The sequence below is a fragment of the Gymnodraco acuticeps genome, unplaced genomic scaffold, assembly GCF_902827175.1.
Source record: "Gymnodraco acuticeps unplaced genomic scaffold, fGymAcu1.1, whole genome shotgun sequence".
NCBI lineage: Eukaryota > Metazoa > Chordata > Actinopteri > Perciformes > Bathydraconidae > Gymnodraco > Gymnodraco acuticeps.
In genome coordinates, this window is record NW_022991601.1 from 22,643 (window position 1) to 166,821 (window position 144,179).

Here is a 144,179-nt window from a genome sequence, read left to right on the forward strand (position 1 = left end):
CAATTCCATATTCGTGTGTCCATCGGGTGTCAATTTCGGGACAGTGTGACAGGGCCTTAACGGAGTGAAATGACCCGGAAGTCCCTCAGTGGCAGCCATGATAAGTGCCGTTCCAATTATCCAAATGAAAGGAAAGGAGGTTTTAAACTTCCTTTATAACCTCCTTTAGCTTAGGCACCACTGGACCTCCCTAACCGAAAGGAGAGGAGAAAATGCTGCCCCACAATGCATTGCAGCCGCAGCATTTGCCATCACAACAGTCGGCCGTTCACGGAAACAACCGATTATGACCGAGAAATTATATCATGAAAGTTACGGTGCTTATTAAGCATTTTAAAACGTATGTGGTAAATTGCCAAAGTGCTTTGTTTTGAACGTTCATCAGTATTATAATCAAAGAGAGAAATATGAACGTTAGTTTTTACTGAAATGATCAAATAAAGTCAACATTTCACTGAGCTGTGTGGGGTTGTTCAACTTTTAAAAGATGTTTGAATGGTGATGTACACAGTGATAGATGTTAAGGACTAACGTTTATAATAAATACATTTGTATTTATTTTAAGATCTTTTAATAGTTCATACAATCATACGTATTGGGATCATTTGTATTAATGTGGACCGGAGGGAGAGGGTGACGAGCATAAGTTTCACTTTCCTTTTTTATTTCAATTCCAACTTTGGTCATGAAGAATATGTTTCTCTGTTGTCCACGTTCATAAAGCATAAAGCAACAGCGTCAGAGCACGGTGCAGAGTCTCTAGATGAGTCCCTCGTTCTTATTGAACATCCATGTTGTAGTCCGCTGTATAGAAAACTGTAGTTTCCATAGTTACCCCACAGCAGCAGACGCACATTCATGACGTCCGCTGGCGCATCATAAACACGTCGGATAGTGAAAGTGCATTCGGATTCTCTAAAGTACCGCGGTCTCTTCTCCTAAGTCCTTTTGAATTCTCCTATCCACTATTCCTTAACCCTGTGACGTTTCACTCAGAGGTCAAGGAATAGGAGATAGGGTTAGAATTTAGGAGCTGATTTTTGGATGATCGGAACGCAACCAAGGGATCCTGGTGTGTGAGGTGTGTTCACACGTCACAGAACCCAGGACGCAAACAATTGAAAATGAGAAATGTCCAACGAGGCGTTCTGGGGCAGCATAGACAGGTATTTTCTGTGTTAGAGTTTTACTCCCTACATGGTGTACTTTGAGGGTTTGTGACTCTGCAGACCGTTGACATGCAGAAAAAGCTACATAACACACAAGGGGACGGTAATAACCAGACAAGCATGACATGGGCCCTTTAAACTAACAAAACAGAAGTGTTTTCCTGATTTTTTTTATAACAAAAAACCTCTTTCAGTAATCTATCAGGGCCCTCATGGATCCTTTTTATAATACACATGTACACTTTGCAGTACATCTATGTTATCTAAGCAGGATGACATCAGCTGGACTGGATCCCATTTTAAATAAAAGGGAAATATTGGATTACTATGCTATACTCAGTGTGACCCACCCTGGTAACAACACCATATGATTATGCTGCCATCATGTGGCATGTTTAAGGTATTAGCACATGCTAAACCAGCACAGGATTTAAGGTTTTCTGAAGTGACAGAAAGGGAAGAAATCATAGAAATATACACTTTGAATTGTAAACCACTAATGCCCTTTCCTTCTGGCATATTTCTTGGTGAAAATAGGAAAGTGAAAAGGTTGCTGGGGACCCCATTGCTCACAAAAATAAACCTTAATGGTAAAACAGGAAATACAGAACGATTGTTTTCTAGCACAGACAATCTATAAAAACTAACAACTAATAAAGGTAGAGACGAATGATCATAATCTAAGTGTCAACTTGTAAATACGTGTATTTCTGGTCCCCTTTATTAGCGCAAAGGAGCATACAAAAACGTGACAAATTAGACAAATAAAGCTGTAACAAAAAAAGCAGACATTTGAATTTCTGTGACGTTGGCAAACATTCTAAGATGCAAAAAAGGAGGAAGAGAAGAGTCAATAACTCAACCAATACATTTATTTTGAAGGGTCTTACCGGAAGGTCGACCCTTGTGAAGTGAGGCGTGTGGCGCAGTGGGTTATGCGTTGGTGTTCGGTTCAGGGGGTCACCGGTTCAAACCCCACTGCAGTCAGCATGTCGTTGTGTCCCTGAGACACTTCACCTCAAATGGCTCCTGTGGGGATTGCCCACAGTATTGAGTATGTAAGTCGCTTTGGATAAAAAGCATCTAACAAGTGACAAGAGTTGAATATCCACCTGTTAACCTGTTGGGAGGTTCAAAAATAAAAGTTTGTGCCCTCATTTCACTTTAAGGGATTAACACTAGGTTGAATTCAAACTATATGTTCATGGAGTTTTTTTATCACACTAAAATAGGTTGTAACACACATTTTAAAAGGTTTTTCGCCTGCCGTCTTGTCTGCAGACTTGTTAAAGCATTCATTCAAGGTTTTTACTAACCAGGTTGGGACTCAAAGCCAGAAACCAGTGAAGCTGTAAATGTGTTAGTTTTTGTTTCACTAAATTGCTCTCCATTAACTGTAGTATATAATATTTCAACATTGATTGATGCATGAGGAAGGAAGCATCAGTGTAACTTCTAGATGTAAACCCACATGTCAGTTGTGGGCCAATCAGGTATTTCGGTGTGACTGCAGCTTTAATTCTCATCAGTTAATGAGTAATTGCTTCCAGCTGTCCTCTCCATGTGATTAGTCTGCACTGGGAAGTATTTGACATTGAGAGTTTGAACCTTCTGCATCTTATTTATATTCAGTATGGTTTAGATTTCCTAAATTATCACTTGTTCTACTGGTAGTATTGGGTACATACAGGGGTCCCTCAGGGCTCTGTTCTTGGTCCCCTCCTCTTCTCCTTGCACACAAACTCGCTCGGATCAGTCATTAGCCCGCATGGTTTTTCATACCACTGCTACGCTGACGACACCCAATTAATTATGTATTTTCCCCGCTCAGAGACCCAGGTCGTCGCACGCATCTCTGCTTGTCTAGCTGACATCTCTCAGTGGATGTCTGCTCATCACCTCAAGCTCAACCTTGACAAGACTGAGCTGCTTTTCCTTCCGGGAAAAGATTGTTCCACTCTTGACCTAACATCAACATCGGCACCTCTGTTGTTTCCCCGACTCAGACTGCAAGGAATCTGGTTGTGACCCTAGATAACAACCTGTCCTTCACTGCAAACATCGCTGCTACAACCCGCTGCTGCAGATACACGCTTTACAACATCAGGAGGATACGTCCCCAGCTGACCCAGAAAGCGACGCAGGTTCTGGTCCAGGCTCTCGTCATCTCACGCCTAGACTACTGCAACTTCCTCCTGGCTGGTCTACCTGCATGTGCCATCCGACCTCTGCAGCTCATCCAGAATGCAGCGGCTCGTCTGGTCTTCAACCTTCCTAAATTTTCCCACACCACTCCGCTCCTCCGCTCCCTTCACTGGCTTCCGATAACTGCTAGAATCCACTTCAAGACACTGGTACTTGCTTACCATGCTGCGAATGGATCTGGCCCTTCCTACATCCAGGACATGGTTAAACCGTACACTCCAGCACGTGCACTCTGCTCTGCATCAGCCAAACGACTCGCTGCACCTGCACTGCGAGGGGGACCCAAGTTCCCATCAGCAAAAACACGTGGGTTTGCTGTCCTGGCTCCAAAATGGTGGAATGAACTCCCCATTGACATCAGGACAGCAGATAGCTTGCACATCTTCCGGGGCAGACTGAAAACTCATCTCTTTCGACTCCACTTCGAGCGATAGAACTGCTAACAAAGCACTTATATACTAATAAAGGACTGGCTTATCTAAAGCCAGTTGAGTAGCACTTGAAATGTTTTGGCTCTATGAAACCTGATGTACTTTATGATTCTGTTTTCTTCAAGTTTGTATCTTGTTGGTCAAATGCACTTATTGTAAGTCGCTTTGGATAAAAGCGTCAGCTAAATGCGATGTAATGTAATGTAGTATTGTGTTTGCTTACTTTGCTTTCCTGTTCTGTTCTGATAAAAGAGCACAATGGTGACGGCAGCTCGGCCAGCCTCTTTGGCACTGCTGTCACTTTTTTGGTTTTGCAGACGCCATTCGAACTTTGAGAGATGGACCAATGATCGATGCTGAAGGAAGGGAATATAAAACTGCTGCATTAGGGTTTGACACAGAAAGTCAAATCAGTGAACCACAATTCAATGAGGGATCCACTATCAGTGTACAATGCACAGAAGTGTCCATAATCATTGCGGTAAAGGCTAACTTCTTTAAAAATGGACGCCTTTTGTCTCCATGGGATTTTGTTTTGGGAGAAGTCAAGCATTCACAGAGCAGTCAGTGTCGACCTGTTGCTGCTGGTGACTCTGAATATTTATTTGAAGCTGGACTACAAGACTGTGGCTCCAAAGTGACTGTAAGTTGTTGATGATTAATAGAAGACGCAGGATATATAACTGTGGTTGCTTAAGTGGTAGTTTTGATTTGTTGTGTTTTCAGAACTGTCCCTGATTTTAGTTATTTTTGTATTCTCTAGACATCTAAGGACTCTGTGATCAACTCAAACAAGCTGATAATCGTACTAGTCGCCGGGCAACATGGCATTAAAAGAACGACCCATGCTGTTGTTCCTGTTTCCTGTCATTACATTACATTACATTACATTACATTACATTGCATTTAGCTGACGCTTTTATCCAAAGCGACTTACAATAAGTGCGTTCGACCAACAAAATACAAACTTGAAGAAAATAGAATCATATAAGTACATCAGGCTTCATAGAGCAAAAACATTTCAAGTGCTACTCAACTGGCTTTAGGATAAGCCAGCCCTTTATTAGTATATAAGTGCTTTGTTAATAGTTCTATCGCTCAAAGTGGAGTCGAAAGAGATGAGTTTTCAGTCTGCGCCGGAAGGTCTGTCACTATAAGAGGTGAGATGTTTTTATTGTGTTGTGCAGAGAATCTTTTTTGTGACTACTTCTTCTCGGCTGACTTTGTTACCTTTCCGCGACAGGACAAAGTTTGAGGGCAGTCAGCAGCCGCCCCTCTCTCTTCCTGCTGTGTATTCAACAGGTGCTTTCTCTCTAAAGCTGATGACCGGTATGTGAGACCTATTCAGTGTTTCATTGAAGGTTTTTTTTAAGTGTGCATGTAGTATGTGGTGGATGAAGTAGTCACACACTTTACCTCAAGGACCAGTGTGTAGGATATAGTGGCATCTAGCAGTGATATTGCAGATTTGAACGGAAAACCCCTCACCTCTCAATTTCCAGGCATGTTGGAGAACTGGAGTTTTTTTTAAATATATAATTTATGTATCTTTTTAAAGGAATATCACCCACTAAAGACAATGTGTACATTAATTCCTTGCGTTGAATTCTCAAATCATACATAAACAGTGTGGTATTTGGCAGGGCAATTTTTTTAAATTTTTTTTTTTAGTACACTACTGGATAATGATTTTCCTGCACAAGTTTTTTAAGACATTGTCAATGGATGTTTTGCTTTTCTTAAATGCGACCACCATTTTAATTAGAAAAAAACCACCCGTCATTGTTTAATACAAAATGAACATTTATATGTGAAGTATAGTATTTCCTTATTTATAAGTTAGAGCATTTTTTCAACCAATAAAGAAACACTCAATTACAGTTTCAAAACTCATTACAGACTAACTGAGTATAAGCAGAAACACAGTAATGTGTTGACTTCAATCACAGTAAGTGATGCTTGTGTTTAATTGTAGAGGACTGGACAGGAGAGACGCTCACCAGTGTCTTCTACACCGGAGACCTCCTGCATATATTTTTAATGAGGTCGAACGTTTACTGTAAATATAAGGATAAATACTTTCTAAAATGAATTGTCCATGCTGTCTCTGTACAGCCAGATCAATGTAACAGTGATGCTTACCTCAGCATTTGGACTGAAACAGTACACGTGTGAGAGGAATGTGCTAAATGTAAGCTTTAAGAATATTTTAGAATGTTGACTCGGCCCATGGAGTATATGTACACAAATACATGGCTATTATTTCAACATTGGATTTGGGTGTAAATTCCCTCAACTCAAAGCGAAAGGAAAACAATTATTAATTCTGTATACTAATCATCAGATGGATAAATGTCGATGGCAGTGATGATGTGTGTCGATGTTGCGACGATACATGCTCCAGCAACTTTCTCACCGGTCATACAAACCTCGGAAGTCTGATCCCTGAAGGTAAACTGTAAATCCTGCAGTTTTGTAACTTTCATAGTCTGTGATCTGTTTGTGAAAACTGAACCAACTAAATATTATTTGACTCTCACTTTCATTTTTATTCATGTTTCAGATTTAGTGGCACGTGAAACTGTAACTCTGGGCCCTTTGATGGCTTTGCCCTACAAGTAGGCGAAGCATAACAATCCAGACAATAAAGGATTCAATATTTGTCTATCTCTCACCCTCCCTGACTAGCATAATACTTATAGCTTAATACCATAGCTTAATACTAGCAAAATGATTATTTTAATGATTGTTTAGTAAGGAATGTTTATACAACATAAACATTAAAGAAACAAGGATGTTTAGTCTTTACTGTTAATACATAACATGGCTCTAAACAAAGCCACACAACTGGTCTGATGAAACATCCCTGTAATAAAAACAGATTACACTGTATGAACATCACATGTTGATGTCAGCTGTCAGGATATCAGTGTTTGAAAGAGGAAAATCAAATGTGAATTTCTCTGCCAAGCTCGTCTTCATGGCCTTTTCAGTTATGAACTAATAAATACTAAAGCTGACTCACATTGTACTCCTCCTATTTCCTTCAGTCTGTGTGAGGTTTTGTGGACAGCCTCACTTTATTTATTGCTCTTCACCTCTTGACATAGCCGCAGGAAGTCATTTTGCTCAGGGGGTGCTGCCAAAAGTGGGGATGGAGCCGTTTACACATTTTTTTAAAAGGCGGTGCCGGGCCGGCCCGGCTCTCAGCGATACGAGCCGCATAAATTGTTTGTTAAAGGCGAGACACGGCAGGCAAAAACATCGTTTTTCATGCACTGGTCAATTTTGAGATGTTGTGCTATTTTGATTCAATAACATGTTTTCTTTCAGGCTTTTGGAAGGAAAACGTACAAAATACACTATACTATAGTTGGTCTATTTGCATCTGTATATTTCTCCTAAATTCATCAAAAGTTAACATTTCTAACGTAACATAAAGTACCGCGATCGCTGTTTGCACAATGTCATCGTTGGAAAAGCTCCGTCTCTCCTGCACAATGATCTCATCGGATCCAAATATGGTCATTTCCTTTGTATCAGCAACCAATCGTGAAAGCACAAAAGGGTCTTAAACCAAGAAACGAAATCTCATTGGCTGGTGTCAATTTCTGACAACGTGATTCGTTCAGATGCATCACGTGGTGTGGTAAAACACTTCCTGGTTAGCTTTCAGATATAAATGTAAATCTCAAAATGGCAAAAGAACGGCGAAAAAAACGTTCACAGAGAAGACGACAACAATTGTCACTTGCACGAAGCAAGGTTATACAAAACACAAATGACCCCGAACATGAAATACCTTCACGGAGTGCGTCGATGCGCAAGCTGTCATCCAAAGAACAGGAGGGTTTAGCTAGCGCCTCACTGCAATCTTTAAAGTTCGTTTTCTCAAAATGAGTTTTTTCTCCTACTCTGAGTCCAAAATGTCCACTTCAGTTGCACTTACATACACCAAACATTCCAGTTATATTCCTATCAATATTATGAAGGCTTTTAAAGAAGGGTTTGTTCATATATCATTCATAGCCTGAATTATATAAGATTGTATACCTAGAAACATGGCAACAATTGATATTTTAGGGCTGTTGACAATATTTTCTGATTTATGGAGTGATAAAGAGAGATATCCAAAATCCCTTCGGTGAAAGCCTTAGATACTAATATGACTACAAAATGAAACGAACATTTTGAACCTGGCTTTATCCAAAGTTCAGATTTCGGTTCCTGAAATGTGTTAAAATATGCGCAAATGTAATGAGATAATGGATAATTTCTATATATTACTCTAGTTGTAGAGGTGGTGGGCTGAGGAGTAGCTGGTGGTCCACTATTTTTATTGGGTTGTTTGTTGGAGAAAAAAAATCCAAAATCCTTTTTTGCGCCATTCTAGAAAGTTGTCACTCTGCAGTGTGTGTGTCGCGTCAATTACGTCACTCTCCCAAGACCTACGACCTAGATGACTCTGATTTTACTTATTTGGAAAATAAATTCAAGCCACCTGATATATACAAATATATACTATGACTATTATATGCTACTGTATACAGCTAATTTTATTTTAAGTAAAATCATAACTATTTTATGTAGTTTAATCATTTTTATTTAGGTGGTCACTCAGTTTTTCAAATATACACCACTCGCCAACAGGGGGTGCTGAAGCACCCCCAGCACCCCTACTTCCCGCGGCTATGCCTCTTGAGCACAAAGAGGAAATCAAAGTAAGAACGGCCGTTGAAACGTTGCAGTTGGTTTTGCACACTCTGATGTTTAACTGAATTTCTGAACTGAATCAGACTCATCCACTGGATTAACACCACTAATGTATACAATTACTCAAACAAACCCTTCTCAATATAAACATTGCTCCCCACAAAGTACTTTATATATAACGCTTTTTTATAGTATCATAGTAAGTCTTCTTATAGCGATCCTGTTGTGATATTATCAAGTGAGAAAAGAAGATATGATAATATCACTTTCATGATGTATCACCGGATATGTCTGGTGTCTGCAAGATGAGTGTGAAAGTGCAGGTCAGGAGGAGTCATCAGAAGCAAAGGGGTGGATATATATTATAAGTTAGTGTCCTGTAAACATGTACGCCGGCACAGTCCGATTCAGAAGCTCTCATAAATAATAGTAATAATATATTTTTAAAGCTTGGGTCGTGTTTTGAGCGCACCAAAAAAAGTGCTATTCACATACAAGACAATACAATGTGTCCAAATATAAAGGACATAATAGGAAAGAGTGAAAGAGGTTAGGTCAATAACCCTTGATAAGAATGGGTTCGCCTGATATGTCAGTGGTTAGAGCTGGCAGCCCATATTCAACCAGTTTGAATCCTGAACCAGCCGAACAGTTCTGGCATGTCCTCCCCTCTGTCTCCCCTTTCAACTCTAACATCTCCAATAACGGCCCTCTGGACCGAAACAAACTACAAAGTATGAACAGAAAAAACAAAATGGATGAATCTAAAATAACATAAAATATGTAGGCAACAGTACAGAGTGAACATCTGAAAGGGATCATTAAGAATATAGTTTTGAACTTGAAGTCATTTGATTTTAAGTATTTGGAGGCATTTTCAATACTTTCTTTGTTTGAACTGCATGGATTGATTTGTATATGATATGTCTTGTGTTTCAAACATATAGATCAAATTGTATTTATGTAGCTCAGAATCACAAGTTTTATCTGATTTAGTCTGTACAGATCAACAAAACATGAATGATAGTTTAAAAACATAATAAAATGACACCATAGACCATAATAATAATAATGTGATAGTGTACAAATGAAGGATCCAGGGGGATGTCAAAATGCTTCCTGCATGGTTTTCAGGAACTGCAACACTAACATTTTATTTAAAATCCAAAGTAACAAGCAATGAAGCAAATATATGCACATTTTAAACATGTGAAAACGCCCTTCACCTCTCTCTCAATCGGCCTCATGTTTTGAGTTCAGTGTGCAGCCAATTAAGCTGATGGGTGTCTGATTGGACGCAGGTGTGCTGCTCTGATGAGGATAATTATCGGCTAGAGTTTAAAAAGCTCCACCGCTCACACTGAACCATAGGCCTACTGTGAGTTTGTCAGGAAGACAGAGAGCAGCTGACCAGGTTCCTGTTATCAGTTTCACTTATGGAGGCCTTTCATTTTCAGGTTATCCTCCTTGTAGGACTCTGTGTTAGCTCCTCTTTTGCTTTCCCGCCCACACAAGATGCTTCGTTTCAGAGCCTTGCGAACACAGGCAGGTCAGAACTCGGGCAGCAGCAGCAGAAGTCTCCGGCTGAGGAACCGCAGCAGGTGAATACCGTCAGAGTGACCTGCCATCCAGACTCTTTGGAGATTGTTATCAAAGCCGATATGTTTGCGGTTGGAGCTCCTGTTGATGGTGACGAGCTACGCCTTGGAGTAGAGACCAACAACCAGTACTGCAGAGCTACAGCGTCTTCAGCAAATGAGTACAGTATCAGTGTTGGACTTGTGGAGTGCGGCACCAGACACTGGGTAACTTTAAATATATTTCATTTCTAATCTGATTCATTATAGCTTCTAGTTTTAAACACGTCTACTCTCCACAGGTAACTGAGGACTCTCTGATCTACACAAACCTCCTCATATACTCTCCTGAGGCTTCTCCATTTGGTGTTGTTCGAATGGAAGAGGCTGTAATTCCAATCGAGTGTCATTACGAAAGGTCTGTGTCTCTTTTTGTTTTTAAAGCTCACATTGTAAAAATCTTTGAATGATGTTTTTTTTTTTTAATGCATGTTTTCTGTTTCTTAGGAAGTACAGTTTGTCCAGTTCTTCACTCATGCCTACCTGGATCCCCTTCATGTCGACCCAGGCTGCAGTGGAAATGTTGCAGTTTAACTTGAGAATCATGACAAGTGGGTTTTGATAATTTCTCATGTTATGCGTTGTCATGTCTCTATTTACACTTAGTACTTTCTTCTGTCCGTGTGCAGGTGACTGGCAGCACAAAAGAGGCTCTAATGTGTTTCATATCGGTGAGCCCATCAGCATCGAGGCCTCGGTCAGAATTGGGCATCACATTGGGCTCCGAGTGTTTGTGAGCAGCTGCGTGGCTACACTGAGCCCAGACATGCACTCCAGCCCCAGGCATGCCTTCATTGAAAATGGGTAAGGCTGCAAATTGCTAAATGGCAAAAAGTACAGTCTTTTTCTGACCCTAGAGGGAGCTGTTTAATGTGTAAGGCTCTTCAAGTGGTTTAATTCAGACGCGAGCAATGCTGACTCGAGTGACAGGTTAATAAAAGATCAGTCCTTTAGTGTCGTCTTCAAGTTAGCCATTAGCTAAGGCTAGCTGCGGTTTGCTTTTAATCTTTTGTATTCTAGTTCCTTTCTGTGCCACTATTGGCAAATGCACAGGTCAGATTTGTGCAGTTCTGACTCTAAAGAACTACTTCCAGAACTTGCCTATATGACTAGAAATGTTAGTGGTGGAGTTGCATTGTGGGTAATGTAGACTCTGGTTATAGTAGTCAATGAGTGCTAATTTAGTGTTGCTCTTTTTGTTTGTCCTCATCATAGGTGCTTTGTTGACTCTCAGCTTCCAGGCTCAAGGTCTCAATTCTTAGCCAGGACACAGGATGACAAGCTCCACATGTCCATTGATGCCTTCAGATTTTATAATGAGGACAGAGGGGAGGTGAGGCTCTATTAAATTGCCTTAAACATGATTGTGTGTGCATGTTTCCCAACACCTGCTTTTCTCATAGCTCTACATCACATGTCACCTGAATGCCGTGCCAATAACTGGCACAGATGCAACAACCAAGGCGTGCACTTTTGTGAATGGAAGGCAAGTGAGATCCAGTCTAATATGTCAAATTACACACAAAAAAGAAAGTATTGGTGCTGAATGTTTTTGAATTTATCAGATGGAGGTCCGCTGATGGTAATGACTACTTATGTGGGCAATGCAAAAGACCAATTGAAGTTGAGCAAACTCCCAGCAGCCCGAGCAAGTTTAGGCCTCGAGGGTTTGTGAAGCCAGAAGAGCGTGAACCCCTCTGGAGGAGCGGACTGAAGACCAGTACAGGCATGTAGAAACTTGTATGATTTAATATTGGCTGCAGATGTTGTCATAATGATCAATGTTGACACATGTTTTGGCATAGGTTTTAGACATGATGATGGCTGGGTAACTGAATTAACATGCATTGTGCTGGTTTGTGTTAGTGTGGGAACATCAGGCCAGAGTGGGTCCCATGATGGTCTTGCCAGCCAAGCAGAAAAGCCGGCCCATACCTACAGAGGAGCTTTCTTCCATTCTTGATCAAACCAGCAGATCTACAATGTATGGCAGCCAGTGGAGGAGTGGAATAAACAGAGTTGGTAAGTCAATACCAGTATTCAATTATTCTTTGTTCATTTGAAGCCTTTAACCATCTCTAAATTGAGATTAAAATGGCCCATAATTAAATCTTAATGTTGAATTGTTTTTCTGTCAAAGATCAGAGGAAAGGACTGCTTCCTGATTCATCATCGACCCAAAACCAGCTGGACGTTCTGACTTTAGCTTCTGCGCAGAATAAAGACGAAGACAAAATGGAACCGACAAAAGGTTAAATGTGAAAAGTCTTAACTCTTTTTTTTAAATGGCACTCTGGAATGCACATTTTACATTAACACATTTCTTCTGCGATTACAGATGCTGAGGAAGTTCCTGAACTTCTAGAAAAAACCTCTCCTGAGGCCCACCTGCAGTCGAAGGCAGCGGTGCTGAACAGTACCCACACAGCGGCGCTGAACAGTACCCACACAGCGGCGCTCGATGAAGTCCTCCAAACTGCTGTGGTTAATGTGACTGTGCCCCCACTGTTCAACACCACTGCAACAGAATCTGACCTTTCTGAAACAATGGACCCAAAGAGATAATAAATTATTCAAATTGTTATTGGTTTGCTTTTTTAATGTTGCAATACAAAAGGAAAACTGATGACCTGCTCACAGCTAAACACAATTAAATGCAAACTAAATTGTTTCCTAATTAGCCAAAGTATTCCATATAACGGTGTTACGGCCCCCTACTCCATGGTAGTGGCTTGTTGGAAGACCCGCAACATAAAAAAAAACGCACAACGTCCAGTAGGCTACTTAACAGCGATCATTTATTTAAATGTACAGCCGTTACTGACACAGGCCAACCGGCAAACGAACAAGGTCTGGAGGACTGGCCAAAAGAAACAAAGGAGGGAGCCCGAGCCAGCCACACCACGGGCCGTAGGACCCAGAGCTTCCCTCGGCGTTCTGAATCAGCTGCAGCTTTCTAATAGATTTTTTAGTGAGACCTGTGAAGACACCATTGCAGTAGTCGAGTCTACTGAAGATAAAAGCATGGACAAGTTTTTCCAAATCCTGCTGTGACATTAGTCTTTTAATCCTAGATATATTCTTTAGGTGATAGTAGGCTGATTTAGTAACTGTTTTAATGTGACTGTTGAACCTCAGGTCAGAGTCCATGACTACACCTAGATTTCTGGCTTTATCTGTTGTTTTGAACATTGCAGACTGAAGCTCAGCGCTAACTTTTATACGTTCTGACTTGGCTCCAAAAACCATTACCTCAGTTTTATCTTTGTTTAATTGGAGAAAGTTCTGACACATCCAGTCATTAATTTGTTCAATGCACTTACTCAGTGTTTGAATTGGAGCATAGTCTCCTGGTGAAATTGTTACGTAAATTTGTGTGTCATCTGCATAGCTATGGTAACTTATTTTGTTCTTCATTATCTGAGCCAGTGGTAGCATGGAGATGTTAAAGAGAAGAGGCCCCAAGATGGAGCCTTGAGGAACCCCACATGTCATATTTGTCAACTCAGATGTGTATTTACCTATAGAAACAAAGTTGTTTCTGTCCTTTTAAGTAGGATTCAAACCAATTTAGAACTGTTTCCGAAAGTCCCACCCAGTTTTCCAGTCGGTCTAGTGATATGTTGTGGTCAACAGTATCAAACGCAGCACTGAGATCTAATAATACTAACACTGAAGTTCTGCCACTGTCTGTGTTTAAGTGGATGTCATTAAAGACCTTTACAAGAGCAGTCTCAGTGCTGTGGTTTGGACGAAAGCCTGACTGGAACACATCGAAACAGTTATTTAAATGCAAGAAATTACTCAACTGTTGAAAAACAACTTTTTCAATGAGTTTACCTAGAAATGGGAGGTTTGATATGGGCCTGTAATTGTTCATTACTGAAGCATCTAGATTATTCTTTTTTAAGAGCGGTTTAATGACTGCAGTTTTCAGGGCCTGTGGAAAAATACCTGAGTGAAGAGATTTGTTTACTATATGAAGTAGATCTGAGGCCATGCAACGAAAAACATCTTTGAAAAATCCTGTTGGAATAATATCAAGGCAGCAAGAGGAGGATTTCAGAAGTTGTATAATGTCCTCTAGGTTTTTATCATTAATCTGATGGAATTGTGTCATGGTGTTTGAATTGTTGTTAGGTGGACATAGGGACAACACATTTGCTGTTCCTGATGCAGAGGCACTGACTGCTTGTCTGATTTTCTGAATTTTGTCAGTGAAAAAGGCAAAATCATTGCACGCCCTGGTGGATAGAAATTCAGAGGCTACTGACACTGGGGGGTTAGTCAGTCTGTCGACGGTAGCAAACAAGGCACGTGCGTTGTTTTTGTTTTTGGTAATGATGTCAGAGAAGAACGATTGTCGTGCGTTTTTCAATTCCAAATTATAAAGGCCAAGTCTCTCTTTAGAAATGTCAAAGTGAACCTGGGTTCGCTACCTGCGTTCAGCTTTTCGACATTCTCTTTTTTCTGTTTTCACGCTCATGGCCTTTCTCCATGGAGATATTTTCTTGCCAGACACTTCCTTTACCTTAGTTGGAGCAATGGCATCTATAACATTTTTAATTTTTGAATTAAAATGATCTACTAGCTCATTTACTGAGATGTTAGCAGGGGCAAGTGTGGAAGAAAAATTCTGAGTAAACATTTCCCTAGTGTTTTCAGTTAAATATCGCTTTGTGGTTACCTCTTTTTGAACATTTTTGTGAACAGAAATAGAGCTGTCAAAGAAAACACAGGAATGGTCAGAGAGTGCAACATCAATCACCACAACCTTAGAGATATTCAGACCCTTTGAGATAATTAAGTCCAGAGTGTGCCCCTTATTGTGCGTGGGCTCCGTCACATGCTGAGTCAGTCCATAGCTATCAAGAACACAAAACACTTTTGCCCCTCTGTCCTGGGGGTTGTCAACATGGATGTTAAAATCACCAACAATGACTAGACGGTCAAAGTCAATACACACTATAGACAGCAGTTCAGTAAAGTCATCAAAAAAGCTTGCACAGTATTTGGGTGGTCTATAGATATTTAGGAACAGAGCTCGAGAGGAGCATTTCAGCTGAAGGGCCACATATTCAAAAGAATCAAAGTTTCCATACGATGTCTTCCTGCATTGAAGGGAATCATTGAACAGAATAGCAACTCCACCCCCTTTCTTATGCATTCTTTCCTGACTCATGAAACTAAAGTTGGGAGGGGTTGATTCGATAAGAACAGCTGCACTGTTATTCTGTTCAATCCAAGTTTCTGTTAAAAACATAAAATCGAGATTGTGCTCAGTGATAAAATCATTGATTAAAAATGTTTTTCCCGCCAAAGACCTGACATTTAATAAAGCTAGTTTAAGTTTGTTAAACACACTATCAGTCATGTTTTTTGTAACAAGCTGTGGCTGACATGGAATCACTGCTAAATTAGATAAACTCACACAAACGTTTGAGCGCTTCCTGTTTCTAAGATGATTCACCGCTCTTAATCTATTACCTATCAACACAGATATCGGCAAAGCTACAGGCAGGCAGGGCCCCGGCATGTCCTGGAAAGAGTTGAGAGTGCCATACGCCCTTGAGCCTGGACCCCACACATATCAGTAAGAGCTTGTTGTGTTTTGTACACACACATTCTTATCAGGCTTCGGAGACTGCAGATGCTTTCTTGAAGGGAGGGGAGGTGGTTGACGTAGGCACGGTGATGGAGATGGTGCGGGGGTAGAGGACATGCTGCCAGGGGGGGGAGGTGGTTGACGTAGGCGCGGTGATGAAGACGGGGGAGGCGGTGCGCGTCTCTGCAGTGATTTTGGTGGGCGTCGTTGAGGAGCGGGGGTAAAGGACATGGTGCCAGCCCTGCGTATCGCCTTAGTTTGGTCTTTGAACTCCAGGAAGGAATCGGTGCCAACCCTCTGTATCTCCTTTGTGTGTTCAGCGATCTCCAGGAGGGTGGGCGAGGGTGAAAGGGTGAATGGAGCATCCTCAAAGGCGTTGACAGGGGGGGGGGGTGACGGGCGGTGGGAGACTCCTCCATGTGTCTCATATGTCTCCCATAATCAGAACATTCCTCAGGCGGGTGCAGTGATAATTCTTCAGGGTTTTCTGCGCGATGTGTTGTGTCTTTCTCCTGTTTTGATTCCTCTTGCTGCTTGTCCTTGGCAGAGGGAACAGATTGATGACGCAGGCAGTTGAATATGTTAGAGATAAACAATTTCACTCCTGACTTGTTCAGGCAAACTCCATTTGCCTTGAAAAGATGTCTGCGGTCCCAGAAAAAGTTAAAATTGTCAATAAAATGAACAGAATGGTCAGTTCAGACAGTTGAAAGCCAGGTGTTCAGTGCAAACAATCTGCTGAATCTCTCCACTCCTCTTCTGACTGGCGGTAGAGGGCCACTGATGAACACATCTGCATTTAGAGAGCTGACAGTTTCCAACAGACATTTAAAGTCTTTTTTCAGCACTTCTGACTGTTGTTTCACAACATCATTTGTTCCAATGTGTAGTACCACATTCTTCACAGTCAGGATGTTCAGCCCCAATATGCAGGATCTTCTCAGCCAAGTCAGAGACCACATCCTTGGGAAAACAGAGTACTTTGGTGTTGTTCTTATTACACAGACCTTTTACATCTCTTACAGCAGAGTCACCCACAATCAGAGTTTCAGGCCCAGTCGTTAGCTTTCCCTCTAGCCTTTTACTTTTGGAGTAGCTATTGGTCCTTACCCTGCTGTGTGAAGAGGACAGGTTATCCAGGTCATCAGATCTCCGGTTCTCGGTCAGCGGAGCGTATCTGTTCTGGATTGGCACACTTGGTGGTTTAGGAGGATTGTTTGTAATTCTCTCTTTAGCAGCTGTCCACTGCTGTTTCCTAGTATGAATAGGGGTTGAAGAGGCGCTCCTCCTGGGTGATGACAATGCAGGCCAGCCGGTCGCATCACAGATTTCTGAGCACTGGGCTCTGCCTGTTATCCGTCCTCCCAAATCCCATGGAAATGATTTACTCTTAGGTTTTGCACCCAGAGAGTTCCAGGGAGGACTACCACTTGTAGATTTATTACCCGGTACACAGCCCTCCTGTTCCTTGGAATCCTTGTAGCTGCTAACTAGCTGTGAGTTAGCATACCCTTCTCCATTACTTTGCAACACTGGTAAAGTTGTGTCATTCCCACGACATAGTCCATTCACTTCCACGTTAACTTCCAACCGTTGCATTTTCATTTCCAACACAGCCATATTCTGTATAAGTTTGTGGAAGTCATCTGTAGAGAACGGAGGCATTTTGCTACCAACTAGCTAAATAGCAGTAGCCTACCAGGCTTTAGCTGTTGCTAGGCCACGCTACTGTAAGACTGACGTCGTCGTAAAAATGTTGAAATATGGCTGAAACCCTCCGTCTATTTACGAAGATTAACTGTCCCAGTGATAAGTTAATGTCCAGGAGCCGCTGCTCGAAGTTTTCAGAGAATAAGAATAGGAAAATCAGCATAAAAAGTAAGCAGAGGCAGGAGCAAGCAGAAAAAGCGTCTGCACTGTAAGAAAGATAAGCAGTCATTGTCCACAGCATTGGACTGAGAAACTGTTTTGACAGTCGATGTGCACATCAGGCTACAATATAGAAATAAAAGTGTCTCATAATAGTGGCACTGTAACTAGAAAAGTGGATCACATCACTCCGGTTCTGAGATCATTACACTGGCTTCCAGTCTGCCAAAGAATTGATTTTAAAATACTACTGCTAGTTTTTAAATCACTAAATGGCTTAGGACCGAGGTATATAGACGACCTCCTCCATCACTATGAAGCATCCAGGTCTTCTGGGCATACTTGCCAACCCTCCCGATTTTCGCGGGAGACTCCCGATTGCATTGCCCTCTCCCGGTTTCCTCCCGGGGTTTGATTGATTGATTGATTGAAAAGTTTATTAACAGCTTGTATATTGGGTACAGTACAGTACAGCTCAAAACATACAATTGTTAAGGGGATGCAGACCAGAGAAAGACTTTCGTCTTGTTTACATCAGGGTCCCCCATTTCCAATTCATCATATCATTTAAGACATATTTGACATACAGATGGCTTATTTACAATTTACATACAGGTGGTTTTTTACATACAGATTGCTTATTTACAATTTTCATTTTAGATTTCGTTCTAATACATCCTAACCGGACATTTAAGACATACCAAGTCTACAGATATACAGTTAGTAACAGAGTCTAAAATGCGAGTATATACATAGATGGGGGGGGGGGGGAGCTGTCTATTGTACGACAGGTTGAGATTTGTACCATTACCGGGGCCAGTTTTGCAATGCTCTCCCCCGAAGGTGCTCTTTAAGAGAGGTTTTGAAGGTAAGTATAGTTTTACTTTCCTTTACAGTTGTGGGAAGAGCGTTCCACCTTGATGTGGCATAATTGCGAAACGTGTATTCCCCCTTTTTTGTGCCAAATCTGGGTTTCACATGATTTGTGGAGCTCCCTCTGGTGTTATGATCATGGTATTCCTTGACCTTTGGGAAGAATTTTGACATGTACATGGGTACCATAGAGGTGTTGTGGATCTTGTAGACCAGGCCCATTGCAAGTAGCTGTACTCTGTCGTCTACTCTAAGCCATCCTAGGTTGTCAAAGTGGGCAGAGGTGAGGTGGGTTCTAGATGAAAGGTCAAGCAGTAGTCTGACCAGTTTATTTTGCGATGTTTGAAGTTTTATTTTTAGCGCCTTGGAGGTGCTATGGTACCATGACGTGCAAGCATAGTCATAGTACCCTTGAATGAGTGCTCCTGCCAGAGTTTTCAGGGTGTTTTTGTTTACCAGAGAGGAGATCCGGTATAGGAATCTAGTTCTTTGATTGACTTTTTTTATTACATTGGATGCCATTTTGTCACAGGAGAGGTTTGCCTCAAGAATAGATCCTAGGTATGTAATTTCCTTCTTACTTGTGACAATAATGTCGCCCACTGCAACTGAGAAGTCGTCGGATTTGCTGAGATTATGTTTCGAACCGAAGAGAATGGACTCTGTTTTACCCAGGTGTAATGATAATTTATTATCGGCGAGCCAGGTGCAGATTCTGCCGAGCTCGGAGCTGAGGGTTTTTTCAACCTGCAATCTGCTCCTGTCAGAGACCAGCAGGGCTGAGTCGTCCGCGAACAGGAACAAGTTGCAGTCACATGCTGATGACATGTCATTTGCTTAAATTAGGAACAGTAACGGACCTAATATGCTTCCTTGTGGAACACCACAGCTCACTGGGAGGGGGGGGGGACAGAGTACCGTTTACCTCCACCATCTGTTCTCTCCCCTCCAGGTAGGACCGCATCCAGCTCACCGATAGTTTATCAAAACCAATTGCTTTTAGCTTGTCAATCAGAATGGGGTAATGTGTCGAAAGTGTCGAAAGCCTTTTGTAGGTCCAGCATCACCATGCCGCAGTACTTGCCCTCGTCCACCTCTTGTTTGATGTGGTCGCTCAAATAAAGAAGGCATATGTCAGTGGAGTGGGATGTTCTAAAGCCAGATTGAAATTCATAGATTAGTTTATTTTCCGCGAGGTACTTTTCGACCTGTTCATATACTATTTTTTCCATGACTTTCGAGATGGAGGTAAGTATAGAAACAGGGCGGTAGTTGCCTGGGTCCAATTTGCTGCCGTTTTTGTGCAGTTGGGATTACTCTTGCAATTTTTAAGTCTTTGGGTACTTTTCCCTGTCTCCGTTGTAGCTTTAGCCGTTGATATGCTAGCAGGGTGGCTAACAATATGGCGGATATTTGTTCCCTCGGATCTCGGTTCTCTTCCTCTCGTCACTGCCTCATGCGTGTCTGTCTGCCAAGGCGTCCCCGGGGGAATTTCAGGCTCGAAAATGACATTCCCAGAACAAATGACTATAACTTCCCTTCTAAAAGGTTTATATGAATAATTGTTGTTATCAAAGCAAGGTTACATCTGTGAGTTGGATGTAGAAGTGTCAGAATCAATACAGATTTTTCTGTGTCAGAGTAAATTCAGATGGAACATAGCAAAAAAATGTAAATTCCTGTCTCCGCCTAAAGAAAACCCATTACTTATAGTGAAGACCAACCTTGAATGATGGCTTAGTAGCCTAAAAGCTTTAGGAATCCAAAGTATAACATATAATAAGTACCCTGTATCAAGATTGAGGCAAAAAAAGTGACATTTGACCTTTTTAGAGAGGTTTATGAAAATAAAGTCCAGGCGGAATAAGCTTTGGGCACATTTGGGCACATTTGGTTCCATCAGTGCCATTTGACCTTTTTCAGGTACCAGACTATAAAATTCATTTCTATTACATTGAATCATCACTATAGGTATTCATTCCACCCAAAACAAAACACATTTAAAAAAAAATATAATATTTTTGTGTGTGTGAGTGTGTGTACTAGGTGTGTGTAAGTGTAGGTGTGTGTGTGTGTGTGTGTGTGTAAGTGTAGCTGTGTGGGTATGTGTAGGTGTGTGTAGGTGTGTGGGTATGTGTAGGTGTGTATGTGTAGCTGTGTGGGTAGGTGTGTATGTGTAAGTGTAGCTGTGTGTGTATGTAACTGTACCAACGCACTATACAATAAAACCACACTGTAGGTCATTGTGTGTAGGTGTACTTGCACAATAAAAAAAAACGGAAACATAGGTAACATTTGACTCCAACTGGGGCAGATTTATTTCAAACATTTTACCAACACACTATAGGCATGTAAAAACAAACATTTTACCAATGTACTATACAATAAAACCACACTGTAGGTTTGTAAAAACAACAAATATTTTACCAACACACTATACAATAAAATCACACTAGGTATATAAAAACAACAAGTATTTTTTTAAAAATAAACACTCGCAAAACGTTATACCTACCTGAACTTTATACCTACCTGAATGTTTCAGTATTTAGGTCGTGCCACTCCCTGAAACAGTTCTTTTTGACAGTGAAGCACAGAGGTACCTGGCACTTCCTGCAGTACACCTTTTGAGTCCAGCATCTAGGCACCTCCTGCAGTTCTTCCTGACCTTGGTGGCATCTTCCCCATAATACTCGGACATGCATGTGAGTGGTGGAGGAGGATGTGAGTGGTGGAGGAGGGGGTGGGGGTGGTGGAGGTGCAGGGCCTTCAGCAAACTCCAACAATTCTGCAGCAAGCTGCTCCCTGAAAGTCTTCTGGGTGTGTGGCTTTGTCCTGCTGGGGTCACTCCTCATCTAACAAATGTGGAAAAACAAAGAGATTAGATTAATTCACTGGCTTATACTTATAGGATAATATTAGACTATAAATGAATAATATTACACCAAATAAATAAGTAAACACATGTATATATTCATTCACTGGCCATTCATTTAGAAAATGTAACTCCAAAAAGACAAGTAACACTATTTAGCATTTTGCCTAATCATTCCTGTAGCTTCTTGGCTAAGCTAGCACTGTGACGCAGTTCCACCAAACACATAAGTAATATATAACAACAGAGAGATTACATACCTTTCCCGTGGTGGAAGTTCAACATCCGAGTCACTACTGTCCGGATCCAGGTCTGGCTGGAGGAGATCTTCATCATCCGACGAAGAGTCATCTGGTATGAGCTATCGTAAGCTAGCATCTCTAGCACCTGCTCGCCTCGGTGGTGAAGCTCTCCCTTCTGGCTGCGTAATGCGTAATGGAGCCGGAGCGGGCGTAGTTTATACTACGCAGGATCATATCTTTGGAACCCATTGGTCGATTTGGGTGATTGACACCTTTTCTGAACCGTTAGAGCCAATAGAATCGAGTGACAGTTAGTAAGTCCCGCTAAACACTTACGTCAAGTAGAGAGAGGTTTGCGTAAACAGCACGTGAGACAGCATTAGCTCGGGACTGCGAAACTTTATACCTACTCTGCTGCCATGAATGTAATGATAGATTATCAGGAACAATTCTAAAGTGACTAATAGACATTGGATTAACCTTAAGCAGCGTTTTTATTCCCTTGAACACGAGCTTTGATCACAAAACAGCAACGGTAAGACATAATTATTGTTATGGTTTTGAAAACTGTTGTTTTTTTTCTTCTCTGTTCTGGCGGATATCTCAGTGAGTTTGTGTCCTACAGTGATGATACTTATAATAAAATAATCTGTGGAGTATCAGCTTTCAGATGATATGTAGTTTGTGCAGAAAATATTAAGTTTTAAAGATCGATTTTGCTAGTTAGCACCGGAAGTAGCATCTGCCCGTTTTAGCTATGGGCTAATGCTAACGCTTCTTGTGAGACTTGTGTTTTGTTTCGGTAAAAATGGTTCGTATAGTCAGTTAGCTGAGATTCTTCTCGTTAATCTGGTATAACACATTAATAGGTTTTTAAATATTAAGATGCCCTGAGACACAGTGTCGTGAAAAAAAAACCCAGGGTCCCCGCCGGCGGGGACCTTCGGGCTTAACAGGTTAAGGGATGCCCGATGGCCCGGGGCCATCTAGTATTTAGCTCGGGCAATGAAGCCTCACCTGCTGGTTGCCCGATCGGGCAATCTATTATGCCAGTATCATGCAGCTCGCGGATCCAGTAATGAGTGACCCGACAGTAAAACTAAACATATCTATAACTAGTTTAGGTAGTTTGAGAGGTAATTAAAATAGCTACGTGTGATATTCTAACCTGAAGTGTGTATTTTGTCCGCTCACCGCTGCATGTGATCATGCAGAGCTGCGTGTCGACTCGTCAGCAGCAGCTGATCTCTCTCTCCCGTCAGATTAGACTAGCGTTTATGTCCATATCGATCAGATCCAGCTAGTTCTAGCTAATGATATGACTACCTGCTTATTAAAAGACACCTAAACAATAAGTGTCGCTATGCAACCGGGTGAGGCCACAAAGTATAGCGCAGCATTATGCATTTGTTTACATGCCCACCGGAACCCCGAGGCATTACCAACAGATCAACGCACAATCAACCCATACAGGACATCTCTTTCTCCACATTAAGTGTTAGACATTATAATTGACTATTCTTGTCTGTCACATACTCTTCTTGTCTGTCACATAAGTGGCGCAACTGAAGCGGTATTGCGCTAAAGGGAAATTATTTTGACTGGACATTTTGACCAAAGATATTTAGATTTGCCGGCTAACGGGAACTCTGACGTCGCCATTTTGTGTGCTTCGCGGATGCGCTCGGCTCCTCTCGACTGCTGCTCGGGTCTGCTCGGTCAGCTTCCGGAAGAGGAGGCAACTTACAGTAGATAACATTACAAACATTTTTAACAGGGGCCATAATAGTGTAAATAATGTTTGTTTTGGCAGTTACAACTGAATGTAATGTTTTCTACTTTTTTTACATCTGGGAAGGCATTTGCCTTCATCAGATGGAAAGTGTCTTGACCAACAACTCGAGTATTTCTTATAGCTATGCAGGGCATGCAAGCGAGCAAACACAAACAAGAACAAACAAACAAGTGAAATGAAGAATAAAATTGAAATTGAACAATATAATATTGTGGTGGTTCATCTTATAATTCAGTCTAGAGAATACACCAGACAGCATCTAAGACCTGCAAACATCTAAATGTTCTAGGGTGAGCCCCCCCAAACCCTTCGTATGTCATTTCGTCCGCGCGCATTTTTCAGGGCAATCTCTAATGGGCTCAGGGCCATCTGTAAATTAGCTTAGATGGCCCACAGGGCCATCTCCCAAAATCCTTAATGTCATGCACTGCTCCGTTTATTCCTCGGTCTCCGCTGTCTCCACGGTCTCTGTTGTCGTCGCGTAGTTGTTGCTGCAGCGGAAGAGATGCTAGTTGTGATGCTAGTTGTGATGCTAGCTCCTCGAGCCTGCAGGACTGGCTTCTTGTCTGCACCGGGCCCGGATTCAGATGGATGTCTCCCGCTAACAATAAGACCAAGACGATCATACTTCTTCGGTCTAGTTTGCCTGACGGGGGTAAGTACTTTCACATCGGATTTGCAGTTAATAATGCATGAATGCTTGCACTTCCAAAAGCGAGGTGTTTCCTTTCCCAGCCGTTGAGAAGGTAAAAGTCATTGTGGTTCATTTTATCCCCGCTTTCATTACTCTCCTTCTCTAAGTGATGTTGCCTCATTGATGAGTTGAGGTAGGAGTCCATAATCCATATTGTCAGGAGGATGAAATATGTAAAAAATCGTGAGGAATAACCTCCAAAGCGGGAGCTCTCGAAAATGCGACCACTCATAGCGAAACCGGATGCAACCTTCTGCTCACAAAAATAAACCTTAATGGTAAAACAGGAAATACAGAACGATTGTTTTCTAGCACAGAAAATCTATAAAAACTCACAACTAATAAAGGTAGAGACGAATGATCATAATCTAAGTGTCTACTTGTAAATACGTGTATTTCTGGTCCCCTTTATTAGCGCAAAGGAGCATACAAAAACGTGACAAATTAGACAAATAAAGCTGTAACAAAAAAAGGAGACGTTTTAACTTCTGTGACGTTGGCAAACATTCTAAGATGCAAAAAAGGAGGAAGAGAAGAGTCAATAACTCAACCAATATAATTATTTTTGAAGGGTCTTACCGGAAGGTCGACCCTTGTGAAGTGAGGCGTGTGGCGCAGTGGGTTGTGCGTTGGTGTTCGGATCAGGGGGTCACAGGTTCAAACCCCACTGCAGTCAGCATGTCGTTGTGTCACTCAGACACTTCACCCCAAATGGCTCCTGTGGGGTTTGCCCACAGTATTGAGTATGTAAGTCGCTTTGTCCTGTGTCTTGGATCCTCTATCCGAGTTCTGGATTAAGTCGTGGACGTTTTCGGGTCGTGGCTGAACCTGTCTCTGCGGTCCTGCCTTGGGTCTCGCCATGCTGCTTCCCTGACGGCTTCCACAGGATTGTAGCTGACATCCTCGTGGATTCATCTTCTTATTACAGACACATGCATTTCCTAACATTCGGTCTATATGTTGTAAATGTATTATCTCTTCGATTTACACACGGCATCTATTGCACGTCTGTCCGTCCTGGGAGAGGGATCCCTCCTCTGTTGCTCTCCCTGAGGTTTCTCCCATTTTTTCCCCTTTAAACTGTGGGTTTTTCTCTGGTAGTTTTTCCTTGTACGATGTGAGGGTCTAAGGATAGAGGGTGTCGTTTTTCTCATACTGATATTCTGAACAATCTGTGCTGTTGTATTTGCTGTAAAGTGTCTCTACTGTAGGCTATTTTTATTATATGTACAGCACTTTGGCTCGACCATAAATCGTTTATAAATGTGCTATATAAATAAAACTTGATTCCGATGCCCTCGGGTTTTAAGCCTGGTCTTAGGCACTATCAACAGCAGCTGATCAGCCGACCTTAAGGCTCTGCCTGGGGTGTAGCGATGGAGGAGTTCGGCTATATAAGCAGGAGCCAGCCCATTTAGGGCTTTGAAAACAAATAAAAGGAATTTAAAATCTATTCTGAACCGAACTGGAAGCCAGTGCAGTGAGGCCAGAATTGGGGTGATATGGTCACGCTTTCTTTGGCCAGTAAGAAGATGTGCAGCTGCGTTCTGAACTAGCTGGAGGCGTCTAATTAAGGCCTGATCCATACCCACATACAGAGCATTGCAGTAATCCAGTCTCGAGGTAACAAAGGCGTTAATAACCCTTTCTAGGTCTTTAAAAGATAAAAACGACTTGGTCTTAGCCAATAGTCGTATTTTTAAAAAGCAGGTCTTGACTACAGTGCTAACCTGCTTATCAAATTGAAAGGCGCTGTTGAAGGTCACTCCAAGGTTCATGACAGAGGGGAGGATATTTTTATTGAGGGAGCCCAGAATATCAACCGGGGAGACTGTTGGTTGGGGTCCAAAAAAGATGACCTCGGTCTTGCTCTCATTGAGGGTAAGGAAGTTTTGGCTCTGCCAGGATTTTATCTCCATTAAGCAGTCCTTCAACTGCTGTAGTGAGTTGGCATTTTGATTGAGAGGCAGGTACATCTGTACATCATCAGCGTAACAATGGAAGGGGATATTATGTTTTGTGAGAATTGAACCTAGGGGCAGTATATACAATAGGAAAAGGGATGGGGCCCAGAATCGAGCCTTGGGGAACCCCACAGGTAAGAGGGGTTTTGGCAGAGGAGAAGGCACCTAACTCCACTGAGAAGCTACGGTCCGTCAGGTAAGACCTACACCATGCAAGAGCAGAGCCTGTAATGCCTGCAGACTGTTCAAGCCGTGACAACAGGATACTATGATCCACAGTGTCAAAGGCAGCAGTTAAGTCTAACAGCACCAAGACAGCTGGGCTGCCTGAATCGGCGGCTAAGAGCAGATCATTAAAAACTCTTAAAAGGGCTGTTTCAGTGCTATGCATAGGGTTTAAAGCCAGACTGACATTTTTCATGGATGCCATGCGTGGTTAAAAACGACTGCAGCTGGGCGTAGACTACTCGCTCCAAGGCTTTAGATAAAAAGGGTAGCTGGGAGATGGGCCTGAAATTTGCGAGAATGGAGGGATCGAGATTTTTCTTTTTAAGTAGTGGCTTAACCACGGCATGTTTGAAGGCAGCTGGGACACATCCTGAGCTAAGAGAGGTGTTTACAAGCAATAAAACACTTGCTCCAACTGATTCAAAAACATCTCTAAGGAGGCGAGAGGGAATGCTATCTAAGATACAGTTTGTCGGCCGCAGGTGCTTGACTACTTCCGAGAGAGAAGAGAGGGATACAGGCTCAAAATGGCCGAGGACAGCAGGGCACAGAAAGGGAGCAGGATCTGGGGTAACACTAGTATAGGCTGAAAAATGAACATTTATATGTGAAGTATAGTATTCCTTATTTATAAGTTAGAGCATTTTTTCAACCAATAAAGAAACACTCAATTACAGTTTCAAAACTCATTACAGACTAACTGAGTATAAGCAGAAACACAGTAATGTGTTGACTTCAATCACAGTAAGTGATGCTTGTGTTTAATTGTAGAGGACTGGACAGGAGAGACGCTCACCAGTGTCTTCTACACCGGAGACCTCCTGCACCTCGAGGCCTCTTACAGCGGTCTTGATGCGGGACGCCTGTTTATCGACGGCTGTGTCTCCTGACCCGAGATCAGCCCCCAGATACTACTTTATCGAAAACCATGGGTAAGAGAAGCTCAGAATACAGTATGATACTGACAATTGGCTCTTAAATTGCATTCAAATGTAATTTGTTTCGTCAGGTGCTTCAATGATGCCAAAGAGGAAGGATCAAATGCACTTTTCAATCCCAGAACAAGATCTTCTTCTCTTCAGCTGCAGCTCGATGCCTTCCTGTTTCCCCAGGACACAAGGAACTCAGTTAGCCACTTCTATAACCTGAATGATTTTGTCATGTTTGGAAATGCTTCGAGGTTATATAATGACATTTCTTTGGTCTCTCTTATATTAGATTTGTATCACTTGCCAGCTGGAAGCGACCTCTGAAATACAGAAGAGCAGCCCCGTCAACAATTATATAAATTCAAGGTGCTTTTATTACTTATTTTGTGAATGGTTGCTCCTTACTTTACTGTAATATTGCAAAAGGTTTGTCATCATTTACAAAGGCTCATGTTCAAAAGTCTCTATAAGCTAAAACTGGTTCAAATGTTTGCTATTAATATTTCTTGCTGCTTAAGTAATCAAGTTACTTAATTAAGGAAACATATATTTTTAATGAGGTCTAACGTTTACTGTAAATATAAGGATAAATACTTTCTAAAATGAATTGTCCATGCTGTCTCTGTACAGCCAGATCAATGTAACAGTGATGCTTACCTCAGCATTTGGACTGAAACAGTACACGTGTGAGAGGAATGTGCTAAATGTAAGCTTTAAGAATATTTTAGAATGTTGACTCGGCCCATGGAGTATATGTATACAAATACATGGCTATTATTTCAACATTGGATTTGGGTGTAAATTCCCTCAACTCAAAGCGAAAGGAAAACAATTATTAATTCTGTATACTAATCATCAGATGGATAAATGTCGATGGCAGTGATGATGTGTGTCGATGTTGCGACGATACATGCTCCAGCAACTTTCTCACCGGTCATACAAACCTCGGAAGTCTGATCCCTGAAGGTAAACTGTAAATCCTGCAGTTTTGTAACTTTCATAGTCTGTGATCTGTTTGTGAAAACTGAACCAACTAAATATTATTTGACTCTCACGTTAATTTTTATTCATGTTTGTTGAGAGTTTTCATAGTATGTTTAATACTTAAAACGAAAGTTAGTTATAATCAAATATAATCAATTATATTCTTGTATAACCCACAATGAAAATGCTTCATATTTTAGGTTTTTCTATAGTTACAGTATAAACAAAACCAAGTGGTTTGTTAAGTTGAGTGTAAGGCCTATAATGAGTTATGGGTGTCACTGATAAGGAAGAAGGCAGTTTTTTCCCTCTCCTCTCACAGGGGTGCACAGGGAGGGGGGCTCCTGACTTAAGGAGAAACACATTGAGGGACTCACTGGATCGGTTCGCAACCGAGTGTGAAGCGGCTGGGATGAGGATCAGCACCTCCAAATCTGAGGCCATGGTTCTCAGCAGGAAACCGATGGACTGTCCACTTCAAGTAGGGAATGAGTCCTTACCCCAAGTGAAGGAGTTCAAGTATCTCGGGGTCTTGTTCTCGAGTGAGGGAACAATGGAGCGTGAGATGGGCTGGAGAATCGGAGCAGCGGGAGCGGTACTGCAGTCGCTTTACCGCACCGTTGTGACGAAAAGGGAGCTGAGCCAGAAGGCAAAGCTCTCTGTCTTCCGGGCCATTTTCGTTCCTACCCTCACCTATGGTCATGAAGGATGGGTCATGACCGAAAGAACGAGATCGCGGATACAAGCGGCCGAGATGGGTTTTCTCCGCAGGGTGGCTGGTGTCTCCCTTAGGGATAAGGTGAGAAGTTCGGTCATCAGGGAGGGACTCGGAGTTGAGCCGCTCCTCCTTCGCGTCGAAAGGAGCCAGTTGAGGTGGTTCGGGCACCTAGTTAGGATGCCACCTGGGCGCCTCCCTAGGGAGGTGTTCCAGGCACGTCCAGCTGGGAAGAGACCAAGGGGTAGACCTAGGACCAGGTGGAGGGATTATATCTCTTCGCTGGCCTGGGAGCGCCTTGGGATCCCCCAGTCAGAGCTGGTTGATGTCGCCAGGGAAAAGAAAGTTTGGGGCTCTCTGCTGGAACTGCTACCCCCGCGACCCGACCACGGATAAGCGGGAGAAGATGGATGGATGGATGGACATTGAGGGCCTCAAAAAGGTGGTATGTCATAGCCATAGAAAATGTCTAGTCATGTTTTAGCTTTTTTCTACACAAACATGGGAAGGTGTGTCTTATGCCATAGCCAATAGAAGATGTTGGTTGGGAATAGAGGAGGTGTTTTTTTGGGATTTCGATCCGGTTTTTTGAGCATAAAGAGACTGGTTTTTTGAGAGAGTGCGAGAGAGAGGGGGGTTTCCCCTGGTATACTCTCTCCCGGTAGGCTCTGTCCTTCAGAGCTGGGTAAATAGCTCTCGGTAAAAGTTCTCTCAAACTTGGTAAATATCTCTTGAATTTGTTGGTTGAAATGCTGAGTGGATTTCTTTGAATGCTGAGTGAATTTCTTGGTTGGAATGCTGAGTGGAATGATTTGATGGGAGATGTGTCTGTGAATATTAGTACCGCCACCTGTGAGGACCTTCCTCCGAATTTATGCGGATAGGAATGGGTTTTTGAATGTTATTCCCGCCGTCTGTGTCGGAAAACGTGTATGAATATTAGTACCGCCATCTGTGAGGACCTTCCTCCGAATTCATGCGGATAGGAATAGGTTTTTGAATGTTATTCCCGCCGTCTGTGTCGGAAAAAAGGTATGAAACTTCTGTGAATAGATTTGGTGAATGAAAAGTTGAATGCGCTTTTTATTAACACCGGTCTTTTTATGAGAAAATGCTTCTAAATTCTATCGGGAGATTTTAAAAGGTCACAACTGAATTGGGCAGTTGAAGTTAAACATTTTGGTAATAAATGTAAGACTGTGAATTAAAGTTTCTTATTTGAACATGATCACAGCATCATTTTTTAAAGTATGATTATAATGTTGTAAAGAGAGAGGGGGAAACCCCTGGTATACTCTCTCCCGGTAGGCTCTGGCCCTCAGGGCTGGGTAAATGGCTCTCGGTAAGGTTATCCTGGAAGGCGTTATTAGGACGTACGGGAATCTTAGACCTAATAGCTTTATTTAGATCTACCTGGAAGGCGTTATTAGGACGTACGGGAATCTTAGACCTAATATCTTTATTTAGATCTATCCTGGAAGGCGTTATTAGGACGTACGGGAATCTTAGACCTACAGTAATAGCTTTATTTAGATCTACCTGGAAGGCGTTATTAGGACGTACGGGAATCTTAGACCTAATAGCTTTATTTAGATCTACCTGGAAGGCGTTATTAGGACGTACGGGAATCTTAGACCTACAGTAATGACACCATAGACCACAATAATAATGTGATAGTGTACAAATGAAGGATCCAGGGGGATGTCAAAATGCTTCCTGCATGGTTTTCAGGAACTGCAACACTAACATTTTATTTAAAATCCAAAGTAACAAGCAATGAAGCAAATATATGCACATTTTAAACATGTGAAAACGCCCTTCACCTCTCTCTCAATCGGCCTCATGTTTTGAGTTCAGTGTGCAGCCAATTAAGCTGATGGGTGTCTGATTGGACGCAGGTGTGCTGCTCTGATGAGGATAATTATCGGCTAGAGTTTAAAAAGCTCCACCGCTCACACCGAACCATAGGCCTACTGTGAGTTTGTCAGGAAGACAGAGAGCAGCTGACCAGGTTCCTGTTATCAGTTTCACTTATGGAGGCCTTTCATTTTCAGGTTATTCTCCTTGTAGGACTCTGTGTTAGCTCCTCTTTTGCTTTCCCGCCCACACAAGATGCTTCGTTTCAGAGCCTTGCGAACACAGGCAGGTCAGAACTCGGGCAGCAGCAGCAGAAGTCTCCGGCTGAGGAACCGCAGCAGGTGAATACCGTCAGAGTGACCTGCCATCCAGACTCTTTGGAGATTGTTATCAAAGCCGATATGTTTGCGGTTGGAGCTCCTGTTGATGGTGACGAGCTACGCCTTGGAGTAGAGACCAACAACCAGTACTGCAGAGCTACAGCGTCTTCAGCAAATGAGTACAGTATCAGTGTTGGACTTGTGGAGTGCGGCACCAGACACTGGGTAACTTTAAATATATTTCATTTCTAATCTGATTCATTATAGCTTCTAGTTTTAAACACGTCTACTCTCCACAGGTAACTGAGGACTCTCTGATCTACACAAACCTCCTCATATACTCTCCTGAGGCTTCTCCATATGGTGTTGTTCGAATGGAAGAGGCTGTAATTCCAATCGAGTGTCATTACGAAAGGTCTGTGTCTCTTTCTGTTTTTAAAGCTCACATTGTAAAAATCTTTGAATGATATATATTTTTTTTAATGCATGTTTTCTGTTTCTTAGGAAGTACAGTTTGTCCAGTTCTTCACTCATGCCTACCTGGATCCCCTTCATGTCGACCCAGGCTACAGTGGAAATGTTGCAGTTTAACTTGAGAATCATGACAAGTGGGTTTTGATAATTTCTCATGTTATGCGTTGTCATGTCTCTATTTGCTCTTAGTACTTTCTTCTGTCCGTGTGCAGGTGACTGGCAGCACAAAAGAGGCTCTAATGTGTTTCATATCGGTGAGCCCATCAGCATCGAGGCCTCGGTCAGAATTGGGCATCACATTGGGCTCCGAGTTTTTGTGAGCAGCTGCGTGGCTACACTGAGCCCTGACATGCACTCCAGCCCCAGGCATGCCTTCATTGAAAATGGGTAAGGCTGCAAATTGCTAAATGGCAAAAAGTAAAGTCTTTTTCTGACCCTAGAGGGAGCTGTGTAATGTGTATAGCTCTTCAAGTGGTTTAATTCAGACGAGAGCAATGCTGACTCGAGTGACAGGTTAATAAAAGATCAGTCCTTTAGTGTCGTCTTCAAGTTAGCCATTAGCTAAGGCTAGCTGCGGTTTGCTTTTAATCTTTTGTATTCTAGTTCCTTTCTGTGCCACTATTGGCAAATGCACAGGTCAGATTTGTGCAGTTCTGACTCTAAATAACTACTTCCAGAACTTGCCTATATGACTAGAAATGTTAGTGGTGGAGTTGCATTGTGGGTAATGTAGACTCTGGTTATAGTAGTCAATGAGTGCTAATTTAGTGTTGCTCTTTTTGTTTGTCCTCATCATAGGTGCTTTGTTGACTCTCAGCTTCCAGGCTCAAGGTCTCAATTCTTAGCCAGGACACAGGATGACAAGCTCCACATGTCCATTGATGCCTTCAGATTTTATAATGAGGACAGAGGGGAGGTGAGGCTCTATTAAATTGCCTTAAACATGATTGTGTGTGCATGTTTCCCAACACCTGCTTTTCTCATAGCTCTACATCACATGTCACCTGAATGCTGTGCCAATAAATAGCACAGATGCAACAACCAAGGCGTGTACTTTTGTGAATGGAAGGCAAGTGAGATCCAGTCTAATATGTCAAATTACACACAAAAAAGAAAGTATTGGTGCTGAATGTTTTTGAATTTATCAGATGGAGGTCCGCTGATGCTCATGACTACTTATGTGGGCAATGCAAAAGACCAATTGAAGTTGAGCAAACTCCCAGCAGCCCGAGCAAGTTTAGGCCTCGAGGGTTTGTGAAGCCAGAAGAGCGTGAACCCCTCTGGAGGAGCGGACTGAAGACCAGTACAGGCATGTAGAAACTTGTATGATTTAATATTGGCTGCAGATGTCGTCATAATGATCAATGTTGACACATGTTTTGGCATAGGTTTTAGACATGATGATGGCTGGGTAACTGAATTAACATGCATTGTGCTGGTTTGTGTTAGTGTGGGAACATCAGGCCAGAGTGGGTCCCATGATGGTCTTGCCAGCCAAGCAGAAAAGCCGGCCCATACCTACAGAGGAGCTTTCTTCCATTCTTGATCAAACCAGCAGATCTACAATGTATGGCAGCCAGTGGAGGAGTGGAATAAACAGAGTTGGTAAGTCAATACCAGTATTCAATTATTCTTTGTTCATTTGAAGCCTTTAACCATCTCTAAATTGAGATTAAAATGGCCCATAATTAAATCTTAATGTTGAATTGTTTTTCTGTCAAAGATCAGAGGAAAGGACTGCTTCCTGATTCATCCTCGACCCAAAACCAGCTGGACGTTCTGACTGTAGCTTCTGCGCAGAATAAAGACGAAGACAAAATGGAACCGACAAAAGGTTAAATGTGAAAAGTCTTAACTCTTTTTTTTAAATGGCACTCTGGAATGCACATTTTACATTAACACATTTCTTCTGCGATTACAGATGATGATGCTGAGGAAGTTCCTGAACTTCTAGAAAAAACCTCTCCTGAGGCCCACCTGCAGTCGAAGACAGCAGTGCTGAACAGTACCCACACAGCGGCGCTGAACAGTACCCACACAGCGGCGCTCGATGAAGTCCTCCAAACTGCTGTGGTTAATGTGGCTGTGCCCCCACTGTTCAACACCACTGCAACAGAATCCGACCTTTCTGAAACAATGGACACAAAGAGATAATAAATTATTCAAATTGTTATTTGTTTGCTTTTTTAATGTTGTAATACAAAAGGAACACTGATGACCTGCTCTCAGCTAAACACAATTAAACTATTTCATATAACGGTGTTACGGCCCCCTACTCCGTGGTAGTGGCTTGTGGGGAGACCCGCAACATAAAAGAAAACACACAGCGTCCAGTAGGCTACTTAACAGCGATCATTTATTTAAATGTACAGCCGTTACTGACACAGGCCAACCGGCAAACGAACAAGGTCTGGAGGACTGGCCAAAAGAAACAAAGGAGGGAGCCCGAGCCAGCCACACCACGGGCCGTAGGACCCAGAGCTTCCCTCCCCTAACAGAAATCTAACAATGCTACGGGAAACTAAATAAAGCCATGAAAACTAGACTACCGGGTCCTCCAGGATACACGTCGGCAAAGGGGTCTACAGATCAAGAACAGCAGAGATTGTCCACGGCATTGGACTGAGAAACTGTTTTGTTGACGGTCGATGTGCACATCAGGCTACAATATAGAAAGAAAAGTTGCTCATAGTGGCACTGACACTAGAAAAGTGGATCACATCACTCCGGTTCTGAGATCATTACACTGGCTTCCAGTCTGCCAAAGAATTGATTTTAAAATACTACTGCTAGTTTTTAAATCACTAAATGGCTTAGGACCGAGGTATATAGACGACCTCCATCACGCATCCAGGAGTTTCAGGTCTTCTGGGTCGGGTCTGCTCTCTGTTCCGAGAATAACCACTAAACATGGAAAAGCAGCTTTTAGTTATTATTCCAACAATTTGGAACAAACTGCCTAAATCGTGCACGTCCGCCGAAACACTTCCTATTTTTAAAACTAAAAACGCACCTATTTGCCGCTGCTTTTAATTGAGCTGCCCATACTCGACGCAGTATGCCTTTTTAGTCATGTATTCTGTACCTGCTGTGTTTATTTATTTAATTTCATTACCTTTGCTTATTATGCCTGTTTTTAAATGCCTTTTTAATAATGTATTTGTTCTTAAATGTCTTTTGCTTTTAATCTGTAGAGCACTTTAAATCGCCACGTGCTGAAAAGTGCTATATAAATAAAATTGCCTTGCCTTGCCATAATGTTCGCTCACTTACATTCTGCTTCGTGGGGTCGGCAACAGGCGGACTGCGGTCCGGACCCAGACGCCGACCTATACGGACCCGGACCTATAATTAATACATTAATAGGGGATTTCAATTTTGACGGGGCAATTCTATTTTAACCGGTGTCGGTACCAGATGTGTTCGGGTGTATTTCCGTCGCATGCATTATACATCCATGCCCCGAACATATCTGGTACCTACACCGGCGGCGAAAGAGAGGAGTGAGCGATACGTGGAGAGAAAGACAGAAGAAGAGGCGAGAGCGCGGCAGAGAGAAGCGGAGAGGAAAGTCTGAAGAGAATATTTAGCGATACAGCGAGAGAAGCAGAGAGGAGAGTGAACAGGCGTGTTAGCGGCAGACAGGGAGATTACACATGGCGCTCTCCAAGAAGAGGAACGTGGACAGTGAGAACAAAGCTTTGAACCCTGAGTGGACTCGTTCATGTTCATCCTGCCCACTGGGAGCACAGAGCCAGTGTGTCTCATTTGTTCAGAGACCGTGGCGCTCATTAAAAGTGCCAAAACGCCACTATGAGACAAAACACAAAGTGTTTGACCAAACATTCCCTCTCAAGTCAGAACTGAGGTCACACAAAATAAGCAGTCTCAGAGCCCAATATGATCAGTCGACAAGGATCTAAAACTAAATATCGTTCCAGGGCAGGCTAACCGAGGCTAACCAATGAGCACCTGTATGTGTGTATGAGAAAGGCCCTGACACCATTTCAGCCCAGATCTAAACTCCTGGCAGGACAACAAGCTCCAGCTCAATTCTCGCACTGAACAAAACAAAGTGAGTGAGGGACTGCAATATAAGAGGGAAAGAAAGAGAGACTTTAAAACTGTTAAATTGTTATGAAACTGTTAAGTCATGATGTGAAACGGTTAACAAAGAGAAAGGAAAACTCAAGCTGCTGCTACACTTTATTTTATTTATGTAAATTAGGACTTTTAAGATGCACATATTTTCAAAAGCTATTTTATTTATTTTCTCTATTTTATTTTTAAATGCAGCCCGAGAGGAACATTACACATATCCACAGTATTTACTGTATATCTGTAGCCTATAGTTCAATGTTAATGGACAATAAGTATTGTTGTTTTTGAATTGTACTTTCTTTATTTGATTGGTAGTCAGTTGTTGATTACATGCAGACGTTGATAAAGCTACAGGTCACTTCAATATATATCACACTAATTCATAAAGCAAGTTAGACATTTTGATGTTCCGGACCTTTGCATGGGGAGATTTTCTCTAACTGGACCTCGTTGAATTTTAGTTGAATACCCCTGGGCCCTGTTCTATACCATACGGGGGGTTCTGAATAAATCAGTGATTTTAGCACATTTCGCTGCCTTTTTGTTGCAGGATGGGGGTCCATCCTTCCACAATAATTAACCTTGCCGTCAGTTTCAGTCGGTCCAGTCAGGGACGGCGGGTACTGTAGGCTAGGGAAGGCTAAGCCTTCCCAAATATTTGTGTCACTGCATCCTGGTAAAATACAAATATAATGTATAAAGTTTGTGTCTTTGACATTAGCGCTGCTATGCAGCCACCTGTGCCCTGTACTACGAAGCCAGTTCAACAGACCATGGATATGTTTGAGTTATCTTAACTAACCCTAACAAACAAAATCTCGCTAAGTGGTCCTACGACGCTGGTTATCAACTCGGTAAATCAAGCCAGGGATTCTTTCTCCAGCTGAGAGCGTGTTCACGTGAAAGGGGCGGGGTTAGCAACATTTGACCAATCACAAACAGGGACAAGTGTACCGACAGCGCAGCGTCATACTTCATTAATGAAAAGTAAACTAATATTAGACAAATATGAACTTTAAACATCCATGACTTAAACATATAATCCAGGATACACGCCACATAGTTGCACCTGCAAGGAGAATAACAACTGGTTAAAAAATAACTACAGAGTGTTTGAAAGCGTACAACAGGTTTATGATATCACGAGTGGATCTGACTTTAATTACATTTGAGTTGAGTGTTTCGTCAAATGTGTTGCTTAAAATAATACTTCTGCATACAGTATGTGACAATGTAAGTGTTGCACGGCCAGATACGGCTCGAGAAGCTGACTCAGGTAAGGAAATATGATATATTATGATATTATATGATCGATGATCTGATTGATGATGTCATATGAATGATACGTGCGACACGTCGGCGTCTTCCCTGCATACGGCAGTTTAAACTGTATTTCCTTTATCCTGTAATATGACTTGATAGATTTAAACTCCGCACACTGAGTTCTGATTGTTCAGCAGGCGGTGCTTGTACACATCTTGTATTCACCAAGATGTTACAGTGCTTTCACTGAGTTGATCTCTTTTCTATAGACGCCTATGGGTCCAGTCCACACTAATGTAAACAGCAGTGCGCTGGTCTCGTGAGAAATGGAGAGTGGAACAACCAATCACATCTTCAATATTCTCCTGAAATTGAAATGTGCCCATTCGCTAGTCTGACAGGTGCGTGGTTCACTGCGCCTCATACCGGTGCAACTTCACAAATATATGCCGCATTAATGGATTTGGCCTGCAGTCACCGCATCTGGGCTGAATTACACACGTATTATTTTAGTCCTGTGTGTTTATTAGAGGCCATGTAAGCAGGCCACATCATATTGCGTTGCGTTCACAAGACATACAAGCCACAAACTGGCAATCGAAACATGCTACAACCTGAGGGACAGTGAATGAGACACACAGACACACCCACACACACCTTGAGGGAGGGAGGGACAGCTGATCGCCGTGCAGCAAACAGCTGTTCCCGAGCAGAGAGAGAGAGCTACTGCACAACTCTTATTAATCACCGTACCAGGTAGGCTACTATACAATGCTGACGGAGGCGAGACGTACGTTATTCACACGCTTATCCACACGTAAGTCATTCACGCGCTAATGCACACTGAAGAAAATTGAAGTAACGTGATACAGCAAAAAGTTTAATACAGCGTATTTTTGGTATATTCATTTTAATGTCCCCTGATATATAAGAAGTGTGTTTTTATATATTAATGTGTGTACTTAATTACTTTGTATTTAATAGTAGCAGTTTATATGAACAAGAAGCTGGAGAGATGAGAAGTGAAAACTTCCCTGTTAGGAGAAGTGGAGGGGACAGAGAGGAAATACCCTTATATAGACATATGCTATAGACAGCAGAGAGTAGAATGTGTGTGTATGCATTGCAGGAGCCATAGGCTGTATAATAACTGCTCAATTTATACTGGTGCTTGTGTTTTTATTGATTTCTTTCTGTTTTATTCTTTCAGGTTGTGAGTACTAAATTGCCACAACATTGTGAAGTAGTTGGCTTAAATGTGTTTAAATTACTCTATGTGAAATAAGGAGCAGGTTTGCATGACAGGAGACTAAAGATGTGGGGAGAGGATACATTCTTATCTAAACACAGAATGCCAAGTAGCTGGAACGATACATGTCTAAAATATATGTATGTGTTTAATTACTTTGTATCAATAGTCTGTGTAACAAGGGAGTTGGAAATATGAGGAGTAAAACCATTGTATTTGGAGTAAGATGTGAGCAGGGGAATGTCCTTATTTGAAGATAGCTCAGATCTCTGGAATGAGTGTGCGTGACACATCCTAAGGAAAAATGAGGGTGCGTTCTCTATAGATGTTAATATTCTACTATTTCACTGCTTGAGAGCAGAGGTAATGTTTTCCTCGTTATTATTGATATTAAAGTAACGTACATATATTGCTTGTATTAGTCAACTATAACAACTATACCAAAAGTATGTGAAACTGTGTGTACATTGAACTAAGGGGAGAGGGGGCCACAGAGAGGGAAGTCTCTGCAAAATGTGTGGGTATGTGAAAGTACACCCAATGCGTCTGTTTTACCTTAAATGGTAAAATACTCTTGTTTCCGGATCATCTCGGCTGGCTCGCGCTGATACGCTACGAAAGCCCATCGTTTGTATGGGGCCAATAGATGACCTGTATGGGAGGACCATCCACACAGCTCCTCCCGTTGTTCTTACAATATCTCCTGTTGAGTCCTTGTGTCCGGCCTCTTTCCTCCTGCCGTCAAGATGATGATGTTCTCCCGGCATTAGGACCAGAGCAGGGGTGAGCCTACCCCTTTTAAAAGTGTATTGTATTCTTACCTTTTATCATTAAAACAGATTATTGGTTATTGGTTATCTGGTGCTTTGAATTCCTTCCTTTTATGATTTTACAAGATGCTCACCAAACGAACACGCGGAGCCGAGGTGGGCCTTAAACCACTCAGACTCCAACAACACGCACGTCGTTCACGCGTATATGCACACGCACGTTATCAACACGTTATCAACACGTTATCAACACGTTATCAACACGCATATCTAAAGATAGCACTTTCAAAGCTACGCCGCCGCCACGTGAGCGCGTACTTTGAGCGCACCTATGATACGTTGCCGTGACGTCTGACAACGTTGTGACGTCGCCTGTATTGTAAATCAACCCATTCAAAATTGATGGAGGCGTTGGCGCACGTTGACACATTAGCTCTCCGCTCAGTTAGCTTAGATATCTGTTCTTTGGCACAAATCACACCTCATAGACCTGTGCACATCAGACAGCTTGTGCAGCTGTTCTTCACGTGCACGGGTGTATTGATGAATGCATGATAGAAGAGGTGGTTAACGTTTAACCTGTTAAACCCGAACGGGGACCCTGGTTTTTTTTTTCACGACACTGTGTCTCAGGGCATCTTAATATTTAAAAACCTATTAATGTGTTATACCAGATTAACGAGAAGAATCTCAGCTAACTGACAATACGAACCATTTTTACCGAAACAAAACACAAGTCTCACAAGAAGCGTTAGCATTAGCCCTTAGCTAAAACGGGCAGATGCTACTCCCGGTGCTAACTAGCAAAAATGATCTTTAAAACTTAATATTTTCTGCACAAACTACATATCATCTGAAAGCTGATACTCCACAGATTATGTTGTTATAAGTATCATCACTGTAGGACACAAACTCAGTGAGCTAGCAGCCAGAACAGAGAAGAACAAAAACAACAGTTTTCAAAACCATAACAATAATTATGTCTTGCTGTTTTGTGATCAAAGCTCGTGTTCAAGGGAATAAAAACGCTGCTTAAGGTTAATCCCATGTCTCTTAGTCACTTTAGAATAGTTCCTGATAATCTATCATTACATTCATGGCAGCAGAGTAGGTATAAAGTTTCGCAGTCCCGAGCTAATGCTGTCTCACGTGCTGTTTACGCAAACCTCTCTCTACTTGACGTAAGTGTTTAGTGGGACTTAATAACTGTCACTTGATTCTATTGGCTCTAACTGTTCAGAAAAGGTGTCAATCACCCAAATCGACCAATGGGTTCCAAAGATATGATCCTGCGTAGTATAAACTACGCCTGCTCCGGCTCCATTACAGATTACGCAGCCAGAAGGGAGAGCTTCACCACCGAGCAGGTGCTAGAGATGCTAGCTGACGATAGCGGGGCTATGATCATACCAGATGACTCTTCGTCGGATGATGAAGATCTCCTCCAGCCAGACCTGGATCCGGACAGTAGTGACTCGGATGTTGAACTTCCACCACGGGAAAGGTATGTAATCTCTCTGTTTTTATATATTACTTATGTGTTTGGTGGAACTGCGTCACAGTGCTAGCTTAGCCAAGAAGCTACAGGAATGATTAGGCAAAATGCTAAATAGTGTTACTTGTCTTTTTGGAGTTACATTTTCTAAATGAATGGCCAGTGAATTAATATACATGTGTTTACTTATTTATTTGGTGTAATATTATTCATTTATAGTCCAATATTATCCTTTTTATATATTACTTTTGTGTTTGGTGGAACTGCATCACAGTGTTAGCTTAGCCAACAGGAATGATTAGCCAAAATGCTAAATAGTGTTACTTGTCTTTTTGGAGTTACATTTTCTAAATGAATGGCCAGTGAATGAATATATATATGTGTTTACTTATTTATTTGGTGTAATATTATTCATTTATAGTCCAATATTATCCTATAAGTATAAGCCAGTGAATTAATCTAATCTCTTTGTTTTTCCACATTTGTTAGATGAGGAGTGACCCCAGCAGGACAAAGCCACACACCCAGAAGACTTTCAGGGAGCAGCTTGCTGCAGAATTGTTGGAGTTTGCTGAAGGCCCTGCTGAAGGCCCTGCTGAAGGCCCTGCTGAAGGCCCTGCTGAAGGCCCTGCTGAAGGCCCTGCTGAAGGCCCTGCTGAAGGCCCTGCTGAAGGCCCTGCTGAAGGCCCTGCTGAAGGCCCTGCACCTCCACCACCCCCTCCTCCACCACTCACATGCATGCCCGAGTATTATGGGGAAGATGCCACAAAGGTCAGGAAGAACTGCAGGAGGTGCCTAGATGCTGGACTCAAAAGGGTGAAGACACCTGTGTACTGCAGGAAGTGCCAGGTCCCTCTGTGCTTCACTGTCAAAAAGAACTGTTTCAGGGAGTGGCACGACCTAAATACTGGAACATTCAGGTAGGTATAAAGTTCAGGTAGGTATAACGTTTTGCGAGTGTTTATTTAAAAAAAAATACTTGTTGTTTTTATATACCTAGTGTGATTTTATTGTATAGTGTGTTGGTAAAATATTTGTTGTTTTTACAAACCTACAGTGTGGTTTTATTGTATAGTACGTTGGTAAAATGTTTGAAATAAATCTGCCCCAGTTGGAGTCAAATGTTACCTATGTTTCCGTTTTTTTTATTGTGCAAGTACACCTACACACACTGACCTACAGTGTGGTTTTATTGTATAGTGTGTTGGTACAGTTACATACACACACAGCTACACTTACACAGCTACACATTCCCACACAGCTACACTTACACACCTACACATACCCACACAGCTACACTTACACATACACACCTACACATACACACACACACCTACACTTACACACGCCTACACACAGGGGCGGACTGGGACTAAAATTCAGCCCTGGAAACTGACCCAGTCCGGCCACATGAAATGTCAAATGTTAGAAATTCGCTGTTTATTATTTAAAGTTTTACGTCCGATTCGCTCCTTTTTTCCTCTCTGTACACAGCTCCAGTTTGGGCATTGGCCTGTCATCAGATTTCATTTTTAGTTGCTGCTGTAGCGGAAGTTTAGTACAATTATTTTTTTATGAAATTCTCCACCCTCCATAATTGCAATTGCTTCAGTTGCTTACTACTTTTTAAGGGTGGTGATGACAGTTACAGTACGAACTGAAGTTGATGCGATTTGATTGGATTGTGAGGCATGATTGAGCCTCATCTGATTGGTCAATCCCTCAATTTCTTTTCAACAAGGGAAGCCAATTTTGGCTAGCCTCCTCTCGCAACAGAGAGTGCAATACTGTTTCATCATAACATCTAGAGGGGCGCTGTTTCACTCTTTGTAAAATACTCAAAGAGAATGGGGGAGAGACGGGCCGGCAGAATAATTACCGAAACTAAACAAAGTGTTTTTATTTATTTATTAAAATTATAACTACAATCCAAAAAAACAGGGGAAGCCTGACTTCCCTTGACCTCCAGGAGAAAACGCCACTGAGTTCAAGGGATAATTCTCACCCACCTCTTGCTCGTGCCCTGCACTTGTATGTGCCAGTTGAGATGGTTCTTCCACCAGCTCAACTCTGTCCCTCATCATGAACGCAGGAGGCTGGCTGTATATCTGAACTCGTGCCCTCATCATTCTCTTCATCATCTTGCACTTGTTCTAAGCTGCTGATGATAGTGCTTGTAGCAGCGCTGCTGCCAAAAAGGTCTGTCAATTTGCGACATTGATATGCTTCACCTGCGAGTGACTTCACCTTTTTCTCTCTTGCCTTCTCGGCCCCACCTTTTTCTTTTTGTTTTCTTTGATTTGTATCCATGTTTTTTCATTCTCCCTGGCTGCTTCTCAGGTCGATTAAATGAAATCCTTGCTTCCCTCACTTGCGTCGTTTCCCTGCGTTTAGTCCCTCCCACCAGGGAAGCATGGAGGGACGCAAGGAAACCACGAGAAGCAGGGAAATGAGTTTTAAGAGCAATGGGACGTCCTTTCCTCCGGAGCGTCACGTGAAGCGACGTCCGTTTGTGATGACGCTGCACAGCTGTTCGTCTGGCAGCAGCTCTGTCCCCGTTATTTCCACAAACACCCCCCCGCCTCTGTTAGTACACATTTACTGACATAAACATTAGTATCATCTGTTGTAGATCCAAATACATGAAATAAAATAAGAAGTCATTCTCAAAAAAGATAAACGCCATTCTTAAAATGTATTTAAAGGAACAATAGTTTGATTAATATTGATTAGAGTGCACAATAGAAATAAAATAATTGAGAGAAGGAAAAGAGATATGTTATCTATCAAAACCCAGTTAGATTAACATTCATTGGATTGCACACTTTGTTTTTTTGTGTGGATATGTAGCACATTAACATTTTAATAGCACTTAATGACTGAATGGGAATGACAATAAATGAAAATGTAAAACGAAAAAAGCGATCATGAAAATGTTTCCAAAAAATGAATAAAATGATTTTTGACCACTTTGTTGTTCAGATATATCACATATTTGTAACTAAATGATACATGAATTGAAACAAAACATGGTAGGCTATAGACTGAGGAGTGACTCCCGTGAGGTTCATGTATTTTCTTCACTGCTCTCATGTCAAGAAGCATCAGATCAGTGCATGCACTGCCTCGTCCAATCAGTGAGCGATACACAGTAAGGGGGCGGGGTGAGTATCTGAGGATTTCATCGGAGGATGGTCTGGTGGTTCCTCGGTTATCGCTCCTCCATGATCGCTCCTCGATCCTCGATCCTCGGTCCTCCGGCAGAAATAAGAGCCATGGGACGGTACTCAAGATGGCGCAGGCAAATCAACTTCCGGTGAGACCGAGGAGCGAGGAAATGAAAATAGTCGACCTGAGAAGCAGCCCCTGTCTGCCGCGGCGTCTAATCCCTTCGCTTCGTGTGGGCGGTCTTTTTTCTTCTTCGTGTGTGATTATTTGACAGATAAGAACCACACAACTGCATTAGCGCCCTCTGTCGGCCGTCAGTGCAATTTATATGATGACGTTAAACTATTTTTTTTTTTTAAAGGGCCGGCCGGCCGTCAACGGACCTTGACGGCCGGCCGTTCTGTGGTTCTCCAGATTCTACAGATGGCCAGTCCGCCCCTGCCTACACACACTCACACAACATTTAAAAAAAATGGATGGAATGAATACCTATAGTGATGATTCAATGTAATACAATGATTTGTATAGTCTGGTACCTGAAAAAGGTCAAATGGCACTGATGGAACCAAATGTGCCCAAAGCTTATTCTGCCTGGACTTTATTTTCATAAACCTCTCTAAAAAGGTAAAATGTCACTTGTTTTGCCTCAATCTTGATACAGGGTACTTATTATATGTTATACTTTGGATTCTTAAAGCTTTTAGGTTACTAACCCATCATTCAAGGTTGGTCTTCACCAGAGTTGGGTGTAACGCGTTACTGTAATAATATTACTTTTGTCGGTAACGGAGTCGTGTAACGCGTTACTTTGATAATTTAGTAATCACACTACAGTTACTAACATTGCCCCGACACGCGTTACTTCGTTACTTTTATAAAATAATCACACTCACTGACAGACTAGAGGGGTTTCCGCCGCACGTTTATATACATGTAGGCCTATGTAATCTGCGCGATTTGCGAGACCACATCTCCACGTGCAGTGCTGCATAAACATGGCTGAGTCTTTTCATCTGTAAACTCCCTCAACGGGGCCGCTCGCTCTCTTTTGTTGATCGCCCTCTCACGGGTGAACAGTTCAATGTCCCGCTTCATTGTAGGAATTCTGCCATGTCTCTACCACTTTAGTTTGACCATCTCTGTTACTAAGTTATGGAATACTAAATACATAAGTAATTAGATACCTTACCGTTATGCGCTCATAAAGAATGATAAGAATAATGCGTCTTGAACTGGTTTCATTAATTAGTGTCTTGACGTTTCACAGACTGTTAGCTTGTTGTGTGGCTGGTAGCCTATTTGAGAGCATATAAAAAGAAAGACTTGTGTTATGTCTTCCTAAATGCAATAGTAATTGGGGGTGCAAGTGGAGTCTCGCAGAGGCAAAACTGTGGCGCGCACACTGTAGGTGCGCCGCAGTCTGCGTGATCTGCCTGTAGGGAGGGGCGGGCCGGCCCTGCGAGTAAAGTAACGAGTAAAGTAACGAGTGTAGAGAGTAACGAAGTAGTGTAATATATTACTTTTTTTTAAAGTAATATGTAATATATTACTTTTTTTTAGTAACGACCCCATCTCTGGTCTTCACTATAAGTAATGGGTTTTCTTTAGGCGGAGACAGGAATTTACATTTTGTTGCTATGTTCCATCTGAATTTACTCTGACACAGAAAAATCTATATTGATTCTGACACTTCTACATCCAACTCACAGATGTAACCTCGCTTTGATAACAACAATTATTCATATAAACCTTTTAGAAGTGAAGTTATAGTCATTTGTTCTGGGAATGTAATTTTCGAGCCTGAAACCTGAAAAACAGGCTCTGGGTTTAACAGGTTAAAGGCAGTGTGTTTAATGCAGCCTCTATTTCATGATATGATTCATATATTGGAAAAACTGACAATGCAATCTTCTTTTAAATGTGGAGAGGAGATGAGGTTTCCCCGTGTCCTCCTCTCTGCTGGTTCAATCAGGGAATTCAGATCAGTGACCACACGTCGCTGAGAGGGTTCAGTCCTGCAGATCTACCAACTATAATAGATGTAGTCAAACATAGTTATTTAGGGATGTAAGACATTTAGTAATTAAGAAAACTAAGTTCCTCTTTAAAGACTCAATGCCACGGTAACAACCCTAAGCCTCTTTAAATAGTGTCAGCATACTGGTTTCATAATTACCTCTTTAAAACACCTGGATTCATTCAAATGTCCCACTGGATATGAACGCATCACGACAACGTTGTAATTTACCTTCAACCAATACAGATTTTTACAAAAAAAGAACTTGAACGCATCATAATGTGTACTTTAAAGAGTCCTCTCCTGCTGATATTCAGGTGTATTATATCAGTATGTAGTGTCTCTACTTTAAAGAGTCCTCTCCTGCTGATGTTCAGGTGTATATCAGTATGTAGTGTCTCTACTTTAAAGAGTCCTCTCCTGCTGATGTTCAGGTGTATATCAGTGTGTAGTGTCTCTACTTTAAAGAGTCCTCTCCTGCTGATGTTCAGGTGTATATCAGTGTGTAGTGTCTCTACTTTAAAGAGTCCTCTCCTGCTGATGTTCAGGTGTATATCAGTATGAAGCGTCTCTACTTTAAAGAGTCCGCTCCTGCTAATGTTCAGGTGTATATCAGTATGTAGTGTCTCTACTTTAAAGAGTCCTCTCCCGCTGATATTCAGGTGTATTATATCAGTATGTAGTGTCTCTACTTTAAAGAGTCCTCTCCTGCTGATGTTCAGGTGTATATCAGTATGTTGTGTCTCTAATTTAAAGAGTCCTCTCCTGCTGATGTTCAGGTGTATATCAGTATGTAGTGTCTCACTTTAAAGAGTCCTCTCCTGCTGATGTTCAGGTGTATATCAGTATGTAGTGTCTCTACTTTAAAGAGTCCTCTCCTGCTGATGTTCAGGTGTATATCAGTGTGTAGTGTCTCTACTTTAAAGAGTCCTCTCCTGCTGATGTTCAGGTGTATATCAGTGTGTAGTGTCTCTACTTTAAAGAGTCCTCTCCTGCTAATGTTCAGGTGTATATCAGTATGTAGTGTCTCTACTTTAAAGAGTCCTCTCCCGCTGATGTTCAGGTGTATATCAGTATGTAGTGTCTCTACTTTAAAGAGTCCTTTCCTGCTGATGTTCAGGTGTATATCAGTATGTAGTATCTCTACTTTAAAGAGTCCTCTCCCGCTGATGTTCAGGTGTGGTTTTCAGAGAGGAAACAAAGAGAAAACCAGCAAGGCAAGGCAAGTTTATTTATATAGCACTTTTCAACACAAGGCAATTCAAAGTGCTTTACAAAAGATGAAAGACATTAAGAAAATGGCATTTAAAATCAGTCATTAAAAAGAAAAGCTAATAAAATAAACATTAAAAGAAAAAATACATGGATAAAAGTTACAGTGCAGTTTAAGATGTGAATAGTTCAATTAAAAGCAGCGACAAAAAGAAAAGTCTTCAGCCTGGATTTAAAAGTAGTCAGAGTTGCAGCGGACCTGCAGGTTTCTGGGAGTTTGTTCCAGATATTTGGAGCATAATAACTGAACGCTGCTTCTCCATGTTTAGTTCTGACTCTGGGGACAGAAAGCTGACCAGTCCCTGAAGACCTGAGAGAGCTGGATGGTTCATAATTTAGCAGTAGGTCAGAAATGTATTTTGGGCCTAAACCATTCAAAGCTTTATAAACCAGTAGCAGTATTTTGAAATCTATTATTTGACACACAGGAAGCCAGTGTAAAAACTTCAGAACAGGAGTGATGTGATCCACTTTCTTAGTGTTAGTGAGGACTCGAGCAGCAGCGTTCTGAATTTGCTGCAGCTTTCTAATAGATTTTTTAGTGAGACCTGTAACGACACCATTGCAGTAGTCCAGTCTACTGAAGATAAAAGCATGGACAAGTTTTTCCAAATCCTGCTGTGACATTAGTCTTTTAATCCTAGATATGTTCTTTAGGTGATAGTAGGCTGATTTAGTAACTGTTTTAATGTGACTGTTGAAACTCAGGTCAGAGTCCATGACTACACCTAGATTTCTGGCTTTATCTGTTGTTTTGAACATTGCAGACTGAAGCTCAGCGCTAACTTTTATACGTTCTGCCTTGGCTCCAAAGACCATTACTTCAGTTTTATCTTTGTTTAATTGGAGAAAGTTCTGAGACATCCAGTCATTGATTTGTTCAATGCACTTACTCAGTGTTTGAATTGGAGCATAGTCTCCTGGTGAAATTGTTACATACATTTGTGTGTCATCGGCATAGCTATGGTAACTTATTTAGTTGTTTTTCATTATCTGAGCCAGTGGTAGCATGTAGACGTTAAAGAGAAGAGGCCCCAAGATGGAGCCTTGAGGTACCCCACATGTCATATTTGTCAACTCAGATGTGTATTTACTGATAGAAACAAAGTTGTTTCTGTCCTTTAAGTAGGATTCAAACCAATTTAGAACTGTTTCCTAAAGTTCCACCCAGTTTTCCAGTCGGTCTAGTAATATGTTGTGGTCAACAGTGTCAAACGCAGCACTGAGATCTAATAATACTAACACTGAAGTTCTGCCACTGTCTGTGTTTAAGTGGATGTCATTGAATACCTTTACAAGAGCAGTCTCAGTGCTGTGGTTTGGATGAAAGCCTGACTGGAACACATCAAAACAACTATTTAAATGAAATAAATTACTCAACTGTTGAAAAACAACTTTTTCAATGATTTTACCGAGAAATGGCAGGTTTGATATGGGCCTGTAATTGTTCATTACTGAAGCATCTAGATTATTCTTTTTTAAGAGTGGTTTAATGACTGCAGTTTTCAGAGCCTGTGGAAAAACACCTGAGTGAAGAGATTTTTTTACTATACGAAGTAGATCTGAGGCCATGCAAGGCAAAACATCTTTGAAAAATCCTGTTGGAATAATATCAAGGTAGCAGGAGGAGGATTTCAGAAGTTGTATAATGTCCTCTAGGTTTTTATCATTAATCTGATGGAATTGTGTCATGGTGTTTGAATTGATATTAGGTGGATACAGAGACAACACATTTGCTGTTCCTGATGCAGAGGCACTGACTGCTTGTCTGATGTTCTGAATTTTGTCAGTGAAAAAGGCAAAGTCATTGCATGCCCTAGTGCAGGCATCCTCAAACTACGGACTCCGGTCCGGATCCGGACCGAACCAGCACTGTCTCCGGACTCTGAGCAAATTATACTTTTCATATGTATGATCTCTCTGTATTATATGTGAGACATCGCCACAACGCATTCGCAACGAGTCAAAATTCTCCGCTATGTCCACTGCAAACAGCATGTCTGACTGTTCCACTGTGTTCCACCTGTGTGTGTCAACGCTTTGGTCCAATCACATTTAGCATCCAGTCAGCGTTTTTTCCCCCCAAACAATCTGCGAATCAGAGGCACAGTAGGGCGGGTCTTCGCGGAATGCGGGTGGGAAAAATGTGTGTGTCTCTTTCAACTTGTCTAAGTCAGAGCGAGAATTAAAACAAAAACAAAAAAATAATTTCAGAGCGAGAGTTAACAGCTCATCTAGTTCCATCTGTACTGTAGCTAGTAGCCTAGTTTCACCTACCGGGGTGGCAACTGACACCCTAAAAATAGGCCTTGCCACCCCAGCTGCCACCCCAGTTGGCAGCTTTGTTTTGAAAGAAAAGTTGTGGCTCATCGGACATTTATGAGAGAAAGTCTCTAATGTCCGAGTGCAAGTGAATGCAGCACAAGATGCACGTCATGTAACCCCTCCCCGGTCCTGGCGCGAGCGTGGACATACGATTTGGCGGCGATTTCATTTTTAACTGGACGGCGCAAAACGAGAAGCATTCGGACCCAAGCACTGAAGGAATGAGGTATTTGCGGTCTACAATGACAGAGAAGAGACTGTCAGTTTGGCTGTACTCAGCATTGAATCAAAACGCACTAAAGCTGTTGATCTTAATACGTTTGTGAGGCGTTTTGCTGAACAAGATGGTAATCGCCGCATTCAGCTGTAATAGACATGTCAACTTGATGCTCTGCTCACGGATGAGCATACAAAACTATTAAGATGATGACCTTACGTGTGTAAATATATTGTTTTCTTTGAGGGGGTCTGCCCCCAAAAAACAGTTTTAAGTCCTGAGAAAGTCAAATAAGACGGTGTGTAAAACTACACTGCCCAGCCAAACAAAAGTAACCACTTTGATTGAACTAGGCCAGTAGGTAAGGACTTTCCACTGGATAATAACTGCAGTATAAAAGAATGCATGACTGAAGTGATGGAGACCATGTTGAAGGCAAACACAAAGAGGAAATAACAGGTCAAATCAAGCAAATCCCCCTCTCAGATTGCACAGCAACCAGAAGAACATAAATACTGGCTGGTGATTTGATTCATCAGCTTTGTGATGGAATAAAAAATGCACAGTGCATTTCCTTAGCTGTGGGTGAGTCCACTGACACCACTGACAATGCTCAGTTGCTGGTGTTTGTGAGTTGTTATGATGAGGCAAAGGGGGAGTTTGTTGAAGATGTGTTGGGCCTGACGAACCTCAGTGGACACACAAGGGGGAATACATTTATAAAGCAATAATGGGAATGCTGAATGAAAGAGGGTGCAGCTGCCTTTATTCCTAACTGTGCAGCTCTTACACTGCGACTCTGAGGGGTCAAGCACAGACACAATAACAATGAAAACTGCTGCATACAGATTATTTTTGTTTTTGCAACCTCGTGTTAAGAATCTTGTTGCAATTGTTTAAAAGTTTGAATGACCGTAATAAACGGACCTTTGTCTTATTGAAACATTTATTTTGGACCTTTAAGATTTGTATTTGAGTACCCCTGCCCTAGTGGATAGAAATTCAGAGGCTACTGACACTGGGGGGTTAGTTAGTCTGTCGATGGTAGCGAACAAGGCACATGCGTTGTTTTTGGTAATGATGTACATTTTTATAGAAATGTTGTTTTTAAGACTGCCTGTATTTTTTATTTTATTTAAATCGAGATAATACACCCAAAAAAAAGCTTTTTATTGATCCAAAACTCGACCCAAAGCCGTCTGAATTTCTGACATGTAATTCCCAGCAGCCTATATGATTTCGATTTTACTGGCAATTATAAAAAAACCTTTGCATTTGATCTTTAAATGATATGATGAATTGGAAATGGGGGACCCTGATGTAAACAAGACGAAAGTCTTTCTCTGGTCTGCATCCCCTTAACAATTGTATGTTTTGAGCTGTACTGTACTGTACCCAATATACAAGCTGTTAATAAACTTTTCAATCAATCAATCAATCAATCAATCCGGCGGCGTGGCGTAGCTTGCTGCTCCGGCTAGCATTAGCTCCATGCTAGTAAGAAAGGGGTTGGTGCAGTCCCCATATCCAGTATAATCCATAATTGTCTGGTCAAACATGTCCACCTTACTTTGACCAGCCTCATCAATATTCACCAAGAATGGATTAAAGCTTTTCCGTGGGCTTTTTCCGTTAGCTCCATCAGCTTGTCTCAGTCTGTGATTAGCATTAGCGTTAGCTCCGAACGCTGCCATTAAATCCATTCCACTCTTCTCCCCCGTAGAAAAAAAAATCTCGGACGGGCCCCCAATGTTACCTTTTATTACTAACGGTATCTCGGCACCGAAACCGTAGTTTCGAATACACACCGGTGGTTTCTGACTTGGCTCGTTGTCAGCCGGTAACCAGCTGCCCAGACATTTCGAGGGGGAAAAGGATGAAAACGAGGCGTTCGGGTGCCGTGGGAAGAACCTCCGTTTATTCACGTTCTTCAAGCTATATTGACAGTGTATTGCATACATACAGACTAGATACTATTCATTTTCTGACCACTTTCTCTATACTTTCGTCTCTCTCTCCATAACTCCGCACTTCACCTTAGCCATCACATTTCACACACACAGAGACTCCAAAACCCCACAACCCCTTGCGGCTGCTACTCTTAAAGTGACAGGCCAAGCCTGTAACACGACGATCGTGAATTATCAACGGGGGGGTGGGGGAGCAGTCTGTGGACCTGTAATCGCATACATTTAAATAATTGCTTTAAAGGGCATAATAATAATGACGATCGTCCGTTCTGTGATTTTCCAGAACACACATGTATGTTATGATATTAGGGTCATGCAGAGTGAGATGAGATCGCTGTCACTTTAAGAGAGAGTGTGGCTTGTGCATGTGTGTTTGTGGATGGTGTGAAGTTAAAACTTCTGTTGTTGCAATGTTGAGGTGGAATTAAGGAGTCTGGAACGTCGTTAGCCAAAGCACTGAGAGTTTATTAAACACAGTACATTAATACAGCCGGGAGGTCACTTAGTTTCACACTGTCCTGTGCAGCCACCAAATCATCTCTGAACCCAAAGGAACCACAGCATGCAGCAACATGAGGAGAGGCGGGCTCACAGAAGCCCGCGTTTACCTAATCAATAGCAGATGTGAGACAATAATCTGCTTGTCTCAAAGAAATGCAGGCAGGCCTGGACCCTTCCCCCACAGGATATAGGAGAAGCGTTTGACCTGTGACCTCAACCTACAGAGGAGTTTTTGACTGATACTAAAAACACATGTTTGCAGTATCACAGATTCTAAGAAACAATAAGAAACTCTATAATCAAGATCAGATTAAAATATTCTCTTACAGATGGTAGAGCGACAGTGAGCTAGCGTGTGTATGTTTCTGGAAGTGAAACGAGGAAGCAGAAAAACAGAGGTCTGTGATGTATTTTGTGAAACAGAAGAACTAAATAAATGCAACGGCCTCCTAAGAAGAGCTCGCTTCTCTCCAGTCATTTAAGCTAAAGTGGGTTATTGAACCTGAAGCTTGTTGCTTCTGCCCTCCTCGACTACGGTCTGGGAGCCGACAGGAAAGTGCAACACACAGGTCTCGTTCAGGATCCGAAAAATAAAATAAAAATATTTTTGCACACTTATTCCTAGTGTGCCACTGGTTACGGTGCCGCGTGCCAGGAGTTGCCGACCCCTGTGCTAGTGGATCGCCGGAGATGTATTAGATTAACATTAACATGCTTATTGTAGTTGTAAGTGCACTGCCTTGCGGCCTGTAGCACCATCCTTGATGGAGCATATGTGTGGGCTGGACCAGTATTTTACAGGAAAGGAGTGAGCAGAGGGTGGAGTTGTCGATTCTTGTTCTGTTTTCTGTGACTATCTTCCTCACCCTCTCAGACTATCAGTTGTGCACGCTACTAAAGAGACGCGCTGCCATGGAAACCAAACAATGGTGTAGCTGTATTAAAGTCCGAGTGGAGTAAATCCTGAGTAAATCTGATTTAGTCAGAAATTGGGAGAAATATGACCCCGGGAGGAAACCGGGAGAGGGCAATGCAATCGGGAGTCTCCCGCGAAAATCGGGAGGGTTGGAAAGTATGCCCAGAAGACCTGGATGCTTCATAGTGATGGAGGAGGTCGTCTATATACCTCGGTCCTAAGCCATTTAGTGATTTAAAAACTAGCAGTAGTATTTTAAAATCAATTCTTTGGCAGACTGGAAGCCAGTGTAATGATCTCAGAACCGGAGTGATGTGATCCACTTTTCTAGTGTCAGTGCCACTATTATGAGCCACTTTTCTTTCTATATTGTAGCCTGATGTGCACATCGACCGTCAACAAAACAGTTTCTCAGTCCAATGCCGTGGACAATCTCTGCTGTTCTTGATCTGTAGACCCCTTTGCCGACGTGTATCCTGGAGGACCTGGTAGTCTAGTTTTCGTGGCTTTATTTAGTTTCCCGTAGCGTTGTTAGATTTCTGTTAGGGGAGGGAAGCTCTGGGTCCTACGGCCCGTGGTGTGGCTGGCTTAGGCTCCCGCCTTTGTTTCTTTTGGCCAGTCCTCCAGACCTTGTTCGTTTGCCTGTTGGCCTGTGTCAGTAACGGCTGTACATTTTAATAAATGATCGCTGTTAAGTAGCCTACTGGACGTTGTGTGTTTTCTTTTATGTTGCGGGTCTCCCCACAAGCCACTACCACGGAGTAGGGGGCCGTAACACCGTTATATGGAATACTTTGGCTAATTAGGAAACAATTTAGTTTGCATTTAATTGTGTTTAGCTGTGAGCAGGTCATCAGTTTTCCTTTTGTATTACAACATTAAAAAGCAAACAAATAACAATTTGAATAATTTATTATCTCTTTGGGTCCATTGTTTCAGAAAGGTCGGATTCTGTTGCAGTGGTGTTGGACAGTGGGGGCACAGCCACATTAACCACAGCAGTTTGGAGGACTTCATCGAGCGCCGCTGTGTGGGTACTGTTCAGCACTGCTGCCTTCGACTGCAGGTGGGCCTCAGGAGAGGTTTTTTCTAGAAGTTCAGGAACTTCCTCAGCATCATCATCTGTAATCGCAGAAGAAATGTGTTAATGTAAAATGTGCATTCCAGAGTGCCATTTAAAAAAAAGAGTTAAGACTTTTCACATTTAACCTTTTGTCGGTTCCATTTTGTCTTCGTCTTTATTCTGCGCAGAAGCTAAAGTCAGAACGTCCAGCTGGTTTTGGGTCGATGATGAATCAGGAAGCAGTCCTTTCCTCTGATCTTTGACAGAAAAACAATTCAACATTAAGATTTAATTATGGGCCATTTTAATCTCAATTTAGAGATGGTTAAAGGCTTCAAATGAACAAAGAATAATTGAATACTGGTATTGACTTACCAACTCTGTTTATTCCACTCCTCCACTGGCTGCCATACATTGTAGATCTGCTGGTTTGATCAAGAATGGAAGAAAGCTCCTCTGTAGGTATGGGCCGGCTTTTCTGCTTGGCTGGCAAGACCATCATGGGACCCACTCTGGCCTGATGTTCCCACACTAACACAAACCAGCACAATGCATGTTAATTCAGTTACGCAGCCATCATCATGTCTAAAACCTATGCCAAAACATGTGTCAACATTGATCATTATGACGACATCTGCAGCCAATATTAAATCATACAAGTTTCTACATGCCTGTACTGGTCTTCAGTCCGCTCCTCCAGAGGGGTTCACGCTCTTCTGGCTTCACAAACCCTCGAGGCCTAAACTTGCTCGGGCTGCTGGGAGTTTGCTCAACTTCAATTGGTCTTTTGCATTGCCCACATAAGTAGTCATTACCATCAGCGGACCTCCATCTGATAAATTCAAAAACATTCAGCACCAATACTTTCTTTTTTGTGTGTAATTTGACATATTAGACTGGATCTCACTTGCCTTCCATTCACAAAAGTGCACGCCTTGGTTGTTGCATCTGTGCTATTTATTGGCACAGCATTCAGGTGACATGTGATGTAGAGCTATGAGAAAAGCAGGTGTTGGGAAACATGCACACACAATCATGTTTAAGGCAATTTAATAGAGCCTCACCTCCCCTCTGTCCTCATTATAAAATCTGAAGGCATCAATGGACATGTGGAGCTTGTCATCCTGTGTCCTGGCTAAGAATTGAGACCTTGAGCCTGGAAGCTGAGAGTCAACAAAGCACCTATGATGAGGACAAACAAAAAGAGCAACACTAAATTAGCACTCATTGACTACTATAACCAGAGTCTACATTACCCACAATGCAACTCCACCACTAACATTTCTAGTCATATAGGCAAGTTCTGGAAGTAGTTCTTTAGAGTCAGAACTGCACAAATCTGACCTGTGCATTTGCCAATAGTGGCACAGAAAGGAACTAGAATACAAAAGATTAAAAGCAAACCGCAGCTAGCCTTAGCTAATGGCTAACTTGAAGACGACACTAAAGGACTGATCTTTTATTAACCTGTCACTCGAGTCAGCATTGCTCGCGTCTGAATTAAACCACTTGAAGAGCCTTACACATTAAACAGCTCCCTCTAGGGTCAGAAAAAGACTTTACTTTTTGCCATTTAGCAATTTGCAGCCTTACCCATTTTCAATGAAGGCATGCCTGGGGCTGGAGTGCATGTCAGGGCTCAGTGTAGCCACGCAGCTGCTCACAAACACTCGGAGCCCAATGTGATGCCCAATTCTGACCGAGGCCTCGATGCTGATGGGCTCACCGATATGAAACACATTAGAGCCTCTTTTGTGCTGCCAGTCACCTGCACACGGACAGAAGAAAGTACTAAGTGCAAATAGAGACATGACAACGCATAACATGAGAAATTATCAAAACCCACTTGTCATGATTCTCAAGTTAAACTGCAACATTTCCACTGCAGCCTGGGTCGACATGAAGGGGATCCAGGTAGGCATGAGTGAAGAACTGGACAAACTGTACTTCCTAAGAAACAGAAAACATGCATTCAAAAAACAACAGACATCATTCAAAGATTTTTACAATGTGAGCTTTAAAAACAAAAAGAGACACAGACCTTTCGTAATGACACTCGATTGGAATTACAGCCTCTTCCATTCGAACAACACCAAATGGAGAAGCCTCAGGAGAGTATATGAGGAGGTTTGTGTAGATCAGAGAGTCCTCAGTTACCTGTGGAGAGTAGACGTGTTTAAAACTAGAAGCTATAATGAATCAGATTTAAAATGAAATATATTTAAAGTTACCCAGTGTCTGGTGCCGCACTCCACAAGTCCAACACTGATACTGTACTCATTTGCTGAAGACGCTGTAGCTCTGCAGTACTGGTTGTTGGTCTCTACTCCAAGGCGTAGCTCGTCACCATCAACAGGAGCTCCAACCGCAAACATATCGGCTTTGATAACAATCTCCAAAGAGTCTGGATGGCAGGTCACTCTGACGGTATTCACCTGCTGCGGTTCCTTAGCCGGAGACTTCTGCTGCTGCTGCCCGAGTTCTGACCTGCCTGTGTTCGCAAGGCTCTGAAACGAAGCATCTTGTGTGGGCGGGAAAGCAAAAGAGGAGCTAACACAGAGTCCTACAAGGAGGATAACCTGAAAATGAAAGGCCTCCATAAGTGAAACTGATAACAGGAACCTGGTCAGCTGCTCTCTGTCTTCCTGACAAACTCACAGTAGGCCTATGGTTCGGTGTGAGCGGTGGAGCTTTTTAAACTCTAGCCGATAATTATCCTCATCAGAGCAGCACACCTGCGTCCAATCAGACACCCATCAGCTTAATTGGCTGCACACTGAACTCAAAACATGAGGCCGATTGAGAGAGAGGTGAAGGGCGTTTTCACATGTTTAAAATGTGCATATATTTGCTTCATTGCTTGTTACTTTGGATTTTAAATAAAATGTTAGTGTTGCAGTTCATGAAAACCATGCAGGAAGCATTTTGACATCCCCCTGGATCCTTCATTTGTACACTATCACATTATTATTGTGGTCTATGGTGTCATTTTATTATGTTTTTAAACTATCATTCATGTTTTGTTGATCTGTACAGACTAAATCAGATACAACTTGTGATTCTGAGCTACATAAATACAATTTGATCTATATGTTTGAAACACAAGACATATACAAATCAATCCATGCAGTTCAAACAAAGAAAGTATTGAAAATGCCTCCAAATACTTAAAATCAAATGACTTCAAGTTCAAAACTATATTCTTAATGATCCCTTTCAGATGTTCACTCTGTACTGTTGCCTACATATTTTATATTATTTTAGATTCATCCATTTTGTTTTTTCTGTTCATACTTTGTAGTTTGTTTCGGTCCAGAGGGCCGTTATTGGAGATGTTAGAGTTGAAAGGGGAGACAGAGGGGAGGACATGCCAGAACTGTTCGGCTGGTTCAGGATTCAAACTGGTTGAATATGGGCTGCCAGCTCTAACCACTGACATATCAGGCGAACCCATTCTTATCAAGGGTTATTGACCTAACCTCTTTCACTCTTTCCTATTATGTCCTTTATATTTGGACACATTGTATTGTCTTGTATGTGAATAGCACTTTTTTTGGTGCGCTCAAAACACGACCCAAGCTTTAAAAATATATTATTACTATTATTTATGAGAGCTTCTGAATCGGACTGTGCCGGCGTACATGTTTACAGGACACTAACTTATAATATATATCCACCCCTTTGCTTCTGATGACTCCTCCTGACCTGCACTTTCACACTCATCTTACAGACACCAGACATATCCGGTGATACATCATGAAAGTGATATTATCATATCTTCTTTTCTCACTTGATAATATCACAACAGGATCACTATAAGAAGACTTACTATGATACTATAAAAAAGCGTTATATATAAAGTACTTTGTGGGGAGCAATGTTTATATTGAGAAGGGTTTGTTTGAGTAATTGTATACATTAGTGGTGTTAATCCAGTGGATGAGTCTGATTCAGTTCAGAAATTCAGTTAAACATCAGAGTGTGCAAAACCAACTACAACGTTTCAACGGCTGTTCTTACTTTGATTTCCCCTTCCTGCTCAAGAGGTGAAGAGCAATAAATAAAGTGAGGCTGTCCACAAAACCTCACAAAGACTGAAGGAAATAGGAGGAGTACAATGTGAGTCAGCTTTAGTATTTATTAGTTCATAACTGAAAAGGCCATGAAGACGAGCTTGGCAGAGAAATTCACATTTGATTTTCCTCTTTCAAACACTGATATCCTGACAGCTGACATCAACATGTGATGTTCATACAGTGTAATCTGTTTTTATTACAGGGATGTTTCATCAGACCAGTTGTGTGGCTTTGTTTAGAGCCATGTTATGTATTAACAGTAAAGACTAAACATCCTTGTTTCTTTAATGTTTATGTTGTATAAACATTCCTTACTAAACAATCATTAAAATAATCGTTTTGCTAGTATTAAGGTATGGTATTAAGCTATAAGTATTATGCTAGTCAGGGAGGGTGAGAGATAGACAAATATTGAATCCTTTATTGTCTGGATTGTTATGCTTCGCCTACTTGTAGGGCAAAGCCATCAAAGGGCCCAGAGTTACAGTTTCACATGCCACTAAATCTGAAACATGTTTAGAGTTGGTGAGGTCCTGATAATTTATTCCGGTAAATTACTCGGACCTACTAATTGACCTGACCGAAGTTATTGAGTCTATGTAAGTTTACTGCTTGGCTCAGATCCACCAACGTCAGCAAGATCTCACCTCTATTAACCCCCCGAAGAACCAGGTTCAATTAACTGCTGTTTCTATTCAGACAACTCTTTTTTAATCTGTTTAAGCGATCCCGAAGGATTTTGATATCAGTAAATGGAGTGTGTTCCTACCTAAATGTGTGTGGCAGGGTGAAGTCTTACCTTTGAAGCAGGAGAGGAGAGCACAGATTTTATTTTAGTTGTCCCAATCCAACAGGTGAGATCAGTTTATTTGAAGAAAAATAGGTCCAAAACTAATACAGGGTTTTTACCTTTTAACACATTATAATCATACGCAACATATCATGCAGGGGTTATATTTGTATCTAAAACCTTAATTCATATTTCTCATCTATCCAAGATCTAAATAAAGCCATTAGTTATAAAATTCCTGTACGTCCTAATAACGCCTTCCAGGTAGATCTAAATAAAGCTATTAGGTCTAAGATTCCCGTACGTCCTAATAACACCTTCCAGGTAGATCTAAATAAAGCTATTAGGTCTAAGATTCCCGTACGTCCTAATAACACCTTCCAGGTAGATCTAAATAAAACTATTAGGTCTAAGATTCCCGTACGTCCTAATAACGCCTTCCAGGTAGATCTAAATAAAGCTATTAGGTCTAAGATTCCCGTACGTCCTAATAACGCCTTCCAGGTAGATTTAAATAAAGCTATTAGGTCTAAGATTCCCGTACGTCCTAATAACGCCTTCCAGGATAACCTTACCGAGAGCCATTTACCCAGCCCTGAGGGCCAGAGCCTACCGGGAGAGAGTATACCAGGGGTTTCCCCCTCTCTCTTTACAACATTATAATCATACTAAAAAAAATGATGCTGTGATCATGTTCAAATAGGAAACTTTAATTCACAGTCTTACATTTATTACCAAAATGTTTAACTTCAACTGCCCAATTCAGTTGTGACCTTTTAAAATCTCCCGATAGAATTTAGAGGCATTTTCTCATAAAAAGACCGGTGTTAATAAAAAGCGCATTCAACTTTTCATTCACCAAATCAATTCACATCAATTTCATACCTTTTTTCCGACACAGACGGCGGGAATAACATTCAAAAACCCATTCCTATCCGCATGAATTCGGAGGAAGGTCCTCACAGATGGCGGTACTAATATTCATACACGTTTTCCGACACAGACGGCGGGAATAACATTCAAAAACCCATTCCTATCCGCATGAATTCGGAGGAAGGTCCTCACAGGTGGCGGTACTAATATTCACAGACACATCTCCCATCAAATCATTCCACTCAGCATTCCAACCAAGAAATTCACTCAGCATTCAAAGAAATCCACTCAGCATTTCAACCAACAAATTCAAGAGATATTTACCAAGTTTGAGAGAACTTTTACCGAGAGCTATTTACCCAGCTCTGAAGGACAGAGCCTACCGGGAGAGAGTATACCAGGGGAAACCCCCCTCTCTCTCGCACTCTCTCAAAAAACCAGTCTCTTTATGCTCAAAAAACCGGATCGAAACCCCAAAAAAACACCTCCTCTATTCCCAACCAACATCTTCTATTGGCTATGGCATAAGACACACCTTCCCATGTTTGTGTAGAAAAAAGCTAAAACATGACTAGACATTTTCTATGGCTATGACATACCACCTTTTTGAGGCCCTCAATGTGTTTCTCCTTAAGTCAGGAGCCCCCCTCCCTGTGCACCCCTGTGAGAGGAGAGGGAAAAAACTGCCTTCTTCCTTATCAGTGACACCCATAACTCATTATAGGCCTTACACTCAACTTAACAAACCACTTGGTTTTGTTTATACTGTAACTATAGAAAAACCTAAAATATGAAGCATTTTCATTGTGGGTTATACAAGAATATAATTGATTATATTTGATTATAACTAACTTTCGTTTTAAGTATTAAACATACTATGAAAACTCTCAACAAACATGAATAAAAATGAAAGTGAGAGTCAAATAATATTTAGTTGGTTCAGTTTTCACAAACAGATCACAGACTATGAAAGTTACAAAACTGCAGGATTTACAGTTTACCTTCAGGGATCAGACTTCCGAGGTTTGTATGACCGGTGAGAAAGTTGCTGGAGCATGTATCGTCGCAACATCGACACACATCATCACTGCCATCGACATTTATCCATCTGATGATTAGTATACAGAATTAATAATTGTTTTCCTTTCGCTTTGAGTTGAGGGAATTTACACCCAAATCCAATGTTGAAATACCATGTATTTGTATACATATACTCCATGGGCCGAGTCAACATTCTAAAATATTCTTAAAGCTTACATTTAGCACATTCCTCTCACACGTGTACTGTTTCAGTCCAAATGCTGAGGTAAGCATCACTGTTACATTGATCTGGCTGTACAGAGACAGCATGGACAATTCATTTTAGAAAGTATTTATCCTTATATTTACAGTAAACGTTAGACCTCATTAAAAATATATGTTTCCTTAATTAAGTAACTTGATTACTTAAGCAGCAAGAAATATTAATAGCAAACATTTGAACCAGTTTTAGCTTATAGAGACTTTTGAACATGAGCCTTTGTAAATGATACACTGACAAACCTTTTGCAATATTACAGTAAAGTAAGGAGCAACCATTCACAAAATAAGTAATAAAAGCACCTTGAATTTATATAATTGTTGACGGGGCTGCTCTTCTGCATTTCAGAGGTTGCTTTCACTTTCAGCTGGCAAGTGATACAAATCTAATATAAGAGAGACCAAAGAAATGTCATTATATAACCTCGAAGCATTTCCAAACATGACAAAATCATTCAAGTTATAGAAGTGGCTCACTGAGTTCCTTGTGTCCTGGGGAAACAGGAAGGCATCGAGCTGCAGCTGAAGAGAAGAAGATCTTGTTCTGGGATTGAAAAGTGCATTTGATCCTTCCTCTTTGGCATCATTGAAGCACCTGACGAAACAAATTACATTTGAATGCAATTTAAGAGCCAATTGTCAGTATCATACTGTATTCTGAGCTTCTCTTACCCATGGTTTTCGATAAAGTAGTATCTGGGGGCTGATCTCGGGTCAGGAGACACAGCCGTCGATAAACAGGCGTCTGTGTCCCGCATCAGGACCGCTGTAAGAGGCCTCGAGGTGCAGGAGGTCTCCGGTGTAGAAGACACTGGTGAGCGTCTCTCCTGTCCAGTCCTCTACAATTAAACACAAGCATCACTTACTGTGATTGAAGTCAACACATTACTGTGTTTCTGCTTATACTCAGTTAGTCTGTAATGAGTTTTGAAACTGTAATTGAGTGTTTCTTTATTGGTTGAAAAAATGCTCTAACTTATAAATAAGGAATACTATACTTCACATATAAATGTTCATTTTTCAGCCTATACTAGTGTTACCCCAGCTCCTGCTCCCTTTCTGTGCCCTGCTGTCCTCGACCATTTTGAGCCTGTATCCCTCTCTTCTCTCTCGGAAGTAGTCAAGCACCTGCGGCCGACAAACTGTATCTTAGATAGCATTCCCTCTCGCCTCCTTAGAGATGTTTTATTGCTTGTAAACACCTCTCTTAGCTCAGGATGTGTCCCAGCTGCCTTCAAACATGCCATGGTTAAGCCACTACTTAAAAACAAAAATCTCGATCCCTCCATTCTCGCAAATTTCAGGCCCATCTCCCAGCTACCCTTTTTATCTAAAGCCTTGGAGCGAGTAGTCTACGCCCAGCTGCAGTCGTTTTTAACCACGCATGGCATCCATGAACAATTTCAGTCTGGCTTTAAACCTATGCATAGCACTGAAACAGCCCTTTTAAGAGTTTTTAATGATCTGCTCTTAGCCACCGACTCAGGCAGCCCAGCTGTCTTGGTGCTGTTAGACTTAACTGCTGCCTTTGACACTGTGGATCATAGTATCCTGTTGTCACGGCTTGAACAGTCTGCAGGCATTACAGGCTCTGCTCTTGCATGGTTTAGGTCTTACCTGACGGACCGTAGCTTCTCAGTGCAGTTGGGTGCCTTCTCCTCTGCCAAAGCCCCTCTTACCTGTGGGGTTCCCCAAGGCTCGATTCTGGGCCCCATCCTTTTCCTATTGTACATACTGCCCCTAGGTTCAATTCTCACAAAACATAATATCCCCTTCCATTGTTACGCTGATGATGTACAGATGTACTTGCCTCTCAATCAAAATGCCAACTCACTACAGCAGTTGAAGGACTGCTTAATGGAGATAAAATCCTGGCTGAGCCAAAACTTCCTTACCCTCAATGAAAGCAAGACCGAGGTCATCTTTTTTGGACCCCAACCAACAGTCTCCCCGGTTGATATTCTGGGCTCCCTCAATACAAATATCCTCCCCTCATGAACCTTGGAGTGACCTTCAACAGCGCCTTTAAATTTGATAAGCAGGTTAGTACTGTAGTCAAGACCTGCTATTTAAAAATACGACTATTGGCTAAGACCAAGTCGTTTTTATCTTTTAAAGACCTAGAAAGGGTTATTAACGCCTTTGTTACCTCGAGACTGGATTACTGCAATGCTCCGTATGTGGGTATGGATCAGGCCTCAATTAGACGCCTCCAGCTAGTTCAGAACGCAGCTGCACATCTTCTTACTGGCCAAAGAAAGCGTGACCATATCACCCCAATTCTGGCCTCACTGCACTGGCTTCCAGCTCGGTTCAGAATAGATTTTAAACTCCTTTTATTTGTTTTCAAAGCCCTAAATGGGCTGGCTCCTGCTTATATAGCCGAACTCCTCCATCGCTACACCCCAGGCAGAGCCTTAAGGTTGGCTGATCAGCTGCTGTTGATAGTGCCTAAGACCAGGCTTAAAACCCGAGGGCATCGGAATCAAGTTTTATTTATATAGCACATTTATAAACAATTTATGGTCGAGCCAAAGTGCTGTACATATAATAAAAATAGCCTACAGTAGAGACACTTTACAGCAAATACAACAGCACAGATTGTTCATGTGAAAGAATATTTTAATCCAAGCTAATTGTGCTTAAAACTTTAGATAGTGAGATTCCTTATTTCTCTTTGTGTCTGTGAATCTTCTCTTCTTTCCGATGGGGGAGGATTCCCATTGCTCTGCAGTTTGGAGACAAAGAGCTCTTGTTTTCACATCTGGCAGTCATTAGAAATGAGCGCGGCTCCTGAGGTCCCGCCCATCCGAAAGAATGGGTTGGCGCTGTATGTTCCTTTGTCCGGCAGAGTTGATATGGGTTTTCCCCCGACCGGGAGGAAACTTTATCAATCCTCCGGCCGTTGTTTCATTGTTTGTACTTAAATAAACTATCAGTGTGTTGGCTAACGACGATCCAGTCTCCTTCATTGTTACTCAACATTGAAAGACAGAAGTTTTCATCACAGATTGGCGTCGCGAACATCGTACCAAGAAATCTTCAGAGCTGGTAAGTGTGATTTCAAATCTATATTTGGATATTGCCGTACCAACTCTGTGATTCACGGTATCAAAATTACCTGTGGAACTGAGCGGATGCAATTTTTTAAGTTTCCTCTGTGTGTGTTTTCTGGAATTAAATTACCAGACAATTACACGCGGCAAATATTCGGAGAGACCTTAAAGAGGGCATCAGTAAGGTGGAACTTCTGTTCGAAAGCAATGTAATAATTTGTATTGAAACGAATCGCCGAATTCGGGAGATTTCAACGGTTTAACTAGTTAAATCAATCCACCTCGAAATCTCCCTGTTGCTGTTGCACAAGGGTCCAGGGTAATTCCCCTCCCCCCCTGTGGAGAGCAGCACACGGGAAGAAATGGAGCACAGGGTCGTATTTTTCCTAATCACACCATTATACATTTTGGAACTAAACAGAACTATTAATTAATGGGAAGGGTGATACGAAATGACGTCACGCTGTGTTTCATAAACTGATGGATTATTGAATTTGGCTGTTGTTTAAAAAAAGAGTACTGAATTAATTAAAAAATCTCTGCTCTCGGTCGGTACGAGCGGTTCACCACTAAATTAGCATAGTGGTTTGATTGAGAATAAGGTAGTTATTGCTCTTCAACAGATTACAAGTAAATATGGCTGAGAAGAGCCCATATTGAACAGATATTTCACTGCTCCCGTTGAAGCCTCCGTAATTCGGATTAAATTAAACTGGATGAATTTTGGCTATCGCGCTGGTGTTTGTTGCGAGTACATGTTTGTTTGTCTAATTGTCTCTATATTGGTTTGTCTACCCGCCGTCTTGTGTATGTTTTGTAACAACTAACAACGAATCAGTCCATAGCCAGGGTAAAATGAACTAAACTTTAGTTATCTCACCAAAAGTAAGTGACTTGAGGAAAAATAAATAAATAATGTAAAGCAAAATTATACATTGTAATATAAAGGTGCTGCAAAAGGAAAATAAATAGCAAAAGAGTGTTTTTATATCCTGTATCTGTCTTACAACCGAGACCCTCAGAGGCATCACTGCTCATAAATACCGGCCTGAGGAAATCAGGGTTGAACAAAAATCTGTCTGCTCAACTAGGTCAATGTTGTATTATTTGTTTCATTTATTCTTAATCTATGTATTGTATGGTAATGATGAATAAAAAGAAAAAAACGTAATGTATTGAACACATTCCGAAACAAAGCAGATAAGCAGAATAGACTCAGACATAATTGTGATTGGAACCTTTTGCACTGTTGCTGCAAAATGAAAACTTTGTTGATTGTCTGTTCCAATTGGCCACTGGAATAGGATAATTGATATAAGTTGAAGTTCAATTACAGTTTTTAAATATAGTTTAACATTCTTTATTAAACTGTTTCAAATTATTTCTAGCCAAAATCTCTCCCTTTCTCTGCTCCCGTGGTGCTGCAGAAAAAAACGCAAGACACAGGGTCAGAGACAGGCGTGACCTCTGGAAGTAAAAGATCATCTGAAGCAGACCACGGAGCGACCCATTGGGGGTTTTATGGCCTCAGCACAAAGAGGAAGATCTAATTGCAGCAGTCAGTTTATAATTTTGCCAGTACTGTTGAGCATTTTCAAAATGTATTTTCATGCCTCTGTGCATGGCTTAGTCTTTCTATCTGTATAGCCACTGGTGTAACTAAGTTCATAAACTCAACAAGTACTATACTTGGGCACAATTTTGAGATACCTGTACTTTATTTGAGTATTTAAATGTTTTGCTACTTTATTTCTTCTACTCCACTGCAGTTCAGAGATACATGGGGTACTTCTACTCCACTACATGTATTTAATACCTTTTAGTTACTTTCAGATCTGGATGAATGATGTGAAATATCACTACATGTATTTAATACCTTTTAGTTACTTTCAGATCTGGATGAATGATGTGAAATATAATCAAGTGTTGAATCAGATTTTAGTTCCACCTGGAGTAAATCCACAAGCTACCCTGCAGTATACAAAGTCATTCAAACTAGCTGCACCTTTACCAGCTTTGAGAACACTTTCATGATCAATCATTATAAAACATATCATATATAGTATTCTGAAATAAACCAATCTGCACAGTGACTACTTTTACTGTCGCTATTTTCACTATATTTTGATGACAATACTTTTATACTTTTACTTGAGTAACATTTTGAATGCAGTACTTTTACTGTAACTTAGTATTCCTACACTCTGGTACTTCTACTTTTACTCAAGAACAAGATCTGAGTACCTAAGCTAACGTTAGCCAGAAACATTTTCAGTTCGCTTCAAGCTCTGCCCTCCGACAGGAAGCTCTGCTCTGAACACCCCGTTCTGGCAGCTGTTCACCAGCGGTCCAGTCTGTGCCACAGTCACTCCGGACCACACAGCTAATATTAACGAACACATCCGTAGGCAGTGATGTATCTGAACACGTTCATATTTTGGGCGAACGTGAACCGAACGTACTGTATTTCTGCTAGATGAACGTAATTGAGAACGCGTTCATTCTCAGCGCTGTATAACGGCGTTCAATAGTGCGTTCATTCTCAGCACTGTATTATAACGGCGTGGTGTTGTTGCAGGAAGTCCCGACGGAGAATACTTTTGCGGTAGTACATATATACATCGATACAACATTACGTGTTGATAGAAATCATCACATAATGAAATAAGACCCCACGGTTTGATGATTGACAGGTGTGTGGGCTGTCTTCCATTTTGACACACAGAACAAGGGGGGCTATCCACCCGTATCCACAATGTAAAGTAATTCACACAGACTCTTCCCTCTGTGAGGAGCAGCAGGTTCAGCTTCATTTAAATATGTCATGTAGTAATAGATGGATTTATTTTTTCATCTCAAGAGAGAATGTGTATTTTATGTTAGTATTTCAAAAATCTCCTGGGGGAGAATCCCCCCAGACCCCCTGCGGGGGTTGGGTTTTCAGCATGTCAACTCTTTCACTTGTGAGGAAATAGCAGGATTGGCTCCAGGTCGCCCTTTTATTTACTACAAGACAAATGTGCCTTTTTATTTCATACAGTTCAATTTGGATTGAGACAGGGAAATAATCTAAACCTCACGCGTGGCGTTTCACTGTCAAGGGGGCGATATAGCGTGTATGTATTTACATTTAAAATGCTGATTTGAGCCCCACCACTGTATGGGTTAACCCTACCATAGATTACCCAACACAAATACTCGGGAGCCGATGAGTCAATGAATTGCTTATCGCCACAGGCACACAATAAAACAGTGGAAACAAACATGTGTTTGACTTTCATTAGTGAATGAAACTGTGTGCCCTTTTATAGTCTGTGTCCAATATTGTGTATTTGTATATATATTATATATATATCCTAAATATATGCTAAGGTCCCGCTACTGACACGATAGCAGTCATTTCGTGCGCATGTGTGTAATTAAACCCATGATATCAAAATCTCACTCCAGCCAGGTACCCAAAGTTGGCAACCCTGCCCATACCCCAATAATATTTTATTGCAGATCTACATGAATCACAAAAACGACCTATTTTGGATTCAAAACGGCGAATTTCACCGACAGGGGACACGTTTGCATCCCTGCTTGTTATCATTTTCATCACAGAGCTGGGAAAATGGTGTATTGATTGGATTCTGATCCGTGCATGTCCAATTTTAACTGACTTTAGTTCTGAAGTTAATGTTAATTTGATTTCAACCCATAAGTAATTATTTAAATTACCTCAACATTTCACATGATGGATTAGTGTTCCACATTTTTCCCACTAATTTGTTTTATGATTAGGCCAATGGTAAAGAGAGACATTGATGACCCTGTGTCCTTTTGGTGGTACGTGGTTCCATTTTGTCTATGGCCCTGGACAGTTTCACTAAGAGTCACCCAGTTCTGCTCTGCTGCAGTCCGGCTGAGTGCAGTCACAGAGATGCTATGGCTGCTCTACATGACATTAATGGTTTGGTCCGAGAATGGGCACCATTTCCTGCTCCCAGAGAGAATGACGAGCCTCAAACTGGACTTTACAGCCGTGGATACTGTCTCACGTGGGCCTGCTCCCCCCCACTGAGCCATGAACTGAAAGCTTGACATCTGCTTTGTACACCTGGAAGCCTCCCCGCCACACCAGCACCAATCCTTGGGTCAGTTAGATGAGACTAACGGCTTCACTTAGGGCATATGGGTCAGAAATATGACTCTCGTTACCACGGAGTGGGTTGTTTGTTTTTTAAGGCTATTCATACTGCTATGCAGAGTGAAGAGCCCCTACTATTTAAAAAAAAAATAGGCCTAATGTCAGTGGCCTCTTACTGTCTACTTCTGCATGTATTCACATTATATGGACCCAGTGGCGTAGCCAGGAATTATTGTGTGGGTGGGCCTGGAGAAATGTAGGTGGGCCAGGGGGAAACATATTAAGCGTGGGGTCTGAGCTGAAACTTCATTAATGATTTTAATGATTTGTTAATGCACTAATAGAACATAAGCATAAATTAGCAGTGAAAACAAAAAACATAGGCACGGCGGCCTCAGAATGTGTGTAAAACTGACATCCACATAGGGATGGTTATCGTTAAGGCTTTAACGGTACTACTACTTTTATCAATAGCGCTTATGTTTATGCTCCAGGTTCAGTACCAACCACATCATAAAGTACGCGGATGATACCACAAGGGTGGGACTCATCAGGGACAACAACGAACAGGCCTACAGGGAGGAGGTGAAACATCTGACAGACTGGTGTAACACCAACAACCTGATCCTGAATGTCGATAAAACAAAAGAGATCATTGTCGACTTCAGGAACAAAAAGCACTGTCACCCACCACTCCACATCAACGGCACAGCAGTGAAGACTACAGACAGCACCAAGTTTCCTGGGGGTGCATATCACAAGCAGTCTGACCTGGTCCACTCACACTACATCACTATTTAAGAAGGCACAGCAGCGCCTACACTTCCTGCGCAGCTCCCTCCTCCCATCCTCACCACGTTCTACAGAGGAACCATAGAGAGCGTGCTGACCAGCGGCATCTCCATCTGGTCGAGAGACTGCAACGCCAAAGACTGGAAGTCTCTGCAGAGAGTGGTCAGGACAGCAGAGAAGATCATCGGAGTTTCTCTCCCTCCCATCAGAGACACCGCTCAGAAACGATGCCTGACAAAAGCCCAGAACATTTTGAAAGACCCCCCTCATCCTCACCATGCTCTGTTCTCCCTGCTGCCCTCCAGCAAGAGGTTCCGCAGCATTAAGAGCAGAACAGCCAGATTCTGCAATAGCTTTTTCCCCCAAGCCATCAGACAGCAAGTAGACCAGTAACACAGAGATTACATTACGCTGTGTAAAGAGCACATATTTGTTATATAGTATGTCTATTTTATTTATATGTATAGTAAGTCTTTATATTTTAAACACACACTTTATCTTTAATTTTATCAGCACCACGTCACTATTATTTATTTATATGTACAATTTTAGCAAGTTTTTATATTGTCCTGTTCCTGTAAGCCAGTACAACGACATTTCGTTTTAATAGTACACTCTGTGTCTTGTTGAAATGACAATAAAGTATGTCTGTCTTATCGATCCGGTCCTTTAACATTACTTTTATCGGTTCTTTTGGAGAAAAAAATAAGGTAAACTTACTAAACACATTGTGAACAAAACTAACATTGCTTTTTATTTAAATTAAATACATAATATTTCACATCAAAAGAAACAACAATGTTTTAACAAATCGTATTAAATAATGTGATGACAGAATTGTAAACAGAATAGCTGAAACTTTAACAAAATAAATAACTCAGTTTCCTCTAATCATTAACCCATGTTTGTATAATGTAGTTAACTCGGTGTGTTGCTGCTAGCATACAGAACACCTGACGTGGAAACGTTACTCGTGGATGGGGCTACAGAGCTGCTAGAAAGACAGTCGAACCCGGTGCATTCCTCCGTCTGAATGTGGAGCACTTTTGCTAAATGTTTAGACGAATTGCTCGTGTTACCGCCCTTACATACTAAACGCTTATTCCACTTTTGGTAACGAGTATTGTCCACATCGACACGGCTATAGTTTAACCACCTCGGAGCGCGTTCTCTCCGCCATCTCCTCCGTGTGTGTGTGTGTGTGTGTGTGTGTGCAGTGTTGCCAACTCCATAGTAAGAAAAGTAGCTATTGGCGGTCCGAAAAGTCGCCAGAAGTCGCCTAATTTGCATATCATGTAATGGCGGCTGTAGGAGAGAGCATGGTAGAGGGGAGTACACAAAACGTTCCCAACCCTTCAAGCATCAAAACTTGAAACCACCGGAGTTAAATCCAGACGACAGTAGATCAGAAATGTCTCTATTCTGCAAGGTAAAATTACTTTGTTGCTTCCCCGTCTTAAGCAGAACATAACTTTATTATAGTGTGAAAGTGAGTGAAGAAACATTTAAATCCCGCCCAAAACCAGGACGGCTTGGCAGTTGGCGCATGCGCAATTCATTTGCAGTCTCGACGCGGGGGAGTGTGGTTGTCTCCTCTCTGCTCCGACTGCAGCAGCAGCTCTGCTGCGGCCAGGCAACTGTCAGTCTGAGCGCCTGTGAGTACTATGGGAGGGAGGCGGGGCTCACGGCAGCACCCGCGGCTCGTTAACTGCAGAACAATGTGAGTCTCTAAACACCAGAAAAGTCGCTAATAACACCATTATAAATCGCTAGATTAGTCGTTAGTCACTTTTGACACAAATAAGTCGCCGGAGGGTTTGGAAATCCGCCAAATTTAACGAGAAAATCGCCAAGTTGGCAACACTGTGTGTGTGTGTGTTGCTGCATGTAGCAGCTGCGTGTGTGTAAACTGCCCCGCCCCCTCGCACACAGACGGGGGAGAGATCTCTTAAACGGAGTTGGCGACACTTAAACTGCAATGTAATGTTTGTGTAGCAATAATACATACAACATATATCGGGGGCACAGGTTGTTTATCCTTGACAGTCGCACAGTGGGCACACACTGAGTGTTTTCATATTCAACAAATGTGTACACGCTAAACTGCAGACCTCAAGAAGAAATAATACTTTCATTCACTCACGGCAAAAGTTACTTTACTTACTGTAAAAACTCACGGTAAAAAAATGCACTCCCTATTCCATTGTCATGAAGGTGGAATCTAACTATATCCAGAATACGTTTTATTGGATCCAGGCCAAAAACATGTTTATTTCTGCTGTAAAGTTGGGCATTTTAACATGGGGGTCTATGGGAATTGCTTCTTTTTGCATCCATCCCCTGTCGGCCACTTAATGAACTGCAGTTTGTGGCACTTCCTTCTGGGCTTCCCGGCTCTGCGCTATGAAGCGCTGATTGGCTGTGGGTGGGCCAGACGTGCATGTGGGTGGGCCTAGGCCCACCCACAGCTACGCCGCTGCATGGACCATGTTTCCACCTGGTGAAACTAGAGGCTGCACGGAACTCAGGCTACAATACAACCATTTTGTTCTGCTCTAACGATTCAATTTATAGATTCTACATCAAAATAGTTCGTTTTTATTGTTTCCAATGATAACGTCACCTTAAGTGGAGGAATGCAAACCTGTTTTCAAATGTAAGATTTTGAATGTGTTTGACATTTCTCAGTAATGACACCCTCAGACGCCCACTATCATTCATGCTATGCCTTCAGTGGTAACTCAGATGCTTACATGGACTTGTATGTTTGACTTCATATCTAACAGAAGTAAGAGAGAAAGAGATGGGGAAGTGAGGAAAAAGGGAGATGAGGATGAGAGGGAGATGTGGAAGAGAGGGATAGGAAGGAGAGGAGAGATATTTGCGAGTTGCATACTGATTCTGAGTTTTCTCGATTAATAGCTTATATAGACAATACCATGCTTAAATAGACTCCTAAGTTATTATTTCATATGTGACATATGTAAGAAAAGGGAGGGAAGAGTCAATTATATTGAGTAATTGATTTCATATTGGAACATTCATTTCTCAAACCTATGTTTTATGGAAGAGGAAATGTACTTCTGATAAACTAATCCTTTATCAAACGGTAAATGGTGAATTAATATAACATCTAGAATCATTGAGAAAGGGTTATATCCACAGGGACTAGCTCACATTTAACTTAAAATAACATGTCTCTGCTTTGGACTGATGAGTATATGATTCTTGCATGTTAAATGACTAACACAAACCTTACATTTATGCATGTGCATGTGTCAGGAAGGCTCCCAAATCATTCTGAGGGGCCTATCCTATTTTTGTAATTAAATGATAATGTGCTAATCCATTACTTTAAGTTGTCTGCACTCAGGAAAACATCCCTATCAAGTGTTAACCCAATAACTAGGACAGCTCTGAAGGCCAAGGGTCAGAGAGAGAGAATCACACTCTGCGGCTGCAGAGGGCACCTCCATCCACGGGCAAGGAGGTCGTTCGAGATGAGAGGATTCTAATCTTCAACTTTCTGAGGAGATGGGATGCTTCTTCATCTTTCTGCTCGGTGGGCTCAGGCAGACAACTCTACAGGACGAGCGATGGTTTCAGAGGCATCTGGATGTGCCACTTGGAATAGGCAGGTGCACTGCTCTCAAGCAGATAGCAGAAGGAATACAGACAGATGAGCCTCTGTTTCACTGGGAGATCATAAAGTGCTCACTGAATTGAGCCACAAAAGCAGAGCAATTGGGGAGGGTGAAATATGGCGCTCTGATGAAGAAGAGTTTGAGCCAATCAGCACCTCAGTGCTAATCTACAGTATCAGGATGCCTTTACACACCAGACATTCTGTGTCATAAAGAGAGGAGGAGAACGAGTCAGGAGGACATGTTCTTCTAGCTCTCGTACAAAGATAACATTTGAATTGAATGACCAGATGATTACAGATGTACAATTAATGATTGTTTTTGTATTCCCAATGAACAGATATGTGTTAAATAGTGGTGATAAATATATTTTGTCAGATCAGATTACACTTTCACACTAAACAAATAAATTAATTGATATTTTCAGATTTATAAGGTATTGAACAATAAGATATTTCTAATATTATAACAGACAATGTTACTATCCTTAATCATTACCAGGTCAAATGTACAACGAGGAAACCAGATTACAAGGCTCCCAATTCAGCGATTGATATTGATTACAGTTGATACTCTGAATAAAAAACAGATGTTTTGATTTTTTCCTTTTCAGGTTGTTATACAATAAAATGTCTGATTCTTCCTTTTCAGATTGTTAAACATTTTGAGAATTGTTTAGTTTTCCATTCAGATTTTGAAATGACATAATGATTGATAGTTGAAGTAATGTAATTATGTTATCATCCCTTACTCTTGAATAAAGCGTAATGAAATAAACTTAATTAATGTTAAAGATTGAGGACACTGCAACTTTACAGATTACAGATTGATCGATTCATCACTGTGAATTTATACCTTAAACTGGGAATTTTAGCTGGATCTCTCATGATTCTGATTTATACCTCAATTTGATTTCTTATAATCCTAAATTGTGTTTTAATAAGTAATTGCCTTGAAGTAAATCTTTGAGATGTAAGTTGAATTTGGATTTGTGTTTGATGAATGAGATTACCTGAGTGATAAATGATAAAAGGTCTTATTTTGTAAACATATATTCTGCTATTATATTTTTGTATTTCATGTGTGTTTATTATTATACCTTTTGACAAAAATGCCAAACACTGAAGAAAGATGATTTTTTATTATGATTGACTGTATTCAATCAGGGTGATTGGAATGTTTTCAATCTTGTTTACTTTTGATAATTGATGCATGTGAGTTCACCCAATTCTGAAGATGCTTATTGATTTAAGTATTGACTGAAATATTCTTAGACTAATGTTAATTTGTTATCATAAATTGATAAAAAGGAGGTACTGTGAAAGAATATTTTAATCCAAGCTAAATGTTAAAGAGATATTCACAGATCTTTTTTTTATTTGTGAACATATTTAGCGTATTTGCAGACCCGTTTTACACTTGCAAATGTATTTGTGAGTTTGCAAATATTTTAAATGCATTTGTGGATGTTGTTTTACATTTACAAATCACATATTTACACACAAATTATTGTTATGTTCACACAAATAATTATGAGACATATCTATGCCCATACAGCTGCTACTCTTAAAGTGACAGGCCAAGTCTGTAACACGACGATCGTGAATTATCAACGGGGGGGGAGCAGTCTGTGGACCTGTAAGCGCAACACATTTAAATAATTGCTTTAAAGGGCATAATAATAATGACGATCGTCCGTTCTGTGATTTTCCAGAACACACATGTATGTTATGATATTAGGGTCATGCAGAGTGAGATGAGATCGCTGTCACTTTAAGAGAGAGAGAGGGGTGTGGCTTGTGCATGTGTTTGTGGATGGTAGAGCGACAGTGAGCTAGCGTGTGTATGTTTCTGGAAGTGAAACGAGGAAGCAGAAAAACAGAGTTCTGTGATGTATTTTGTGAAACAGAAGAACTAAATAAATGCAACGGCCTCCTAAGAAGAGCTCGCCTCTCTCCAGTCATTTAAGCTAAAGTGGGTTATTAAACCTGAAGCTTGTTGCTTCTGCCCTCCTCGACTACGGCCTGGGAGCCGACAGGAAAGTGCAACACACAGATGGCCAGTCCGCCCCTTTGTAGCATATTATTTCGATGAGCAGATCGCCACTGGGCTTTCAACTAAAGACACAGCTACGCAAAAACTGCGGCATGTGTACAGCTCGTTATCGGTACTGCAATTTGTGAAGTGCTTTCCTCCGTGGTGAAAGGATCTGCAATGCACCACGGAGGAAAGCGGCAGAAAGTCGCCTGGAGTTAAAGAGAGCGGGGCTGCGTTGCGTGCATGGCTTCCTTCTGCAGGTAACGGGGAGACGCGCTCTGGCGGTGGTCTCGTTCAGGATCCGAAAATAAAATAAAAATATTTTTGCACACTTATTCCTAGTGTGCCACTGGTTACGGTGCCGCGTGCCAGGAGTTACCGACCCCTGTGCTAGTGGATCGCCGGAGCTGTATTAGATTAACATTAACATGCTTATTGTAGTTGTAAGTGCACTGCCTTGCGGCCTGTAGCACCATCCTTGATGGAGCATATGTGTGGGCTGGACCAGTATTTTACAGGAAAGGAGTGAGCAGAGGGTAGAGTTGTCGATTCTTGTTCCGTTTTCTGTGACTATCTTCCTCACCCTCTCAGACTTTCAGTTGCGCGTGCTATACTAAAGAGACGCACTGCCATGGAAACCAAACAATGGTGTCGCTGTATTAAAGTCCGAGTGGAAACAGTCCTGAGTAAATCTGATTAGTCAGAAAATGGGAGAAATGCGGGAGAGGGCAATGCAATCGGGAGTCTCCCGCGAAAATCGGGAGGGTTGGCAAGCATGCCCAGAAGACCTGGATGCTTCATAGTGATGGAGGAGGTAGTCTATATACCTCGGTCCTAAGCCATTTAGTGATTTAAAAACTAGCAGTAGTATTTTAAAATCAATTCTTTGGCAGACTGGAAGCCAGTGTAATGATCTCAGAACCGGAGTGATGTGATCCACTTTTCTAGTGTCAGTGCCACTATTATGAGCCACTTTTCTTTCTATATTGTAGCCTGATGTGCACATCGACTGTCAAAACAGTTTCTCAGTCCAATGCTGTGGACAATCTCTGCTGTTCTTGATCTGTAGACCCCTTTGCCGACGTGTATCCTGGAGGACCTGGTAATCTAGTTTTTGTGGCTTTATTTAGTTTCCCGTAGCGTTGTTAGATTTCTGTTAGGGGAGGGAAGCTCAGGATCCTACGGCCCGTGGTGTGGCTGGCTCGGGCACCCTCCTTAGTTTCTGTTGGCCAGTCCTCCAGACCTTGTTCGTTTGCCTGTTGGCCTATGTCAGTAACGGCTGTACATTTAAATAAATGATCGCTGTTAAGTAGCCTACTGGACGTTGTGCGTTTTCTTTTATGTTGCGGGTCTCCCCACAAGCCACTATCACGGAGTAGGGGGCCGTAACCCCGTTATATGGAATACTTTGGCTAATTAGGAAACAATTTAGTTTGCATTTAATTGTGTTTAGCTGTGAGCAGGTCATCAGTTTTCCTTTTGTATTACAACATTAAAAAAGCAAACAAATAACAATTTGAATAATTTATTATCTCTTTGGGTCCATTGTTTCAGAAAGGTCGGATTCTGTTGCAGTGGTGTTGGACAGTGGGGGCACAGTCACATTAACCACAGCAGTTTGGAGGACTTCATCGAGCGCCGCTGTGTGGGTACTGTTCAGCGCCGCTGTGTGAGTACTGTTCAGCGCCGCTGTGTGGGTACTGTTCAGCGCCGCTGTGTGGGTACTGTTCAGCGCCGCTGTGTGGGTACTGTTCAGCACCGCTGCCTTCGACTGCAGGTGGGCCTCAGGAGAGGTTTTTTCTAGAAGTTCAGGAACTTCCTCAGCATCATCATCTGTAATCGCAGAAGAAATGTGTTAATGTAAAATGTGCATTCCAGAGTGCCATTTAAAAAAAAAGAGTTAAGACTTTTCACATTTAACCTTTTGTCGGTTCCATTTTGTCTTCGTCTTTAGTCTGCGCAGAAGCTAAAGTCAGAACGTCCAGCTGGTTTTGGGTCGATGATGAATCAGGAAGCAGTCCTTTCCTCTGATCTTTGACAGAAAAACAATTCAACATTAAGATTTAATTATGGGCCATTTTAATCTCAATTTAGAGATGGTTAAAGGCTTCAAATGAACAAAGAATAATTGAATACTGGTATTGACTTACCAACTCTGTTTATTCCACTCCTCCACTGGCTGCCATACATTGTAGATCTGCTGGTTTGATCAAGAATGGAAGAAAGCTCCTCTGTAGGTATGGGCCGGCTTTTCTGCTTGGCTGGCAAGACCATCATGGGACCCACTCTGGCCTGATGTTCCCACACTAACACAAACCAGCACAATGCATGTTAATTCAGTTACCCAGCCATCATCATGTCTAAAACCTATGCCAAAACATGTGTCAACATTGATCATTATGACGACATCTGCAGCCAATATTAAATCATACAAGTTTCTACATGCCTGTACTGGTCTTCAGTCCGCTCCTCCAGAGGGGTTCACGCTCTTCTGGCTTCACAAACCCTGGAGGCCTAAACTTGCTCGGGCTGCTGGGAGTTTGCTCAACTTCAATTGGTCTTTTGCATTGCCCACATAAGTAGTCATGACCATCAGCGGACCTCCATCTGATAAATTAAAAAACATTCAGCACCAATACTTTCTTTTGTGTGTGTAATTTGACATATTAGACTGGATCTCACTTGCCTTCCATTCACAAAAGTGCACGCCTTGGTTGTTGCATCTGTGCTATTTATTGGCACAGCATTCAGGTCACATGTGATGTAGAGCTATGAGAAAAGCAGGTGTTGGGAAACATGCACACACAATCATGTTTAAGGCAATTTAATAGAGCCTCACCTCCCCTCCGTCCTCATTATAAAATCTGAAGGCATCAATGGACATGTGGAGCTTGTCATCCTGTGTCCTGGCTAAGAATTGAGACCTTGAGCCTGGAAGCTGAGAGTCAACAAAGCACCTATGATGAGGACAAACAAAAAGAGCAACACTAAATTAGCACTCATTGACTACTATAACCAGAGTCTACATTACCCACAATGCAACTCCACCACTAACATTTCTAGTCATATAGGCAAGTTCTGGAAGTAGTTCTTTAGAGTCAGAACTGCACAAATCTGACCAGTGCATTTGCCAATAGTGGCACAGAAAGGATCTAGAATACAAAAGATTAAAAGCAAACCGCAGCTAGCCTTAGCTAATGGCTAACTTGAAGACGACACAAAAAGGACTGATCTTTTATTAACCTGTCACTCGAGTCAGCATTGCTTGCGTCTGAATTAAACCACTTGAAGAGCCTTACACATTAAACAGCTCCCTCTAGGGTCAGAAAAAGACTTTACTTTTTGGCATTTAGCAATTTGCAGCCTTACCCATTTTCAATGAAGGCATGCCTGGGGCTGGAGTGCATGTCAGGGCTCAGTGTAGCCACGCAGCTGCTCACAAAGACTCGGAGCCCAATGTGATGCCCAATTCTGACCGAGGCCTCGATGCTGATGGGCTCACCGATATGAAACACATTAGAGCCTCTTTTGTGCTGCCAGTCACCTGCACACGGACAGAAGAAAGTACTAAGAGCAAATAGAGACATGACAACGCATTACATGAGAAATGATCAAAACCCACTTGTCATGATTCTCAAGTTAAACTGCAACATTTCCACTGTAGCCTGGGTCGACATGAAGGGGATCCAGGTAGGCATGAGTGAAGAACTGGACAAACTGTACTTCCTAAGAAACAGAAAACATGCATTAAAAAAAACAAAACATCATTCAAAGATTTTTACAATGTGAGCTTTAAAAACAGAAAGAGACACAGACCTTTCGTAATGACACTCAATTCGAATTACAGACTCTTCCATTCGAACAACACCATATGGAGAAGCCTCAGGAGAGTATATGAGGAGGTTTATGTAGATCAGAGAGTCCTCAGTTACCTGTGGAGAGTAGACGTGTTTAAAACTAGAAGCTATAATGAATCAGATTAGAAATGAAATGTATTTAAAGTTACCCAGTGTCTGGTGCCGCACTCCACAAGTCCAACACTGATACTGTACTCATTTGCTGAAGACGCTGTAGCTCTGCAGTACTGGTTGTTGGTCTCTACTCCAAGGCGTAGCTCGTCACCATCAACAGGAGCTCCAACCGCAAACATATCGGCTTTGATAACAATCTCCAAAGAGTCTGGATGGCAGGTCACTCTGACGGTATTCACCTGCTGCGGTTCCTCAGCCGGAGACTTCTGCTGCTGCTGCCCGAGTTCTGACCTGCCTGTGTTCGCAAGGCTCTGAAACGAAGCATCTTGTGTGGGCGGGAAAGCAAAAGAGGAGCTAACACAGAGTCCTACAAGGAGGATAACCTGAAAATGAAAGGCCTCCATAAGTGAAACTGATAACAGGAACCTGGTCAGCTGCTCTCTGTCTTCCTGACAAACTCACAGTAGGCCTATGGTTCAGTGTGAGCGGTGGAGCTTTTTAAACTCTAGCCGATAATTATCCTCATCAGAGCAGCACACCTGCGTCCAATCAGACACCCATCAGCTTAATTGGCTGCACACTGAACTCAAAACATGAGGCCGATTGAGAGAGAGGTGAAGAGCGTTTTCACATGTTTAAAATGTGCATATATTTGCTTCATTGCTTGTTACTTTGGATTTTAAATAAAATGTTAGTGTTGCAGTTCATGAAAACCATGCAGGAAGCATTTTGACATCCCCCTGGATCCTTCATTTGTACACTATCACATTATTATTGTGGTCTATGGTGTCATTTTATTATGTTTTTAAACTATCATTGATGTTTTGTTGATCTGTACAGACTAAATCAGATACAACTTGTGATTTTGAGCTACATAAATACAATTTGATCTATATGTTTGAAACACAAGACATATCATATACAAATCAATCCATGCAGTTCAAACAAAGAAAGTATTGAAAATGCCTCCAAATACTTAAAATCAAATGACTTCAAGTTCAAAACTATATTCTTAATGATCCCTTTCAGATGTTCACTCTGTACTGTTGCCTACATATTTTATATTATTTTAGATTCATCCATTTTGTTTTTTCTGTTCATACTTTGTAGTTTGTTTCGGTCCAGAGCGCCGTTATTGGAGATGTTAGAGTTGAAAGGGGAGACAGAAGGGAGGACATGCCAGAAATGTTCGGCTGGTTCAGGATTCAAACTGGTTGAATATGGGCTGCCAGCTCTAACCACTGACATATCAGGCGAACCCATTCTTATCAAGGGTTATTGACCTAACCTCTTTCACTCTTTCCTATTATTTCCTTTATATTTGGACACATTGTATTGTCTTGTATGTGAATAGTACTTTTGTTGGTGCGCTCAAAACCAACACACTCTCACTCCTGCTACAGCCGCTGCTACCTTGTGAGCTTAAGTGTGTTTGTGTATGTAAATTAGCTGTGCAGTTCCTCTGCTGTCATTGGCCGTCCGGACCGCTCAACATCCGCGGGGATTGGACAGACGTCGCCCAACCCCTGCTCGCTTCTGCTACGTCATCCGGGGGAGGAGTATAAAGGCTGAGCACGGACAACAGTCGGGAGGCTCTGTATTTTGTGTCAGATGCCTCAACCCTATCCTTGTGATAAGCCTTCATTCTGTGAATTCTGAGATTTAGCGTGTGTCTTTGGTATTAGCTCCACTGATTAGCAGTGTCTATAGTAGGGTTCTAGGCGAGCACACTGAGTAGCAGTGTGTCGTCGGGTTCTGTGTTAGCGTAGGGATTTTGTGTGTGTGTATACTGCTTAGATCCAGGTTGATTAGCACCTGTAGACCAGCATTCCTGTGTGTTCATACTGCTTAGATCCAGGTTGATTAGCACCTGTAGACCAGCGTTCCTGTGAGTGGATATTGCGTAGAGCCAGGTGATTAGCACCTGTAGACCCGCACCAGCTGTGTGTTTCCACAGTCCCGTTTTGTTTATTGCTCGTTTCCACTTGAGTAGTGAGATTTGTTTTTATTTCTATAGCGGGGCAACTCTCTTTTGGAGACCCTTTGTGTTGTATTATAGTGACAGATTGACCCGTGTTGTGGGGCCAATCTGTGTGACCATCATTTTGCCTAGTTTCAGTGACAATAAAACCACCGGTAACAAATATACCAAATCCAATCTGGTCGTGTCGTTTCCCGTTTGTACCCTAGCCAAGTGGGAACGTAACACTCCCTAAGCGTCCAGGAGCGACGTTTGGTCAGTGTCCGTGGCGTCCAGATGTGACGCTCCTAGGCTCCTTCAGCGTCATAAAGGGACGCAAATAGCTTTCAACTGATTGCAATGTATTCCCATCTGCGGCGCGATTTGACGCTCATGGAAGCACGGCATTCGTTTGTGTCGGCTGCCCTTAAAGGCAATGTGAGCGTCCATTCCCATTGGATAACGGAGAATTGTACACCCGGAAGTAAGTATTTCCCTTACTGTCGATTGATTTTACAGTGATATCTGCTCTACTCATCGACTAAAAAACACCAGATTATCCTTGTTAATTACACAACATTGATTGGTTTAAATTGTGTGCAATGCTTTTGTATTTTTCCCCTTCGATTCGGAGAAACAAATATTTTTTCGGAGTAAAGGATGGCAGAAGACACTACACTACCCAGAATCCCCAGCTATCGTTTGGACTACACCATGTGCTCTGTTTGACAAACCCCGTTTTTTTCACCATTCATTCCAATGGCTGGCGTCTATGTCACGTGATCTTCAAATTTCTCCCTGCAGAAAAAGAAAAAATGGCCGAACTTCGTTTTATTCTCAGTGGAAAATGCCTATTTTAAAGTTAGTCTGGCCATTAAAATGCGTTTTGATGTCATTTGATGCGAGAAATATGAGTTGTTATTTCAGATTATGTGTGCAGTGGATGTACATGATCTTTAGTTTGCTAGTTATTACGAAGATTACTTCAGGAAATCGCGACGTTTTCATTGTTACCAAGGTGGTTGCTAGGGACGCTGCTATCGATATTATTTCTGTTATGTTGTGTAACTGTTTAATGGTGTTATCTTTATTGCTACCCCCTTCCCCGTCAATGTATAGTGTTGGTCCACAGCGCAAACATATTAGTTTAACAAAATCCGCATCTAAAGATAGCCTACGTTATTTTCCCCTGTGCAATTCCAGTCTCACATCTCAGAGCACATCGTCATTAACAAATACCGGAAACAGACCGAAAACATTTAAAAAAAATAAAACACTTTATTCCGGGTGTGCTTGCTTTTCTCTTTGGAGGTCATCACATAACGCCATTGTAATACACGGTTCGGCTGCATTAAATATTACATATCTGCCGTAGTTCTGTATTTATAGAGCCCTGATGAAAAGACTTCTAGACAAACACGAGGAACTGAAAACGTGACGTGGATCATAAATATATCAGCCATTAAACAACATCTTACATTTCTTTTCACACAATACGTCTCCTTGCAGTATCAACACTAATTCGGCTGACTTTTATATTTGATCCAATTGGTAGATAGGCTGTATTTACACCATAAAGGTGCACAGCTGATATAAAGGGACACCTAGTGGTTAAAGCATGTTATTGAATTTCATTATTTTTATTATTAGATATTAATAGGATCCCTATAAAGTATATTCGTTACTCGTTATTCTCTACTAATAGTTAATTAAAGACTGTATATAATGACTATTTTGCACATCCCTTTCAAGATTTCAAGATTTTCTAAGGTTTATTGACATATCATATAGGCCTACACAACTATGGTGTAGTTCTGCATTGAATAAAAAACTTGGGTCGCAGGTTCCTCAATAGTGCATTACAAGACATCTATCAATATTTGTGCATACCTCCAGCAATGTTAACTATGTTGAAGCACTTAGTTTAACTGATATTATACATAATGTATTATACTCTTATAAGATGTATGTAGATATTTCATCTCCAGCCTTGTCAGGTATTGAACAATCAATAAATAAAGAACACAGAATTGTTAAATATAAAACACAGAATTTGTGTGATTATACTAAATGATTTACAAATAAACACCACTGCATATTTACAACTGTTACACATGCTGATGTAACGCAAATGTTCCAACTTGGGATCAATAAAGTATATCTTATCTTAAGCTGATCGATGGCTACTGCCGTATTTGCAAAATGTGCCTCTGAACCTTGACAAGTGCATGTTTCAGGCTTATCAATTAATGTAATGTTATCAATTAACAACAGGGGTCACAAACATAAGACCAGCTGTTAAATAAAGCTCTTCTGACCTTAGCTGGCATGTCTGTATATATATTAATGCTGCCCATTATGGGCACAAGCAATTTTCACCCATTTATTAATTATATGTTTTAAATTTGAGTGTTTCCTATCCCCTAAACCTCCAGGGATGTACACAGTTTAATACTGGCAACTTCTTATTATGGGAAATACGAAAACGTCTACAAAACTACAACTCCCAGTAGAGACGTGCCATAGAGAACATGTTGCGAAACAGAATAGCCAGCATGTGTAGTTCTGGGGACGGGGTGGGGGAGGGGGGGACGCGGTGGACCCGTTCAAATCCAGTTTTGGACAGTCTGCCGTGGTTCCATCCCATTTCAAGTGCTGTTCGAGAATCGGCGTAACCCTCGGAGCACACTCTCCAATCACAGAGCTTGAGGACTATCACGGGGTTTGTCAAACAGAGCACATGGTGTAGTCCAAACTATAGCTGGGGATTCTGGGTAGTGTAGTGTCTTCTGCCATCCTTTACTCCGAAAAAATATTTGTTTCTCCGAATCGAAGGGGAAAAATACAAAAGCATTGCACACAATTTAAACCAATCAATGTTGTGTAATTAACAAGGATAATCTGGTGTTTTTTAGTAGATGAGTAGTACAGATATCACTGTAAAAATCAATCGACAGTAAGGGGAATACTTACTTCCGGGTGTACAATTCTCCGTTATCCAATGGGAATGGACGCTCACATTGCCTTTAAGGGCAGCCGACACAAACGAATGCCGTGCTTCCATGAGCGTCAAATCCCGCCGCAGATGGGAATACATTGCAATCAGTTGAAAGCTATTTGCGTCCCTTTATGACGCTGAAGGAGCCTAGGAGCGTCACAACTGGACACCACGGACACTGACCAAACGTCGCTCCTGGACGCTTAGGGAGTGAGAGTGTGTTGCAGAAACAGGAAGCGCTCAAACATTTGTGTGAGTTTATCTAATTTAGCAGTGATTCCATGTCAGCCACAGCTTGTTAAAAACATGACTGATAGTGTGTTTAACAAACTTAAACTAGCTTTATTAAATGTCAGGTCTTTGGCAGGAAAAACATTTTTAATCAATGATTTTATCACTGAGCACAATTGTTACAGATATGGGCATCTGTTAATGCCTGCTATATAGTGACGCCTGTTGGCGCTTTAGTAAACTGCATGCTGCAGCGCTTACACTGTGATGTACTATATCCGCAAACGCGGGAATATACATGTGATGGAGTTGTGAGTTACGGAATAAAGCTGCAGACTGAAACATGGTGTCAGAAGCGGTCTTCTTGGACTAAAAGCTCAAGAAAACTCACGTCATGACGACAAACAGTATTCCGGCACCCGAGGGCATGCATATGTCTGGTGATATAGCCAAAAACTGGGAGGTTTTTAGAGCAGAATTTGAGGACTTTATGCTCGCTACAGGTCTGACCGAAAAAACGAATGCGGTGCAGGCAGCCACGCTGAGACGGTTTATGGGGAACGAGTGCCGGCATATATATATGCACAACGTCACGCTGACCGAGGAACAAAAGAAAGACCCCAAAACAATCTTGGATGCGTTGGGGGATTATTTCAAGCCAGCGAAAAATGTGATTTATGAGAGATACACGTTTGGATGCTGCAAACAAGGACCGAACGAGCCGATCGATAGCTTTATAACAAAGCTGAGGGAAAAAGCATCATCATGTGAGTACCGTGACCTAAAAGATGAACTGATTAGGGACAGGCTGGTACTCGGTATTGCCAGCGAGAGCACCAGACGGAGACTGCTGCGTGAACGGGACCTAACGCTGCCAACAGCTGTGGAGATTTGCCGCCTTGCAGAATTGACGGAGTCACCATGAGGCTTATTGAGAGCCCGCAGGCACAGGTGGACAGTATTAATTCTATGGTGGACAGGCAAGGCGGACGACGCAAAATACAGTGGAAAACAGCTGAAAGAAACACAGCGGCTGAGAGAGAGCAGCAGTGGACCTGCAAATACTGTGGAAATGGACACAAACGGGGCAGAGAGCAGTGCCCAGCCTATGGTAAGACCTGCCGAGCATGTGGCGTTTCAAATCACTTTGCAAAAGTATGTCAGGCCAGCAGCAGAGCAGAGAAAACAAGAAAAGTTAATGTTGTTGAGGATGTACAGCAAACTGAAGGGGACTCGGATACAAGTGAAAACCTATACAATGTCACTGAATATGTGGGGAATGTGAAAGCACCTGGACGCAAATGGTTTGTACACCTACACCTGAATAAGAAAAGACAGCTATGCCAGCTAGATACAGGGGCCACTTGCAATGTTATGGGCCGCCAGTTTAAAGAGAAACTGTCACCAAAGACAGCCTTACAGCCGACCAGAACAAGGCTAAAGCTGTACTCTGATACATACATGCCATCCCTGGGGAAATTTCACACTGACTGTGTGGTCAGGGGGAAAATACACAGACTTGTGTTTGAGATAGTGAACACCAAACAAAAGCCCCTGCTCGGTGGTGCTGCATGCACTGATCTGGGCCTTGTGAAATTCACTATTCCAAGAGAACTACTGCCAGCGGAGGTGAACACTATTGATGCAAACCAGTCTATGCCACTCACAAAATAAATGCTACTGAAAGACTTTCATGATGTTTTCCATGACCCGATCGAGTCAGTCCCAGGTAATATTCATTTCGATCTGAACCCTGAAGTGACACCAGTCCAGTGCTCACCACGAAATGTCCCTGTAGCGCTAAAAGCCCGGGTTAAGGAAGAGCTGGACAAACATGTGAAAGCAGGCAACCTTACGCCAGTGACGGAGCCAACAGCGTGGATAAGCAACATGGTGACAGTAGCTAAACCAGACAAGATAAGAATCTGCATTGACCCAAAGCCTCTCAATCAGGCACTTCTCAGGTCCCATTACCACATGCCAACGCTAGAAGACGTCTTGTACAAACTGCCCATGGCTCGTGTCTTCACACTGGTTGATGCTCGTGACGCCTTTCTCCAGTGCAAGCTTGATGAGGAAAGCAGCCGCTTGACGACATTCTGGACCCCATGGGGTCGGATGAGATGGCTCAAACTCCCGTTTGGAGTCTCAGTGGCGCCAGAGATCTATCAGCGCAAGCAACATGAGCTGCTATCAGGCCTGGCTGGCATCGAGCCTATTGCGGATGACATCCTGGTGGTCGGGTGTGGCGATACGGACGCAGAGGCTGAAGAGGACCACAACACCAACTTAAGAGCTCTCATGCAACGGTGCAGGGCTGTGAAGCTCAGATTGAGTGAACGCAAGCTGCAGTTCAAGCTCAAAGCTGTACATTTCCACGGCCATGTACTGTCTACAGAAGGACTGAAAATCGACCCAGAGAAAACTCAAGCAGTGTTGGACATGCCGACGCCCACGGATGCTAAGGCAGTACAACGCATGATCGGGTTTGTGACATATCTGGCTAAGTTCCTGCCAGGGCTATCGGAGATCTGTGAGCCTCTTCGCAGACTCCTGGATAAGGACACAGCATGGCACTGGCTGCCAAAACACGATGATGACGCGAGATAAAGCGGATGGTTACCAACACGCCGGTTCTCAAATATTATGACGTCACAAAGCCTGTAACAATCCAGAGTGATGCCAGCATGAATGGACTGGGGTGCTGCTTGCTGCAAAAGGGGCAGCCTGTAGCCTTTGCCTCACGCGCACTGACACGGACTGAGCAAAACTACGCTCAAATAGAGAAAGAGTGTTTAAGCATAGTTTTTGCATGCCAGAGATTTCACCAGTACCTATATGGCAGGGACACAATCACTGCAGAAACAGACCACAAACCACTGATCACCATCTTTAAGAAGCCCCTCATGAGTGCGCCTAAACGCCTTCAGGGCATGTTACTGCAGCTCCAGGGGTACAATCTGGATGTTGTTTACAAACCAGGCACGGAGATGTATGTCAGTGACACTCTAAGCAGGGCCACTCCACCGTATCGTGGTTCCGACACCCCCTATGTACGACAGGCGGTGTGTTCCATGGACAGCTTTCAGGTGGAGGACTCAGAGCTGGATCAGGCACAGCATCTGGATGTTACTGACTTCAGGTTTCGCCAAATTGCCCAGCACACAGAGATGGACGATGTATTACAAGCTTTGACATCAGTAATCCTCAGGGGATGGCCTGATTTCAAAGAGGACACCCCCCTCTTGGTGCGAGAATACTGGCCCTTCAGGGATGAGCTCAACGTGCAAAACAGTGTGCTATACAGAGGGCAGTGCGTTGTTATCCCTAAGGCCTTGAGGGCAGAGTTGTTAAGACGCATACACACCAGCCACATTGGGGGGGAGGCATGTTACAGGCGCGCCAGGGATACGCTGTTCTGGCCAAACATGAGAACAGAGATAAAAGACTATGTGTCGAACTGCTCTGCATGCAATGAATATGCACGAGCCCAGCAGAAGGAATCATTGATGTCGCATGATATCCCAACACGTCCATGGCAAACAGTGAGTATGGATATCTTCTCTTACGCTGGCCAAGATTTCATCGTCCTAGTGGACCACTATTCAGACTTCTGGGAGATTGATCTTCTGCCGGATCTATCAGCTGACACTCTCATCACACGCTGTAAATCTCAATTTGCACGCTACGGACAGCCAGACAAAGTGCTCACAGATAATGGCCCACAGTTTGCCTGTGAACAGTTCAGGAAGTTTGCTGCAAAGTGGGGATTTAACCATGTCACATCCTCACCCAGATATCCAAAATCAAACGGCAAAGCTGAGTCAGCTGTCAAGATAGTGAAATCACTCTGCAAGCGGGCAAAGTTGGATGGCACGGATAAATGGCAGGCCATTCTCCATTGGCGCAACACGCCCACAGAGGGGTTGGACAGCAGTCCAGCCCAACGCTTAATGTCACGAAGGCTGAAGACTTCGCTGCCGGTTGCGGACAGCTTGCTGCAACCGTGGTTAGTGACGGGAGTGACGGAGAAGCTGCGGTTGAAACGGCGGCTTGCAAAATCCGCCTACGACATATCGGCAAGGGACTTACCAGAACTGAATGTTGGGGAACACATAAGGATGAGGCCTCTTCCAGGAGATCGCACAGGCCGTTGGCAACTGGGTCAATGCCTCCAGAAAGTCGCTCCTCGCTCATTCGTAGTGGAGGTGGACGGCACGCTCTACAGGAGAAACCGGGTGGATCTGCGGGTTGCGGAGCACTCAGCCCGGATGCGACAGCTGGTAGGGCCGGAGCCGAGCAGCCACACGGACCGGGGCCATGTCAACGCAGAGAGGGCTGCAGGTGGAGCTCGAACCGACCCGGTCCAGGATGACACAGGTTTGGGGGAGCCTCCTCACTCTCCAGGGGTCCCGGCGCAAGGGCGGGGTTTGACACCAGGGAAGCCAGTGAGTACAGAGAGCCAAGCTGTATACTCGCGGTGTGGTCGCCTGTTACGGCCGCCGCAGAGACTGAACCTGTGATACAACTGGGAACATTGTCACTAAGTCTGTTGGACTGTTAAGAAAAAAGAAAAAGAAAAAAAGAATTGTTGGATATTATTATAGTTTTGTATCGGTACTTGCATGGTTAATCAGTATTGTAATTGTTTTCATGTATTGGAGGTTGACAATGTTAAAGTGTTAGCTTTACACAATGTAGCTCTTACCTGCACTTTAAAGTGACATGCTGATGTTGTTTACAGCTAAAGGAAAGGAGATGTTACAGATATGGGCATCTGTTAATGCCTGCTATATAGTGACGCCTGTTGGCGCTTTAGTAAACTGCATGCTGCAGCGCTTACACTGTGATGTACTATATCCGCAAACGCGGGAATATACATGTGATGGAGTTGTGAGTTACGGAATAAAGCTGCAGACTGAAACAACAATCTCGATTTTATGTTTTTAACAGAAACTTGGATTGAACAGAATAACAGTGCAGCTGTTCTTATCGAATCAACCCCTCCCAACTTTAGTTTCATGAGTCAGGAAAGAATGCATAAGAAAGGAGGTGGAGTTGCTATTCTGTTCAATGATTCCCTTCAATGCAGGAAGACATCGTATGGAAACTTTGATTCTTTTGAATATGTGGCCCTTCAGCTGAAATGCTCCTCTCGAGCTCTGTTCCTAAATATCTATAGACCACCCAAATACTGTGCAAGCTTTTTTGATGACTTTACTGAACTGCTGTCTATAGTGTGTATTGACTTTGACCGTCTAGTCATTGTTGGTGATTTTAACATCCATGTTGACAACCCCCAGGACAGAGGGGCAAAAGTGTTTTGTGTTCTTGATAGCTATGGACTGACTCAGCATGTGACGGAGACCACGCACAATAAGGGGCACACTCTGGACTTAATTATCTCAAAGGGTCTGAATATCTCTAAGGTTGTGGTGACTGATGTTGCACTCTGACCATTCCTGTGTTTTCTTTGAGAGCTCTATTTCTGTTCACAAAAATGTTCAAAAAGAGGTAACCACAAAGCGATATTTAACTGAAAACACTAGGGAAATGTTTACTCAGAATTTTTCTTCCACACTTGCCCCTGCTAACATCTCAGTAAATGAGCTAGTAGATCATTTTAATTCAAAAATTAAAAATGTTATAGATGCCATTGCTCCAACTAAGGTAAAGGAAGTGTCTGGCAAGAAAATATCTCCATAGAGAAAGGCCATGACCGTGAAAACAGAAAAAAGAGAATGTCGAAAAGCTGAACGCAGGTGGCGAAAAACAAATCTCCAGGTTCACTTTGACATTTCTAAAGAGAGACTTGGCCCTTATAATTTGGAATTGAAAAACGCACGACAATCGTTCTTCTCTGACATCATTACCAAAAACAAAAACAACGCACGTGCCTTGTTTGCTACCGTCGACAGACTAACTAACCCCCCAGTGTCAGTAGCCTCTGAATTTCTATCCACCAGGGCGTGCAATGATTTTGCCTCCTTTTTCACTGACAAAATTCAGAAAATCAGACAAGCAGTCAGTGCCTCTGCATCAGGAACAGCAAATGTGTTGTCCCTATGTCCACCTAACATCAATTCAAACACCATGACACAATTCCATCAGATTAATGATAAAAACCTAGACATTATACAACTTCTGAAATCCTCCTCCTGCTACCTTGATATTATTCCAACAGGATTTTTCAAAGATGTTTTTCGTTGCATGGCCTCAGATCTACTTCATATAGTAAACAAATCTCTTCACTCAGGTATTTTTCCACAGGCCCTGAAAACTGCAGTCATTAAACCGCTCTTAAAAAAGAATAATCTAGATGCTTCAGTAATGAACAATTACAGGCCCATATCAAACCTCCCATTTCTAGGTAAAATCATTGAAAAAGTTGTTTTTCAACAGTTGAGTAATTTCTTGCATTTAAATAACTGTTTCGATGTGTTCCAGTCAGGCTTTCGTCCAAACCACAGCACTGAGACTGCTCTTGTAAAGGTCTTTAATGACATCCACTTAAACACAGACAGTGGCAGAACTTCAGTGTTAGTATTATTAGATCTCAGTGCTGCGTTTGACACTGTTGACCACAACATATTACTAGACCGACTGGAAAACTGGGTGGGACTTTCGGAAACAGTTCTAAATTGGTTTGAATCCTACTTAAAGGACAGAAACAACTTTGTTTCTATAGGTAAATACACATCTGAGTTGACAAATATGACATGTGGGGTTCCTCAAGGCTCCATCTTGGGGCCTCTTCTCTTTAACATCTCCATGCTACAACAGGCTCAGATAATGAAAAACAACTAAATAAGTTACCATAGCTATGCAGATGACACACACATTTACGTAACCATTTCACCAGGAGACTATGCTCCAATTCAAACACTGAGTAAGTGCATTGAACAAATCAATGACTGGATGTGTCAGAACTTTCTCCAATTAAACAAAGATAAAACTGAGGTAATGGTTTTTGGAGCCAAGTCAGAACGTATGAAAGTTAGCGCTGAGCTTCAGTGTGCAATGTTCAAAACAACAGATAAAGCCAGAAATCTAGGTGTAGTCATGGACTCTGACCTGAGTTTCAACAGTCACATTAAAACAGTTACTAAATCAGCCTACTATCACCTAAAGAATATATCTAGGATTAAAAGACTAATGTCACAGCAGGATTTGGAAAAACTTGTCCATGCTTTTATCTTGGTGTCTTCACAGGTCTCACTAAAAAATCTATTAGAAAGCTGCAGCTGATTCAGAACGCCGCTGCTCGAGTCCTCACTAACACTAAGAAAGTGAATCACATCACTCCTGTTCTGAAGTCTTTACACTGGCTTCCTGTGTGTCAAAGAATAGATTTCAAAATATTGCTACTGGTTTATAAAGCACTGAATGGTTTAGGCCCAAAATACATTACTGACCTCCTGCTAAATTATGAACCATCCAGATCTCTCAGGTCTTCAGGGACTGGTCAGCTTTCTGTCCCCAGAGTCAGAACTAAACATGGAGAAGCAGCGTTCAGTTATTATGCTCCAAATATCTGGAACACACTCCCAGAAACCTGCAGGTCCGCTGCAACTCTGAATACTTTTAAATCCAGGCTGAAGACTTTTCTTTTTGTCACTGCTTTTAATTGAACTATTCATATCTTAAACTGCACTGTAACTTTTATAGGCAAGGCAAGTTTATTTATATAGCACTTTTCAACACAAGGCAATTCAATGTGCTTTACAAAAAATGAAAGAGATTAAGAAAATGGCATTTAAAATCAGTCATTAAAAAGAAAAGCTAATAAAATAAACATTAAAAGAAAAAATATATGGATAAAAGTTACAGTGCAGTCAATTAAACATTAAAAGAAAAAAGTACATGGATAAAAGTTACAGTGCAGTCTAAGATATGAATAGTTCAATTAAAAGCAGCGACAAAAAGAAAAGTCTTCAGCCTGGATTTAAAAGTAGTCAGAGTTGCAGCGGACCTGCAGGTTTCTCGGAGTTTTTTCCAGATATTTGGAGCATAATAACTGAACGCTGCTTCTCCATGTTTAGTTCTGACTCTGGGGACAGAAAGCTGACCAGTCCCTGAAGACCTGAGAGATCTGGATGGTTCATAATTTAGCAGGAGGTCAGTAATGTATTTTGGGCCTAAACCATTCAGTGCTTTATAAACCAGCAGCAGTATTTTGAAATCTATTCTTTGACACACAGGAAGCCAGTGTAAAGACTTCAGAACAGGAGTGATGTGATCCATTTTCTTAGTGTTAGTGAGGACTCGAGCAGCGGCGTTCTGAATCAGCTGCAGCTTCCGAATAGATTTTTTAGTGAGACCTGTGAAGACACCATTGCAGTAGTCGAGTCTACTGAAGATAAAAGCATGGACAAGTTTTTCCAAATCCTGCTGTGACATTAGTCTTTTAATCCTAGATATATTCTTTAGGTGATAGTAGGCTGATTTAGTAACAGTTTTAATGTGACTGTTGAAACTCAGGTCAGAGTCCATGACTACACCTAGATTTCTGGCTTTATCTGTTGTTTTGAACATAAATAAACTTGCCTTGCCTTGTAGACCCCTTTGCCGACGTGTATCCAGGAAGACCTGGTAGTCTAGTTTTCGTGGCTTTATTTAGTTTCCCGTAGCGTTGTTAGATTTCTGTTAGGGGAGGGAAGCTCTGGGTCCTACGGCCCGTGGTGTGGCTGGCTCGGGCTCCCTCCTTTGTTTCTTTTGGCCAGTCCTCCAGACCTTGTTCGTTTGCCGGTTGGCCTGTGTCAGTAACGGCTGTACATTTAAATAAATGATCGCTGTTAAGTAGCCTACTGGACGTTGTGCGTTTTCTTTTATGTTGCGGGTCTCCCCACAAGCCACTACCACGGAGTAGGGGGCCGTAACACCGTTATATGGAATACTTTGGCTAATTAGGAAACAATTTAGTTTGCATTTAATTGTGTTTAGCTGTGAGCAGGTCATCAGTTTTCCTTTTGTATTGCAATATTAAAAAAGCAAACCAATAACAATTTGAATAATTTATTATCTCTTTGGGTCCATTGTTTCAGAAAGGTCAGATTCTGTTGCAGTGGTGTTGGACAGTGGGGGCACAGCCACATTAACCACAGCAGTTTGGAGGACTTCATCGAGCGCCGCTGTGTGGGTACTGTTCAGCGCCGCTGTGTGAGTACTGTTCAGCACCGCTGCCTTCGACTGCAGGTGGGCCTCAGGAGAGGTTTTTTCTAGAAGTTCAGGAACTTCCTCAGCATCATCATCTGTAATCGCAGAAGAAATGTGTTCATGTAAAATGTGCATTCCAGAGTGCCATTTAAAAAAAAGAGTTAAGACTTTTCACATTTAACCTTTTGTCGGTTCCATTTTGTCTTCGTCTTTATTCTGCGCAGAAGCTAAAGTCAGAACGTCCAGCTGGTTTTGGGTCGATGATGAATCAGGAAGCAGTCCTTTCCTCTGATCTTTGACAGAAAAACAATTCAACATTAAGATTTAATTATGGGACATTTTAATCTCAATTTAGAGATGGTTAAAGGCTTCAAATGAACAAAGAATAATTGAATACTGGTATTGACTTACCAACTCTGTTTATTCCACTCCTCCACTGGCTGCCATACATTGTAGATCTGCTGGTTTGATCAAGAATGGAAGAAGGCTCCTCTGTAGGTATGGGCCGGCTTTTCTGCTTGGCTGGCAAGACCATCATGGGACCCACTCTGGCCTGATGTTCCCACACTAACACAAACCAGCACAATGCATGTTAATTCAGTTACCCAGCCATCATCATGTCTAAAACCTATGCCAAAACATGTGTCAACATTGATCATTATGACGACATCTGCAGCCAATATTAAATCATACAAGTTTCTACATGCCTGTACTGGTCTTCAGTCCGCTCCTCCAGAGGGGTTCACGCTCTTCTGGCTTCACAAACCCTCGAGGCCTAAACTTGCTCGGGCTGCTGGGAGTTTGCTCAACTTCAATTGGTCTTTTGCATTGCCCACATAAGTAGTCATTACCATCAGCGGACCTCCATCTGATAAATTCAAAAACATTCAGCACCAATACTTTCTTTTTGTGTGTAATTTGACATATTAGACTGGATCTCACTTGCCTTCCATTCACAAAAGTGCACGCCTTGGTTGTTGCATCTGTGCTATTTATTGGCACAGCATTCAGGTGACATGTGATGTAGAGCTATGAGAAAAGCAGGTGTTGGGAAACATGCACACACAATCATGTTTAAGGCAATTTAATAGAGCCTCACCTCCCCTCCGTCCTCATTATAAAATCTGAAGGCATCAATGGACATGTGGAGCTTGTCATCCTGTGTCCTGGCTAAGAATTGAGACCTTGAGCCTGGAAGCTGAGAGTCAACAAAGCACCTATGATGAGGACAAACAAAAAGAGCAACACTAAATTATTACTCATTGACTACTATAACCAGAGTCTACATTACCCACAATGCAACTCCACCACTAACATTTCTCTAGTCATATAGGCAAGTTCTGGAAATAGTTCTTTAGAGTCAGAACTGCACAAATCTGACCTGTGCATTTGCCAATAGTGGCACAGAAAGGAACTAGAATACAAAAGATTAAAAGCAAACCCCAGCTAGCCTTAGCTAATGGCTAACTTGAAGACAACACTAACGGCCCCTACACACGGCGGCGTGCTTTACCGCTTGGCGTGTCTGAAGCTTGGGGATTTTTTACGAACAACAACCAATCACATGAATGTCCCGCCCCGGACATACAAAGCAAAGCATTCATGCTACATCCATGCTGGCTAAATATACTGTCTATGCTTGCTAGCTGTCCATTCAAACGAAGTACACTGGATATAAACTCCCCAAACAGGCAAAAACCTACAATTTTTTGACATGGGAAATAACTGCGGTCTGGCTCTCCCAACATACACGCGGTTTGATTGGCTAGCGCTTGTAATGTCAGATTTGCATACGCGGGATTTGATTGGCTGACGCCTCCGTCGAGGCGGCAAAAGTAGAACATTGCTCTACTTTTGCAGCGAGCACCGCGAGAGAAGCTACGCTTTGCTCCCACAATGCACTTCGGCGAATCGTGACGTCACCCCATTCAAAGTGAATGGGCAGAAGCGTTGAAGCGGCAACGCACGCTGCCGTGTGTAGGGGCCGTAAAGGACTGATCTTTTATTAACCTGTCACTCGAGTCAGCATTGCTCGCGTCTGAATTAAACCACTTGAAGAGCCTTACACATTAAACAGCTCCCTCTAGGGTCAGAAAAAGACTTTACTTTTTGCCATTTAGCAATTTGCAGCCTTACCCATTTTCAATGAAGGCATGCCTGGGGCTGGAGTGCATGTCAGGGCTCAGTGTAGCCACGCAGCTGCTCACAAACACTCGGAGCCCAATGTGATGCCCAATTCTGACCGAGGCCTCGATGCTGATGGGCTCACCGATATGAAACACATTAGAGCCTCTTTTGTGCTGCCAGTCACCTGCACACGGACAGAAGAAAGTACTAAGTGCAAATAGAGACATGACAACGCATAACATGAGAAATTATCAAAACCCACTTGTCATGATTCTCAAGTTAAACTGCAACATTTCCACTGCAGCCTGGGTCGACATGAAGGGGATCCAGGTAGGCATGAGTGAAGAACTGGACAAACTGTACTTCCTAAGAAACAGAAAACATGCATTAAAAAAAAAAAAAACATCATTCAAAGATTTTTACAATGTGAGCTTTAAAAACAGAAAGAGACACAGACCTTTCGTAATGACACTCGATTGGAATTACAGCCTCTTCCATTCGAACAACACCAAATGGAGAAGCCTCAGGAGAGTATATGAGGAGGTTTGTGTAGATCAGAGAGTCCTCAGTTACCTGTGGAGAGTAGACGTGTTTAAAACTAGAAGCTATAATGAATCAGATTTGAAATGAAATGTATTTAAAGCTACCCAGTGTCTGGTGCCGCACTCCACAAGTCCAACACTGATACTGTACTCATTTGCTGAAGACGCTGTAGCTCTGCAGTACTGGTTGTTGGTCTCTACTCCAAGGCGTAGCTCGTCACCATCTACAGGAGCTCCAACCGCAAACATATCGGCTTTGATAACAATCTCCAAAGAGTCTGGATGGCAGGTCACTCTGACGGTATTCACCTGCTGCGGTTCCTCAGCCGGAGACTTCTGCTGCTGCTGCCCGAGTTCTGACCTGCCTGTGTTCGCAAGGCTCTGAAACGAAGCATCTTGTGTGGGCGGGAAAGCAAAAGAGGAGCTAACACAGAGTCCTACAAGGAGGATAACCTGAAAATGAAAGGCCTCCATAAGTGAAACTGATAACAGGAACCTGGTCAGCTGCTCTCTGTCTTCCTGACAAACTCACAGTAGGCCTATGGTTCAGTGTGAGCGGTGGAGCTTTTTAAACTCTAGCCGATAATTATCCTCATCAGAGCAGCACACCTGCGTCCAATCAGACACCCATCAGCTTAATTGGCTGCACACTGAACTCAAAACATGAGGCCGATTGAGAGAGAGGTGAAGGGCGTTTTCACATGTTTAAAATGTGCATATATTTGCTTCATTGCTTGTTACTTTGGATTTTAAATAAAATGTTAGTGTTGCAGTTCATGAAAACCATGCAGGAAGCATTTTGACATCCCCCTGGATCCTTCATTTGTACACTATCACATTATTATTGTGGTCTATGGTGTCATTTTATTATGTTTTTAAACTATCATTGATGTTTTGTTGATCTGTACAGACTAAATCAGATACAACTTGTGATTTTGAGCTACATAAATACAATTTGATCTATATGTTTGAAACACAAGACATATCATATACAAATCAATCCATGCAGTTCAAACAAAGAAAGTATTGAAAATGCCTCCAAATACTTAAAATCAAATGACTTCAAGTTCAAAACTATATTCTTAATGATCCCTTTCAGATGTTCACTCTGTACTGTTGCCTACATATTTTATATTATTTTAGATTCATCCATTTTGTTTTTTCTGTTCATACTTTGTAGTTTGTTTCGGTCCAGAGGGCCGTTATTGGAGATGTTAGAGTTGAAAGGGGAGACAGAAGGGAGGACATGCCAGAAATGTTCGGCTGGTTCAGGATTCAAACTGGTTGAATATGGGCTGCCAGCTCTAACCACTGACATATCAGGCGAACCCATTCTTATCAAGGGTTATTGACCTAACCTCTTTCACTCTTTCCTATTATTTCCTTTATATTTGGACACATTGTATTGTCTTGTATGTGAATAGCACTTTTTTTGGTGCGCTCAAAACCAACACACTCTCACTCCTGCTACAGCCGCTGCTACCTTGTGAGCTTAACTCTGTTTGTGTATGTAAATTAGCTGTGCAGTTCCTCTGCTGTCATTGGCCGTCCGGACCGCTCAACATCCGCGGGGATTGGACAGACGTCGCCCAACCCCTGCTCGCTTCTGGCACGTCATCCGGGGGAGGAGTATAAAGGCTGAGCACGGACAACAGTCGGGAGGCTCTGTATTTTGTGTCAGATGCCTCAACCCTATCCTTGTGATAAGCCTTCATTCTGTGAATTCTGAGATTTAGCGTGTGTCTTTGGTATTAGCTCCACTGATTAGCAGTGTCTATAGTAGGGTTCTAGGCGAGCACACTGAGTAGCAGTGTGTCGTCGGGTTCTGTGTTAGCGTAGGGATTTTGTGTGTGTGTATACTGCTTAGATCCAGGTTGATTAGCACCTGTAGACCAGCATTCCTGTGTGTTCATACTGCTTAGATCCAGGTTGATTAGCACCTGTAGACCAGCGTTCCTGTGAGTGGATATTGCGTAGAGCCAGGTGATTAGCACCTGTAGACCCGCACCAGCTGTGTGTTTCCACAGTCCCGTTTTGTTTATTGCTTGTTTCCACTTGAGTAGTGAGATTTGTTTTTATTTCTATAGCGGGGCAACTCTCTTTTGGAGACCCTTTGTGTTGTATTATAGTGACAGATTGACCCGTGTTGTGAGGCCAATCTGTGTGACCATCATTTTGCCTAGTTTCAGTGACAATAAAACCACCGGTAACAAATATACCAAATCCAATCTGGTCGTGTCGTTTCCCGTTTGTACCCTGGCCAAGTGGGAACGTAACACTCCCTAAGCGTCCATGAGCGACGTTTGGTCAGTGTCCGTGGCGTCCAGTTGCGACGCTCCTAGGCTCCTTCAGCTTCATAAAGGGACGCAAATAGCTTTCAACTGATTGCAATGTATTCCCATCTGCGGCGGGATTTGACGCTCATGGAAGCACGGCATTCGTTTGTGTCGGCTGCCCTTAAAGGCAATGTGAGCGTCCATTCCCATTGGATAACGGATAATTGTACACCCGGAAGTAAGTATTCCCCTTACTGTCGATTGATTTTACAGTGTTATCTGCTCTACTCATCGACTAAAAAACACCAGATTATCCTTGTTAATTACACAACATTGATTGGTTTAAATTGTGTGCAATGCTTTTGTATTTTTCCCCTTCGATTCGGAGAAACAAATATTTTTTCGGAGTAAAGGATGGCAGAAGACACTACACTACCCAGAATCCCCAGCTATCGTTTGGACTACACCATGTGCTCTGTTTGACAAACCCCGTTTTTGTCAACCATTCATTCCAATGGCTGGCGTCTATGTCACGTGATCTTCAAATTTCTCCCTGCAGAAAAAGAAAAAATGGCCGAACTTCGTTTTATTCTCGGTGGAAAATGCCTATTTTAAAGTTAGTCTGGCCATTAAAATGCGTTTTGATGTCATTTGATGCGAGAAATATGAGTTGTTATTTCAGATTATGTGTGCAGTGGATGTACATGATCTTTAGTTTGCTAGTTATTACGAAGATTACTTCAGGAAATCGCGACGTTTTCATTGTTACCAAGGTGGTTGCTAGGGACGCTGCTATCAATATTATTTCTGTTGTGTAACTGTTTAATGGTGTTATCTTTATTGCTACCCCCTTCCCCGTCAATGTATAGTGTTGGTCCACAGCGCAAACATATTAGTTTAACAAAATCCGCATCTAAAGATAGCCTACACTGTAAAAAAAAAAACTCGTAAAAAAACGGTCAAAGTACTGGCAGCAGCGGCTGCCAAACAAAAACCCTTAAATTAAAGTAAAATACTTTAACTGAAATAAAGTGAATAAGCCATTAATTTACGGGAATTGTCCTTAAAGATTTTACAGGAAAACACTGTAATTTTACAGATTTATACTCTCTTTTTACAGTCAATAACCTTAAATAAAAGTACATCACTCATACTTCTACAGGCAAATACTCTAATTTTATAGATGTATCCTCTCTTTTTACAGTCAATAACATTTAATAAAAGTACAGCACTAATATTTTAACGTGCAAACACTGTAATTTTACAGATTTATCCTCTCTTTTTACAGTCAATAACATTTAATAAAAGTACAGCACTAAAACTTCTACGGGCAAAAAACCCGTAAAAAAACGGTCAAATGACTGGCAGCAGCGGCTGCCAAACAAAAAACATTAAATTAAAGTAAAAATACATTAACTGAAATAAAGTGCAAAAGCAATTAGTATACAGAAATTGTCCTTAAAGATTTTAGAGGAAACTTTCCTCTCTTTTCAAAATCCATTGTCTTAAAATGTTACATTAAAATACCTTAAATAAAGTTCTGATGAGAAAAACAGTTTACATTTTTTTTTATTAGATTTGTATGATCAAACACTAAAATAAATACAGAACCTAAAGTTAGAATACTGTTATCTTACAGCTTTTTTCTAACATTTTCCAATCAAACAGGTTCAACAAAATGACATCACAAAATGTTCTGTAGGAAACAATTACTCTGAAAACTTAAAATGAGTGCTGTCAAAATTATCGCGTTAACGGCGGTAATTTTTTTTAAAAATTAATTGCGTTAAAATATTTAACGCATTTAACGCATGTGCAGAATGGCCCGCCCCATACGTGCCACCAGTGGCAGCGCCAGGGTATGGCTGGGGTAGGCTACACCCATACCAAGAAATGGCTTAGCCCCACCATGAAAAATGATGTTAAAGTAAGCAAAATAAAGTCTGCCAACTCGCGGAGTAAATTGCACAGACAGCAGTTAGTAAGATTGATTTCAGTAGCCACGGTTTTGAAAACTTTTGTCACGTAGTGATCGTCTTCTCAATAGAACATCTTTGATAACGGCGTGGTGTTGTTGCAGGAAGTCCCGACGGAGAATACTTTTGCTGTAGTACAGGGGTGCACATAACTGGTACGCAGATTATGTGCGTAATCTGAAATGCGTCCCGTCACTTGTGTCACAAAGCGCATTTGCTTACCGACGTACTTGTGAAGCTTTTCCAGAAGGCGGTTAGATCACCGGACGAGAGTCGGTCTCCGTGTGCACAGACAGGGCTGCTGTTAACGTCGGTCTGTACAACGGAATTGTGCCCAAACTACGCCAACCGGCTGCGGAGGGAGACTCCCCCCCCCCCCTTCACTGGAGAACTGCGCTAAAACAGCTGATCACAACGTTCACACTTTGTGGTCACGAAGTACTCCACTAGCCGCCCCTGTAGGATAATGAATATTGGCTGCAAAAAACTTGAGGCCCAATCATGTTTCCTTTGTCCATTCTGCGCTACTGTAGACGTGGCAGTGCAACCTAGAGGACAAACCGATCAGAATCAGAAACGGGTTTATTGCCAGGTAGGTTCACACGTACGAGGAATTTGACTAGGTGTCGTGCACCACGACACCTGGACACACGACATACAAATAAAAAAAATTAAAAAGTACACAGATAGCGAACTATATTAAGAACACTGTAATAAAAATATAGTAAGATAGAAATAAAATAAAGCAGTAACTTACATCGAAATAGAATGCAATAAATTATAGAATATAAAATATGTGCAGTAAGCAATATTTAAACATTGCATTATTTACCATCCTGTGATCTCCATTATGTAATGCATAGAGTCTGCGTTGTGGCTGAGGTAAAGTGTCAGTGGGGGGGGGGGGCCTTGTTGAGGTGGCGAGAGGTTCTGGTCCTGATGGAGAGAGGTTCTGGTCCTGATGGAGAGAGGTGTTGGTCCTGATGGAGAGAGGTTTTGGTCCTGATGGAGAGAGGTTTTGGTCCTGATGGAGAGAGGTTTTGGTCCTGATGGAGAGAGGTTCTGGTCCTGATGGAGAGAGGTTCTGGTCCTAATGGAGAGAGGTGTTGGTCCTGATGGAGAGAGGTTCTGGTCCTGAGGGAGAGAGGTGTTGGTCCTGATGGAGCGCAGCCTCCAGCCAGAGTGTTGTGTTGAAGGCAGAGCTGAAGTCCACAAACAGGATCCTGGCGTAGGTTCCTGCTGTGTCCAGATGCTGGAGGAGGAAGTGAAGTGATAACTATTAGTAAACCATAATGATGGATGTTATTATTCAGCAGCTGCCAATAGATCCCCTACATCTTGTATGATGGACCTTTGAAGCACAAGCACGCACTATTGTGGGAACAATCAAACGCACCCTCCCAGGCACTGCGTGTTAGCGAAGTACAACTGGGATTTCGAAGAGGAAGATATGCTTGGTCAATTCTTAATAAAAAATAAAAACCAACAAATTGAGCACTTGAGTTTTCATTAGCAGCGCCTAGCTACAGCTGCGGAGCTTTAGTAAATACCGTTAACAGTCTATTTCCTTAAAATGGTACATATCGCTGAATCTATATTTTTATCTTCAGGTGATGAAATCTGCATAATGTTCCTGTACAATAAGATTCGAGCATTTTGTAATACAGTGAGGAAATTCAAGACCAGTAAATATTGATTGATTAAACAACACTAAATAAAATGTTAGTGTTTTCTTCAAACTCAAGACTCTCTGCTGCAGCTGTACCTTAAAGACAAAACAATTGTCTGATGATCTTTGTTGAACAAGGTCTGATTGTCCTGTACATGTACAATGTGGGGTATTTTTAAATACTTTACTAAACCACATTCAATATTATGTTAGACACAAGTTAGTTATTACTCACATATCAAAGTATTTTCATCTGCAAGAATAGCTGGGTGCTGCCTGGAGAGACTGATGAGAGGGACACAGGCTGGCGTTAGCAGCTTTCCACACAAAACCATCACATCTTCTCTTCCATAGTCTTCGCTGTCCACTGGTGCTCTGTCAAAAGAGTGAACATCACAGCTGTCACGTTAACCCTTTGTTACACAACATACAACCAACATGTGTCAAAAGTGACCCGAATTAGTTTTAATTGTAAATATCTTTGCAATAAATTACTTTAACCATTCAGGATCCCAGGTATTCCTCAATTAACATGTTTTGGATCAACACCAATTCTAAAATTTGTATTTGTCCCTTTCTTACTTTTTGAATAAAAATCATGTTTGTATCACTACACTTCTAAGGCACAACATGGGTCAAACATTACCCGTATTCTTTTGCTATGTTATTTCATGCATGGCTGAGTGTTTCTTTACTATACATTTTCAAAAATAATTAATTTTAGCAGTGATTTGGACCAAGCATGTATGATGTAGTAATACAAAAAGTATTTTAGTTCACAGTGTGACATTAGCTAGTCATGTTAGCGTGTAATATATAGAGCAGAGCTAACTAGCAAATTAGCCGAACGTTAGCGGTTAGCTGTTTATGCTATGCTAGCTGTTGGCTACTGAACATTAACAAACTAGATTCCGCTGTAAGAAAGCTGTGAAACTTTACATTAAACTTGGCGACAACACTGTGATACCCCACTGCATGTTTATGTGTAATTCTCCCGTGTTGGAGACGAGAGGGTGGGGGGGGGGTGGCACTGCAATAAACTGTAAACTAACGTTAGCAGCCGCATGTTAAGCCGGGTTTCCCGGGCGCAACATCTTGCAAGAAACAGCATCTCAGGGATTCTTAACATTTAACAACCTATTAATTATGCATACCAACTTAACGGGAAGAAACTCAGCTAACTAGAAGAAGAAACGTAACCTTAAATAAAAAATAAAACATTCACAAACTAAGTAAGGATTATCTAAATACATGTTTAACTCCATTACAGTTGCAGGACTCACCAGATCTCAAGTCTTCTGTTCTTTGTTGACGTCCCGATGCTCATATTTAACGTGTAGATGTAAAACGATCCCGATATGAATCCATAAACTCCTGTAACAGACACACAGATAGCTGTAGCTCCAGCAGGAGGAGACCCGCTCAAACTGACTTGGATGTTTCAAATGTGAACGACAGGCGCGGACAGTTCTCATTGGCAGGTTTCTTCGATGATGTTTATATTAACCAATCAGGAGTGTTGTGGACTCATTCCAAACATGCCTGACTTGTCTGCCGTGTTTTGGCTGAATTCTATTTCAAGTGCCGTAGCTCTGGCTGTCGGCCAGAATCCGAAAACCATACATTATACTGTAAAACTAAGGTTTATTACTGTAAATTGACCAATGGAAAAAAAACACAGCAACAGAACACATAAATAAAACAAGGATAACTGTGACTTATTGTTGAGTAAATAACAGTGTGTGTTTTAAACCTTGGTCCTCCCTGCAGAGATTTCTCCACTTTCTATGATTTTTTTTTTTAATGATATTGTCAACTGTAGATGTTTACAATATAGTAAGTTAGGAATTTCTTGAAAACATATTTATTTACTTTTGTTTCAACATTGGATATTTTGTGTTTTTGTTGGATTCAATCGAATATTGAGAAAATGATTTATGTAAAAATGTTTTACTTACATTTTACGTTTTTTTTATTTTACGCTTTTCTTACAGTTTTATGTTTACCTTAAAATTACAAAGAACATCTTAAAGTCTTATAATAGTAATACACTTTTATATTACGAGTTACATATTTAATTACAGATAAAAACATTTTATTTTACGTACATCTGCATGTATTTTCTGAAAGTGCAAAAATACTGTAAATATTATATAGTAAATTTACAGTAAAAAAAAGACGAAATAAACGTTATTTGTTGTTATTGTCAAAATACTTCAAATAATGTTTTGGGTTGTTAATTTATAGTTAATATCTGTCATTTTACAGGATTTTGCAAGTTATTTAAAAAAACATGATAATTACTATACAAATTTACAGTTATTTCCTGTAAAATTACGATCTTTTTTTACAGTGTACGTTATTTTCCCCTGTGCAATTCCAGTCTCACATCTCAGAGCACATCGTCATTAACAAATACCGGAAACAGACCGAAAACATTTAAAAAAAATAAAACACTTTATTCCGGGTGTGCTTGCTTTTCTCTTTGGAGGTCATCACATAACGCCATTGTAATACACGGTTCGCTGCATTAAATATTACATATCTGCCGTAGTTCTGTATTTATAGAGCCCTGATGAAAAGACTTCTAGACAAACACGAGGAACTGAAAACGTGACGTGGATCATAAATATATCAGCCATTAAACAACATCTTACATTTCTTTTCACACAATACGTCTCCTTGCAGTATCAACACTAATTCGGCTGAATTTTATATTTGATCCAATTGGTAGATAGGCTGTATTTACACCATAAAGGTGCACAGCTGATATAAAGGGACACCTAGTGGTTAAAGCATGTTATTGAATTTCATTATTTTTATTATTAGATATTAATAGGATCCCTATAAAGTATATTCATTACTCGTTATTCTCTACTAATAGTTAATTAAAGACTGTATATAATGACTATTTTGCACATCCCTTTCAAGATTTCAAGATTTTCTAAGGTTTATTGACATATCATATAGGCCTACACAACTATGGTGTAGTTCTGCATTGAATAAAAAACTTGTGTCGCAGGTTCCTCAATAGTGCATTACAAGACATCTATCAATATTTGTGCATACCTCCAGCAATGTTAACTATGTTGAAGCACTTAGTTTAACTGATATTATACATAATGTATTATACTCTTATAAGATGTATGTAGATATTTCATCTCCGACCTTGTCAGGTATTGAACAATCAATAAATAAAGAACACAGAATTGTTAAATATAAAACACAGAATTTGTGTGATTATACTAAATGATTTACAAATAAACACCACTGCATATTTACAACTGTTACACATGCTGATGTAACGCAAATGTTCCAACTTGGGATCAATAAAGTATATCTTATCTTAAGCTGATCGATGGCTACTGCCGTATTTGCAAAATGTGCCTCTGAACCTTGACAAGTGCATGTTTCAGGCTTATCAATTAATGTAATGTTATCAATTAACAACAGGGGTCACAAACATAAGACCAGCTGTTAAATAAAGCTCTTCTGACCTTAGCTGGCATGTCTGTATATATATTAATGCTGCCCATTATGGGCACAAGCAATTTTCACCCATTTATTCATTATATGTTTTAAATTTGAGTGTTTCCTATCCCCTAAACCTCCAGGGATGTACACAGTTTAATACTGGCAACTTCTTATTATGGGAAATACGAAAACGTCTACAAAACTACAACTCCCAGTAGAGACGTGCCATAGAGAACATGTTGCGAAACAGAATAGCCAGCATGTGTAGTTCTGGGGACGGGGTGGGGGAGGGGGGGGACGCGGTGGACCCGTTCAAATCCAGTTTTGGACAGTCTGCCGTGGTTCCATCCCATTTCAAGTGCTGTTCGAGAATCGGCGTAACCCTCGGAGCACACTCTCCAATCACAGAGCTTGAGGACTATCACGGGGTTTGTCAAACAGAGCACATGGTGTAGTCCAAACGATAGCTGGGGATTCTGGGTAGTGTAGTGTCTTCTGCCATCCTTTACTTCGAAAAAATATTTGTTTCTCCGAATCGAAGGGGAAAAATACAAAAGCATTGCACACAATTTAAACCAATCAATGTTGTGTAATTAACAAGGATAATCTGGTGTTTTTTAGTAGATGAGTAGTGCAGATATCACTGTAAAATCAATCGACAGTAAGGTGAATACTTACTTCCGGGTGTACAATTCTCCGTTATCCAATGGGAATGGACGCTCACATTGCCTTTAAGGGCAGCCGACACAAACGAATGCCGTGCTTCCATGAGCGTCAAATCCCGCCGCAGATGGGAATACATTGCAATCAGTTGAAAGCTATTTGCGTCCCTTTATGACGCTGAAGGAGCCTAGGAGCGTCACAACTGGACGCCACGGACACTGACCAAACGTCGCTCCTGGACGCTTAGGGAGTGAGAGTGTGTTGCAGAAACAGGAAGCGCTCAAACGTTTGTGTGAGTTTATCCAATTTAGCAGTGATTCCATGTCAGCCACAGCTTGTTACAAAAAACATGACTGATAGTGTGTTTAACAAACTTAAACTAGCTTTATTAAATGTCAGGTCTTTGGCAGGAAAAACATTTTTAATCAATGATTTTATCACTGAGCACAATCTCGATTTTATGTTTTTAACAGAAACTTGGATTGAACAGAATAACAGTGCAGCTGTTCTTATCGAATCAACCCCTCCCAACTTTAGTTTCATGAGTCAGGAAAGAATGCATAAGAAAGGAGGTGGAGTTGCTATTCTGTTCAATGATTCCCTTCAATGCAGGAAGACATCGTATGGAAACTTTGATTCTTTTGAATATGTGGCCCTTCAGCTGAAATGCTCCTCTCGAGCTCTGTTCCTAAATATCTATAGACCACCCAAATACTGTGCAAGCTTTTTTGATGACTTTACTGAACTGCTGTCTATAGTGCGTATTGACTTTGACCGTCTAGTCATTGTTGGTGATTTTAACATCCATGTTGACAACCCCCAGGACAGAGGGGCAAAACTGTTTTGTGTTCTTGATAGCTATGGACTGACTCAGCATGTGACGGAGCCCACGCACAATAAGGGGCACACTCTGGACTTAATTATCTCAAAGGGTCTGAATATCTCTAAGGTTGTGGTGACTGATGTTGCACTCTCTGACCATTCCTGTGTTTTCTTTGAGAGCTCTATTTCTGTTCACAAAAATGTTCAAAAAGAGGTAACCACAAAGCGATATTTAACTGAAAACACTAGGGAAATGTTTACTCAGAATTTTTCTTCCACACTTGCCCCTGCTAACATCTCAGTAAATGAGCTAGTAGATCATTTTAATTAAAAATTAAAAATGTTATAGATGCCATTGCTCCAACTAAGGTAAAGGAAGTGTCTGGCAAGAAAATATCTCCATAGAGAAAGGCCATGACCGTGAAAACAGAAAAAAGAGAATGTCGAAAAGCTGAACGCAGGTGGCGAAAAACAAATCTCCAGGTTCACTTTGACATTTCTAAAGAGAGACTTGGCCCTTATAATTTGGAATTGAAAAACGCACGACAATCGTTCTTCTCTGACATCATTACCAAAAACAAAAACAACGCACGTGCCTTGTTTGCTACCGTCGACAGACTAACTAACCCCCCAGTGTCAGTAGCCTCTGAATTTCTATCCACCAGGGCGTGCAATGATTTTGCCTCCTTTTTCACTGACAAAATTCAGAAAATCAGACAAGCAGTCAGTGCCTCTGCATCAGGAACAGCAAATGTGTTGTCCCTATGTCCACCTAACATCAATTCAAACACCATGACACAATTCCATCAGATAATGATAAAAAACCTAGAGACATTATACAACTTCTGAAATCCTCCTCCTGCTACCTTGATATTATTCCAACAGGATTTTTCAAAGATGTTTTTCATTGCATGGCCTCAGATCTACTTCATATAGTAAACAAATCTCTTCACTCAGGTATTTTTCCACAGGCCCTGAAAACTGCAGTCATTAAACCTGCTCTTAAAAAAGAATAATCTAGATGCTTCAGTAATGAACAATTACAGGCCCATATCAAACCTCCCATTTCTAGGTAAAATCATTGAAAAAGTTGTTTTTCAACAGTTGAGTAATTTCTTGCATTTAAATAACTGTTTCGATGTGTTCCAGTCAGGCTTTCGTCCAAACCACAGCACTGAGACTGCTCTTGTAAAGGTCTTTAATGACATCCACTTAAACACAGACAGTGGCAGAACTTCAGTGTTAGTATTATTAGATCTCAGTGCTGCGTTTGACACTGTTGACCACAGCATATTACTAGACCGACTGGAAAACTGGGTGGGACTTTCGGAAACAGTTCTAAATTGGTTTGAATCCTACTTAAAGGACAGAAACAACTTTGTTTCTATAGGTAAATACACATCTGAGTTGACAAATATGACATGTGGGGTTCCTCAAGGCTCCATCTTGGGGCCTCTTCTCTTTAACATCTCCATGCTACAACAGGCTCAGATAATGAAAAACAACTAAATAAGTTACCATAGCTATGCAGATGACACACACATTTACGTAACCATTTCACCAGGAGACTATGCTCCAATTCAAACACTGAGTAAGTGCATTGAACAAATCAATGACTGGATGTGTCAGAACTTTCTCCAATTAAACAAAGATAAAACTGAGGTAATGGTTTTTGGAGCCAAGTCAGAACGTATGAAAGTTAGCGCTGAGCTTCAGTCTGCAATGTTCAAAACAACAGATAAAGCCAGAAATCTAGGTGTAGTCATGGACTCTGACCTGAGTTTCAACAGTCACATTAAAACAGTTACTAAATCAGCCTACTATCACCTAAAGAATATATCTAGGATTAAAAGACTAATCTCACAGCAAGATTTGGAAAAACTTGTCCATGCTTTTATCTTCAGTAGACTCGACTACTGCAATGGCGTCTTCACAGGTCTCACTAAAAAAATCTATTAGAAAGCTGCAGCTGATTCAGAACGCCGCTGCTCGAGTCCTCACTAACACTAAGAAAGTGAATCACATCACTCCTGTTCTGAAGTCTTTACACTGGCTTCCTGTGTGTCAAAGAATAGATTTCAAAATATTGCTACTGGTTTATAAAGCACTGAATGGTTTAGGCCCAAAATACATTACTGACCTCCTGCTAAATTATGAACCATCCAGATCTCTCAGGTCTTCAGGGACTGGTCAGCTTTCTGTCCCCAGAGTCAAAACTAAACATGGAGAAGCAGCGTTCAGTTATTATGCTCCAAATATCTGGAACAAACTCCCAGAAACCTGCAGGTCTGAATACTTTTAAATCCAGGCTGAAGACTTTTCTTTTTGTCGCTGCTTTTAATTGAACTATTCATATCTTAAACTGCACTGTAACTTTTATCCATGTATTTTTTCTTTTAATGTTTATTTTATTAGCTTTTCTTTTTAATGACTGATTTTAAATGCCATTTTCTTAATGTCTTTCATTTTTTGTAAAGCACTTTGAATTGCCTTGTGTTGAAAAGTGCTATATAAATAAACTTGCCTTGCCTTGTAGACCCCTTTGCCGACGTGTATCCAGGAGGACCTGGTAGTCTAGTTTTCGTGGCTTTATTTAGTTTCCCGTAGCGTTGTTAGATTTCTATTAGGGGAGGGAAGCTCTGGGTCCTATGGCCCGTGGTGTGGCTGGCTCGGGCTCCCTCCTTTGTTTCTTTTGGCCAGTCCTCCAGACCTTGTTCGTTTGCCGGTTGGCCTGTGTCAGTAACGGCTGTACATTTAAATAAATGACCGCTGTTAAGTAGCCTACTGGACGTTGTGCGTTTTCTTTTATGTTGCGGGTCTCCCCACAAGCCACTACCACGGAGTAGGGGGCCGTAACCCCGTTATATGGAATACTTTGGCTAATTAGGAAACAATTTAGTTTGCATTTAATTGTGTTTAGCTGTGAGCAGGTCATCAGTTTTCCTTTTGTATTGCAATATTAAAAAAGCAAACAATAACAATTTGAATAATTTATTATCTCTTTGGGTCCATTGTTTCAGAAAGGTCAGATTCTGTTGCAGTGGTGTTGGACAGTGGGGGCACAGCCACATTAACCACAGCAGTTTGGAGGACTTCATCGAGCGCCGCTGTGTGGGTACTGTTCAGCGCCGCTGTGTGAGTACTGTTCAGCACCGCTGCCTTCGACTGCAGGTGGGCCTCAGGAGAGGTTTTTTCTAGAAGTTCAGGAACTTCCTCAGCATCATCATCTGTAATCGCAGAAGAAATGTGTTAATGTAAAATGTGCATTCCAGAGTGCCATTTAAAAAAAAGAGTTAAGACTTTTCACATTTAACCTTTTGTCGGTTCCATTTTGTCTTCGTCTTTATTCTGCGCAGAAGCTAAAGTCAGAACGTCCAGCTGGTTTTGGGTCGATGATGAATCAGGAAGCAGTCCTTTCCTCTGATCTTTGACAGAAAAACAATTCAACATTAAGATTTAATTATGGGCCATTTTAATCTAAATTTAGAGATGGTTAAAGGCTTCAAATGAACAAAGAATAATTGAATACTGGTATTGACTTACCAACTCTGTTTATTCCACTCCTCCACTGGCTGCCATACATTGTAGATCTGCTGGTTTGATCAAGAATGGAAGAAAGCTCCTCTGTAGGTATGGGCCGGCTTTTCTGCTTGGCTGGCAAGACCATCATGGGACCCACTCTGGCCTGATGTTCCCACACTAACACAAACCAGCACAATGCATGTTAATTCAGTTACCCAGCCATCATCATGTCTAAAACCTATGCCAAAACATGTGTCAACATTGATCATTATGACGACATCTGCAGCCAATATTAAATCGTACAAGTTTCTACATGCCTGTACTGGTCTTCAGTCCGCTCCTCCAGAGGGGTTCACGCTCTTCTGGCTTCACAAACCCTCGAGGCCTAAACTTGCTCGGGCTGCTGGGAGTTTGCTCAACTTCAATTGGTCTTTTGCATTGCCCACATAAGTAGTCATGACCATCAGCGGACCTCCATCTGATAAATTCAAAAACATTCAGCACCAATACTTTCTTTTTGTGTGTAATTTGACATATTAGACTGGATCTCACTTGCCTTCCATTCACAAAAGTGCACGCCTTGGTTGTTGCATCTGTGCTATTTATTGGCACAGCATTCAGGTGACATGTGATGTAGAGCTATGAGAAAAGCAGGTGTTGGGAAACATGCACACACAATCATGTTTAAGGCAATTTAATAGAGCCTCACCTCCCCTCTGTCCTCATTATAAAATCTGAAGGCATCAATGGACATGTGGAGCTTGTCATCCTGTGTCCTGGCTAAGAATTGAGACCTTGAGCCTGGAAGCTGAGAGTCAACAAAGCACCTATGATGAGGACAAACAAAAAGAGCAACACTAAATTAGCACTCATTGACTACTATAACCAGAGTCTACATTACCCACAATGCAACTCCACCACTAATATTTCTAGTCATATAGGCAAGTTCTGGAAGTAGTTCTTTAGAGTCAGAACTGCACAAATCTGACCAGTGCATTTGCCAATAGTGGCACAGAAAGGAACTAGAATACAAAAGATTAAAAGCAAACCGCAGCTAGCCTTAGCTAATGGCTAACTTGAAGACGACACAAAAAGGACTGATCTTTTATTAACCTGTCACTCGAGTCAGCATTACTTGCGTCTGAATTAAACCACTTGAAGAGCCTTACACATTAAACAGCTCCCTCTAGGGTCAGAAAAAGACTTTACTTTTTGCCATTTAGCAATTTGCAGCCTTACCCATTTTCAATGAAGGCATGCCTGGGGCTGGAGTGCATGTCAGGGCTCAGTGTAGCCACGCAGCTGCTCACAAAGACTCGGAGCCCAATGTGATGCCCAATTCTGACCGAGGCCTCGATGCTGATGGGCTCACCGATATGAAACACATTAGAGCCTCTTTTGTGCTGCCAGTCACCTGCACACGGACAGAAGAAAGTACTAAGAGCAAATAGAGACATGACAACGCATTAAATGAGAAATGATCAAAACCCACTTGTCATGATTCTCAAGTTAAACTGCAACATTTCCACTGTAGCCTGGGTCGACATGAAGGGGATCCAGGTAGGCATGAGTGAAGAACTGGACAAACTGTACTTCCTAAGAAACAGAAAACATGCATTAAAAAAAAAAAAACATCATTCAAAGATTTTTACAATGTGAGCTTTAAAAACAGAAAGAGACACAGACCTTTCGTAATGACACTCAATTCGAATTACAGCCTCTTCCATTCGAACAACACCATATGGAGAAGCCTCAGGAGAGTATATGAGGAGGTTTATGTAGATCAGAGAGTCCTCAGTTACCTGTGGAGAGTAGACGTGTTTAAAACTAGAAGCTATAATGAATCAGATTAGAAATGAAATGTATTTAAAGTTACCCAGTGTCTGGTGCCGCACTCCACAAGTCCAACACTGATACTGTACTCATTTGCTGAAGACGCTGTAGCTCTGCAGTACTGGTTGTTGGTCTCTACTCCAAGGCGTAGCTCGTCACCATCAACAGGAGCTCCAACCGCAAACATATCGGCTTTGATAACAATCTCCAAAGAGTCTGGATGGCAGGTCACTCTGACGGTATTCACCTGCTGCGGTTCCTCAGCCGGAGACTTCTGCTGCTGCTGCTGCCCGAGTTCTGACCTGCCTGTGTTCGCAAGGCTCTGAAACGAAGCATCTTGTGTGGGCGGGAAAGCAAAAGAGGAGCTAACACAGAGTCCTACAAGGAGGATAACCTGAAAATGAAAGGCCTCCATAAGTGAAACTGATAACAGGAACCTGGTCAGCTGCTCTCTGTCTTCCTGACAAACTCACAGTAGGCCTATGGTTCGGTGTGAGCGGTGGAGCTTTTTAAACTCTAGCCGATAATTATCCTCATCAGAGCAGCACACCTGCGTCCAATCAGACACCCATCAGCTTAATTGGCTGCACACTGAACTCAAAATATGAGGCCGATTGAGAGAGAGGTGAAGAGCGTTTTCACATGTTTAAAATGTGCATATATTTGCTTCATTGCTTGTTACTTTGGATTTTAAATAAAATGTTAGTGTTGCAGTTCATGAAAACCATGCAGGAAGCATTTTGACATCCCCCTGGTTCCTTCATTTGTACACTATCACATTATTATTGTGGTCTATGGTGTCATTTTATTATGTTTTTAAACTATCATTGATGTTTTGTTGATCTGTACAGACTAAATCAGATACAACTTGTGATTTTGAGCTACATAAATACAATTTGATCTATATGTTTGAAACACAAGACATATACAAATCAATCCATGCAGTTCAAACAAAGAAAGTATTGAAAATGCCTCCAAATACTTAAAATCAAATGACTTCAAGTTCAAAACTATATTCTTAATGATCCCTTTCAGATGTTCACTCTGTACTGTTGCCTACATATTTTATATTATTTTAGATTCATCCATTTTGTTTTTTCTGTTCATACTTTGTAGTTTGTTTCGGTCCAGAGGGCCGTTATTGGAGATGTTAGAGTTGAAAGGGGAGACAGAAGGGAGGATATGCCAGAACTGTTCGGCTGGTTCAGGATTCAAACTGGTTGAATATGGGCTGCCAGCTCTAACCACTGACATATCAGGCGAACCCATTCTTATCAAGGGTTATTGACCTAACCTCTTTCACTCTTTCCTATTATTTCCTTTATATTTGGACACATTGTATTGTCTTGTATGTGAATAGCACTTTTTTTGGTGCGCTCAAAACCAACACACTCTCTTTCCTGTTACAGCCGCTGCTACCTTGTGAGTAGTGATGTTACGTATTGCGCCGAGGCTTCGGAGCGTGTGTCGAGTAATCCCCGAAGCTTTTTGTGAAGCATGTATCGAGGCTTGTATCGTTTTGGGCCAGTGACGTCATCGATGACAAACGAAGCCTCGCTGCCTGTCGATACCACGTGACTGCTTCACGAAGCCATTCAGATCGGTTGAACCGTTGAACTACAACGCTCATAATACCCATGGATGTATAATAAGAACCATATTACCCCTCCTGTACCCGGGCCCGGTGACACGATGGAATTAAAAGAGCTCAAAACCTCACCTATATAGAGGTCGGAACATGTCATAAGTATAAATAGATACAAGCATAAATAAATGTAGGAAAAAAACCATGAATGAATAAATACAGGAATAAATATGTTACAGTGTTTTCAGGGAGATTCAGCGTGTGTGCTGTGGCTCAGCTGGAAAGCAGTTGACTCACGATCGCAGGGTTCCTGGTTCAACGACTCGTCAATATGTCTTTTTTGTTGTTTTTAAAAGCTACAGCTAAATGAGATAATGTAGTTAATAAATGTATTCTTTGATATGGTTTAGCCTTTCTCAGGCTACAACATTGTTACGTTTATGAATATTATTAAGGAATACAAATCCCTATTTGTAATGTTTACAAGCCTCCTTAGGCTTTTCAATCACAATCATTCAACTGGAATAAAAACAATATTGTTAACATGAAAATATGATTTAATGTTCGTTGTTTAGAGTTATTCTAAGGCTTTACTCATTGGGAACTCGGTATGAGATAGAGCACACTGTTGAGATGTCCAATCTGCCTGTTTTACACACTTTGACCAACAGGGGGTTTGTGTTCAAATGAAGCCCATGATGAAGCCTCATGAGATGAACCCTTTTGCGAACCAATTGGCTGGAAAGCTTCAAAGCTTCATAAGGCTTCATCTCGCCATCACTACTTGTGAGCTTAAGTCTGTTTGTGTATGTAAATGAGCTGTGCAGTTCCTCTGCTGTCATTGGCCGTCCGGACCGCTCAACATCCGCGGGGATTGGACAGACGTCGCCCAACCCCTGCTCGCTTCTGTCACGTCATCCGGGGGAGGAGTATAAAGGCTGAGCACGACAACAGTCGGGAGGCTCTGTATTTTGTGTCAGATGCCTCAACCCTATCCTTGTGATAAGCCTTCTTTCTGTGAATTCTGAGATTTAGCGTGTGTCTTTGGTATTAGCTCCACTGATTAGCAGTGTCTATAGTAGGGTTCTAGGCGAGCACACTGAGTAGCAGTGTGTCGTCGGGTTCTGTGTTAGCGTAGGGATTTTGGGTGTGTGTATACTGCTTAGATCCAGGTTGATTAGCACCTGTAGACCAGCATTCCTGTGTGTTCATACTGCTTAGATCCAGGTTGATTAGCACCTGTAGACCAGCGTTCCTGTGAGTGGATATTGCGTAGAGCCAGGTGATTAGCACCTGTAGACCCGCACCAGCTGTGTGTTTCCACAGTCCCGTTTTGTTTATTGCTCGTTTCCACTTGAGTAGTGAGATTTGTTTTTCTTTCTATAGCGGGGTAACTCTCTTTTGGAGACCCTTTGTGTTGTATTATAGTGACAGATTGACCCGTGTTGTGGGGCCAATCTGTGTGACCATCATTTTGCCTAGTTTCAGTGACAATAAAACCACCGGTAACAAATATACCAAATCCAATCTGGTCGTGTCGTTTCCCGTTTGTACCCTAGCCAAGTGGGAACGTAACACTCCCTAAGCGTCCAGGAGCGACGTTTGGTCAGTGTCCGTGGCGTCCAGTTGTGACGCTCCTAGGCTCCTTCAGCTTCATAAAGGGACGCAAATAGCTTTCAACTGATTGCAATGTATTCCCATCTGCGGCGGGATTTGACACTCATGGAAGCACGGCATTCGTTTGTGTCGGCTGCCCTTAAAGGCAATGTGAGCGTCCATTCCCATTGGATAACGGAGAATTGTACACCCGGAAGTAAGTATTCCCCTTACTGTCGATTGATTTTACAGTGATATCTGCTCTACTCATCGACTAAAAAACACCAGATTATCCTTGTTAATTACACAACATTGATTGGTTTAAATTGTGTGCAATGCTTTTGTATTTTTCCCCTTCGATTCGGAGAAACAAATATGTTGTCGGAGTAAAGGATGGCAAAAGACACTACACTACCCAGAATCCCCAGCTATCGTTTGGACTACACCATGTGCTCTGTTTGACAAACCCCGTTTTTTTTCACCATTCATTCCAATGGCTGGCGTCTATGTCACGTGATCTTCAAATTTCTCCCTGCAGAAAAAGAAAAAATGGCCGAACTTCGTTTTATTCTCGGTGGAAAATGCCTATTTTAAAGTTAGTCTGGCCATTAAAATGCGTTGATGTCATTTGATGCGAGAAATATGAGTTGTTATTTCAGATTATGTGTGCAGTGGATGTACATGATCTTTAGTTTGCTAGTTATTACGAAGATTACTTCAGGAAATCGCGACGTTTTCATTGTTACCAAGGTGGTTGCTAGGGACGCTGCTATCGATATTATTTCTGTTATGTTGTGTAACTGTTTAATGGTGTTATCTTTATTGCTACCCCCCTTCCCCGTCAATGTATAGTGTTGGTCCACAGCGCAAACATATTAGTTTAACAAAATCCGCATCTAAAGATAGCCTACGTTATTTTCCCCTGTGCAATTCCAGTCTCACATCTCACAGCACATCGTCATTAACAAATACCGGAAACAGACCGAAAACATTTTAAAAAAATAAAACACTTTATTCCGGGTGTGCTTGCTTTTCTCTTTGGAGGTCATCACATAACGCCATTGTAATACACGGTTCGGCTGCATTAAATATTACATATCTGCCGTAGTTCTGTATTTATAGAGCTCTGATGAAAAGACTTCTAGACAAACACGAGGAACTGAAAACGTGACGTGGATCATAAATATATCAGCCATTAAACAACATCTTACATTTCTTTTCACACAATACGTCTCCTTGAAGTATCAACACTAATTCGGCTGACTTTTATATTTGATCCAATTGGTAGATAGGCTGTATTTACACCATAAAGGTGCACAGCTGATATAAAGGGACACCTAGTGGTTAAAGCATGTTATTGAATTTCATTATTTGTATTATTAGATATTAATAGGATCCCTATAAAGTATATTCATTACTCGTTATTCTCTACTAATAGTTAATTAAAGACTGTATATAATGACTATTTTGCACATCCCTTTCAAGATTTCAAGATTTTCTAAGGTTTATTGACATATCATATAGGCCTACACAACTATGGTGTAGTTCTGCATTGAATAAAAAACTTGGGTCGCAGGTTCCTCAATAGTGCATTACAAGACATCTATCAATATTTGTGCATACCTCCAGCAATGTTAACTATGTTGAAGCACTTAGTTTAACTGATATTATACATAATGTATTATACTCTTATAAGATGTATGTAGATATTTCATCTCCAGCCTTGTCAGTTATTGAACAATCAATAAATAAAGAACACAGAATTGTTAAATATAAAACACAGAATTTGTGTGATTATACTAAATGATTTACAAATAAACACCACTGCATATTTACAACTGTTACACATGCTGATGTAACGCACATGTTCCAACTTGGGATCAATAAAGTATATCTTATCTTAAGCTGATCGATGGCTACTGCCGTATTTGCAAAATGTGCCTCTGAACCTTGACAAGTGCATGTTTCAGGCTTATCAATTTACTTACTTTATTCTGTTCAATGATTCCCTTCAATGCAGGAAGACATCGTATGGAAACTTTGATTCTTTTGAATATGTGGCCCTTCAGCTGAAATGCTCCTCTCGAGCTCTGTTCCTAAATATCTATAGACCACCCAAATACTGTGCAAGCTTTTTTGATGACTTTACTGAACTGCTGTCTATAGTGCGTATTGACTTTGACCGTCTAGTCATTGTTGGTGATTTTAACATCCATGTTGACAACCCCCAGGACAGAGGGGCAAAACTGTTTTGTGTTCTTGATAGCTATGGACTGACTCAGCATGTGACGGAGCCCACGCACAATAAGGGGCACACTCTGGACTTAATTATCTCAAAGGGTCTGAATATCTCTAAGGTTGTGGTGACTGATGTTGCACTCTCTGACCATTCCTGTGTTTTCTTTGAGAGCTCTATTTCTGTTCACAAAAATGTTCAAAAAGAGGTAACCACAAAGCGATATTTAACTGAAAACACTAGGGAAATGTTTACTCAGAATTTTTCTTCCACACTTGCCCCTGCTAACATCTCAGTAAATGAGCTAGTAGATCATTTTAATTCAAAAATTAAAAATGTTATAGATGCCATTGCTCCAACTAAGGTAAAGGAAGTGTCTGGCAAGAAAATATCTCCATAGAGAAAGGCCATGACCGTGAAAACAGAAAAAAGAGAATGTCGAAAAGCTGAACGCAGGTGGCGAAAAACAAATCTCCAGGTTCACTTTGAGATTTCTAAAGAGAGACTTGGCCCTTATAATTTGGAATTGAAAAACGCACGACAATCGTTATTCTCTGACATCATTACCAAAAACAAAAACAACGCACGTGCCTCGTTTGCTACCGTCGACAAACTAACTAACCCCCCAGTGTCAGTAGCCTCTGAATTTCTATCCACCAGGGCGTGCAATGATTTTGCTTCCTTTTTCACTGACAAAATTCAGAAAATCAGACAAGCAGTCAGTGCCTCTGCATCAGGAACAGCAAACGTGTTGTCCCTATGTCCACCTAACATCAATTCAAACACCATGACACAATTCCATCAGATTAATGATAAAAACCTAGAGGACATTATACAACTTCTGAAATCCTCCTCCTGCTGCCTTGATATTATTCCAACAGGATTTTCAAAGATGTTTTTCGTTGCATGGCCTCAGATCTACTTCATATAGTAAACAAATCTCTTCACTCAGGTATTTTTCCACAGGCCCTGAAAACTGCAGTCATTAAACTGCTCTTAAAAAAGAATAATCTAGATGCTTCAGTAATGAACAATTACAGGCCCATATCAAACCTCCCATTTCTAGGTAAAATCATTGAAAAAGTTGTTTTTCAACAGTTGAGTAATTTCTTGCATTTAAATAACTGTTTCGATGTGTTCCAGTCAGGCTTTCGTCCAAACCACAGCACTGAGACTGCTCTTGTAAAGGTCTTTAATGACATCCACTTAAACACAGACAGTGGCAGAACTTCAGTGTTAGTATTATTAGATCTCAGTGCTGCGTTTGACACTGTTGACCACAACATATTACTAGACCGACTGGAAAACTGGGTGGGACTTTCGGAAACAGTTCTAAATTGGTTTGAATCCTACTTAAAGGACAGAAACAACTTTGTTTCTATAGGTAAATACACATCTGAGTTGACAAATATGACATGTGGGGTTCCTCAAGGCTCCATCTTGGGGCCTCTTCTCTTTAACATCTCCATGCTACAACAGGCTCAGATAATGAAAAACAACTAAATAAGTTACCATAGCTATGCAGATGACACACACATTTATGTAACCATTTCACCAGGAGACTATGCTCCAATTCAAACTCTGAGTAAGTGCATTGAACAAATCAATGACTGGATGTGTCAGAACTTTCTCCAATTAAACAAAGATAAAACTGAGGTAATGGTTTTTGGAGCCAAGTCAGAAACGTATGAAAAGTTAGCGCTGAGCTTCAGTGTGCAATGTTCAAAACAACAGATAAAGCCAGAAATCTAGGTGTAGTCATGGACTCTGACCTGAGTTTCAACAGTCACATTAAAACAGTTACTAAATCAGCCTACTATCACCTAAAGAATATATCTAGGATTAAAAGACTAATCTCACAGCAGGATTTGGAAAAACTTGTCCATGCTTTTATCTTCAGTAGACTCGACTACTGCAATGGTGTCTTCACAGGTCTCACTAAAAAAAATCTATTAGAAAGCTGGCAGCTGATTCAGAACACCGCTGCTCGAGTCCTCACTAACACTAAGAAAGTGAATCACATCACTCCTGTTCTGAAGTCTTTACACTGGCTTCCTGTGTGTCAAGAATAGATTTCAAAATATTGCTACTGGTTTATAAAGCACTGAATGGTTTAGGCCCAAAATACATTACTGACCTCCTGCTAAATTATGAACCATCCAGATCTCTCAGGTCTTCAGGGACTGGTCAGCTTTCTGTCCCCAGAGTCAAAACTAAACATGGAGAAGCAGCGTTCAGTTATTATGCTCCAAATATCTGGAACAAACTCCCAGAAACCTGCAGGTCTGAATACTTTTAAATCCAGGCTGAAGACTTTTCTTTATGTCGCTGCTTTTAATTGAACTATTCATATCTTAAACTGCACTGTAACTTTTATCCATGTATTTTTTCTTTAATGTTTATTTTATTAGCTTTTCTTTTAATGACTGATTTAAATGCCATCATTAAAAGAAAAAAGTACATGGATAAAAGTTACAGTGCAGTCTAAGATATGAATAGTTCAATTAAAAGCAGCGACAAAAAGAAAAGTCTTCAGCCTGGATTTAAAAGTATTCAGAGTTGCAGCGGACCTGCAGGTTTCTCCAGATATTTGGAGCATAATAACTGAACGCTGCTTCTCCATGTTTAGTTCTGACTCTGGGGACAGAAAGCTGACCAGTCCCTGAAGACCTGAGAGATCTGGATGGTTCATAATTTAGCAGGAGGTCAGAAATGTATTTTGGGCCTAAACCATTCAGTGCTTTATAAACCAGCAGCAGTATTTTGAAATCTATTCTTTGACACACAGGAAGCCAGTGTAAAGACTTCAGAACAGGAGTGATGTGATCCATTTTCTTAGTGTTAGTGAGGACTCGAGCAGCGGCGTTCTGAATCAGCTGCAGCTTCCGAATAGATTTTTTAGTGAGACCTGTGAAGACACCATTGCAGTAGTCGAGTCTACAACTTGCCTTGCCTTGTAGACCCCTTTGCCGACGTGTATCCAGGAGGACCTGGTAGTCTAGTTTTCGTGGCTTTATTTAGTTTCCCGTAGCATTGTTAGATTTCTGTTAGGGGGAGGGAAGCTCTGGGTCCTACGGCCCGTGGTGTGGCTGGCTCGGGCTCCCTCCTTTGTTTCTTTGGGCCTGTCCTCCAGACCTTGTTCGTTTGCCGGTTGGCCTGTGTCAGTAACGGCTGTACATTTAAATAAATGATCGCTGTTAAGTAGCCTACTGGACGTTGTGCGTTTTCTTTTATGTTGCGGGTCTCCCCACAAGCCACTACCACGGAGTAGGGGGGCCGTAACACCGTTATATGGAATACTTTGGCTAATTAGGAAACAATTTAGTTTGCATTTAATTGTGTTTAGCTGTGAGCAGGTCATCAGTTTTCCTTTTGTATTGCAATATTAAAAAAGCAAACCAATAACAATTTGAATAATTTATTATCTCTTTGGGTCCATTGTTTTAGAAAGGTCAGATTCTGTTGCAGTGGTGTTGGACAGTGGGGGCACAGCCACATTAACCACAGCAGTTTGGAGGACTTCATCGAGCGCCGCTGTGTGGGTACTGTTCAGCGCCAGCTGTGTGAGTACTGTTCAGCACCGCTGCCTTCGACTGCAGGTGGGCCTCAGGAGAGGTTTTTTCTAGAAGTTCAGGAACTTCCTCAGCATCATCATCTGTAATCGCAGAAGAAATGTGTTCATGTAAAATGTGCATTCCAGAGTGCCATTTAAAAAAAAGAGTTAAGACTTTTCACATTTAACCTTTTGTCGGTTCCATTTTGTCTTCGTCTTTAGTCTGCGCAGAAGCTAAAGTCAGAACGTCCAGCTGGTTTTGGGTCGATGATGAATCAGGAAGCAGTCCTTTCCTCTGATCTTTGACAGAAAAACAATTCAACATTAAGATTTAATTATGGGCCATTTGAATCTCAATTTAGAGATGGTTAAAGGCTTCAAATGAACAAAGAATAATTGAATACTGGTATTGACTTACCAACTCTGTTTATTCCACTCCTCCACTGGCTGCCATACATTGTAGATCTGCTGGTTTGATCAAGAATGGAAGAAAGCTCCTCTGTAGGTATGGGCCGGCTTTTCTGCTTGGCTGGCAAGACCATCATGGGACCCACTCTGGCCTGATGTTCCCACACTAACACAAACCAGCACAATGCATGTTAATTCAGTTACCCAGCCATCATCATGTCTAAAACCTATGCCAAAACATGTGTCAACATTGATCATTATGACGACATCTGCAGCCAATATTAAATCATACAAGTTTCTACATGCCTGTACTGGTCTTCAGTCCGCTCCTCCAGAGGGGTTGCACGCTCTTCTGGCTTCACAAACCCTCGAGGCCTAAACTTGCTCGGGTTGCTGGGAGTTTGCTCAACTTCAATTGGTCTTTTGCATTGCCCACATAAGTAGTCATGACCATCAGCGGACCTCCATCTGATAAATTCAAAAAACATTCAGCACCAATACTTTCTTTTTTGTGTGTAATTTGACATATTAGACTGGATCTCACTTGCCTTCCATTCACAAAAGTGCACGCCTTGGTTGTTGCATCTGTGCTATTTATTGGCACAGCATTCAGGTGACATGTGATGTAGAGCTATGAGAAAAGCAGGTGTTGGGAAACATGCACACACAATCATGTTTAAGGCAATTTAATAGAGCCTCACCTCCCCTCTGTCCTCATTATAAAATCTGAAGGCATCAATGGACATGTGGAGCTTGTCATCCTGTGTCCTGGCTAAGAATTGAGACCTTGAGCCTGGAAGCTGAGAGTCAACAAAGCACCTATGATGAGGACAAACAAAAAGAGCAACACTAAATTATTACTCATTGACTACTATAACCAGAGTCTACATTACCCACAATGCAACTCCACCACTAACATTTCTAGTCATATAGGCAAGTTCTGGAAGTAGTTCTTTAGAGTCAGAACTGCACAAGTCTGACCTGTGCATTTGCCAATAGTGGCACAGAAAGGAACTAGAATACAAAAGATTAAAAGCAAACCGCAGCTAGCCTTAGCTAATGGCTAACTTGAAGACGACACTAACGGCCCCTACACACGGCGGCGTGCGTTACCACTTGGCGGTGGGCGTGTCTGAAGCTTGGGGATTTTTTACGAACAACGCGACCAACAACCAATCACATGAATGTCCCGCCCCGGACATACAAAGCAAAGCATTCATGCTACATCCATGCTGGCTAAATATACTGTCTATGCTTGCTAGCTGTCCATTCAAACGAAGTACACTGGATATAAACTCCCCAAACAGGCGAAAACCTACCAGTTTCACCCACTGTCTCTGCCACCTCCCCCCCATGCCTGGCTCCTCCGGTTTGTATCCCTGTATGTAAAGAGGGACTGGTCATATAGTACCGGGTGATTCCCTAACGCCACGATAATTTCCTCCTCCTCCATTTTTGACATGGGAAATAACTGCGGTCTGGCTCTCCCAACATACACGCGGTTGATTGGCTAGAGCGCTTGTAATGTCAGATTTGCATACGCGGGATTTGATTGGCTGACGCCTCCGTCGAGGCGGCAAAAGTAGAACATTGCTCTACTTTTGCAGCGAGCACCGCGAGAGAAGCTACGCTTTGCTCCCACAATGCACTTCGGCGAATCGTGACGTCACCCCATTCAAAGTGAATGGGCAGAAGCGTTGAAGCGGCAACGCACGCCGCCGTGTGTAGGGGCCGTAAAGGACTGATCTTTTATTAACCTGTCACTCGAGTCAGCATTGCTCGCGTCTGAATTAAACCACTTGAAGAGCCTTACACATTAAACAGCTCCCTCTAGGGTCAGAAAAAGACTTTACTTTTTGCCATTTAGCAATTTGCAGCCTTACCCATTTTCAATGAAGGCATGCCTGGGGCTGGAGTGCATGTCAGGGCTCAGTGTAGCCACGCAGCTGCTCACAAACACTCGGAGCCCAATGTGATGCCCAATTCTGACCGAGGCCTCGATGCTGATGGGCTCACCGATATGAAACACATTAGAGCCTCTTTTGTGCTGCCAGTCACCTGCACACGGACAGAAGAAAGTACTAAGTGCAAATAGAGACATGACAACGCATAACATGAGAAATTATCAAAACCCACTTGTCATGATTCTCAAGTTAAACTGCAACATTTCCACTGTAGCCTGGGTCGACATGAAGGGGATCCAGGTAGGCATGAGTGAAGAACTGGACAAGCTGTACTTCCTAAGAAACAGAAAACATGCATTAAAAAAACAAAACAGACATCTTTCAAAGATTTTTACAATGTGAGCTTTAAAAACAAAAAGACACAGACCTTTCGTAATGACACTCGATTGGAATTACAGCCTCTTCCATTCGAACAACACCAAATGGAGAAGCCTCAGGAGAGTATATGAGGAGGTTTGTGTAGATCAGAGAGTCCTCAGTTACCTGTGGAGAGTAGACGTGTTTAAAACTAGAAGCTATAATGAATCAGATTTGAAATGAAATATATTTAAAGTTACCCAGTGTCTGGTGCCGCACTCCACAAGTCCAACACTGATACTGTACTCATTTGCTGAAGACGCTGTAGCTCTGCAGTACTGGTTGTTGGTCTCTACTCCAAGGCGTAGCTCGTCACCATCAACAGGAGCTCCAACCGCAAACATATCGGCTTTGATAACAATCTCCAAAGAGTCTGGATGGCAGGTCACTCTGACGGTATTCACCTGCTGCGGTTCCTCAGCCGGAGACTTCTGCTGCTGCTGCCCGAGTTCTGACCTGCCTGTGTTCGCAAGGCTCTGAAACGAAGCATCTTGTGTGGGCGGGAAAGCAAAAGAGGAGCTAACACAGAGTCCTACAAGGAGGATAACCTGAAAATGAAAGGCCTCCATAAGTGAAACTGATAACAGGAACCTGGTCAGCTGCTCTCTGTCTTCCTGACAAACTCACAGTAGGCCTATGGTTCAGTGTGAGCGGTGGAGCTTTTTAAACTCTAGCCGATAATTATCCTCATCAGAGCAGCACACCTGCGTCCAATCAGACACCCATCAGCTTAATTGGCTGCACACTGAACTCAAAACACGAGGCCGATTGAGAGAGAGGTGAAGGGCGTTTTCACATGTTTAAAATGTGCATATATTTGCTTCATTGCTTGTTACTTTGGATTTTAAATAAAATGTTAGTGTTGCAGTTCCTGAAAACCATGCAGGAAGCATTTTGACATCCCCCTGGATCCTTCATTTGTACACTATCACATTATTATTGTGGTCTATGGTGTCATTTTATTATGTTTTTAAACTTATCATTCATGTTTTGTTGATCTGTACAGACTAAATCAGATACAACTTGTGATTTTGAGCTACATAAATACAATTTGATCTATATGTTTGAAACACAAGACATATACAAATCAATCCATGCAGTTCAAACAAAGAAAGTATTGAAAATGCCTCCAAATACTTAAAATCAAATGACTTCAAGTTCAAAACTATATTCTTAATGATCCCTTTCAGATGTTCACTCTGTACTGTTGCCTACATATTTTATATTATTTTAGATTCATCCATTTTGTTTTTCTGTTCATACTTTGTAGTTTGTTTCGGTCCAGAGGGCCGTTATTGGAGATGTTAGAGTTGAAAGGGGAGACAGAAGGGAGGACATGCCAGAACTGTTCGGCTGGTTCAGGATTCAAACTGGTTGAATATGGGCTGCCAGCTCTAACCACTGACATATCAGGCGAACCCATTCTTATCAAGGGTTATTGACCTAACCTCTTTCACTCTTTCCTATTATTTCCTTTATATTTGGACACATTGTATTGTCTTGTATGTGAATAGCACTTTTTTTGGTGCGCTCAAAACCAACACACTCTCACTCCTGTTACAGCCGCTGCTACCTTGTGAGTAGTGATGTTACGTATTGCGCCGAGGCTTCGGAGCGTGTGTCGAGTAATCCCCGAAGCTTTTTGTGAAGCATGTATCGAGGCTTGTATCGTTTTGGGCCAGTGACGTCATCGATGACAAACGAAGCCTCGCTGCCTGTCGATACCACGTGACTGCTTCACGAAGCCATTCAGATCGGTAGAACCGTTGAACTACAACGCTCATAATACCCATGGATGTATAATAAGAACCATATTACCCCTCCTGTACCCGGGCCCGGTGACACGATGGAATTAAAAGAGCTCAAAACCTCACCTATATAGAGGTCGGAACATGTCATAAGTATAAATAGATACAAGCATAAATAAATGTAGGAAAAAAACCATGAATGAATAAATACAGGAATAAATATGTTACAGTGTTTTCAGGGAGATTCAGCGTGTGTGCTGTGGCTCAGCTGGAAAGCAGTTGACTCACGATCGCAGGGTTCCTGGTTCAACGACTCGTCAATATGTCTTTTTTGTTGTTTATAAAAGCTACAGCTAAATGAGATAATGTAGTTAATAAATGTATTCTTTGATATGGTTTAGCCTTTCTCAGGCTACAACATGGTTACGTTTATGAATATTATTAAGGAATACAAATCCCTATTTGTAATGTTTACCAGCCTCCTTAGGCTTTTCAATCACAATCATTCAACTGGAATAAAAACAATATTGTTAACATGAAAATATGATTTAATGTTCGTTGTTTAGAGTTATTCTAAGGCTTTACTCATTGGGAACTCGGTATGAGATAGAGCACACTGTTGAGATGTCCAATCTGCCTGTTTTACACACTTTGACCAACAGGGGGTTTGTGTTCAAATGAAGCCCATGATGAAGCCTCATGAGATGAACCCTTTTGCGAACCAATTGGCTGGAAAGCTTCAAAGCTTCATAAGGCTTCATCTCGCCATCACTACTTGTGAGCTTAAGTCTGTTTGTGTATGTAAATGAGCTGTGCAGTTCCTCTGCTGTCATTGGCCGTCCGGACTGCTCAACATCCGTGGGGATTGGACAGACGTCGCCCAACCCCTGCTCGCTTCTGTCACGTCATCCGGGGAGGAGTATAAAGGCTGAGCACGGACAACAGTCGGGAGGCTCTGTATTTTGTGTCAGATGCCTCAACCCTATCCTTGTGATAAGCCTTCTTTCTGTGAATTCTGAGATTTAGCGTGTGTCTTTGGTATTAGCTCCACTGATTAGCAGTGTCTATAGTAGGGTTCTAGGCGAGCACACTGAGTAGCAGTGTGTCGTCGGGTTTCTGTGTTAGCGTAGGGATTTTGTGGTGTGTGTATACTGCTTAGATCCAGGTTGATTAGCACCTGTAGACCAGCATTCCTGTGTGTTCATACTGCTTAGATCCAGGTTGATTAGCACCTGTAGACCAGCATTCCTGTGTGTTCATACTGCTTAGATCCAGGTTGATTAGCACCTGTAGACCAGCGTTCCTGTGAGTGGATATTGCGTAGAGCCAGGTGATTAGCACCTGTAGACCCGCACCAGCTGTGTGTTTCCACAGTCCCGTTTTGTTTATTGCTTGTTTCCACTTGAGTAGTGAGATTTGTTTTTCTTTCTATAGCGGGGTAACTCTCTTTTGGAGACCCTTTGTGTTGTATTATAGTGACAGATTGACCCGTGTTGTGGGGCCAATCTGTGTGACCATCATTTTGCCTAGTTTCAGTGACAATAAAACCACCGGTAACAAATATACCAAATCCAATCTGGTCGTGTCGTTTCCCGTTTGTACCCTAGCCAAGTGGGAACGTAACACTCCCTAAGCGTCCAGGAGCGACGTTTGGTCAGTGTCCGTGGCGTCCAGTTGTGACGCTCCTAGGCTCCTTCAGCTTCATAAAGGGACGCAAATAGCTTTCAACTGATTGCAATGTATTCCCATCTGCGGCGGGATTTGACGCTCATGGAAGCACGGCATTCGTTTGTGTCGGCTGCCCTTAAAGGCAATGTGAGCGTCCATTCCCATTGGATAACGGAGAATTGTACACCCGGAAGTAAGTATTCCCCTTACTGTCGATTGATTTGACAGTGATATCTGCTCTACTCATCGACTAAAAAACACCAGATTATCCTTGTTAATTACACAACATTGATTGGTTTAAATTGTGTGCAATGCTTTTGTATTTTTCCCCTTCGATTCGGAGAAACAAATATGTTGTCGGAGTAAAGGATGGCAAAAGACACTACACTACCCAGAATCCCCAGCTATCGTTTGGACTACACCATGTGCTCTGTTTGACAAACCCCGTTTTTTTTCACCATTCATTCCAATGGCTGGCGTCTATGTCACGTGATCTTCAAATTTCTCCCTGCAGAAAAAGAAAAAATGGCCGAACTTCGTTTTATTCTCGGTGGAAAATGCCTATTTTAAAGTTAGTCTGGCCATTAAAATGCGTTGATGTCATTTGATGCGAGAAATATGAGTTGTTATTTCAGATTATGTGTGCAGTGGATGTACATGATCTTTAGTTTGCTAGTTATTACGAAGATTACTTCAGGAAATCGCGACGTTTTCATTGTTACCAAGGTGGTTGCTAGGGACGCTGCTATCGATATTATTTCTGTTATGTTGTGTAACTGTTTAATGGTGTTATCTTTATTGCTACCCCCTTCCCCGTCAATGTATAGTGTTGGTCCACAGCGCAAACATATTAGTTAAACAAAATCCGCATCTAAAGATAGCCTACGTTATTTTCCCCTGTGCAATTCCAGTCTCACATCTCAGAGCACATCGTCATTAACAAATACCGGAAACAGACCGAAAACATTTTAAAAAAATAAAACACTTTATTCCGGGTGTGCTTGCTTTTCTCTTTGGAGGTCATCACATAACGCCATTGTAATACACGGTTCGGCTGCATTAAATATTACATATCTGCCGTAGTTCTGTATTTATAGAGCCCTGATGAAAAGACTTCTAGACAAACACGAGGAACTGAAAACGTGACGTGGATCATAAATATATCAGCCATTAAACAACATCTTACATTTCTTTTCACACAATACGTCTCCTTGCAGTATCAACACTAATTCGGCTGACTTTTATATTTGATCCAATTGGTAGATAGGCTGTATTTACACCATAAAGGTGCACAGCTGATATAAAGGGACACCTAGTGGTTAAAGCATGTTATTGAATTTCATTATTTGTATTATTAGATATTAATAGGATCCCTATAAAGTATATTCATTACTCGTTATTCTCTACTAATAGTTAATTAAAGACTGTATATAATGACTATTTTGCACATCCCTTTCAAGATTTCAAGATTTTCTAAGGTTTATTGACATATCATATAGGCCTACACAACTATGGTGTAGTTCTGCATTGAATAAAAAACTTGGGTCGCAGGTTCCTCAATAGTGCATTACAAGACATCTATCAATATTTGTGCATACCTCCAGCAATGTTAACTATGTTGAAGCACTTAGTTTAACTGATATTATACATAATGTATTATACTCTTATAAGATGTATGTAGATATTTCATCTCCAGCCTTGTCAGTTATTGAACAATCAATAAATAAAGAACACAGAATTGTTAAATATAAAACACAGAATTTGTGTGATTATACTAAATGATTTACAAATAAACACCACTGCATATTTACAACTGTTACACATGCTGATGTAACGCACATGTTCCAACTTGGGATCAATAAAGTATATCTTATCTTAAGCTGATCGATGGCTACTGCCGTATTTGCAAAATGTGCCTCTGAACCTTGACAAGTGCATGTTTCAGGCTTATCAATTTACTTACTTTATTCTGTTCAATGATTCCCTTCAATGCAGGAAGACATCGTATGGAAACTTTGATTCTTTGAATATGTGGCCCTTCAGCTGAAATGCTCCTCTCGAGCTCTGTTCCTAAATATCTATAGACCACCCAAATACTGTGCAAGCTTTTTTGATGACTTTACTGAACTGCTGTCTATAGTGTGTATTGACTTTGACCGTCTAGTCATTGTTGGTGATTTTAACATCCATGTTGACAACCCCCAGGACAGAGGGGCAAAACTGTTTTGTGTTCTTGATAGCTATGGACTGACTCAGCATGTGACGGAGCCCACGCACAATAAGGGGCACACTCTGACTTAATTATCTCAAAGGGTCTGAATATCTCTAAGGTTGTGGTGACTGATGTTGCACTCTCTGACCATTCCTGTGTTTTCTTTGAGAGCTCTATTTCTGTTCACAAAAATGTTCAAAAAGAGGTAACCACAAAGCGATATTTAACTGAAAACACTAGGGAAATGTTTACTCAGAATTTTTCTTCCACACTTGCCCCTGCTAACATCTCAGTAAATGAGCTAGTAGATCATTTTAATTCAAAAATTAAAAATGTTATAGATGCCATTGCTCCAACTAAGGTAAAGGAAGTGTCTGGCAAGAAAATATCTCCATGGAGAAAGGCCATGACCGTGAAAACAGAAAAAAGAGAATGTCGAAAAGATGAACGCAGGTGGCGAAAAACAAATCTCCAGGTTCACTTTGAGATTTCTAAAGAGAGACTTGGCCCTTATAATTTGGAATTGAAAAAACGCACGACAATCGTTATTCTCTGACATCATTACCAAAAACAAAAACAACGCACGTGCCTCGTTTGCTACCGTCGACAGACTAACTAACCCCCCAGTGTCAGTAGCCTCTGAATTTCTATCCACCAGGGCGTGCAATGATTTTGCTTCCTTTTTCACTGACAAAATTCAGAAAATCAGACAAGCAGTCAGTGCCTCTGCATCAGGAACAGCAAATGTGTTGTCCCTATGTCCACCTAACATCAATTCAAACACCATGACACAATTCCATCAGATTAATGATAAAAACCTAGAGGACATTATACAACTTCTGAAATCCTCCTCCTGCTGCCTTGATATTATTCCAACAGGATTTTTCAAAGATGTTTTTCGTTGCATGGCCTCAGATCTACTTCATATAGTAAACAAATCTCTTCACTCAGGTATTTTTCCACAGGCCCTGAAAACTGCAGTCATTAAACTGCTCTTAAAAAAGAATAATCTAGATGCTTCAGTAATGAACAATTACAGGCCCATATCAAACCTCCCATTTCTAGGTAAAATCATTGAAAAAGTTGTTTTTCAACAGTTGAGTAATTTCTTGCATTTAAATAACTGTTTCGATGTGTTCCAGTCAGGCTTTCGTCCAAACCACAGCACTGAGACTGCTCTTGTAAAGGTCTTTAATGACATCCACTTAAACACAGACAGTGGCAGAACTTCAGTGTTAGTATTATTAGATCTCAGTGCTGCGTTTGACACTGTTGACCACAACATATTACTAGACCGACTGGAAAACTGGGTGGGACTTTCGGAAACAGTTCTAAATTGGTTTGAATCCTACTTAAAGGACAGAAACAACTTTGTTTCTATAGGTAAATACACATCTGAGTTGACAAATATGACATGTGGGGTTCCTCAAGGCTCCATCTTGGGGCCTCTTCTCTTTAACATCTCCATGCTACAACAGGCTCAGATAATGAAAAACAACTAAATAAGTTACCATAGCTATGCAGATGACACACACATTTACTGTAACCATTTCACCAGGAGACTATGCTCCAATTCAAACTACTGAGTAAGTGCATTGAACAAATCAATGACTGGATGTGTCAGAACTTTCTCCAATTAAACAAAGATAAAACTGAGGTAATGGTTTTTGGAGCCAAGTCAGAACGTATGAAAGTTAGCGCTGAGCTTCAGTGTGCAATGTTCAAAACAACAGATAAAGCCAGAAATCTAGGTGTAGTCATGGACTCTGACCTGAGTTTCAACAGTCACATTAAAACAGTTACTAAATCAGCCTACTATCACCTAAAGAATATATCTAGGATTAAAAGACTAATCTCACAGCAGGATTTGGAAAAACTTGTCCATGCTTTTATCTTCAGTAGACTCGACTACTGCAATGGTGTCTTCACAGGTCTCACTAAAAAAAATCTATTAGAAAGCTGCAGCTGATTCAGAACACCGCTGCTCGAGTCCTCACTAACACTAAGAAAGTGAATCACATCACTCCTGTTCTGAAGTCTTTACACTGGCTTCCTGTGTGTCAAAGAATAGATTTCAAAATATTGCTACTGGTTTATAAAGCACTGAATGGTTTAGGCCCAAAATACATTACTGACCTCCTGCTAAATTATGAACCATCCAGATCTCTCAGGTCTTCAGGGACTGGTCAGCTTTCTGTCCCCAGAGTCAAAACTAAACATGGAGAAGCAGCGTTCAGTTATTATGCTCCAAATATCTGGAACAAACTCCCAGAAACCTGCAGGTCTGAATACTTTTAAATCCAGGCTGAAGACTTTTCTTTTTGTCGCTGCTTTTAATTGAACTATTCATATCTTAAACTGCACTGTAACTTTTATCCATGTATTTTTTCTTTTAATGTTTATTTTATTAGCTTTTCTTTTTAATGACTGATTTTAAATGCCATTTTCTTAATGCCTTTCATTTTTTGTAAAGCACTTTGAATTGCCTTGTGTTGAAAAGTGCTATATAAATAAACTTGCCTTGCCTTGCCTTGTAGACCCCTTTGCCGACGTGTATCCAGGAGGACCTGGTAGTCTAGTTTTCGTGGCTTTATTTAGTTTCCCGTAGCATTGTTAGATTTCTGTTAGGGGAGGGAAGCTCTGGGTCCTACGGCCCGTGGTGTGGCTGGCTCGGGCTCCCTCCTTTGTTTCTTTTGGCCATGTCCTCCAGACCTTGTTCGTTTGCCGGTTGGCCTGTGTCAGTAACGGCTGTACATTTAAATAAATGATCGCTGTTAAGTAGCCTACTGGACGTTGTGCGTTTTCTTTTATGTTGCGGGTCTCCCCACAAGCCACTACCACGGAGTAGGGGGCGGTAACACCGTTATATGGAATACTTTGGCTAATTAGGAAACAATTTAGTTTGCATTTAATTGTGTTTAGCTGTGAGCAGGTCATCAGTTTTCCTTTTGTATTGCAATATTAAAAAAGCAAACCAATAACAATTTGAATAATTTATTATCTCTTTGGGTCCATTGTTTCAGAAAGGTCAGATTCTGTTGCAGTGGTGTTGGACAGTGGGGGCACAGCCACATTAACCACAGCAGTTTGGAGGACTTCATCGAGCGCCGCTGTGTGGGTACTGTTCAGCGCCACTGTGTGAGTACTGTTCAGCACCGCTGCCTTCGACTGCAGGTGGGCCTCAGGAGAGGTTTTTTCTAGAAGTTCAGGAACTTCCTCAGCATCATCATCTGTAATCGCAGAAGAAATGTGTTCATGTAAAATGTGCATTCCAGAGTGCCATTTAAAAAAAAGAGTTAAGACTTTTCACATTTAACCTTTTGTCGGTTCCATTTTGTCTTCGTCTTTAGTCTGCGCAGAAGCTAAAGTCAGAACGTCCAGCTGGTTTTGGGTCGATGATGAATCAGGAAGCAGTCCTTTCCTCTGATCTTTGACAGAAAAACAATTCAACATTAAGATTTAATTATGGGCCATTTGAATCTCAATTTAGAGATGGTTAAAGGCTTCAAATGAACAAAGAATAATTGAATACTGGTATTGACTTACCAACTCTGTTTATTCCACTCCTCCACTGGCTGCCATACATTGTAGATCTGCTGGTTTGATCAAGAATGGAAGAAAGCTCCTCTGTAGGTATGGGCCGGCTTTTCTGCTTGGCTGGCAAGACCATCATGGGACCCACTCTGGCCTGATGTTCCCACACTAACACAAACCAGCACAATGCATGTTAATTCAGTTACCCAGCCATCATCATGTCTAAAACCTATGCCAAAACATGTGTCAACATTGATCATTATGACGACATCTGCAGCCAATATTAAATCATACAAGTTTCTACATGCCTGTACTGGTCTTCAGTCCGCTCCTCCAGAGGGGTTCACGCTCTTCTGGCTTCACAAACCCTCGAGGCCTAAACTTGCTCGGGCTGCTGGGAGTTTGCTCAACTTCAATTGGTCTTTTGCATTGCCCACATAAGTAGTCATTACCATCAGCGGACCTCCATCTGATAAATTCAAAAACATTCAGCACCAATACTTTCTTTTTGTGTGTAATTTGACATATTAGACTGGATCTCACTTGCCTTCCATTCACAAAAGTGCACGCCTTGGTTGTTGCATCTGTGCTATTTATTGGCACAGCATTCAGGTGACATGTGATGTAGAGCTATGAGAAAAGCAGGTGTTGGGAAACATGCACACACAATCATGTTTAAGGCAATTTAATAGAGCCTCACCTCCCCTCTGTCCTCATTATAAAATCTGAAGGCATCAATGGACATGTGGAGCTTGTCATCCTGTGTCCTGGCTAAGAATTGAGACCTTGAGCCTGGAAGCTGAGAGTCAACAAAGCACCTATGATGAGGACAAACAAAAAGAGCAACACTAAATTATTACTCATTGACTACTATAACCAGAGTCTACATTACCCACAATGCAACTCCACCACTAACATTTCTAGTCATATAGGCAAGTTCTGGAAGTAGTTCTTTAGAGTCAGAACTGCACAAGTCTGACCTGTGCATTTGCCAATAGTGGCACAGAAAGGAACTAGAATACAAAAGATTAAAAGCAAACCGCAGCTAGCCTTAGCTAATGGCTAACTTGAAGACGACACTAACGGCCCCTACACACGGCGGCGTGCTTTACCGCTTGGCGGTGGGCGTGTCTGAAGCTTGGGGATTTTTTACGAACAACGCGACCAACAACCAATCACATGAATGTCCCGCCCCGGACATACAAAGCAAAGCATTCATGCTACATCCATGCTGGCTAAATATACTGTCTATGCTTGCTAGCTGTCCATTCAAACAAAGTACACTGGATATAAACTCCCCAAACAGGCGAAAACCTACCAGTTTCACCCACTGTCTCTGCCACCTCCCCCCCATGCCTGGCTCCTCCGGTTTGTATCCCTGTATGTAAAGAGGGACTGGTCATATAGTACCGGGTGATTCCCTAACGCCACGATAATTTCCTCCTCCATTTTTTGACATGGGAAATAACTGCGGTCTGGCTCTCCCAACATACACGCGGTTTGATTGGCTAGCGCTTGTAATGTCAGATTTGCATACGCGGGATTTGATTGGCTGACGCCTCCGTCGAGGCGGCAAAAGTAGAACATTGCTCTACTTTTGCAGCGAGCACCGCGAGAGAAGCTACGCTTTGCTCCCACAATGCACTTCGGCGAATCGTGACGTCACCCCATTCAAAGTGAATGGGCAGAAGCGTTGAAGCGGCAACGCACGCCGCCGTGTGTAGGGGCCGTAAAGGACTGATCTTTTATTAACCTGTCACTCGAGTCAGCATTGCTCGCGTCTGAATTAAACCACTTGAAGAGCCTTACACATTAAACAGCTCCCTCTAGGGTCAGAAAAAGACTTTACTTTTTGCCATTTAGCAATTTGCAGCCTTACCCATTTTCAATGAAGGCATGCCTGGGGCTGGAGTGCATGTCAGGGCTCAGTGTAGCCACGCAGCTGCTCACAAACACTCGGAGCCCAACGTGATGCCCAATTCTGACCGAGGCCTCGATGCTGATGGGCTCACCGATATGAAACACATTAGAGCCTCTTTTGTGCTGCCAGTCACCTGCACACGGACAGAAGAAAGTACTAAGTGCAAATAGAGACATGACAACGCATAACATGAGAAATTATCAAAACCCACTTGTCATGATTCTCAAGTTAAACTGCAACATTTCCACTGCAGCCTGGGTCGACATGAAGGGGATCCAGGTAGGCATGAGTGAACTGGACAAACTGTACTTCCTAAGAAACAGAAAACATGCATTAAAAAAACAAAACAGACATCTTTCAAAGATTTTTACAATGTGAGCTTTAAAAACAAAAAGACACAGACCTTTCGTAATGACACTCGATTGGAATTACAGCCTCTTCCATTCGAACAACACCAAATGGAGAAGCCTCAGGAGAGTATATGAGGAGGTTTGTGTAGATCAGAGAGTCCTCAGTTACCTGTGGAGAGTAGACGTGTTTAAAACTAGAAGCTATAATGAATCAGATTTGAAATGAAATATATTTAAAGTTACCCAGTGTCTGGTGCCGCACTCCACAAGTCCAACACTGATACTGTACTCATTTGCTGAAGACGCTGTAGCTCTGCAGTACTGGTTGTTGGTCTCTACTCCAAGGCGTAGCTCGTCACCATCAACAGGAGCTCCAACCGCAAACATATCGGCTTTGATAACAATCTCCAAAGAGTCTGGATGGCAGGTCACTCTGACGGTATTCACCTGCTGCGGTTCCTCAGCCGGAGACTTCTGCTGCTGCTGCCCGAGTTCTGACCTGCCTGTGTTCGCAAGGCTCTGAAACGAAGCATCTTGTGTGGGCGGGGAAAGCAAAAGAGGAGCTAACACAGAGTCCTACAAGGAGGATAACCTGAAAATGAAAGGCCTCCATAAGTGAAACTGATAACAGGAACCTGGTCAGCTGCTCTCTGTCTTCCTGACAAACTCACAGTAGGCCTATGGTTCAGTGTGAGCGGTGGAGCTTTTTAAACTCTAGCCGATAATTATCCTCATCAGAGCAGCACACCTGCGTCCAATCAGACACCCATCAGCTTAATTGGCTGCACACTGAACTCAAAACACGAGGCCGATTGAGAGAGAGGTGAAGGGCGTTTTCACATGTTTAAAATGTGCATATATTTGCTTCATTGCTTGTTACTTTGGATTTTAAATAAAATGTTAGTGTTGCAGTTCCTGAAAACCATGCAGGAAGCATTTTGACATCCCCCTGGATCCTTCATTTGTACACTATCACATTATTATTGTGGTCTATGGTGTCATTTTATTATGTTTTTAAATTATCATTCATGTTTTGTTGATCTGTACAGACTAAATCAGATACAACTTGTGATTTTGAGCTACATAAATACAATTTGATCTATATGTTTGAAACACAAGACATATCATATACAAATCAATCCATGCAGTTCAAACAAAGAAAGTATTGAAAATGCCTCCAAATACTTAAAATCAAATGACTTCAAGTTCAAAACTATATTCTTAATGATCCCTTTCAGATATTCACTCTGTACTGTTGCCTACATATTTTATATTATTTTAGATTCATCCATTTTGTTTTTTCTGTTCATACTTTGTAGTTTGTTTCGGTCCAGAGGGCCGTTATTGGAGATGTTAGAGTTGAAAGGGGAGACAGAAGGGAGGATATGCCAGAACTGTTCGGCTGGTTCAGGATTCAAACTGGTTGAATATGGGCTGCCAGCTCTAACCACTGACATATCAGGCGAACCCATTCTTATCAAGGGTTATTGACCTAACCTCTTTCACTCTTTCCTATTATTTCCTTTATATTTGGACACATTGTATTGTCTTGTATGTGAATAGCACTTTTTTTGGTGCGCTCAAAACCAACACACTCTCACTCCTGTTACAGCCGCTGCTACCTTGTGAGTAGTGATGTTACGTATTGCGCCGAGGCTTCGGAGCGTGTGTCGAGTAATCCCCGAAGCTTTTTGTGAAGCATGTATCGAGGCTTGTATCGTTTTGGGCCAGTGACGTCATCGATGACAAACGAAGCCTCGCTGCCTGTCGATACCACGTGACTGCTTCACGAAGCCATTCAGATTGGTAGAACCGTTGAACTACAACGCTCATAATACCCATGGATGTATAATAAGAACCATATTACCCCTCCTGTACCCGGGCCCGGTGACACGATGGAATTAAAAGAGCTCAAAAACCTCACCTATATAGAGGTCGGAACATGTCATAAGTATAAATAGATACAAGCATAAATAAATGTAGGAAAAAAACCATGAATGAATAAATACAGGAATAAATATGTTACAGTGTTTTCAGGGAGATTCAGCGTGTGTGCTGTGGCTCAGCTGGAAAGCAGTTGACTCACGATCGCAGGGTTCCTGGTTCAACGACTCGTCAATATGTCTTTTTTGTTGTTTTTAAAAGCTACAGCTAAATGAGATAATGTAGTTAATAAATGTATTCTTTGATATGGTTTAGCCTTTCTCAGGCTACAACATGGTTACGTTTATGAATATTATTAAGGAATACAAATCCCTATTTGTAATGTTTACCAGCCTCCTTAGGCTTTTCAATCACAATCATTCAACTGGAATAAAAACAATATTGTTAACATGAAAATATGATTTAATGTTCGTTGTTTAGAGTTATTCTAAGGCTTTACTCATTGGGAACTCGGTATGAGATAGAGCACACTGTTGAGATGTCCAATCTGCCTGTTTTACACACTTTGACCAACAGGGGGTTTGTGTTCAAATGAAGCCCATGATGAAGCCTCATGAGATGAACCCTTTTGCGAACCAATTGGCTGGAAAGCTTCAAAGCTTCATAAGGCTTCATCTCGCCATCACTACTTGTGAGCTTAAGTCTGTTTGTGTATGTAAATGAGCTGTGCAGTTCCTCTGCTGTCATTGGCCGTCCGGACTGCTCAACATCCGCGGGGATTGGACAGACGTCGCCCAACCCCTGCTCGCTTCTGTCACGTCATCCGGGGGAGGAGTATAAAGGCTGAGCACGGACAACAGTCGGGAGGCTCTGTATTTTGTGTCAGATGCCTCAACCCTATCCTTGTGATAAGCCTTCTTTCTGTGAATTCTGAGATTTAGCGTGTGTCTTTGGTATTAGCTCCACTGATTAGCAGTGTCTATAGTAGGGTTCTAGGTGAGCACACTGAGTAGCAGTGTGTCGTCGGGTTCTGTGTTAGCGTAGGGATTTTGTGTGTGTGTATACTGCTTAGATCCAGGTTGATTAGCACCTGTAGACCAGCATTCCTGTGTGTTCATACTGCTTAGATCCAGGTTGATTAGCACCTGTAGACCAGCATTCCTGTGTGTTCATACTGCTTAGATCCAGGTTGATTAGCACCTGTAGACCAGCGTTCCTGTGAGTGGATATTGCGTAGAGCCAGGTGATTAGCACCTGTAGACCCGCACCAGCTGTGTGTTTCCACAGTCCCGTTTTGTTTATTGCTTGTTTCCACTTGAGTAGTGAGATTTGTTTTTCTTTCTATAGCGGGGCAACTCTCTTTTGGAGACCCTTTGTGTTGTATTATAGTGACAGATTGACCCGTGTTGTGGGGCCAATCTGTGTGACCATCATTTTGCCTTGTTTCAGTGACAATAAAACCACCGGTAACAAATATACCAAATCCAATCTGGTCGTGTCGTTTCCCGTTTGTACCCTAGCCAAGTGGGAACGTAACACTCCCTAAGCGTCCAGGAGCGACGTTTGGTCAGTGTCCGTGGCGTCCAGTTGTGACGCTCCTAGGCTCCTTCAGCTTCATAAAGGGACGCAAATAGCTTTCAACTGATTGCAATGTATTCCCCATCTGCGGCGGGATTTGACGCTCATGGAAGCACGGCATTCGTTTGTGTCGGCTGCCCTTAAAGGCAATGTGAGCGTCCATTCCCATTGGATAACGGAGAATTGTACACCCGGAAGTAAGTATTCCCCTTACTGTCGATTGATTTGACAGTGATATCTGCTCTACTCATCGACTAAAAAACACCAGATTATCCTTGTTAATTACACAACATTGATTGGTTTAAATTGTGTGCAATACTTTTGTATTTTTCCCCTTCGATTCGGAGAAACAAATATGTTGTCGGAGTAAAGGATGGCAAAAGACACTACACTACCCAGAATCCCCAGCTATCGTTTGGACTACACCATGTGCTCTGTTTGACAAACCCCGTTTTTTTCACCATTCATTCCAATGGCTGGCGTCTATGTCACGTGATCTTCAAATTTCTCCCTGCAGAAAAAGAAAAAATGGCCGAACTTCGTTTTATTCTCGGTGGAAAATGCCTATTTTAAAGTTAGTCTGGCCATTAAAATGCGTTGATGTCATTTGATGCGAGAAATATGAGTTGTTATTTCAGATTATGTGTGCAGTGGATGTACATGATCTTTAGTTTGCTAGTTATTACGAAGATTACTTCAGGAAATCGCGACGTTTTCATTGTTACCAAGGTGGTTGCTAGGGACGCTGCTATCGATATTATTTCTGTTATGTTGTGTAACTGTTTAATGGTGTTATCTTTATTGCTACCCCCTTCCCCGTCAATGTATAGTGTTGGTCCACAGCGCAAACATATTAGTTTAACAAAATCCGCATCTAAAGATAGCCTACGTTATTTTCCCCTGTGCAATTCCAGTCTCACATCTCAGAGCACATCGTCATTAACAAATACCGGAAACAGACCGAAAACATTTAAAAAAATAAAACACTTTATTCCGGGTGTGCTTGCTTTTCTCTTTGGAGGTCATCACATAACGCCATTGTAATACACGGTTCGGCTGCATTAAATATTACATATCTGCCGTAGTTCTGTATTTATAGAGCCCTGATGAAAAGACTTCTAGACAAACACGAGGAACTGAAAACGTGACGTGGATCATAAATATATCAGCCATTAAACAACATCTTACATTTCTTTTCACACAATACGTCTCCTTGCAGTATCAACACTAATTCGGTTGACTTTTATATTTGATCCAATTGGTAGATAGGCTGTATTTACACCATAAAGGTGCACAGCTGATATAAAGGGACACCTAGTGGTTAAAGCATGTTATTGAATTTCATTATTTGTATTATTAGATATTAATAGGATCCCTATAAAGTATATTCATTACTCGTTATTCTCTACTAATAGTTAATTAAAGACTGTATATAATGACTATTTTGCACATCCCTTTCAAGATTTCAAGATTTTCTAAGGTTTATTGACATATCATATAGGCCTACACAACTATGGTGTAGTTCTGCATTGAATAAAAAACTTGGGTCGCAGGTTCCTCAATAGTGCATTACAAGACATCTATCAATATTTGTGCATACCTCCAGCAATGTTAACTATGTTGAAGCACTTAGTTTAACTGATATTATACATAATGTATTATACTCTTATAAGATGTATGTAGATATTTCATCTCCAGCCTTGTCAGTTATTGAACAATCAATAAATAAAGAACACAGAATTGTTAAATATAAAACACAGAATTTGTGTGATTATACTAAATGATTTACAAATAAACACCACTGCATATTTACAACTGTTACACATGCTGATGTAACGCACATGTTCCAACTTGGGATCAATAAAGTATATCTTATCTTAAGCTGATCGATGGCTACTGCCGTATTTGCAAAATGTGCCTCTGAACCTTGACAAGTGCATGTTTCAGGCTTATCAATTTACTTACTTTATTCTGTTCAATGATTCCCTTCAATGCAGGAAGACATCGTATGGAAACTTTGATTATTTTGAATATGTGGCCCTTCAGCTGAAATGCTCCTCTCGAGCTCTGTTCCTAAATATCTATAGACCACCCAAATACTGTGCAAGCTTTTTTGATGACTTTACTGAACTGCTGTCTATAGTGTGTATTGACTTTGACCGTCTAGTCATTGTTGGTGATTTTAACATCCATGTTGACAACCCCCAGGACAGAGGGGCAAAACTGTTTTGTGTTCTTGATAGCTATGGACTGACTCAGCATGTGACGGAGCCCACGCACAATAAGGGGCACACTCTGAACTTAATTATCTCAAAGGGTCTGAATATCTCTAAGGTTGTGGTGACTGATGTTGCACTCTCTGACCATTCCTGTGTTTTCTTTGAGAGCTCTATTTCTGTTCACAAAAATGTTCAAAAAGAGGTAACCACAAAGCGATATTTAACTGAAAACACTAGGGAAATGTTTACTCAGAATTTTTCTTCCACACTTGCCCCTGCTAACATCTCAGTAAATGAGCTAGTAGATCATTTTAATTCAAAAATTAAAAATGTTATAGATGCCATTGCTCCAACTAAGGTAAAGGAAGTGTCTGGCAAGAAAATATCTCCATGGAGAAAGGCCATGACCGTGAAAACAGAAAAAAGAGAATGTCGAAAAGATGAACGCAGGTGGCGAAAAACAAATCTCCAGGTTCACTTTGAGATTTCTAAAGAGAGACTTGGCCCTTATAATTTGGAATTGAAAAACGCACGACAATCGTTCTTCTCTGACATCATTACCAAAAACAAAAACAACGCACGTGCCTCGTTTGCTACCGTCGACAGACTAACTAACCCCCCAGTGTCAGTAGCCTCTGAATTTCTATCCACCAGGGCGTGCAATGATTTTGCCTTTTTCACTGACAAAATTCAGAAAATCAGACAAGCAGTCAGTGCCTCTGCATCAGGAACAGCAAATGTGTTGTCCCTATGTCCACCTAACATCAATTCAAACACCATGACACAATTCCATCAGATTAATGATAAAAACCTAGAGGACATTATACAACTTCTGAAATCCTCCTCCTGCTGCCTTGATATTATTCCAACAGGATTTTTCAAAGATGTTTTTCGTTGCATGGCCTCAGATCTACTTCATATAGTAAACAAATCTCTTCACTCAGGTATTTTTCCACAGGCCCTGAAAACTGCAGTCATTAAACTGCTCTTAAAAAAGAATAATCTAGATGCTTCAGTAATGAACAATTACAGGCCCATATCAAACCTCCCATTTCTAGGTAAAATCATTGAAAAAGTTGTTTTTCAACAGTTGAGTAATTTCTTGCATTTAAATAACTGTTTCGATGTGTTCCAGTCAGGCTTTCGTCCAAACCACAGCACTGAGACTGCTCTTGTAAAGGTCTTTAATGACATCCACTTAAACACAGACAGTGGCAGAACTTCAGTGTTAGTATTATTAGATCTCAGTGCTGCGTTTGACACTGTTGACCACAACATATTACTAGACCGACTGGAAAACTGGGTGGGACTTTCGGAAACAGTTCTAAATTGGTTTGAATCCTACTTAAAGGACAGAAACAACTTTTTTTCTATAGGTAAATACACATCTGAGTTGACAAATATGACATGTGGGGTTCCTCAAGGCTCCATCTTGGGGCCTCTTCTCTTTAACATCTCCATGCTACAACAGGCTCAGATAATGAAAAACAACTTAATAAGTTACCATAGCTATGCAGATGACACACACATTTACGTAACCATTTCACCAGGAGACTATGCTCCAATTCAAACACTGAGTAAGTGCATTGAACAAATCAATGACTGGATGTGTCAGAACTTTCTCCAATTAAACAACGATAAAACTGAGGTAATGGTTTTTGGAGCCAAGTCAGAACGTATGAAAGTTAGCGCTGAGCTTCAGTGTGCAATGTTCAAAACAACAGATAAAGCCAGAAATCTAGGTGTAGTCATGGACTCTGACCTGAGTTTCAACAGTCACATTAAAACAGTTACTAAATCAGCCTACTATCACCTAAAGTATATATCTAGGATTAAAAGACTAATGTCAGAGCAGGATTTGGAAAAACTTGTCCATGCTTTTATCTTGGTGTCTTCACAGGTCTCACTAAAAAATCTATTAGAAAGCTGCAGCTGATTCAGAACGCCGCTGCTCGAGTCCTCACTAACAGTAAGAAAGTGAATCACATCACTCCTGTTCTGAAGTCTTTACACTGGCTTCCTGTGTGTCAAAGAATAGATTTCAAAATATTGCTACTGGTTTATAAAGCACTGAATGGTTTAGGCCCAAAATACATTACTGACCTCCTGCTAAATTATGAACCATCCAGATCTCTCAGGTCTTCAGGGACTGGTCAGCTTTCTGTCCCCAGAGTCAGAACTAAACATGGTAAAGCAGCGTTCAGTTATTATGCTCCAAATATCTGGAACAAACTCCCAGAAACCTGCAGGTCCGCTGCAACTCTGAATACTTTTAAATCCAGGCTGAAGACTTTTATTTTTGTCGCTGCTTTTTTGAACTATTCATATCTTAAACTGCACTGTAACTTTTATCCATGTATTTTTTCTTTTAATGTTTATTTTATTAGCTTTTCTTTTTAATGACTGATTTTAAATGCCATTTTCTTAATGTCTTTCATTTTTTGTAAAGCACTTTGAATTGCCTTGTGTTGAAAAGTGCTATATAAATAAACTTGCCTTGCCTTGCCTTGTAGACCCCTTTGCCGACGTGTATCCAGGAGGACCTGGTAGTCTAGTTTTCGTGGCTTTATTTAGTTTCCCGTAGCATTGTTAGATTTATGTTAGGGGAGGAAAGCTCTGGGTCCTACGGCCCGTGGTGTGGCTGGCTCGGGCTCCCTCCTTTGTTTCTTTTGGCCAGTCCTCCAGACCTTGTTCGTTTGCCGGTTGGCCTGTGTCAGTAACGGCTGTACATTTAAATAAATGATCGCTGTTAAGTAGCCTACTGGACGTTGTGCGTTTTCTTTTATGTTGCGGGTCTCCCCACAAGCCACTACCACGGAGTAGGGGGCCGTAACACCGTTATATGGAATACTTTGGCTAATTAGGAAACAATTTAGTTTGCATTTAATTGTGTTTAGCTGTGAGCAGGTCATCAGTTTTCCTTTTGTATTGCAATATTAAAAAAGCAAACCAATAACAATTTGAATAATTTATTATCTCTTTGGGTCCATTGTTTCAGAAAGGTCAGATTCTGTTGCAGTGGTGTTGGACAGTGGGGGCACAGCCACATTAACCACAGCAGTTTGGAGGACTTCATCGAGCGCCGCTGTGTGGGTACTGTTCAGCGCCGCTGTGTGGGTACTGTTCAGCACCGCTGCCTTCGACTGCAGGTGGGCCTCAGGAGAGGTTTTTTCTAGAAGTTCAGGAACTTCCTCAGCATCATCATCTGTAATCGCAGAAGAAATGTGTTAATGTAAAATGTGCATTCCAGAGTGCCATTTAAAAAAAAGAGTTAAGACTTTTCACATTTAACCTTTTGTCGGTTCCATTTTGTCTTCGTCTTTATTCTGTGCAGAAGCTAAAGTCAGAATGTCCAGCTGGTTTTGGGTCGATGATGAATCAGGAAGCAGTCCTTTCCTCTGATCTTTGACAGAAAAACAATTCAACATTAAGATTTAATTATGGGCCATTTTAATCTCAATTTAGAGATGGTTAAAGGCTTCAAATGAACAAAGAATAATTGAATACTGGTATTGACTTACCAACTCTGTTTATTCCACTC

General features: G+C 41.6%; 6 protein-coding genes, 2 long non-coding RNA genes and 5 pseudogenes across 8 annotated transcripts; 3 read left to right on the top strand and 10 right to left on the bottom strand.

The window, feature by feature from the left end:
- Positions 1–4,063: 4,063 nt before the first annotated feature.
- Positions 4,064–28,206, top strand: LOC117533960 (annotated as a pseudogene).
- Positions 9,903–12,720, top strand: LOC117533951 (zona pellucida sperm-binding protein 3-like). The gene is made up of 10 exons (XM_034197983.1): positions 9,903–10,323; positions 10,398–10,513; positions 10,603–10,706; positions 10,785–10,959; positions 11,371–11,488; positions 11,559–11,641; positions 11,721–11,881; positions 12,022–12,177; positions 12,296–12,406; positions 12,494–12,720. Exons 1-10 carry the CDS (start codon positions 9,955–9,957, stop codon positions 12,718–12,720), a joined length of 1,620 nt encoding a protein of 539 aa, XP_034053874.1. The 5' UTR covers positions 9,903–9,954.
- Positions 28,207–30,961: 2,755 nt separating the features above from the next.
- Positions 30,962–33,750, top strand: LOC117533952 (zona pellucida sperm-binding protein 3-like). Its single transcript, XM_034197984.1, has 10 exons — positions 30,962–31,330; positions 31,405–31,520; positions 31,610–31,713; positions 31,792–31,966; positions 32,378–32,495; positions 32,566–32,648; positions 32,728–32,888; positions 33,029–33,184; positions 33,303–33,413; positions 33,501–33,750. The coding sequence occupies exons 1-10, from the start codon at positions 30,962–30,964 to the stop codon at positions 33,731–33,733; spliced, it is 1,626 nt and encodes a 541-aa protein (XP_034053875.1). The 3' UTR covers positions 33,734–33,750.
- Positions 33,751–53,737: 19,987 nt separating this feature from the next.
- On the bottom strand, positions 53,738–56,506 carry LOC117533949 (zona pellucida sperm-binding protein 3-like). The gene is made up of 10 exons (XM_034197981.1): positions 56,138–56,506; positions 55,948–56,063; positions 55,753–55,856; positions 55,500–55,674; positions 54,971–55,088; positions 54,818–54,900; positions 54,578–54,738; positions 54,282–54,437; positions 54,053–54,163; positions 53,738–53,965 (listed from the first exon to the last, which is right to left on the bottom strand). Exons 1-10 carry the CDS (start codon positions 56,504–56,506, stop codon positions 53,757–53,759), a joined length of 1,602 nt encoding a protein of 533 aa, XP_034053872.1. The 3' UTR covers positions 53,738–53,756.
- Positions 56,507–60,635: 4,129 nt separating this feature from the next.
- LOC117533934 lies at positions 60,636–61,787 on the bottom strand (annotated as a pseudogene).
- A 14,327-nt stretch (positions 61,788–76,114) lies between these two features.
- Positions 76,115–78,980, bottom strand: LOC117533944 (zona pellucida sperm-binding protein 3-like). Its single transcript, XM_034197978.1, has 10 exons — positions 78,612–78,980; positions 78,422–78,537; positions 78,228–78,331; positions 77,975–78,149; positions 77,445–77,562; positions 77,292–77,374; positions 77,052–77,212; positions 76,756–76,911; positions 76,527–76,637; positions 76,115–76,438 (listed from the first exon to the last, which is right to left on the bottom strand). The coding sequence occupies exons 1-10, from the start codon at positions 78,978–78,980 to the stop codon at positions 76,134–76,136; spliced, it is 1,698 nt and encodes a 565-aa protein (XP_034053869.1). The 3' UTR covers positions 76,115–76,133.
- A 13,784-nt stretch (positions 78,981–92,764) lies between these two features.
- Positions 92,765–96,064, bottom strand: LOC117533948 (zona pellucida sperm-binding protein 3-like). Its single transcript, XM_034197980.1, has 10 exons — positions 95,696–96,064; positions 95,506–95,621; positions 95,311–95,414; positions 95,058–95,232; positions 94,021–94,138; positions 93,868–93,950; positions 93,629–93,789; positions 93,333–93,488; positions 93,104–93,214; positions 92,765–93,016 (listed from the first exon to the last, which is right to left on the bottom strand). The coding sequence occupies exons 1-10, from the start codon at positions 96,062–96,064 to the stop codon at positions 92,784–92,786; spliced, it is 1,626 nt and encodes a 541-aa protein (XP_034053871.1). The 3' UTR covers positions 92,765–92,783.
- Positions 96,065–100,946: 4,882 nt separating this feature from the next.
- Positions 100,947–103,262, bottom strand: LOC117533950. The gene is made up of 3 exons (XR_004567134.1): positions 102,795–103,262; positions 101,747–101,886; positions 100,947–101,094 (listed from the first exon to the last, which is right to left on the bottom strand). It is a non-coding gene; the product is annotated as an uncharacterized LOC117533950 (long non-coding RNA).
- A 6,183-nt stretch (positions 103,263–109,445) lies between these two features.
- On the bottom strand, positions 109,446–112,240 carry LOC117533946 (zona pellucida sperm-binding protein 3-like). Its single transcript, XM_034197979.1, has 10 exons — positions 111,869–112,240; positions 111,679–111,794; positions 111,485–111,588; positions 111,232–111,406; positions 110,702–110,819; positions 110,549–110,631; positions 110,310–110,470; positions 110,014–110,169; positions 109,785–109,895; positions 109,446–109,697 (listed from the first exon to the last, which is right to left on the bottom strand). The coding sequence occupies exons 1-10, from the start codon at positions 112,238–112,240 to the stop codon at positions 109,465–109,467; spliced, it is 1,629 nt and encodes a 542-aa protein (XP_034053870.1). The 3' UTR covers positions 109,446–109,464.
- An 8,423-nt stretch (positions 112,241–120,663) lies between these two features.
- LOC117533945 lies at positions 120,664–124,145 on the bottom strand (annotated as a pseudogene).
- A 7,985-nt stretch (positions 124,146–132,130) lies between these two features.
- LOC117533956 lies at positions 132,131–135,570 on the bottom strand (annotated as a pseudogene).
- Positions 135,571–143,591: 8,021 nt separating this feature from the next.
- LOC117533958 lies at positions 143,592–143,965 on the bottom strand. Its single transcript, XR_004567137.1, has 2 exons — positions 143,931–143,965; positions 143,592–143,843 (listed from the first exon to the last, which is right to left on the bottom strand). It is a non-coding gene; the product is annotated as an uncharacterized LOC117533958 (long non-coding RNA).
- A 17-nt stretch (positions 143,966–143,982) lies between these two features.
- LOC117533935 overlaps positions 143,983–144,179 on the bottom strand; it is a 2,454-nt pseudogene continuing 2,257 nt past the window's right edge.

Bases quoted from the DNA above. Each gene is read 5' to 3' on its own strand.
- LOC117533951 (XM_034197983.1), top strand. From the start codon at position 9,955: ATGGAGGCCTTTCATTTTCAGGTTATCCTCCTTGTAGGACTCTGTGTT. The intron at 10,514-10,602 runs GTCTGTGTCTCT...TCTGTTTCTTAG, and splicing joins ATCGAGTGTCATTACGAAAG to GAAGTACAGTTTGTCCAGTT. The intron at 12,407-12,493 runs GTTAAATGTGAA...CTGCGATTACAG, and splicing joins CAAAATGGAACCGACAAAAG to ATGCTGAGGAAGTTCCTGAA.
- LOC117533952 (XM_034197984.1), top strand. From the start codon at position 30,962: ATGGAGGCCTTTCATTTTCAGGTTATTCTCCTTGTAGGACTCTGTGTT. The intron at 31,521-31,609 runs GTCTGTGTCTCT...TCTGTTTCTTAG, and splicing joins ATCGAGTGTCATTACGAAAG to GAAGTACAGTTTGTCCAGTT. The intron at 32,889-33,028 runs GCATGTAGAAAC...GGTTTGTGTTAG, and splicing joins CGGACTGAAGACCAGTACAG to TGTGGGAACATCAGGCCAGA.
- LOC117533949 (XM_034197981.1), bottom strand. From the start codon at position 56,506: ATGGAGGCCTTTCATTTTCAGGTTATCCTCCTTGTAGGACTCTGTGTT. The intron at 55,089-55,499 runs GTAAGGCTGCAA...TCCTCATCATAG, and splicing joins CATGCCTTCATTGAAAATGG to GTGCTTTGTTGACTCTCAGC. The intron at 53,966-54,052 runs GTTAAATGTGAA...CTGCGATTACAG, and splicing joins CAAAATGGAACCGACAAAAG to ATGATGATGCTGAGGAAGTT.
- LOC117533944 (XM_034197978.1), bottom strand. From the start codon at position 78,980: ATGGAGGCCTTTCATTTTCAGGTTATCCTCCTTGTAGGACTCTGTGTT. The intron at 78,332-78,421 runs GTCTGTGTCTCT...TCTGTTTCTTAG, and splicing joins ATTGAGTGTCATTACGAAAG to GAAGTACAGTTTGTCCAGTT. The intron at 76,439-76,526 runs GTTAAATGTGAA...CTGCGATTACAG, and splicing joins CAAAATGGAACCGACAAAAG to ATGATGATGCTGAGGAAGTT.
- LOC117533948 (XM_034197980.1), bottom strand. From the start codon at position 96,064: ATGGAGGCCTTTCATTTTCAGGTTATCCTCCTTGTAGGACTCTGTGTT. The intron at 95,622-95,695 runs GTAGCTTTAAAT...TACTCTCCACAG, and splicing joins AGTGCGGCACCAGACACTGG to GTAACTGAGGACTCTCTGAT. The intron at 93,017-93,103 runs GTTAAATGTGAA...CTGCGATTACAG, and splicing joins CAAAATGGAACCGACAAAAG to ATGATGATGCTGAGGAAGTT.
- LOC117533946 (XM_034197979.1), bottom strand. From the start codon at position 112,240: ATGGAGGCCTTTCATTTTCAGGTTATCCTCCTTGTAGGACTCTGTGTT. The intron at 111,795-111,868 runs GTAACTTTAAAT...TACTCTCCACAG, and splicing joins AGTGCGGCACCAGACACTGG to GTAACTGAGGACTCTCTGAT. The intron at 109,698-109,784 runs GTTAAATGTGAA...CTGCGATTACAG, and splicing joins CAAAATGGAACCGACAAAAG to ATGATGATGCTGAGGAAGTT.